At 41.9% G+C, this 126,601-nt stretch overlaps 3 protein-coding genes across 6 annotated transcripts; 1 reads left to right on the forward strand and 2 right to left on the reverse strand.

Annotated features, from left to right (window-relative positions):
- Positions 1-37,128: 37,128 nt before the first annotated feature.
- zbtb44 (zinc finger and BTB domain containing 44) lies at positions 37,129-56,391 on the reverse strand. Of its 4 annotated transcripts, none has more exons than XM_064301473.1 (6): positions 56,170-56,391; positions 49,107-50,153; positions 48,536-48,620; positions 47,792-47,943; positions 44,647-44,947; positions 37,129-41,059 (listed from the first exon to the last, which is right to left on the reverse strand). In XM_064301473.1, the coding sequence occupies exons 2-6, from the start codon at positions 50,116-50,118 to the stop codon at positions 40,732-40,734; spliced, it is 1,878 nt and encodes a 625-aa protein (XP_064157543.1). In that variant the 5' UTR covers positions 50,119-50,153; positions 56,170-56,391; the 3' UTR covers positions 37,129-40,731. The 4 variants fall into 4 exon arrangements, with proteins under 4 accessions (XP_064157543.1, XP_064157542.1, XP_064157541.1 ...); XM_064301472.1 differs by having other exon boundaries at positions 49,107-50,225; positions 56,035-56,391; XM_064301471.1 differs by having other exon boundaries at positions 56,035-56,390.
- Positions 56,392-57,598: 1,207 nt separating this feature from the next.
- LOC135236771 (A disintegrin and metalloproteinase with thrombospondin motifs 8-like) lies at positions 57,599-74,019 on the reverse strand. The gene is made up of 10 exons (XM_064303303.1): positions 74,016-74,019; positions 71,860-72,254; positions 67,938-68,177; positions 66,907-67,039; positions 66,086-66,253; positions 63,824-64,116; positions 62,693-62,879; positions 61,853-62,025; positions 61,219-61,394; positions 57,599-60,870 (listed from the first exon to the last, which is right to left on the reverse strand). Exons 1-10 carry the CDS (start codon positions 74,017-74,019, stop codon positions 60,153-60,155), a joined length of 2,487 nt encoding a protein of 828 aa, XP_064159373.1. The 3' UTR covers positions 57,599-60,152.
- A 2,631-nt stretch (positions 74,020-76,650) lies between these two features.
- LOC135236059 (A disintegrin and metalloproteinase with thrombospondin motifs 15-like) lies at positions 76,651-95,898 on the forward strand. The gene is made up of 8 exons (XM_064302223.1): positions 76,651-77,942; positions 84,673-84,805; positions 86,014-86,181; positions 87,625-87,908; positions 88,464-88,641; positions 89,006-89,181; positions 91,989-92,164; positions 92,309-95,898. Exons 1-8 carry the CDS (start codon positions 76,989-76,991, stop codon positions 93,075-93,077), a joined length of 2,838 nt encoding a protein of 945 aa, XP_064158293.1. The 5' UTR covers positions 76,651-76,988; the 3' UTR covers positions 93,078-95,898.
- Positions 95,899-126,601: the final 30,703 nt, after the last annotated feature.

Genomic DNA, 126,601 nt, shown 5'->3' on the forward strand with positions numbered 1-126,601 from the left:
AGCACGGACTCTAACAAGCTTCTCTCCCTCTCCTCAGACCCAACGGCAGGCTAAAACAATCTACCCCCCAAGACCCTGGGTCCGTGGGCTGCTTTTATGGGCCAATGTGCTTTTAAATGAGTTACAAATTATTGACGCATCAGTAGAAAATGTTTGAGACATCATTATGTACCTCCTTCTCTTGGATTCGGTGTTTTCATTTGTGCTTCCAAATGCATTTCTATTTCTGTATTCAATTACTGTAGCATTTAACTTACAAACAATTGCAAAGGTTTTTTTTTCTTATACAAACAACCCCTGCCCTCACCAACCCCCCCCCCCCCCAAGCTTGAGAACTGTTTTTGTGACTCTTTCGTATATTGTTGTTTTACAGAGTTTCTCTGAACAAATACATCAGAGCAATTAGCTGTTTTCCTTTATTATATCTTTAAAAGAGTTTTGGTGAAAATTGAATGATTATCAAGGTACAACATACATTTATTTCTCAAAGCAGTTTCTTACCTCATGGAACTGCTACAGTTGGTCATTACACCACATTGTTCATCACATTGTTTATCAGAGAAAAAAAACAAAATGTACAGTATACCAAAGAATGCATTGTGAAATGCTCCAAATGTCCTGTGGACATTCCACTCATCCAAATAGGGGGAATGTAGTTGTAAACAAGCTATGCTAACATAAGACAGGGTGTGGGACCCAAACTGATATTACTGGACAAGTAGCAAGTATTTTAACACTTTATCCAAAACTAATATTACATTACATTTATTCGGCAGACGCTTTTATGTAAAGTGACGTACAATAACTGCATACCGAAGGTCATTGCAACAACAAAACACAAGTCCGATAAGGTACAATACTCATTATGTGACAGTTATGTACAGCCATGAACACATTAAGTCCAGTTCACACAGTAAACATAGGCTAGGTCAGAGAGTAATGTTGAGTCAAACTAGGAGGCAAGACAGCAAGCTACAACATCATCAATGGTAATTAAATGTAATGTAATGTAACATGACCCATTTTATAAAATCATTCTGAGCATTTTTCCACCTGCATTCCTATAGTGTTTTTCTCGCTGTCATTAATTTCATCGTTAGCTCTGCACTCGTATATTAACCAATGACTTGGCCATGCCTCTCCTGATAAAGTAGGAGAGTAAAACAATAACCCTTATTAAGTGGTTATTTGTGGCGTGAGGCCAAAGTAAGCAGTATTGTACCAGAAAAGAATTTTGTTCTGGATAAAACTTTTTAAGCACAGCAAGAAGGGTCAGAATCCTGGTCTGGGACTGGGCCTGTGTGGAGTTTGCACGTTCTCCCTGTGACTGCATGGGTTTCCTCTGGGTACTCCGGTTTCCTCCCACAGTCCAAAAACATGCAGGTAGGCTAATTGGAGACTCTAAATTGCCTATGAGTGTGTGTGAGTGAATGGTGAGAGGATGGTGTGTGTGCCCTGCAATAGATTGGCGACCTGTCCAGGGTGTATTCCTGCCTCTCTCCAAGTGCACACTGGGATAGGCTAAAGCATCCCCCATGATCAGGATAAGCCGGTATAATGAATGGATGAATGGATGGATTGATGGATGGATGGCCAAACCTTTTTGTGGTGTACAGGTAGAGAGGGGTCATGGTGTACAGGTAGAGAGGGGTCATGGTGTACAGGTAAAGAGGGGTCATGGTGTACAGGTAAAGAGGGGTCATGGTGTACAGGTAAAGAGGGGTCATGGTGTACAGGTAAAGAGGGGTCATAGTGTACAGGTAGAGAGGGGTCATGGTGTACAGGTAGAGAGGGGTCATGGTGTACAGGTAGAGAGGGGTCATAGTGTACAGGTAAAGAGGGGTTTGATGTACAGGTAAAGAGGGGTCATGGTGTACAGATAAAGAGGGGTCATGGTGTACAGGTAAAGAGGGGTCATGGTGTACAGGTAAAGAGGGGTTGTGAAGTAAATGCATGGCATTGTTTTAACCCTCAGGCTTTGTTTACCTACATTAGTGTGTCCATTGTTCAGAGGCAGACAGGCTTAAATGAGCATAATTCAGAACTAGTAATTATGGGTCATATATCTTTCCTGAAAACGTGTGAGTCTTATGTCCACTTCTAAAAGCCTTTTTGGCTTCTGTCTGCATTTCTAGACCCTTGATTTATATGTTCTGGCGAAGCTGTGTAATTCTACTCATGTATATGTCGGGACATGCATACAGCACAGCATTTTCAAGTATTGAGGTAAAGAAGGGGGGTGTTTGAATAAAAAATTATGGCTGCCATTTCATTTTTAAATTATATCTATCAATGAAGAGCTCTGTGCACAGTCACACAACAACCATCACCTGGAAAACAGAGGGACTTCTGTCTCCCAACCACAACAAAGAGACCCAGACCAATGGCTTCTTTGTTCAAACTGGCTCCTTTCCAGTTTGGTGCTAAGCTACTCTTATGAGATACTTAAGTCTTTCCTTGTGAATCAAGCCAGATGAAGTCTGGACCACTGTATCTTTTCAAAGCGGGCTTTTCCCTTTGATTTGATTAATCATCACCGGCTATCCCAATGGGTACTTTCCTTTGATGGATTCTGCTGTTGTTGACATATATGAGGAGATTTGAGATTTGTTTGTCAAAAGTCAGTTTTCTTACTTTTTTTTTCTGAGAAACTCTGAGAACTCGCTATGTCTGAAACATACAGGAAAAAATCTCAGACAAAGCAGATGGCCTAATAATGTTTTTGTCTGGCATGCTCATTTTGTGAAATGTAAAATATTGTTTGACACATTTTCAAAGTAAATCAGTAGATAATGGAGAAATATGATGAATGAAATAATTAAATCCTCAACTAAATAGCCCAAAGTGTACAATATATCTGAAATACTGTCATTTATTAATAATAAAACCCTTCATGTCTGCCCAGAAAGTGGCTGTTTACCTAAACTGCTCAGCTAATGACATATATTTATCATTTTCTTATGTTCCGTTCCACGATTTATGTACAGCACACACGAGAACATTTGGCTTGCATATTTTGTGCCTAAATTACAATGGCTGGATTAGACATTCTGCTGTGATGAGTTAATGATGTTTTTGTAGGAGTGCAATTTCTAAAATGGCCGCTATTAAATAGGATATTTGTCACATCTGATTTAGCATTGTCCTGCCACTGGCAGAGTCCAGTCTTTCTCTTTATTTTTGTTCTGCTGAGGCTAAGTCACTCTCAGGCTGCACTTTTATTCTTGTCCAAATGAAAGCTACCGTATCAACACATTTTGATATTTATTCCGCTGTGGAACAAATTACATTTGTGCAATATCCAGTAACAAGGCAGGTAGATCATGAAATACATTTTTGCATTTTACATCTAAAAAAAACAGGATCAAAATTTTACAATTTTTTATGTTGTCCTTTGCCCAAACAATATTAAGAATTTAGTTAACACATTTGCATGTGCTTTATTGATTTATACATGGTTTTATTATCTACAAACAAATGCACATTCTCACATAAACAAAATTACACACATATCTGTGTGAATGTATGTCCAATTACATATGTAATCTCTACCAAGATTCATGTCATCATCCCCAATATTGAAAAAAGTTAAACTTGTCCCCTGCAATAACTGTATCAAAAAAAGAAATGTTCACCGTGCACTTTTTTACTATTTTGAAAGGCATGCTGCAGCAAATATCGTTCCTTTTAGTGGAGCCAAATCTTTAAAAAATCACCCCATTCAAATCCTGCAGTTGGTACCTAATAACTAGTAGGCTCAGTAAATCAGATAATTGAATGTATACGGTATCAGTCTTTAAAAATAACCCCATTCAAATTGTACACCGCAAGATTTTGCGAGGAATTTTGCAGTCTTATAGGAAAAAGGCAATGTGAATACTATGCTATTACTATTAACATATTAAAATAAGTTTCTTGCATCGTTAAAATTCTATTATATAGGTATTATAAAGTTATATGTATTGTTCATCTATTTATTTGCTTCCCCAGGTCCCCAGGCATTGACTGTGTGATGTAAAATTAGAAAAAAAGTTTTCCTTCATTTCCGGCAAGGCCCTGCTGATCAAGTTTGAGAGGAATGAGTATGAGCAGATTCAGCGTGGTGTATTATTGGTGATGTCATCTGGGGATGGTACAGCTTGTTACGATGTGCCAACACGATGAATCTTTTCCGTGCCTAGCACAAGTTTGCTTGAACTTAAATGCATGTTTACCAGTGTTATGTTGCTATGAACTCATAGACCTGCGAACACCACAAAGGATTACCTCAGATAACAGGAACCCCAACGCCTGTGCCACAGCGCTTACCTCACCTGTGCGTGACGGCTACCTCGCTGAACTGCTGCGGCTCGCACGTATTGTGTGTATATTGTGTGTGTCCACACCGCCAGCGGTGTTTGCCATTGAGTTTGCCTTTGATAATGGCCATCAATAATAGAATGTTCGATTTCATTTCATTATAAATTTAATTTATATTTAGTTTAGACAGAAAAAGGTTAAGAAGCGTGTGCTCAATTGTAAAAATATATATACTTTTTTTTCATGTCAATGACATATTCAAATATAGCCTAGACATTGAAACCATAGTGAAAGGTGTCAGTTATGTAATGTTGCTGGTATGATGTCAATATGACTATCAGCAGATCTTTTCACTGTCTATTTTTGCTGAGAACCACGCGCCTCACGCGTGAAAAATAGGCTCCACGCCGAAACCCTAGATGACGCGCCGCGTCGAGCTGCACCTCAGACGCGCGTCTCACGCAGGCTGTGTGGCTGCTCTAACCTGCTAACATGGGTGCCGAAATGAAAAGCAAGAGGTTCCGCGACCGTCACGCACACGCGAGGTAAGCGGTGTGGCACGGGCTTTAGTATGGCAACAGTCATTCTAAAATTTCCATTGGGTGATTTCATTTGGCAGATACGCTAATCATGTCTTAAAAGATATGTTATCAATTAATGTGCAAACAGATAGACATTGATCTTAACAATGCAAAAAGCATGTGCAACAATAAAATGGTCAAGAAAATAATTGAGTCAGATATGTCTGAAGCAATTTAAAGCTATATACTGTACATACAGTACATACACTGTGGTCAGGATTTGTGTGAATAGTGGCAATTTAAGGAATTTAAGGATTGCAGAATATCATTTTAATGATAAAACTGTCAGACCAGTCGGAGAGCACTTAGATAGTAGCTTGCTCGCTTACATCACACTTTTCTCAAAGGAATGCCCATCAGTTCTGACCGGCCAGGAAACGCACACTTACATAATGTGTTGTGCAGTGGTTCAGTGTAATTTCACATAATGATATTTAATGACTAATGAGAAACCTCCCAAACTGCCTTTGAAAGTGTTATTGTTCAAAAAAAGTTTCATCAGTCACTGAAAAGCCTTCCAAGAATGCTGCACATCAATGACATCCCCTGATGGTTATCATTTAGTCCTGAGAAATCTTAATGGAATGTGATAATAAATTAACAACATTCCAAATGAATGAACTGAAATGACAAAAAATTTGCTTAACATTACTGAAATTCCTGATAAACTGAACATGAACAACCATCCAGAATTAAAATTCTTCACAAATGAAATAATATAACTGAGTAATATTCCAAGACTTTTCCTGTCATTTTTCTTGTGGCTCGATGAACTCATACTGTAGTCCAAATGTCCTAATGTTCCGGGAATGTTCTGAGAATTAAATATTAATTTTGTGCAAAATAATACTGAAATCCTGTATTCAAACTCTGAATGACTGCTGAAGAATTACATGAAGTAGCTGTAGCTGTGTTATTTAGCTGTATTATAAATCAACCGCACAAGCAATGACATGGCCACAACTGCCCCAACATTTACATTTTATTAGATCTATTTTCTTCTTATTTTTATTTTTATTACTAATGAGTTTTAATTTTTTTTTTCATTTTTACATACACTAAACCACTACAAGTTGTTATGAATACTTCATGAAGTAGTAATGCATACTTGTATATGTGGACATGTGTGATATGAAAGCATCATGAAGTTACACTTCATATACTGTGTGATACGTTTTATAAAAGGGATAAAGGGAGTATCCTGTTCTACAAGGCCTCACAATGCAGGCAAGTTCATGCGAAAGCTCGATAAGTAAGAGAGTTACCACTGAGTAGAGTCCAGCTCATTGCTTTCTGGCATTGGCATCATGTTCTAATAAATTATAGCAATTATGCTTTGAATTTATAACCCCGTCATTCTTCGAGTAAGCTGAAAGCACGGGGGGCCAATTTAAAGGAACATCAATCAAAGAACACATCCAGCGCCAGCAAATTTAATAACGGCCCGCTCAAAAGAAAATAATGAAAAAGTATATGTCAATGCAAAGACGAATGCAGTGCCAGAGAATTCAGTATTTCTGATGATCTCATTCCAAGCAATTCCGCGCATATTCCAGAGGACATTCCTCTGGAGGGGCCCAAAGATGGACACTAGCGTTTTCCATGGCACGGGCGGTCCTGCGACATAAACACACATCGCCGCGGCCGCCCCGCGCCAGCAGACTCTGCTTCGCTTGGAGGCGCAGCGGCGTGTCAGAGCCGGAGTTGAAACGAGGACACGGAGACAGGGGGGTGGCTGCGCCTCATCTCTCGGGCTCGGGTACGCATCCAGCTCTAAACAGTGGCCGTATTTATTCCCTTCTTCCAATTACAGCCAGGCAATCCCATATCTTTTTTTTTTTTTCGGAGTAGAACGGGCTTTAATTACAGTCGTCTCCAGCGGAATCAGTTTGGGGTTCGGGGGGACTTGCAAAGCTAATTACCCAGCATGCTCTCTGTCCTCTGCGCCACAGCTGGTGCTCTTCTTGTTGGCAGTACACTGACCTGGAGGCAGCTCTCATCCAGATGGGTCATAAAGCGCTGACTTGTGTATGTTAAGACTGCCTGTAGGACAATGCAGCCGGAAAAAGCATTCTCTTCATTCTAGTTGTATTTTACCTCCTACGTGCTGTCTCAATAAATTTCCCTGTCCAAATTCAAATGTTTCTCCATCAATGATATGGCACCATGTAATTTATGTCTGAAGCTAATGATTTTTGAAATACATATAGCCATACACATACATTTACAAAAAAAAAAACCCAAAAAAATAAAATCACAGAGCTGATTCTTTAGCGGTGTAAATATAACTCCTGTGGAGGTGGATCTGAAAAAAAAAAAACGTGTTCAGCCTGCGTCAGTACAAGTGATTCTGTCAACCCGATTGATTGAGTGTAAACAGCCAAGTCTCCAAGCGTTCAGAATCACGTCTGAAAGCCAGCAGAGGGAGGAAGTTGGACACACCTGTCTAGACCTGCTGTCTGCTTTCCCCCCAAACAGGTGTTACGGCTGTGGGCACGGGGGCCCAGGCGGTTTCCGTTGACATCATTGATTTGAGCAGAGGCCAAGAGGAAGATGACATCACTGCCCAGCAGGCTTCACTGTGCCTATTCACTGCTTGCCTTTGGCGCTAAAATTCAATTTCCCAAAAAAAGAACAAAGCCATGCTTATTCAGCGCTCAGGGCCGGAGACAGAGCTGGGTTCAGGGCTGGTGGAAAAAGGCCTTTTCTGTATATGTGGCAGATATTCATCATGGCAAGCCCACTAGAGCCAGCGCATGCCAGAAGCAGACTAGTGCATTCATATACAGCTGATGATCCTTTACAACAAAACTTCATAACAAAACTTTACAAATGATACGGGCACAAAATGCTTTCTGTCATCGTGGTTTTTCTGGCAGAAAAGGGATTTTTGATTAAGCTGTTTTGACAAAATTTTGGAGCGGGAATAAGTGGCTGTTAAAGTTTTCAGAGAGGAAATCCATGCAGGTGGGAGTATCATTTTGCCTTTTTTGTTTCCTTCCTTCTGTGGCTGATTTTGAGGTTAGTAACATAAGAAGGTGTCTTATTTATGACGGGAAGGGACTGTACAAGGATTGGTCTCTGAAGAGACAAGGGAAGAAGGGAAAAGGTTTGACCCCTGCTTCGGTTCCATTGATTAAAGTCCAGTTTGTTGAGTCATGATTTGTGTTTATAAAGGTTGAAGGAAGCAACTATATATATATATATATACAGTACTTAGTGGCCACTTTATTAGGTACATTTATCTACCTGGTAAGACTCCCTTTTGCCTCCAGAACTGCCTAAATTCTTTGCGGCATGGATTCAAGGTACTGGAAACATTCCTTAGGGATTTTAGTCCATTCTGACTCAATAGCATCATGCCGTTCCTGCAGATTTGTTTTTGGCCACACATTCATGCTCCCATTCCGCCCAAACTCTGTTGGACTGTGATCTGGCCTGACTGTGCAGGCCATTGGAGTAAACTGGAGTCGCTGTAATTTTTGTGGAATCAGCTTGAGATGATGCACGGTGCATTATCCTGCTGAAAGCATCCATAAAGGGACGCACATGGCGAACAACAGAAATGCTGTGGCATTTAAATGATGCTCATTTGACATTAAGGGATCTTATGTGCGCCAAGAAAACATTCCCACATCATTACATCACCAATGACAGCCTGCACTGTTGACGCAAGGCAGGATGGATTAACGGGGTTTATGCCAGATTCTGACCATACCATCTGCACGTTGCAGCAGAAATAAAAATTTGTCGGACCAGGTGACATTTCTCCAAACTTCATTAGTCCACTTTTGGTGATTATGTGACCACTGTAGTGTCACCTTCCTCTTAGCTGATTGACACAGAGCTTAGGAGTGGAACCCGGCATGGCCTTCTGCTGCTGTAGCCCATCCGCTTCAAGGTTCAATGCGTTATGTATTCAGAGATGCCCTTCTTCACAGCTGATGTAAACAGCTGTTTTTTAAGCATTTGCAGCCTTTCTGTTAGCTTTAACAAACGTCTGCCCGTTCTCCTCTGACCTCTCTTATTGACAAGGTGTTTTTGCTCACATCTGAAAAGAGTCTGTAGTGCATGAAAATCCCAGGGGGGCAGCTGTTTCTCAAATGCTGGGTCCACCACATCTGGCACCAACAGTCATATCATGGTCAAAGTTGCTTAGATGCATTTTTACTGAAATAATAGCAATAAAAAACAATTAAATAATATACTAAAATATGTATTATTAATAATTTCATAATTTATTATTAACAGTATAAATATTAAGTTTAAAAAATTGTTATGTAATGTTGTATTGTATTGTGGCACTAGGGGAATTTTTAAATTAATAAAATAAATAAATAAATAAATAAAACCCCAAGCATGTGAAGCCTTTTACTGTTTCCAAAATTTTCTGTCCTTGTTTGAGATTTGTTTTGCTGAATCCAACTAATTTCTGTACTTCCCGCTCCCGTCTGCTGTCTGTCCTGGCCCCTCGCTGGTGGAATGACCTCCCCGTGACGGTCAGAACAGCAGAGAATCTCACCACCTTCAAACGCAGACTGAAGACTCATCTCTTCAGGCTGCACCTCTCCCCAGCCCTCCCTAGCCTATAGTTCAGCTCACTGTACCTAGTTAGGATAATGATTATGTTAGTGTATCTGGCAGGATTGTTTTGTTTGATTAGGTGTGATTAGATGTGATTCCAGTGCTAGTTTGTACTTGGTAGGAGTCTTGCTTGCTGAACAAGCTTACTCTACAGGGTTGGAGTCCTGATCGATGTGGTCACTTCTGGCACTACGATCCTTACTTCACTCTAGTGTTTCTTTTGCACCTCTACATCATGAACCTATGCACTTGTTGTACGTCGCTCTGGATAAGAGCGTCTGCTAAATGCCTGTAATGTAATGTAATGTAATGTAATGTAATTTAAGTCTCGTTTGACATAACATTTGTTCATACACAGAGTTGTGATTAAAGAAATCTGAAGGTGTCCAGTAAAGATTGCCTGGCTGAGTCTCCACATAGAGACTGGGATAGTAATATAAATCTCATTGTTTAATTTCACTATGGCCCCTTCAGCTTTCATTATTCTTATTTCCAATATGACATAGCTAAGCTCTTACCATATATGGTGCTAGAACTGAATCTGAGATATGAGTCATATGAAATAATTCTTTAAAATGGGCAAGATGATAACTGGACATTTGGCTGGGCGTTAACAATGCATTGTTTCCTACTGATTGCACAACACCAAGATCATTTTTCTATAAACACACTGCTGAGTAGAGTAAGGGAGGAAGGAATGCAGAAAACCTGAAGATAGAATTATGAGAAGATAGAAAAATGAGTTTGGAGCAAAAACTGAATACTTGCGGGATAGTATATAAATATACACAAGGAAATAAAAAAACGCACGTTAGGATTTTGCGCAGTGTATAACGCGAGGGCTCTCAATCAGCTGAAAAACGGATAAGAGGGACTTTGGCAGCGGCAAAATACAGACCTCTCAAGGTTCAGACGAGGCCTGAACTTTATCTGTTTCTGTCATTTCATTGCTCAGGCAGCGTAAAGCATGACGTCAAAGCCACTGGATCCCCCCTCACATTTCTCCAGGAGGAGGATCTCAGCGTATCGTCCCCCTCACACGGCCGCACGTCATCCCAGACCCTCTCCAAACCCTGCACATTCACTTAACTCCCTCAGTGCCGAGGCTCCGGGGACAAAGGCCAGGCTGAGCTCCCACATAACAGGGGCGGGACACAAGTGTGATCAGCAAAAGGGACTACATCTTACATGTACATCTGAGTAATAAGCCATTATTCACTCTGTGCAGTGCTATTTCTATGTGCCAATCCAAAAGGTTGAAATAGCAGCATTGGAATTACCTTAACCACTACTACAACCGATACTGTTTTGCTGTTTATCGCCTGAAGCTTTAAGCAAACAGGGAAACGTCCATGCCTTTGATTTGCAATTATTTAGAGTGTACTTCTGATTTTATTTGTTGGTTTTGTACAAAGACCGAGGTTTATGGTGAGAAAAAAGACAGACACTTCTTATATATTTTAGGGGACATGTGAAAGCTGATTACTGTCACAAAATGACTTCTGAAGTTAAAATAAAGTAAAAATATTTAAATGATCTGCAGAGACACTAATAACACACAGAGCTCAGAGGGAAAAAAAGCCAACTGGAAACCACAAATGCAGGACTGTATTTCTACAGATCACTCAAAATCACTAAAACTGAAAACAGCCAAAGTTGTCACATTCCTAGCTGCACGGTTGTACGTCAGAGCTTTGTCGTTAATTAAATATCCAGCTGGATGTTGAAATGTATGACTTTTTAATTTTTTTTAGTGCAACTTATGTTCCAGAATGTTTTCCCAAGTCACTGATCATTTTGATCATTATTTTTCATTTTAAACATCTGCAAAATTCAAACTGAAATTCTGGTTTTCATACCAGTGTACTTCAATTTAATGCCTATAAATTCAGGGACTATTGACTATTTTTGGCTAATGTGGTAACATTACTCAATGCAATACAGTATTGCTGAAATGATTCCACTAAACTGTTTTTCATACCTTGTGTGGACAGACATCTTCTATATTCTGCAAATCCAATCTTTCAGTTCACATTTCATGCAACACACTCATTTCATAAGCAATCAAAGTATTTCTGTCTGATTTGAAGTTTAGAGAAAATACTACATGAGAAAACACAAAGGTAAGTTTATGTACAGTTAAAGAGCTTAAATGATAAACTCACTGAACTAATGTATGCTTAGAAGGATATGTAGATATGGTTTTCAACTTAAATTGCATATACTGTGGCGCAAAATGGCAGTGGATATATTTATGATGTCAAAAAAATTTATGTTTTGGAGTGTGGATTTGACTTTGGGGGAGGCATTTTACACCTCAGATCAGTGTACATGTAAGTGTAAAGGTATGCATGCCTGTATGTGCTTGTGCGAGTTATTTTCTCTGTATTCTTCATGAATGTACTTGTGTATTTCTTCTTGTAATTCTGGATAACAGCATCTGCTAGAGTAATGCTTGTGTGTGTGTGTGCACATGTGTGTGCGCGTGCCTGCATTCCTGTGTGTGTGTGTGCATGTGTACATAAACGTGTGTGAGTCTTTTTGTAAGCGTGTATTTTTCCTGAGGTGGTTAAGGAACTGACCCTGTGTGTATGCTGTAACAGCATTAAGTGAAACGTGTGTGCATGTGTTTATGTTTCAGTACTGTACTGAGCCTCAGTGTGAGTGAAAAACACCCAAAGAAAAGAAAAGGTATGACTTTTATAGTGATTTTAATATTATGTTTCCTCGTTTTTTTTTGCCTGCTATTGAGCCTTTTGAGTAAAAATAAGCAGACCATCCTTTTATGGTAACATCAACGCCAGAGGGTTTAACTATCCCTCTCCATACTTACAGTAAGTAATGATTAGAGAAAAGGTCTTTGTCAGTGCTGGGGGGTTACACAAAGCAGACCCGTTCGTGTGAGTTATGGTATATGAGACCGGCTGAATGGAGACTGAGCAGCCCTCCAGCTTCATGGACCTATATATGGTTAACAGTTTGAACAGCCATCAGGAGAATTGATCTCTGTACCAATCGTAAATCTTTGATGTAACTCGTGATTCGTTTAATCCTTAAATTGAAACACCAAAAAGTCCAGTGTATTAGACAACAATGGAGCTGGAGAGTCAGTGGTGTCATAACTTCCATGGGAAAAATGAAGATGCCACGGCATGTCAGTGGTTTTTCCTTGACAATGTGTTTTCCCCCAAGGACACCAGCATGTGCAGCACTTTTAATGCGTGTGGTACTTGGTAGACATATTCCTTCCAACAGTGTGGTTATGAAAATGTTCAAGTAATTGCTGCAAAAATAACAGATACACAAGTTAAAGATTTTGATAAGCGATTGTTAAAAATATTGACAGCGCTGAGTTCAACATTTTGAGCCACAGCAGGAACAGGGGTTTACATATTTGTATGAACGTAACAGTTCGTCCTTGTTATAGTTTGTTAGCTAATTAGAATGTGCCAGAAAAGATAACAAGACACAGGCCTGTATTCAATCAACATTCGTCCTTAACTTGGGCTTATGTTTTTCTTCACAAACTTAGTTTGGCAAAAAAGGAAAAGGAAACATTTTGATAAAATTCCAGCCACTGTCTTCATTCTCTTCTCTTAAAGTACCTGCACAGTCACTTTTTAAAACTTTTTTAATGCAAGCCATATGAAAAGAATGTAGTCTACTTACATATTCCAAATTTAAACAGAAAAAAGATTACATTTCCTTTTGATGTGAAGAGAAATATTTTTGAATAGAAGAACTGGAGGACAGACGTGAAGCTTCCCTCTGTGATGAATATTCACAAATTGTCAGTTAAGATTGACAGTGCACTAATGGTGATTAACGTTTTCTGTCAGGGCAGTTAGCTATCTAGGTTAGCAAACTTAAACTTTAGCAATAAAGACCCACATAATAAACTCAACAAAACACCTTCTTGACCCACTCCAATTTGCTTATCGCTCTGAGAGAGGGACAGATGACCCCATTCTCACACTTCTGAACCTCATACACTCACCTGGAAGGGGCAAAAACACAGGTATTATTTGCAGACTTCTCGTCTGCATTCAGCACTATTCGCCCCCAAATACTGGCTCACAGATTACAGGACTACTTTGGACTTGACACCAAAATGATCACATGGATCACAAACTTTCTGACCGAGAGGGCCCAACAAGTGCGTGTTGGTGACACCAACTTCACATCTGTGGGCGCCCCTCAGGGCTCATTGCTGTCCCCACTATTGTACATCCCGCACACGGGCAGCTGCCGCAGCGTGCACCCCATGAGGCACCTGGTGAAATTTGCGGATGACTCGGCTCTGGTGAGTCTCCTGGTGGGGGAGGAGTCTGAACATGGCTCGGTCCTAACAGACTTCACAGCTTGGTGCGAAACATCCCACCTGAAACTGAACACTGCACAAGCTAAGGAGCTCAGGATAGACTTCCAACGCACCATCCCACCACAAAAACGGACGGTGATTGGAGGAGGAAGAATTGAGGTGGTGGAGGAGTATAAGTATCTTGACCTCATCATTGACCAAAAGCTGTCCCGGGAAAAGTGCCCAGAAGCGATTTTTAAAAAAGGTCAACAGAGGATGTATTTCCTCAGAAAGCAAAACTTTTTAAATGTCGATCGCACTATCATGATTTTATTTTACAAAGCTTTTATAGAAAATATCCTCTGCTAAAGTCTGGTCTGCTGGTATGGTAACTCCAAGGTCGTCCAGGGAAACAGACTAGGCAAAATTGTCAAAACATGTGGAAAAATCATTGGTGAGCAGCAAAGCGACCTGTCCCACCTCTACATGGCCAGACTCACCAAAAAAGCCTACAAAATCGCTGTAGACCCATCTCACCCACTGTTCCTGGAATTCGACCCCCTTCCCTCAGGTCACAGGTTCAGATGCCCACTGACCAAAACAGACAGATCCAAAAACTCTTTTATTTACACAGCGATAAATGCACTAAACAAACTGTGGCAAAGATCCTGCACTATTTCACTATAAAGCAACCTGAACTTTACAGACATTGCTACTCATCGCTGTATTGTAATTTTAAGTGCTTCTTTTTTTTTTTTTACTGTTGTGATTGTTGTGATTTTATGTAACTGACACTGCAAAACGAATTGTCTCTCTGAGGACATTAAAGTTTTCTAATCTAATCTAATCATAATCTAAATTGTTGACATTTAGCAACCTAGTTTGTCATCAAGCCTTCCAACAAATATCCAATGTTAAAAAGCAATTAAGAAAACCTTCAAACTAGCTAATTTAATTTCCACCTCATGCTGAAGTTATACCATATCATTGTTTCAAATCACGATAACAATATTTTGTAACTGACACTGTATTGACAGTGTAAATTAGTAAATTGACAAAGTTATTTCATCTGCGCAAGCCATGCATTCCTCCCTGCAAATATATTTAATCTCTATATTTTACGTTACACTTAGCCCATGCAATTGCTTATACAACACTCCATGATGCTAATAACGCCCTATAGTAGAGTCAGTTTGTACTGATAAGCACGTGTATAATGAGCCATAACCACTGATTAAAAATAATAATTAATAATAATGTTTTTTTTTGCCTTGCTGATGATGTCAGAACTAAGGTCTTCAGCCTTCAATATTAAATCCTCCAGCAGTGGGCAGCATAAGAACTTTTTGTTTCAGGAAAAAAAAAATGTTATTTTCATTGTACAGGGTCTTTGATGTTTATTTCCCGTGAATATGTGTCATCATTTTACATCACACAGTAACTATAAAGTAGAACGCTTGCAGCTACTATTATTCCTATGGAAAAGAACATACCTCACCACCTCATGAAGAAGATCGTTATCACAGATTTACAGGCAGCATCACCTCTGCCCAGTCTTGCGTGAGCACCTCCCTTTCAGCAAAGTCCCACCTCGCACAAGGGCATTATCACATTTTAGCTTAGGACATTTTGTCTCAGTTTAAATGAGCCATATTGCACAGTTTATGTAACGTAAATATTCAGGAACGTTCTGCAGTCTTGTGTATTTGTGTAGTGAACGCAGATGCGGAATTATAGGATTTCTCCAAGAATGGAAAACATCATGTAGAATTAAGAAAACTTACAGATTTATTGGCAAAAGCATCTGATTCACACACAGCATTGTAATTCATAGTGACACTAAACCACGTTCCATGACTGCAATAGCACAATTTTCAATCTTTCCACTAACACCCTTGCCCCAATCCATTTCAGTATATCCAAGAATTATATGGTCTCTTGAATTGGAATTGTTATCCCAGTGCCTGGATTCATTATCTCAAAAATAAAGCGTAAACATCATTTGGGTTCCAGTATATTGCATGGTGTGTTAATGTTCACACATGTGGCACTCAAGTAGAATGATCAACCCCTCTGGCAACAAGGCTATGGTCAGTCTGCCATCTCACTGATCCATTTCCATCAGTGTGTACCACACTGCCCATCCCACCGATCCATTTCCACCAGTGTATACCACACTGCCCATCTCACCGATCCATTTCCATCAGTGTATACCACACTGCCCATCCCACTGATCCATTTCCACCAGTGTATACCACACTGCCCATCTCACCGATCCATTTCCACCAGTGTATACCACACTGCCCATCCCACCGATCCATTTCCACCAGTGTATACCACACTGCCCATCCACCGATCCATTTCCACCAGTGTATACCACACTGCCCATCCCACCGATCCATTTCCACCAGTGTATACCACACTGCCCATCCCACCGATCCATTTCCACCAGTGTATACCACACTGCCCATCCCACCGATCCATTTCCACCAGTGTATACCACACTGCCCATCTCACCGATCCATTTCCACCAGTGTATACCACACTGCCCATCTCACCGATCCATTTCCACCAGTGTATACCACACTGCCCATCCCACCGATCCATTTCCACCAGTGTATACCACACTGCCCATCCCACCGATCCATTTCCACCAGTGTATACCACACTGCCCATCCCACCAGAACAGATGGACACGTAAACCACAACATCAGTGTTAAATGTACTTACTGGTGTCCATGTTTTGTTGTCTGAAGTACATCAGAACTTATCAGCACATCACAAGAACTGTGAATACAGAAAACCTATCTGTAATGTATTACCTTAACACACCATGTTTACATTTTTGTATTTCACAAAATGTGTTTCTCAACAGAAATGAATCACATTCAAAGTCCAGGTAGAAGAGGAGCCCGTATTTTCACAGTAACATTGGGAGAGTGTAGGCAAGCATACTCCTCCATAAAAAATCAGGTAAAGGCCGACATGCATATATGGCCAGCTGACACTTCTTTTCACTCTGCTGTCAGAGATTTTCACCGCACCAATTTTTCCGTCCAATTTGGAATGCCTGATTCAGCTTGTAGATCTGTCTCATTGGTCTTGTCAGTTTGGCAGAGTGCACACATCTTCTTGGAAGCACACGCTGCAGCCACTGTTTATTTCCATTCCACAGCCATTGTACTGGAGAAGTGCCCCTCTCACAGGCAAAGTGCACCTACGTGATTTCCAAGAGGAGGTCTGTACAATGAGATGAGGGCACGCTTTCATCTGAGACTCTCTCTTTCTTTGGCAATACAGCAGCCTCTTATGTGCACCCCTGTAGTAAAAGTTCTTTCAGGATTCCGTTCAAGACTGCGTGAGTATCACTACACATACGAAAGGAATTTTAAAATTAACAATGTAGTCATTTGGCAGACACTTTCAGACAAAGAACCTTACAAAAGTGCTGTTTACATGGTAAGCAAACACCACTAAAGCTAGATATGGAGAAAGAGGGAGCCTGCTGGGTGGATGAGTGTCATCAGCACAGCAATGATATGACATGCTATGACTAGAGATAATTGGACCAAGTGATTTAGTGTAAAGAGAAAAGAGGAAAGGACCAAGCATTGAGCCATGAGGGATACCAGTCGAGAGGGAGCGGGGGGTCGAGACAGATCCCTTGTTGGCACATCGTAGAATCAGTCAGCATGATACAATGCAAGCCATATGAGGGTGGAGTCTGAGATTCCCATCTTCACAGGCGATGAGAGAAGGTGGTTGATGGTGTTGAACATAGCAGACAAATCCAGAAGTATGAGGGTAGAAATGAGTGATGTAGTGACATGTTTCTATTTGTTCCTATTAGTTGCTTCTTGTAACTAATTAATACATGCAAGTACTACCAGTTGATGAGCGTATCGGCAGTGTTCGATGTGTCCAGGTTCCATGAACTACAGTTCTGTCATCTTTTGAGCATGTGTCATGCTATTGTTACTGTCTGCTGCGAAATGACCATTTTTATACCCAAGTGAAAACATAGCGAAGGGGCAATTCTGGACAGCACAAATATTTCCCAAAAATTAAAAGTGGATTCAGTTATCTACTCTGTGCTCACCATCCAACTCGACATCAGAAGTCTGATTCTCTAATTACAGTTCTCTGGAAAATATAAAAGGTGTTTTCCAAAAGTTAGACTTGAATAAAACAGTTTCCAACAGATCGGTTCCACATTGCTTTTAGGGAATATAAACTTTAATTGCGAACATTATGAGGCTTGTAAATCAGCTTGTAAATACTTTTCTTACTCCCCAAGAATCCCCCCAACAAAATTCTTCATACACATCTTAAAAGCCCATCCTGAGAGCAGCCATGTCAATTCTCTGTATTTATAATAAGCCAGATCCCAGACCCATAATAAGCATCAACTAAACAAGGTGTGTACATGAGTGTGTGCATGTGTGCGCACGTGCATGCATGCACGCTTGTGCGTGTGTTTACAGGCATGTGCATGCGTGTATGTGTGTGTGTGCGCGTTTGTGTGTCTGTCTAAAGGCCAACTTGTTTCAATTATGAAGTACAGTATAGTGGGTACATTTCAGGATACTGTTATGTATAATAATATTAAGTCCATGATACCTCCCAGAATTTATAAACTTATGAATTATTATGCACTATTGTTATTTTGTGTTTGAAAGATTAGGCTGCATTTGGTTCAATTTCTGAGGTGACAGTGGCTCAGGAGAGGTGCTCTGGCTTTGACATAAACATTCAGCAAAATATGTTTCTAATGTAGCCTAAATCCATATTCTTCTTTTTGTCCTGCACTGCCAGGATGTGGGACTGAAGATTATGCTCATATTCCTGAAGCAATCTTTCAGCTCAGCAAAATCTGATAATCACATTTCTCCACGGTGTACCAGTATAATAAAAATCAGGCTAACACTATTACCTTTACCAAAAATCTGATCAAGTTTTCTGGCAATGAAATGAACTTTTCCATTAAACATCTGGAGTTACTTTTCTTATTTTGGTCAAACGTGCTGGTTCTATAAAGACACTTGTTAAAATATTAACCGTCGGCTTGAATTACCCTCCTGATGTTAGTTAATGTTTTTTTTGTTTTGTAAATTTTCGCAAATATCTTTGTATACTTTTCCATTTCCCCCTCACAGAAACAAAGTGAAACACATTAAATTCATTATTCGCTTTTCTGATATTTTCCTTGCTTTGACTTTTAAAAAATACCATCCAAGGCTGTACTGCTGAAGTGACTCCCCCCCCTCTGAGACAGATTCTGTTCAAGGCTTCTTCCTATTTCCTGCCCGGGAGTGTTCCCTCGCCACTGTCACACTAAGCGTGCCCTTGGCAGGGTTCAGGCTCTGTGACAATGCCCTTTGTAAAAAAAACCCTACGCTAATAAAACTGGATTGAATTGACCACACAATCGGGCGGAACACAGCAGGCCCATATCACTTAGCACTTCACTTCTGGTGCATAGTGAATACAATCCCGCATGCACATGAAAACTTAACAATAGGAGAACTGACAAGCCCTCCCCCCAAATTTATATTTGGACACATGACAGCTAATTTCATGATTAATTTTGATTTCTGACCTGAAAAAGTAAATGCATCTCATCAACACAGCATTCATTCTCTGAAATACTGCATATGAAGTATGCATTTGTGCAGGGATAACCAGTCAGACATGGCCCATAACGTACAGCTATTCAGCTACATATTCACAGTGCTGTACTGTTCCTGTTGTCCAGAAACATTTTATACTATCCCGGCATTAATATTCCATAATGGTATGAAATGATCATATGTTTATTTTTTATTTAATCAAGGGCCTGTTAGCCAGGTGTACCTTGCCTTGGTCCCACCATTATACCGTTTTTACTTTGTGCTAGTGCTTGGAAATCATACTGTTTTTTTTTGTGTTTTTTTTTTTGGTAGTTTTTTTGTGGTTCCTGTAAATCAAGCTAAAGCCAAAGCATGCAGCTGCCGAGACACAATTGGCCACATCTGCTGTCTGACATCAGGGCCACTGGAAAATGTCACAGGTGTCACAGGGTTTTTGCTGTCACTGGTGTCAGGCTGAGATTTCCACTGCTTCCCAGAAATGCAATGGAAAGATTCTGCCATAAAAGGATGGAAAATTTGCTCAGACTTCTGTCATTTTTAAGTCACAGGCTTTCCTTTTTTATCCGTCTCCACTGATCCGCTGCCAAGATAACAGCTTAACAGATCGTCCGATCTCAAAGTTTGTCTGTGTTTACTGGCTTCAGGCAATTCAATGATTCTTCAGTTTACTCTGGCCTCCTCCCTTCAGACCTGATTTGTGGGAGCAGAATTGGACATGAACACACTTTTTTGTTTTGTTTGTGATGTGTTTACCAAATTATTATGTTTGAAATTGAAAACCACAGTATTCTGAAACCATTAATTCAAAAGGCCACATAAAAATGAAATTGAAGCTCTATAGTTTTACAAATTATTCCAAGACAATCAAATAGTCTGATTATTTTAAGATGTCAAATTAAAATTGTTCCTCATTTGCTCAAAGAATAAATACAGGTTTTTTCTATGGGCCCTATCACTGTACTCCAGAAAACCTGCTTCAGTTTCCGTTCTTATAATTAAAGATTACACCGTGAAAGTGAAGCATCTTTGTGCTTGATTTATCTTGGTTTGATGTCAGACATGTTCCCAGGAGATATCACTGTTATCACTTATTCTCATTTCCACCCTATTCCTCTTCATTTCACTCACACCTCACTCTGTCCTTAACACTGGAAATCTCCTCAGTTGTCACAAAGAAATAACTCAGATGATTTGGATTAGAACCTGACGAGTACCACAGAAATATCCCTCTCTTTATTTGCCCCCAGGACAACAGCAGGAAAAAAAAAGTGTTGTTTGAGAGAGAGCTCTTTTGTCCCGGGCAAATTTAATTCTTTCCATCTTTTAAGAGAACATCCAGAGATAAGGTATCATCCTGTCCAAAAATAAAAAAGTGTTTCCAAGCCAAACTACGCAGACAGCGTCCTTAGCAACAGCAGCAAACAAACCATGTTGCGGAAGCAAGGCCGGTACAGTCAGAGCCGCTGCCAGGTGCTTGCTCCCAATGTTTCCCTGGGAATTAAACATTCTGGGACAGAACTGTGAATGCTCAAGAACTGATTCATCATTTCACCCAGCTCCAGCAATCTGTATAAATCTGTTTAGGCCTCATACTACCAAAACTGTATTTTATCGTGCGTCATGAATTTATTTTAAGTCAAGTCACCGTTTTCTTAAAGTGCATTTCACAGAAGTGTCGTACTGTAAATTTAAAACAAAATGAAAGATAAAAAACACAAATCAGCCAAAAACATAAAAAAACAATAAATATAACTGCAAGCAGTAATGAAGGGGCCAAGGACTACAGTACGTCCATGGGGCCAATTCTGATGGTTGCCCAATTTGGACCTGGTCAGACTGTAATATTCTGCCCAAAATTTGGTTGAAATATCTGCTTTTGTTTCTGAGTAATTGCCATTCAAACCTTTTTTGGTATAGTACCTCCAAGTGGCCAAATTTCACTAAAATTGGTGTGTGCCCTCCAGGCTTCATGGTAAGCATGGGTAACTGGTTTGATGCCAGTTCAAAAAAGGGTTGCAGATATATGGCCACTCTTGCTTTATGGTGCCATTCACTGCCAAATTTCTTGGTATATTGCAGCCACATCGTCTGAATGAGCTACTATCTTTTAACAGCTCTCAAAAATGTAATACCCAACATTGCAGCTAGAATGGGCAATAGCTCTGCTCCTTTACTGCTGCCATTGTTGTTTTCTGTCCATGTTCCCCATGGTTATCATAACGGCAGAATCGGAATCTGTGTAGACATGTGCCTCTAAATGAGATAAATAGTCACAATGTACTTGTGACTATTGTGCTGCTAATTTAACTGTCACTAAATTTCCTTTGACATCATCATTCGTCTTGTCGAATTTTTAAAAAATGTGTAAAGAAAATGACTTTTTCATACTTCGAAACTTCATATGGTAACCATGTGTCAAATAACTGACTTTGCCAGGGTCAGAAATGCCATGGACTTGGAGTTCTGGCCATGTCTGTAATCTGATAGGAATTGGTTCAGTGAGGTGGAAGAATATTTGTGAAGCAGGAGACTCTGGACGAGTCAGACGCTCGTGCTTAATGGCCTTGGCCTTGGTACTGTATTTTATGATTCCCATATAAACTAGATCCAGTGTTTACAAAGAAAAGGACAGAGCCCACGTAAGGGAATCAGGGTCTTTTTCCAGATACTTCATCAGAAGAAACACACACAGACCAATCAAGTAGGCTTGATGACCAAAGAAACCTAAACCCGAATGAACTAGACATAGGCAGGTCTTGACATGTTGATATAAAAGGTATTTTTTTATAACATATCTCTGTGGACAGCTACTAGTACCCATGGACCAAATGAAACTCATAAAAAGAGCAAAATAAAATGGTTCATGGCTCAGAGATCTGGCTCTCTCGTACTGCCATTGTACGACTTCATAATCAGCAGACAGGTGTGGAAACGTTTGTAGCCAGTGGTGTTTTTTCTTTGTGTTCAGGATTATGAAAGCTATTCTCTAGCTTTTTAAAGACCTAGAGGTCTAGGAATGGGATTTGGGGTGTCACTGTGCAAGCTGGTAAAAAGGTGATTTTCATAAAAGCGCTCACACATATCCCATCATGCCTCTTATGAACCACACCTAGCTCCATGCCACCTCTAATGTACCACACCTCCCAACATTCCCCTCTTTCATTCACCACACATCCAAACATGCCCCTCTCTCATACACCACAACTCCCAGCATTCCCCTCTCTCTTACACTGCACATGCCTCTCTCTTTCACATTACAGCCCACAGTGAGTAGGTGAGTCTCTGATAGCTACTCCTGTTTTGGGGTTTCTAATATCTGACAGTCCCATTGCTCCTGTCACTCCTGCACGCAGTGGGCTGGCTACTGTGGGGCACATGGCCTGGTCTGGCCAGTACAGGACAAGGATAATAACAGCAAATATAACAGGAAAAGGCACAGTGGTGTGAAAGAAATCTCCCTGAATTCACCCCAAATACAGACTTGTTTACTGTGCTCTCCAAATCAGGGGATTTCAGACTAGATCTAGGGGACTAGCTGTGTGTGCTGGCTTTTAATGGACGCTCAAATTGTCAATCTTCCTGTTCTCCGATTGGCTAAAAATGTGTTTCCAATGGCCAAGCAAGGTTCGGGAAGTGACACAGTTAGCTGTGGAATGCTTCTTTTAAGGATGAGACGGCATAGCTCACCTGGAAAGATTTTCTGGGCTGACTTCCCAGCCAACTGTAGTCAGCATTTGGTCATGTCTCTACTTTACCAATCACAACCAAAAACTACACATTACACGTGCTAACAGTGTCACGGTGTGAAAAATGATAACTGTGTAGTGCACAGGCTGTGTATTAAGCTAAGCCATTGACCATGCCAAGCACTGCACTGAGATTACATTCCATCTGAGTGGGCCTTTGGCATCCTCGCAGGAGTCCGCCGTCGCTGGAAACAAACAAAGCACGCTCCTCAGCTCATTTACACTTCATCCAGTCACATAAACTGTTATCACAATGGAGACAGAGTGTTTGGGAAGAAGGCTGGAGCCTGTGATTATTTGGACGGGGCTCCGGAGTGGAACGGGCGGCATTCCCATTTCTGTTTGTTTGATTTTTGTTTACTTTCCGTATTGACGGTCACAACACGTTAGGCAATCAGGCCGTGTTGGGAGACATTAACCACGACATCGGCATGCGCTCTGACGTCGGACGAGTGGGCACGCCTCCCGCCCGAGCCTCACCATCACGCGCGCGTCTGATTGGAGGCTTCAGCCTAAATGGAATGACACAGTGACAGAGGGTGGTGGACCCTGGAGCTGTAAAACAGGTCTTTATAAAAGCCAGGCCTGTGTTTAAGCACATAGTATAATTCAGGGACTCCCATTACCGGTGCTAAATAACAGGCATCCCGCTGTTTTAATGGGGCTTGCCTTTCATTATCCCACTGTTTAAAAGCACCGTTCACATGGCAGCGAGAATACACCATCTTTCTGCTGACGTAAATAGAGCATACTGAAACGGAGAGAGGTGATGATATAACCTCTCTCCTCCCTGCCTCGAGGTCATGCCCTTATTAATAATGGAGGCTTCTGCTGTGTATGCTTGTGGAGGTGGGCGGTGGGGGGGAGAGGTTGAGCAGTGCAAGTTTAACATCACAGCAACTGATAGTCATGTCTACCTGATACATGAACTCACATATGCACAGATGCACATGTACTCAAACATGCTTTTACACACAAAAAAATGCGCACTCAAATACACCAACATGTAGCACAGTCAGTAAATGGAAAGGCTGTGGACTTTTACTTATCTCTGTCTTATCTTTTGCCAGAAACATTTGCAGAAAAGAGCCATAAATTACATCCATGGAGAATAAAGCCTTTGAGAATTCCTATTCTGTGCGCTGAAGAGTCAGAATTAGACTGGCTGAAAAGAGTGAGTCATTAAAATGATTGTCATGTGAGTAAGACAGCGTATCAACACAGAACAGTAAAAAAGAGGAAAAAAATAGCCAGTGGCTACAAGAAAACAGTATAAATGTTCCATATGGAATTTACCCTGTATGGATTCAACCAAAGTAAAAATATACGAATGATGTCATGCCAATTGCTCCAGGCAAGGGTGAGCAAGCTGATGATAACTGGTTTCAAAACAATAAGCCATTTAACAGAAGATCTGCTGCTTTGCAGTTTAAGATGTGCCGCACCAGATGCTTTCCTCGGCACAGATGAAGAGTGAAGTATCAAATGCTCATCCCCTGGCAGCCAATAGGAGAATTTGGTTTTACACTTAACTGAGCTGATGTACTTCTCCAGGTCCATCTGCTGAATATATAAAGTACAACTGTACCTGATTATAAGCACCTGATATTAAAGCTCTGATGGACAAGTTATGCAACTGAAGCACAGTCAAAGTTCAACTCACCTCCCTGCTCTACAGATGATACTTGCTGTGACCTCTCTCTGATTTCACTTGCTGCTGAAGTCTAATCTACAGTGCAGTTGCACTGTAGTCCCTGTCATTCACATCTAGCTTGGTCTTCTTACCACTGACTGTGTATTGGCTCTGAGCAATGCACATCTTTTCGCTGGGTTTTTTAATTGTACATCTAGAACCAAGGAAATCAAGATTCAAGAGCTACCTACAGTTTCTGTCACTAAGTAAATAAGAATGTGAAAATGAACTTGAGAACGTGCTGAGTTCGTTGTATCAAGCCAGTGTTGACTGGGATCTACGGAATATGAAACCTCCAGCCATAATGAGCCGAATGCACATTGGCAGAATAAAATGCTACTCCACAAAAATCATCATATTCTGTCATCAACACCATGGATTTGCCTAGTTTGCAAGTGAGAAAACAATCACAAACCAAGATGTGATCAGTCTGGCCCTGCTTCCTTTGAGTCCCTCCCTGTGCCATGTCATGGAAGAGCAGAGATGACTTATATTATCCTGCCACATCATTAAAATTCCCTTGCAACTTTCTACTGGTTTCTCTCACAGTTTAAAAAGTGATGAGCACTCTTCCAGTTCGCAAGGCAACACGCTTGCAGTTTCAAAAGCAATGCTTGCAGTTTTCAGTGCAAGGACAAAATTTGTGACATGCTTTATTTTAGTTAGACAAGCATTCTTGTGGTTTGATCAACTAGGGAGGGCACACAAAGCACCTGTTGAATAATACACAATTTTCTAGGAGTTATTTGAGGCATAAGAACATGGCTCTTCTCTGTCAGTTGTTCATTCTGGAGTGGTAGGCATAACCCAATAACTTTACTTGTAAGGGCTTTGATCACTTCAAAGCTAATTTGATATTTCTGTGATAACTATGTTCATTAAAGTGTCCAGCTGTTTGATTCAATTGAAATGATGTAATCCCATTAGAAAACTGATATCCAGTGGTTGCATAAGGTTTGTAATTTTGCATGTGTTTATTTATTTTACTTAATGAGAAACATTTGACGAAGTATTTGACTTCATCTTTTAAATATGGTGCTGTGACCCATTGGCGTCTAGAATAAGATTGAGAAATGTTGCTATAATTATATCAGTATGCCATAAATGAGACATTTCTAACATAGACAAAACAATGTGTAGATTCATGAATGAATGAATAATTCATTTGAGTCTCTTGGGCCGATTTCTAGTGGGAAAAGAGAATCACTGCATTTGAGTCACTTAATTAAATTTCAGACCCACTTCCCACAGAGATTCGTGAAACTGTATCTGTCATACCACAAGCATTTTTCAGCTGTAGTGTTGATCAAAACCATGTGCCGTGTAACTGTCTGTTACACAGCGAGATGAGTGTCACTGCATAGTTTTCAGTGAGATGTGTTACCATACATTCTATACAGTGAGATGGGCCTTACCGAATAGTTTTCAGTGTGACGTGTTACCATATATTCTATACAGTGAGATGGGTGTTGCTGCATAGTCATGTGACGTGTTACCATATATTCTATTCAATGATGTGTCGCTGTTTATGCTATAGGTCACATGTTCACTCAGAGCATTTTTGTTGTTTCATACTTAATAAAGCAAAATACCTGACTGTATTGCTGGTTTGTTTGAGGGCTCAGCGAAAAATGAATAACTTGCAGAAACAATCACTCTTAGAGTAAACATGCTGCCGGCAACACATTTATCCGAACAGCAAATATTTGCCAAGTGATGTCAAATTCAGAGCAGATTTCAATTACAGCAACAGCTCAAACAAAGTCCTAAACACATTGCCTAGCCTCAGGGCCGAGAAACAATATACAAGAGTATCGTACCCTTAGTGGCTTAAACCTAACCTCCTTAAACCAGTGTTCTCCAGCTGGATTCTCTTCCATGCAGCGTCAACTTAGCTGAGCGTTTGGATTCCTCCTATATTCCTTTATTATCTTTTACTGACGCCCCCTCCTCCTCTCAAAGAATCAGGACGGAGTTTCCTACAGTTATCAAGATTTCTGACACACGCTCTCCAGCATGTCCGTACAGAAACGTGACTCATGAAGTGCAGTCATAGTTGTGCAATCAAAACAACAGAAACACCCCAGATGCAGTGGAACTGTGTCATGCTTTTTTTTTTTTTTAACGTTTTTAATAAAAGAAAAAGTCTCTCCTGCTATTAAATTCCACACTGAAAAATACAGCCTCAGTTATTGCTCAACAGCAGAGGTCTCAGCCTTGTGGATCCCAGAAGAAGAGGCACAGTTGAAAATGAACAGTTCATCAGACAGTGTGCCTATAAAACTCGGGACTGGAGGGATTGGGAGCCTTATAAGGCAATAATGTGGAGAAGCGCAAAGCCAGGCCCCTGGCAGGTACAGAGAGAGGCCCCTCGGAAGGACTTGGTACATTCACGGTTACAGATACACATCAGGTCAGGGCCATACTTCTGCCTATTTTATGGTTATATGCAACTTGTCGATCTGTCCATCATAATTGTGAATACTAATTAACTATTTATGTAATAACAGTACATGTGGCTTTCTGCAACTGTCATACTGATATTGTTTTGTTTTGAATATTTGTATGTGGCATTATAGAATTGTTCAACTGATTTTTATACATGATTTCCAATAATGAATTATACATCATCAGTAGTCGTAATAAAGTGAAAGGCATTTCAAATTCAGTGGAGTGGCTTCCTTTTTTTAGAATGCTTCGGATGCATTCTTACAGCCAGGCCAGAGCTGCAGGCTATTAAAACGGCTAATACCTGTAGCCTAAAACAACATAAATTAACCTACTTACTCTGTTCAGTTTCTTTAACTTCTTTCATCATCCAATTTTATCAGAATCTTCAGAACAGAAAGGAAACATAGCCTGCCATGGGAACATTATTTAGCCTAAATTATTAGCTGACCAGATCTGTTGAACGAAGTGAAAAAAGAGACTGGCTCACGAGGCTAGCTGACCAGTAACGTTAGGTGTCAGCTGAAAGTATCACAGAGGTTAATGGCAAAGAAAACCAGACGACCGACTTGCTCTGGATCCAGGGCAGAACGTTTTTTGTTGACAGAGGAAGTAACGTTAGCACAGGAAATGAACTTTGCGTGCATGAACATGATTCGCCGCATGAAATTGCCTGTATATTCATGTTAATTACAAAAAAAGCCTGTATATTCATGTTAATTACAAAACGCGGGATCCAAAACTAATATTCGAATTCTCAAATTTAGGTTTGAACTTTACGTTTTGCTTTTTCCAACACTACAGCATAAACATAATAAATCAGTCATGACTGTCAATCTAGACCTTGTTGAGCTGAGTCAGGTTTGTTAGAACTGCACTAGCACAAAAGCCCTCACCAGACATTCTCGCATGAAATTAGGATAAACCCCGACTTTTTTCCCCACAAACACAGTTCACTGCTTACACCTCAGAGTTATAACTGAGAGGACTAGAAGGAACCAAAATACAAGACTTAAGCAACCCACACATTACATTACAGGCATTTAGCAGGTGCTCTTATCCAGAGCGACTTACACAACTTTTACATAGCATTTTACATTGTATCAATTTATACAGCTGGATATATACTGAAGCAATTCTGGTTAAGTACCTTGCTCAAGGGTTACACGCAGTGTCCTTACCGATCGACCGCGACCTTTTGGTTACAAGCCCAGTTCCTTACCCACTGTGCTACACTCCGTCCACCGTACACATCTATATGATACACCACAAGCTCAGGGCCAAGACGGTGCATGGAGGGGGTGGCGGGGTTAGGACAATTCCAAGGGCCCTGACTGACAGAGGCCCACAACGAGGCCCAATATAACGCATTTCAGTTGAACATCTCAGTGTTCGCTAGATCCCTGAAAGTAAAAATACGAGCACACTTTGACCCTAACATATGGGCTAGCAGCTGGGGGATGATAGAACACAAAGCACCGTGGTTTTGCAAAAGCAGTTTTACCGTGGCTCAAAGCAATTCAAGGTTAAAAAAAAAAAAACAGATCAGCATTGCCTCGCCAAAAAAAATCTTTATTAGGAGCGACCAGACCCTCTGGATTGGAAGTATTTTTGTAGGTCTGTTCTGCCCTAAAAAATAATAACTGCCCACAAATGTAATAAACTATTACCTCCTGCAATCTTTGGCAAGATTGTCCCACACCTATATTAACAAAACACGTACTAACCAGCCAATAAACCAAAGTATAAATAAATGCATTAAATTAAATGCACTAAAAGCATTACATATTACTTCTAATACTCCATATGCATTGCTGTTACAAACGCTGTGCCAAGCGTTTGTTTATGAAGCAGCTTCAACCGGTCTCTAAAGCCTGGTTTTGATGTGGATGATTCTTTACATAATTGAGGGGCATATGCTCTGCCAGATGATGATCTTCTGCTGACGTACGGTACGGCGAGTGCTGGGAGCTGAGTTACAGCGAGCAGTGTCAAGGCATGTCAGTCGCTACCCCCCCAACGCCCCCCCCCCCCTCCCCCCCCCTCAGGAGAGCAGTCTACATTTCTTCAGCTGCTCGGATGATGGAAGTACCTGACAGCAAAAACATAACAGTTTACACTTCACTTTTGACAACAATAAATCTGAGCCAGAAGGTGGAACCACTATGCTACCAACTATGCCATGGCCAGTGTGTGGCACTATAGGGGTCACCAATCTGAGCAGTTAAAATGCCAGCCTTTAGAATTGTTGTAACACTTTTTGTTTGTTGCAGAAAGAATTTCAAGTTGTTACCTATTCACTGGATGATTATGAGATTTTATTTAAACAGTTATTATATCCATTAATATAAGACTAACATCTCTGTTCCTTTTGCTGTAGAACCAGGTAGGAGTCAGAAAGAACTTTTCATACCAAGTTAAAACTTAGTCGGGTGTAAGTTCTTTACAGAAAAACTTTAGAGGAATTTTTAAAAAACTGGATATCTATATTATACCATCCAGAGAAAACTGGATGGTATTGAGTGAAGCTGATGACAATTAGTACTTAAAAAATGTTTCATTTTCTATCCTTAATGGAGTATAGTAGATAGCTAGGGTTTTTCCATGAAAAATGCGGCGAGAGAGAGAGAGAGAGAGAGATATTAGAAAGGGAGAAAGGGAGAGAGAGAGATAGATAGATAGAGAGAGAGAGAGAGCAGGTGTGGTGCATGCTGAAGGATGAGTCATTGCTCAGCAGCACTTCCTGCTAAGAGCCCGCCTCCTTACCGTCAGTGTCTCCCTCTGCCCTGCTATTCCTGGACAGCAGACAAAACACAGCTGTTTGCATTTCCAGTGTAACAGCAGGGTCTTTTAGCTGTGAGACAATGACAAGAACAACTGCACTCACACATACTACTAATCTCAGTATAGTCATAGAGCTAACAATTAAATAATTCTTTCTCAAAATATATTTATTTTAAGTTTACTCTAAATGTTAATGAGTGATTCACAAAAGAGTTTTTTTTTTTTTAAATATTCAAGTGTCCTGTGTCCTGCGTGAAGCCACCAGCCAATTATGTAACATTCACGTTTGCTTTATGCTCCATGGTTATCTTTGCTTCCTGTTCCCGCCCCTCCTGGAGTCACATGCAGGCTGAGTGGAATGCATACTGTTGCCTGGAAACGTGCCATCCCCTTTTCATTTTTTGGCAGAATGGAAGGTTTTCCAGGGAGAGGTTTCCACTACTGAAGTCTGAACCGTAGTGGAAAGAATTAAGTACACAATTGAGTTATTGAGCCCAACAAAAATTGGTGGAAACAAACTTAAGTACGTATATTCACTTTATACCAGGGGAACTACATGGCAACCAGCAGGGCCAATTGGCTTTAAACAAAATGCAGGGAACTGTAATACAGGCATTTCAACCTGGCAATATTTCAGTAGGCCCTGCAATTACAGAATATTATTAAATGGAAATGTATGAGGAAAACAATACAATGCATGCAATATATGTAAACAAAAAAGGACAAAGACAAAAAAACATAATTTGCTCAACAATTAGTTCTCTCATGCACCAGCTATAACAGCTGCAGAGTCTGTATTGAGCAGACAGTAGTAGGTATGAAGTAAATAATCTCTAAATACCTCAAGAATACTCATGAAAAAATACTCCTTTTTTTGTGTGTCTGAGTATGGAATGAGGAATTCCACATCATTCTTTTGTGCTTATGAATGTATTAAGAATGCATTATGGAGGACTGTCACTCACGTTACCAAACTAATATTAAAATTCAGTTTGGTTTGAGGTCAGAATGGTTCCAAAGCATGTCTGTTATCATGGATAGCTAGCCAGCCAACTGTTGAATTATATTCAAAACAGAGGCAAAACTATAAATGTAGCCTCATCTTTCTCAAAGATATGGAGCAATATGAGTCCCATATGAGTTCAGTACAGAATGTCTCTTTTACTTGTACAGTCATTCATGGACAACAAGCTGTATATGCCTGAATTGGCAGTGTCTTCATACATCCCTTAACACTGTTGTAAATATAATAAGAACAGTTTGCTTGCTAGTAATTTACAACAAAAATGATCATTGTCCACATTTATTTTATCAAGTCAGACCTTTAATGCACATTAATTCAGATCTAGCTTTTGTTGGTGTTACTTCATAGCCAGGCCTAGATGGAAAAATAACGCACACCTCCCAGCCAATCAGAATATATATATATATATGACTTACGCTAGCTTATACTAGCTATACAGTATATTCAGTTAGCTAATGTTAGCTACAACCCAGTCATATTAAGTTGTACCAAGTCATACAAAGATTTTAAATGAGAAAATTAAAATTGACCACAAGTGTTATAAGAGGCTGAATCAGATGCCGGGGAGGAACTGAATTGTCGATGTAACTGACATTGAGAGTAGAGTGACCATGAGCCAAACATACAGAGGCAGAGCAAAGAGAAAAAATACAGCAGTTCTGTGTATAGCTGTTCCGGTTAGTGTTATGTCATCGACCTCAAGAGAGTCCATTACAAGTGTTAACCTGCTTCGTATCTTACTCCAATACTCCTATTTGCCAATACTCCCAAATACGCCTAATATTACCTATGAGAACACAATGTAAAATGTGTTTATCCCAACAGCTGTGTTCTCCCAACAAAGTTGGTTACCAAAAGCATCAGTGAAGTTATGCAAGAACAGCCTGCCTTCAAAAGTGACTAACATTCAAACAAACGAATACTCAAATACTCCTTAGCTGCCTAGAAGTTTTCTTTGTCATGTGTATTTAAAATGGCTGGTTGGGGGTGTTTCTGAGGAAATTAGATATAAGATAATTCAACTGCATGAGGAAGCTAAAATTCAAAGGAAAATTCTTGAAAAAACCAGAGTTTCCAAAACCCTGTCTACAATCATCACTAAAACATGGTGGAGGATCAGTGCAAGTTTGGGGTTGTATAACATAACGAGCTGGTGATTTGGTGTCGACTGAAGCCATCATGAATGCTGATAAATACCACCAAATCCTAACATATCATGTAGTACCCGATGGACGTCTGATTGGGAGAAAATTAATTCTACAGTAAGATAATGACCTCAATAACACTGCTAAGTAGATCAAGCTTGGGTGTTCTCAGAACAATGGATGGGCCACCCCAGAGTCCAGACCTCATCCTCATTAGATGTGTGTGGGAGTACTTGGATCAGAAAAGCAGAAAATGCAACTTGTAAGACTGAACTTTTTATTTTCTGACACTGAACTTTCTGCACTTGCTTTGGCTGCTTTAACTGTAAAATAAATAAAAGAAAGGGTGGTCTCTGACTTTTGCACATTACTGTATATATTGTCCATGGTACCATGGGTAGCATTGTCACCTCACAGCAAGAAGGTCCTGGATTTGAACCTTGCTTCCTTCAAAGCATGTTCTCCCCGTGACTGCGTATGTTTCCTCCAGGTACTCCGGTTTCCTCCGACAGCCCAAAGACATGTAGGCAGGCTAATTGGAGACTCTAAATTGCTCATAGGTATGAGTGTGTGAGTGAATGGTGTGTGTGCCCTGCGATAGATTGGCGGCCTGCTCAGGGTGTTTTCCTGCCTCTCGCGCCCAATGCACACTGGGATAGGCTCCAGCACCCCCACGATCATGACCAAGATTAAGTGGGTATAGATAATGGTTGGACGGATACATATTGTCCATTCCCCCTTTTCCTTTTTTTATTTCACATTTTCTCTACAGCATTTCCCACCAGAATTTGGCAATAATATATTTATTTTTTGTATTCCAGGGGGTTTTTCGTAACAAGGCCAAGGTCTGGCGTGAGAGCAAAGGGAAGGTTGGACTGCACCGGTCAATTTATAATTCTGATGATATGGTTCATATGGGGATCTAAGTGAGTAATAGTGTGTTGTGGGAACCTGCCATGTTTTAAACTTTAAAAGCCAGAGAGGGAGCAGCCATGCAGGCCTTTTTTGTTTTTTAGTAATTTTCCACTCAAAGGTGGATGCTGGCCGTTTTCTAGCCCAGAGGCAGATGCTGGCGATGTGAGAGAGACAGCTGTTCCTGTATCTTCAGCTGCAGCTCCTCACACAGGTCAGCAATTCAGGCTGCCTTCATTGCAGGTTAAAAGACAAGACCAGAAATTGTGCAATGTACTCTTCAGTCCCTAATTTATCCATTTGAGACTGAGTAAGCATATTGGTAAGGAAACTGATGTTTCTCCTCAATCCCTCATTGTGTCTGTTTATATTACAAATTAGAGAGAAAAATGAGGGGAGGGTTAATATTTATAGCTGATCTTAAAAAATAATCCATCTGTAAAATAATGGCTTTGAAAAGTTAAGCTACACCAGTGGTGACCTAATTTCCATCTAAAATAAGACTAATACCGAGTCTGGGGCCAAAGAACACTGAATCATAAGCAGGTGCATTGAGTCTGTTCAAATGCCTAATAAATCTTCTTCAGTATTCCATACCTCGGCCCACAGCACTGGCTCCATATCACACTGTCTGACGAAGTGGGCTACTGTGACTACACATCTACACCATGCAAATATTCCAGCCAATTTGTTCAGTATCGCAACACACATCTATCCCATGGACATACTACATCAATATGTTCAGTCATGATTTAGACCGTGCAAATATGCCTGCCAGACTACTGGGTAGTGGTTTAATCTGTGGACAGGTAGTGCCTCCACTGTGTGAGATTAACAGCGTGTGTGTGTTCTGTTACTGGCGTGTTTTACACTTTGCGTCTGGGTGAGTTTCCCCTGAAACACCAAGTGTTTTAAAATAGTGGTCCGTAAATGAAAATATTCTGTGTACACCATGAAAATGCCAATGACGCTCTGATCGCTGAAGACGCATAAATCGCAACTGCCAACATGGTTAGCTTGCTTCACTTATACTACACACATTATAATGATCTTGAAAGCTGCATTTCTATTCATGTTAGTTTGTGTTCAATAATGAGTACTTAATTTTGTAGTGCACAACTAGCTAGGAAACTAGATAAACAATATATATATATATTTAAAATAATTATGCTGCTAATGTTATACTAACATTAGCTCAGTTAATGGAGCAAGTCAATATAGATGGTGCCAAATGTAAATTAACTTTGAAAAAGTATGTTTTCATTTATGTTAAATGTTAAAGGCATACTATGCAGGATTTTTAAATGTGAAAATCTTATAAAATAACCATGCTAAGGCATATCTATGATGCCCTGGAAATCTCTGTGTTTACACACTTTAGCCAAATTCCTGCACCTTTTACTAGTATTTGTTATTCTAAAATGTGTTTGGGAAGTTTCTGGGCATAGCGTACTTTTCTGTGTGGGGAGGGGTGGGCGTGGCTACAGAGGATGCGGCTTGGGATCAGATTCCAACAGTGTGCTAGTTTTCTGCAATGGCAGATGCTAAGAAGCCTAGATACAGAGAGAAGCAAAAAGACAAGCCGACAGGGCTCGTTCAAAAACTAGCAAACCCCGGAATTACTTTTTTATGGTGGCATCAGCTGAAGTTCATCAAGCGACGTGGAGTAGGCCTGTTTTCTGTTGGACATGTAAGTAAGGTTACTTTTAGCTAGTTACCTTACGCAGCTAGATGCCCAAGGTTGGGTATCTTTTGCGTCAAATGCTGTTCTTCTATCAAGATGTCTCCCCCCTATGGGAACTGCTGTTACTGTTTATAGCTGCAACTTGGCTAGCTCGGTAATTCACCTGCATCAGGAATGGCACAGCATGCATGCTATCTAGCTAATGTTACGTGTAACCAACGTCACTAACAAAGCTAACAAAGTTGCTAACAACTTTGAAAAGGCTATGGATAACTTCATGAAATAGTCATTCATAGCAAATATAAACAAGTATATTCGCTAGCTATGATAGACCTGGCCTGCTAATGTTACTTATTCCACATAATTCCATGTTTACATCCAAATTCTAACTAAATGTTCAGTGGGGTATTTCAGGAAGTAGGATTTTTGAGTTAGCTGGATAACTGCTCAGAGAACTTACTGTTTCTATATGGAATCATTCATGTTGCTAAAATGCTATTTTCAGTATCTCTGACCACCTCACCTCATCGCTTGTAGTGCTCAAGGGTGTGTCCTCAACGGAGATGTGGGTGGGGTTGAGGACAAACAAGGTCAGAATGGGGTTTACAAACAGAGTCTACAAGGGCCGCAAAATTCTACATAGTATACCTTTTAACTTAAATGAAAACTTACATGCCTCCAGGCCATTGTTGTGGCACTATGCTGATGACACTACACTTTCATGGCATATTGGATATTATAAGTATATAAAAGAACTACATTTTATTATTTTAGTTGGGGCTGCAGATTGAGGAAGGTTTCTGGTCTTGATGACATGGGATCACTATGTAAGGTAGCCATTATCTACGCAAGAGAGGTCACGACAGATCGAATGCCCTATTCTCGCTATCATCCTTTCTTTTGTTACAAGTGATGAAGAAATTATTTAAAATCCTGTTGGACACAGAGGGCACAGCTAATGAATGAGGGGAAAACACTGCAGAAGTTACTCACTGACAGGTGGTAATCAAAGCAAGTGGCTGAAATGAATTTCTAATAAGGCTTGTAAATGTCACGATGTCTCGGTGGCTGCAGCCTTCAAAAGAACAGGCAGCTACACTCGGGCGAAGGGAGAGAGGTTTTACGAGCGTTTCCCGCTCAGTCGGGCCTTCACCTAAGGCTGCGTGTGTGGCCGGTGCTGGTGGGGGCAGGCATTTTTCGCAGACCCCTGCTGCAAGCGCTTTATTAAACCTGACAGCGCGGCTCAGGGACAAACCGGCGGAAATGTGATCAACATCCTTCATAGCGCCTTCTCCAGCGCTGCGGAAAACCGCTCAACCAACAGGGGAACATGAATGGAATTTTCCGAGCGGAGAGAGGGCAAGGTCACACAAGGGTGCATGTTAGATATAGCCTACATGTTTTACATGGACAGGTTACAGCCTCTGGGCCGAATAGGGATGGAATGTCTGAGCGAAGTAGCAGATTGCACATATTTTGTTAAGAAAATTGCGAAATATTTGGCATTTATTTAATGAATGCCGTTTGATACAGAGAACCATTAAAACATTCTTGAACAGTTACACATTCCTGGGATAAGTGTGTAACATTTATGAATAGTAGTTAAAATTTTCTTTTATGGACGTTTCCTATGACGTTCAAGTGAGTTTATTGCCACATTAAGCACATTATTAGCAAAGCTACTATGACTTTTTCAAGACATATCTTCATTTCTTCTAGCAGATCAAAATGCACCTGTTTAGACCACATGGCTTCCAGAAAGAGGCTTGTGGGGGCTCACCCCCCACCTCAACAGCCCTTACCCAGTCAGATGTAGTTTACTAATCAGGGTTATCATCTGACCAAGCTCATTAAAAAGAGATAGCTTTCCATTTCTATTTTACATTTATCGACTTATTTATTTTGTTATTATTGTACTCTAAAGCAAAGCTATGCAGTGACATATTATAGACATTGTAGACACTGCGCTATAATGTAAAACAGGTTGTTATTGGCACTAGTATCAGCCAATATGGCCAGACAAATATTGGTGACTGATATCAGCCCAGAAAGCATCCCTGCTGTACAGGCTTCAGTTTTAGGCTGATAGTTCATCACCGATGCACTGCAATATCTTTATAGCACCCACAATATCTTTATTCTCAAACTTGTTGAAAAAGTCATACAAAGCTAACGACACTAGGTACTAGGCAGCAGATTTAAGTCATCATCTAATACCTATTGTTTGCAATTTGTTATTCTCTTTAAACCTTTTTACACACTGTTGTAATATCACAGTTAAAGAACTACATCACAGGATTCAATGTATCATTTTATTTACATTTTTTCTTTGTACGAAATGCCCCCTTTTTAACTTGCAATTTCCAAAACACAATGGCTGGCCAAGCTTTAAAAGCATCCAACAGAGAAAACCAAAAATATACTTATTTTCTGAATGATCAGTTAAAAAATGCTCTAAAACAAATCTAGTTCAGCACACTTGTCCAGAATGAATATTTGCTCACAAGCTTTCATTCACAAATAATGTGTGAACTGCAATACTTTATATATTTTTTAAATATAAAAATCTATGAGTAAACTACTGATTTAAATATCAAAAGCAACACAATGCAAACTAGGTTATAACTTCAAGAAACTCTACACAATACCATATATATATATATACTACAGACAGAAAAGTTATCACTGAATAAGGCTCAGACATTTGATTATTTCTCTGCCATTCACATTGAGAACAAAAATGTCCATAAAATACATATTCAAACAACAAATTGAAATACAAAAGATCAAAAAAATATATGGTGATAGTTGGGTTTTTTCTTCTTTTCCTTATTCATAAACACTACAGACCAGAAAAAATATGCATCATAGATATAAAAACCTGATAATGTACCATCTTCAGAACAAATATGTAAAACCATTGCACACACCAGAAGCAAACATCTTACAAAACCCATGGAAATACCAAAGCCCTCAGGCTAATTCACTGTGGAAAAAGTCAGACACATTGGGTAAACAGGCATGTGTTTGCAGGCTCAAGGACATAGTCTCATCCAAGAACGCCTGTTACTTACAAGGAAAGCACATGCGCTCGGAAGCACGGAAACACGAACCCAAAGCGCGATTCACCACTCAAGAAAACTTGACAGTAAACAAAGATTTTGTTTTGTTTTTTGTACAGGAAGTGATAAATTTCACAGGATGAGTGAATTTGCAGCAATTTTCCTATTCTCACTTTCAGTCATATATATTATAGTATTTCACAGTACATTCTTTATCACAATTCAGGAACAGTCGGTAAGGGACCCCCTAACTTTATTTATTGCACACAGAAAGTCCACTGAAATGTTCTGGGCACTTTGACACTGTTCTCTTAAGTATTACCACACAGCAGCATTTATATGTTATAGCCTATAAAATAATAATACAATAATAATTATAATACCACGCCACACCAGTAAACACATACTTATATAATAATTCATATATGTATGCATCACATATACAAACATGCATATATCTGTGTACAGTTATATTGATAGATTGTTTCACTTATACTTTATGTGCAGTCCCATACCACTACAGGAAACACACCGCACTTGTAATTCATTGATTATGCATTAGTTCTGCATTATGAGATGGATGCGGACTGGGATGGGGTCTGAGTCACAGGACATGGAGGTCTCTGTGCCCCATGTAGTCTCCAGCAGGCAATTTCTGACCCATTTCAATATATACTGATATTTCTGTCGGCTTTAACATCCTTTTAAACCAACATAGTATGAATCCACTCTGAATTATCCCAGTATCATCTAAACGCCTGCAGGTATCAGAAAGTTATGGCCAGGACAGCACTTCAAGTTTATTCACATTCTATTAAGTCAACAAATATAATTAGGCTAAACTCTGCTCATTTTAGAATGTTTTTAAAAACACAGCTCTATACATATGATGTAAAGAGTGCTGTATGTGGACCTGGCTGATATGTTTAATATATATACTGGGAAGGATTGTTCATAAATCTTTAACCAAAATGAGAAACGTAATCATACTGTAATGTTCCTAGAAATTTCCTTCTGTGAAAACTGCCTGAAGGACTTGTGCTTAAGGCCTCTGGTTCACATCTCCCAAATCAATCCTCAATACAGATAAAATGATCTTTTTCCCTCAGGCCACAGGGACCATTAGCCATGATTGTATTTTCCTCTCTGTAAACAGAATTATACGTTCCAGGCGGTGGATGGATCCAGGGTGTCTTAAGGAAACATTTTTTTCTGCCCAAAATTAATTTCTTTGGCTTATCCAAATGATACAAATCATGGCCTTGAGCGGGAAATTTCTCCTCAACAGAATTTTTTTTCTTTCTTTTTTTAAACGTTATTTTCAACGTCGGTCTGAAGAGCAATATCCAGTAGATGCAGTGCACTCATCAATGGTGAACTGTGTAGGTTACCTTGAGGCAGAAAAGCAAATGCACCGCTTTCACACACCATGTGAGGTCCTGCTACTATGGTACAACCCATCATATACACCGAGGTACAGGACTCATCCTCCCAGAGTTCATATAAACTACTTCCTGTTAAACAGGGCATGTCTGAGCTATAACACCAAAGCTACACCCCTAAAATACCCACCAGAATTTCATGTGTGGTGGTGAAGCAGCACCCATGTCCTGGGCTGCAGTTAATTGACATCACTGGAATCACTGCACATCACCAACACCACTGCGCTGCAAACCGCAGAAGGTGAGCCTAAAATACACGGGGCGGGGTTATGCATATCTGCTTGCCCATTTCACACTTTTTGGTCCATTTCTGTGCCACATATCAAAACTATATACGCCACTATTGCTATTTTGACTGCAGGCTGATTCAAATACCCTGTCTGAGTGCTATTGGCTGAGAGCCACAGGCAACCCCTCCCCTCAGAAGGTGCCGAACACATGATAGTCACACCGTGTAATACACTGGAGAGTTTCATTATTCGCACAGGCAATAAAAGACATTTCAGTACAGGGCACAATTCTCCCCAAATTGCCCGTGCTCATTCCTCTCTGTCCCAGGAGAGCTCCCCATAAAAACACACTTCAGCAGGTGCCTGTGCCCAAGAGCCTCAGGCCTCTGGCTGCATGGGCTCCATTTTTAAAGCGGAGGCCGCCATTACACAGCACTCCTAAGCGCAGCCGCATGCGCAACTGCAGGACTCTGTGTACTGCCCGGCCACTGGCTCCACATACGACCGCGCTCGCTTCAGCGTCAGCTGCTCACCGCTCGCCAACATCCCCACGCTACAGCACACCGCTGACCACCATCCACCGACAGCACAGGGCACAGGCCAAACTCCAGCAAAACCTCAATAAGACCGAGCACTGCCCAGGCTCTAATGCAATCAGTACGTTTGTGTTTCCCTACCGTATAAAGACAAGGCCGTTTTAAGTGTAACATTACAAATAAATGTTTTATATCGATATATACTTCAAGCAGTGTGATTCAGATTTACAGGGAAAAACACACGCGCGAGCGTAGACACACATACTCACGCACACAAAAAACTCACATCGAACATCAGAACATCCAAGCGCGTACTCGAATAAGCCCAGACTACAAGCTGTCACAACGAGATCGTTTTCTAGTAAAAGTAACATGAACTGTTTTCAAAACCACAGCACTTTAAAATAAAATATAAGCACGTTTTTGTTAGTCATATAAAATACAAATGTAGTTAAGTTCAGCACAAAGGAAAAGAAAGGTTTTGTTGCTCAGAGTCCGTTAGCTTTTGAACTGGAAAGCCGTCAGGTTTTGACGTCTCGTGGTCTTGATGCTTGTGAAAATCACGGAAGGGAATTCAGGCACTTTCCAGTAAGGGGGGGGCGGGCGGGGTGCAGGGGCGGAAGGCGGGAGTCTACTCGATTATAATGGAAGACAGTTCCTTGTTCGGGGAATTATCCTCCTCCAAAGCGTCCGGGGACCCGCCAAAGGCCTTGTGCTCGTCCGGCACCAACCCCCCCGCTCCGCCCGCCCCCGCCTCCTCTTCCTCCTCGTCCTCCTCCTCCTCGCGGTCGGTCAGGGGGCCCAGCAGGAAGGTGCTCTCACAGTTCTGGGTGGAGGAGACCTGGGAGATGACGGGCATGTGGATGGAGGAGCCACTGTCAAAGCTCTGATCCGCCAGCTCGTACTGCCCCAGAGCCTCCTCCTGCACCTGGCTCAGGTAGTCGGGCAAGAGGAAATCGCTGAGGGGGCGGGGGGTGGAGGGAGAGAGAGAGAGAGAGAGAGAGAGAGAGCACGGGGGTGAAACCACTTTCTCCACCGCGCTGCGACACTTTAGCCAAAGTCCAGCATGGCCGTCTCTGCAGAGGCTGGGAGTGCTTTCAAACCGAGCTGAATCTGATCAGGCTGGGTGAAAAGCTGAACACCTGCCTCTCTGCTTTTTCAATCCCACACAAGAAAATTCTGGAATCGCCCGTCGCGTAATATCGGCCTGAATAAACCATGATGACAAAATAAAAGACTAAAATGATGAAGAGAGAGGTTTCACACTGCAGCTGGTTCAGCTTCTTCAGACCTAGATTGCCCAAGAAGTTTCCATACCATGTAATGGCGTCAGGCATAGACATTATGCTTATAAAAATCCCTAAGTTAACGGCCCGTTTCACTCCCACCAGCTTGTGCGGCCTTGAGTTGATTAAGAAGTGGAAAAGTCCAGAATATAAAAGCAGATTTCTGTTTCATGTAGAATTAGATTAAGTGCAGTGAGAAAACATCTTAAGACTAGCCAAGATGACAAAAAAAAAAGAACTAGCGTGGAAAGTTAGGGAAAAAAACAATGCCAATTACTACCCCTCCAGCTCAAACAAACTTTGGTAAAAATGAATTATAGAACCCCAGTCTTCCAAAATTATTACAAATTCCGTAAATCCTTCTAAACTCAACTTGACGTTCCAGCAGAATAGTCTAAAATAGAAGAAAAGTAAGCTTAACACTCAATTTCCCTTAATTAGGGCAGAATGGCCCAATAACGTCAGCCGAAACCCGACACTGTTTTCCCAGCCATCCCGAGCGTGGTGTAAGTGGCAGGGCAGACGGCTGGCAGGGCAGCGCAGCTCCGTCTCCAGCAGTAGCCCTGTTCACACCCCGCGCTGGAGCCAGCCACCGTGCCACAGCTCCTGCATCACAGCCGCAGCCCTGGTACTCTACCACAGCCTCCGTCTGTACTCATTACCCCGATCAGTCTCAATTACGCAATTTCACTTCAGAAACGAAAGACCTACTAATGGGCCCTGCTAATATACCGCAGCTATAACCAGAGATAATACGCCACAGCTACAGCCCTGGGACTGCACCATAAGCACAGGCCCCGACAGCTCACCATCAGAAGGTGACTTTCAAAGAGCCCGCCATTTTGGATCCTGATTTGCCCTGTCACTTTAAAAATGTACTAACTTGGAGTGATTACACATGATTCAGGTCGCAAGTAGGCTACATATAGCCTACACATCCAACTTCAGACATCTTTTTTTCTTCATGTGGCCTTTGCCTTTTTGTCAGTTTATGAGCAGCCGCTTAACTGTTTTTTTTTTTTTTAATCCTCAGAAGATCAAGGCGTCGCCTGCTAAGGGATCGGGAATCAATTTTCCTGTTTTCCTCACACTGGAGTATTTTTCTGGAAAATTCTCACAGTTAAGCATTGTGTGAACTTTACTGGCATTAAATAAAATACAGACTGGCCAAGCGAAAAAAATCAGAAGCTTCACTTCCAAAAGCAGATTAGCATATGGCTAATATGGCACTCTCGCCACACTACAGAGACAATGCAATGGCAACAATGGATCCAAAATGAAGGGGCATATATGCTCAAAGCACCAGCATACAGTGCTGACCCCTTATACTACCCTCCACACTATATAAATTAGTATTCATCATTTTTTCCTCATAAATGTACACTTTGAATGTCAGAAAAAACATCTGCTCTCTGGGACAGGGCTGTGGTGGTTCTGTTCTATATTAACCCAGTAAAAAATAAAGAGGGCATTAAACGCATCACCCAGCACACCAGCTATTTGCTTCATGTTACAATTTTACGTACGACGAATTGTCATTAAGTGGGGGTTCGGGGCTGTTAAACTTGTTTTCCTGGACTGGGTTGAGTAGGGGCCCGCGCTGGAAGGGACATATGTTCTGAATTTTTATTTGTTTGTGATGTTCTTCTGAAATGGACAGACCTGAAAAGATACCTCCCGCTACTAAGCAGAGCAAAAAGACCCTAAAAAGGCTGATTTAGCACCAGTCACAGACAAGATATGATCGTTATTCCAGACTTAAAACAAACTCATGCAGCAGCAGTTACATCAACATCTTCTTAAGAACTCTTGCTGAGTTTGGTTAGGTTAAACTACATGGAAGTGCAGTTTCTACCTGCATTCTAGTCACATTTCTGCACTATATTCTAGATTTTAACCATTCTCTGTGTGCGGGCATTACACATCTGAACAATCCTGTCTTCAATTAAAAAACTACATCAGTCAAAAAGGCAGAAAAACAGCCGTCTATTTGAAGACAAATATAATCGGCGCAATTAGCTCCCTAAAGCATTATAACAGTACAAATGTGCGCATGTAAAATGTAATGCATTAATGAAATACTAGCCTAAAGCACAATGCATTCTATCTCATGCTAACGCTTCAGAGAAGATACCATGTGTGCTTAGAGGACCTTTGATGTTAGGAAAATCTAGGGTAAAAGAGGCAACACTTTCTATGAAGAAACATACTTATGTACAATATGACACTTTCACAAGCAGTACGTACACATTCAATTCATAAAAACAGACCGACACAGATGGTCAAAGAATATGTCATCATCCACAGAAATCAACATTAGTGGAAGTGTTATAAATGTATGAATGTGGCACTTTGGCATCAGTGTTATTAGATGTATAACTTATTATTAATGCTTATAGTGTTTATTTTGGTTCTTTACATAGGAACATAGGAACACAGAAAAGTATTACTAACACAATAAGGTTTGCTGGGAGTTTTAACAAAAGCTGAATATTTGCATGGATGAAAATCAGTGATTGCACGATTCCATAAAGTGAAATTACAGTCCTATGACTTTCTCTTATCCAGGTTTCCATTATTGCTATATACACATACATATATATGCCATATACATATATTCTATGGCATTACTGTGAGCAGTGTCATTTCCTGTACACTAACCAGATGGCTTGCTCTGCATTCCAACATTAAGTTCTGTCTCACTACGGTTGCAGCTAAAACATTTTTTTTAAATCCATATTATGAATATTCATGAAAGGGCAAGCCACTCCTGATGCAGGTGGCAATGAATGTTCTGTCCTTAGGGATGCCTATTCATGCATATTCATTAACAGTGGTAAACTATTATAAAGTCCTGTCACCAATGGGATGGAACACAGGACCAGCCATCTGCTTAATACAAGGAATCTGCAGTGTTGTAGTGGTGAAGGTGCTGTGGATTGCGGTGATTTGTTTATCAGGATGGTGGTCATTAATTTGTGCGGATCGTGGTGGCTTGTTTGTGTGGATCGTGGTGGCTTGTTTGTGTGGATCGTGGTGGCTTGTTTGTGTGGATTGTGGCGATTTGTGTGGATTGTGGTCATTTGTTTGTGAGCATTGTGGTAATTCATTTGTGTGGATTGTGGTCATTTATTTGTGTGGATTGTGGTAATTTGTTTGTGTGGATTGTGGCTATGTGTTTGTGAGCATGGCGGTAATTTGTTTGTGAGAATGGTGGCTGCTTATTCGTGTGGATCGTGGCAGCTTGCCAAACGTCTCACCTGCTCTGGAAGTAGTTTGCTAGCTCTGACGCCTCGTGGTTCAGACTCCTCAGGTGTACGATTAAATTGCCGGAGTTGGTGAACATGGCGCCGCACGTTTTGCACTCGTACACCCGCGGCTTGCGGATAATGTGGCGGGACACCCTCATGTGGTGCTTATATTCACCGAAGGAGGTGAAAGTGGCGCTACAGATCTGGCACCGGAAACAGCGTTTACCTTCGTGCTTCAGACGGTGCATCTTTAGGGAGTACGCCCTGGTGAACTTTTTCCCACAGCGATCACACTGGAAGGGCTTAATGCCTGCGGGGGGGGGAGAGAGCGCGGGTCAGCGGGCGGCTCAAACCGAGCGGGGAGGATGCCGGGGAAACGATGCAATCAACATTTCCCAGATTTGTGAAATTGTGCTCTTCCACTTCATCATCTCTTTCCAGGAAAAATAAATGAAGTGAATGACCGGGAAACCAGTAATAGATAAAAACATCCAAAAAAACAATAAAAATTTTATTTTTACTATCTGCAGAACATTAGACCACACTACATGTAGTACCCTACTTGACAGGACAGGACTCCCCAAGATTTTGATCACATCTGATGACACAAAAAGAACAACACTACTGTATTATATTAAAAACAATCATGCTTTTTGCTACTTGGCATTACATTTGTGAGTTAAATATTAATCATCGATACATGTACAAGTACTTGTCGTCTGTTAACTCAGCAATTTGGCACGTAGATATGACTTCAATTCTTTAAGCTTTTGTCTTGAAAACGTTTCCATGGTTCCCACAGGTCACTGTAAAGTCAACGGCTGTGATGTCTAATCACATGTGCAATGCTTGAAGGGAATTCTATCGCAACACAAAATTGAAAGACATTTTGCAGAGCATGACAAAATTACAAAAATATCTCATTCATATTGTAATAAAGCAACACAAGTTATATTTGGTAAATAATACTCCCACAATAAACATAAGGAACAATATATGGATTCAAGTGGCAATTTTGTCCTCTAAGCAACAACTGTCGTTCCATGGCTCAACTTTTCTATCAACTGATATTGTAATGGCTAGATTTATCATGAATGGGGGCTTTGTCTTTAAGAACTGGGGCTGCTGGTTGGCTCATCCTGTTGAGGCGCTGCTCTAGAGCTTGGATGGGCCCCATGGTCTGGCACTGAATGCCAGTCCTGACTGCGGCTGGCAGCCCCTCAAGGAGACCCACGCTTGGCTCCAGCTTCACGCAGGGATGGGAGGGCTACGGTCTGCCAGAAGGACAGTGCGATGAGCGCATGTGCACACTCCCCACACTCACGTCTGTGTGAGCTGCGCCGGGATACGAGGCAGAGACTGGCGTCCTGAGTCTGGGAGGAAAGCGCAGTCTCGCCTGCGCTCTTCTAGACCAATCTCTGGAGCAGGGATCACTGACACCGTCCCCCACCCAACAGCAGGAATTACAACAGGGCGCTGTCACACACTCTACACTGCCACACGTCCTGAGCAGGGGACTGAAAAGCACCAGAATGAGTGAAATTAAGTTGGCTCAACAAAAGTATTTCCATGAAACCGGCGCCTAAGGAATATATATTAAAAAAAAATTTTTTTAAAAAGGTTCTTGCAGTGAGCAGGTTATTTACGGCCCTCATAAACGTGCCATGACGGAAAGATTAAGCCCTTTTTATTTTCTTCTTTCTTTCTTTCAATAAAAAATAAAATAAAAATATTTCTCTGGATCATTCCAGGCACATGTGCACTGCATTTCCAAGAGGCTCATTGCGTAGAGACGGATAAAGCCCATTTCAGAGATATGTACTGGTCCTGATTCAGTGGCATACAGTAAGCAGGGGGATCAGGGGAGATATTAAACAGACTGGCCCACTCCTCTCGATCCAGATGATTAGAGGCAGCAAGGCTGGCTTTACAGTGCGGTCAAGAAACTGATACAGTCACACTAACCCCAGTGTATTACGCTCTCACACTGACCCCTGTGCCTTACGCTCTCACAAGTGAACGCTGAACACTAACCCCAGTACCATAACCTCGAACACTAACCCCAGTGCCATAACCTCAAACACTAACCCCAGTGCCTTACGCTGATGTAAAATACACAGGACAAAATGGCACAGAAGCACAAAGGCTGTTTGCATTAATAGTGTATCACTCTCAAAGAACTGCCTTCTCTCAGGTCGGTTACAGTGAGCAGTATGGGTTTGCTAAATCAGCTGAAAGCCAGCCTGCCCTGCCTCGTCTCTCCCCAGAGAGTCTGTGCTGTCTGAATGTGTCTGTACTGTGATCAGCATGCTTTCTGAACTTTGAGCATGAAAGCTTCACCATTTTCACACCCTCACGTAAACAGGAAATACAGAACACGAATGGAATCATCAGGCGAATCTGTCTTTGAAAACTAACTGTTCAAACCCCTCTCTGTGCAGCTGTTACCTCAACCTGAACCATGCACAATGGCTCTCCACCTCCATCACTCTATCCCACAGACTCAACCCCCGTCTCCATCACACACTGCAGCGCACTAACCCAGACTCAACCCCCCTCTCCATCACACACTGCAGCGCACTAACCCAGACTCAACCCCCCTCTCCATCACACACTGCAGCGCACTAACCCAGACTCAACCCCCCTCTCCATCACACACTGCAGCGCACTAACCCAGACTCAACCCCCCTCTCCATCACACACTGCAGCGCACTAACCCAGACTCATCCCCCCTCTCTATCACACAGGCAGCACACTAACCCAGACTCATCCCCTGCCTCCCCTACACGTTGCACCACATGGCCCGCACGCTGACCCACACACGCCCTTATTCAGATGTTCCACTGGCCTTCAGCGGGTTGGCCGTTTGAGCATGTGCGCACTAGACTCAGCAGTTTACTTTCCCCCTGCTCTCCCTGTCTGTGTGAAGCCACTCGGGCAGCTCTGTTTCCAAGGCCAACGCTCTCCCAAATTCCAAGAGTGTGACTCACTCATTAGAGAAGAGTCATCCGTTCCACTAATTAGGCGGGAGCGAGATAAGGTGTGGGGGCGAGTGCACTGAGAACCGTGCAAATAAGTCACGCTGCAGCGATTTTCCGGGCAGGGCAGCGGTTGCCGGGGCGACGGAAAGCTAGCGTTAGCGGCGGGCGCCTACCTGAGTGGATGAGCATGTGCTGCTTGAGGTTCTGAATGCGGGTGAATCGCACCCCGCAGGTGGGGCACTGAAAGGGCCGGTCGGGCCCGTTGGGACCCGGTCTGCTCGAGGGGCTTATGTACAGGTGGTACGGGTACTGAACGCTTTCCAACCTGGAAACAAAAAAGAGACGGGAGGGGAGTCAAGGCCACGGTCTCGAATGAAAGGACAGTGAGCCCCTGAACACAGTCGCCAGAGAGTGAGTGCGCAAACTGAAACATTACTTTAATGGCATTGCCGCATTAAAAATGTTTCACTGTTAAGATTTTCCTAAACATTTAGCATTTCTGTTAACATTTAGAGATTTAGAAGGTTTAGAAGCCACACCCCTATTTCCTACCAAAGGGCCCAGCAAACACTCACTGTGAAAGTGTTAGCGGAAACTGCAGTAGTTTACAGTTTAGTTTATAGGCATTTTAGCAGACGCTTTTATCCAGAGCGACTTACACTGTATCCAATTATACAGCTGGATACATACTGGAGCAATGCAGGTTAAGTACCTTGCTCAAGGGTACAATGGCATGGGAATCGAACCTTTAGGTTATTATACTACACTGCCGCCTACAGTAAAGGCCCTATTGCTAAAGATGTTATTCTTCTCCCTGTCCTAAGAAGGGCCAATGGGGGACGAGACACAGGAGCGGTGGGCGGGACTGTACCTTCACTTTAACTCCTAAAACCAATGAAACGCAGACAGCGGATTACCTTTCGTCATCTTCAGCGTGGGCGCCCGTGTGGGACGTACCCTGCATGGAAGGCAGCCCTTCTGCGACCCCCTCATCCACAGACCCTAAAACCCAAAAAAGGGCATCGCTGTTATAGGTCCATAAGAGAGCCCGAACGGGGAGAATGTGCTTCCACACACCCTTCTGTTACAGGGCCTTTAGCTTGACTGGCTCTTCCTGCTCTGTGCTGGGACAGAGGTCTGTGACTCTGCACGTGTGCACTGGAGTGCTCAGTGTTGTTGCTCATTTTACAGTGTTTCCCTTGGCAACTGCTGACAGTGTAAAATAAATGAGTCTTTAAACCGGACTGGCGAGAAATGTGAAAAAAGGAATAGCAAGATTGTAAAATACTGATACTGATTTTATGAGACAAGCCATCTGCTATTTTAACAGGCCCAAATTTATTACCCTCAAGCTAAATTTTCATAAATATCACCCTAAAACCTTGGCCCTAGAGTCATGCTAGAACCTTTCCTACGTACAAATTAAAATGGATATACCCTGGCCTTGTTGCCATGGACACAGTAAAAGAGCAGGGCGGGGTTACGCACCGATGGAGGAGGACTGCGGGCTGATCAGGAGGTCCTCCTGGGCCTGCTCGCTCCCGGGGACCGTCTGCTGGTCGCTCAGGGAGCTGTGGGAGGCGCTGATGGGCTGAGACGCCTCCTCCTGCGTCTCCTCGTCGCTCAGGCGCTCCACCTTCACGTGCAGGTCCTCCTCCTCTTCCTCCTCCTCCTCTTCCTTGGAGCCGTCGCAGGCGAGGTAGTCGGCCAGGCGGCGGGCGGCGGCGGGCGGGCGGGCCTGCACTGGGCCGCGCGGGCTCTCATCCAGCTTGGCCTTGTCCGAGTGGAAGCGGCGGTCCAGGCCGAAGGGGAAGGTCCACGGGAAGGCCAGCGAGGAGTCGGCCGCCTGGGCCCCGCCCTCGGGGAAGGAAGGGGAGGGGTTGGCCGCGGGCGGGGACTTGAGCGGGCTCGGGGGGGACGCGACGGCGAAGGCCTTGCGCTTGCGGCGGGACCCGTGGCGGGCGGGCGCGGCCCTCTCCAGCACGCTGCACTCGGACGACACGGGCGACAGGCTGGAGCCGTCCAGCGGGGTCAGCGTGCAGGCGGGCGCCGCCCCGGGGGCGGAGTCCCGCGGCTTCTCCTGCCCCCCGGCCCCGCCCCCTCCCCCGCCGTTCCACAGGATGCTGGACTTCATGAACTCGGAGCAGGTGCTGGCCACGGCGAACATCTGCATGTAGCTGGCGGCGGCCAGCACGTCGATGATGTTGTCGGTGTTGATGGACAGGGTGGAGGTGTAGGCGTACTCCAGCAGCGGGGTGAAGCCGCTCACCGTCACGTGGTGCAGGTCCAGCACGTGGTGGCGCTCCTCGGGCCGGCTCAGCAGCTGGGAGCGGAAGAAGTCGCTGCAGCAGGCCAGCACCGCCCGGTGCGCGGTGAACAGCTGGCCCTGCACGCGCAGCGTCACGTCGCACAGCTGGCCCTCGCCCCGCAGCGTGTTCAGCTTCTCCAGCACCTCCTGGCTGTGCGTGGGCGAGCTGTGCGTGAAGGTCTTTACGCCCATCTCGCCGCCCGCTCCGGAAGGCAGCCCGGGTTTACCTGCGGACGCAAACCGCGCCAGTCAACGCCTCCGTCTGTCGCCTTTCGCTCAACTGACAGAGGCAAGGGGTTCTGAGACAACACAAAGATGATGAGAATCCTTTGAATAAACCTCTAAGACTGCTTTGCACAACTACTGTATCACTGGTATTGCACATAGGTATAGACGGATTCCCGATAGAGCATATCATCCATGACAGCCTGTACTTAACGAGTCAGGAACAAAGACACCACTGAAAAAAGGAGCAAAATGGTGAAGGAAAGATGTGAATGGGCGGAGGGATTGTGTCATTACTGTGGTTACGCCGGGTGCTGCAACAGTTGATGAAGTGAAAAACAAACGCAGAGGGAGAACAGGCGGCAGGGCACGGCTCTGCTCAGGCAAACAGGCCTCAAACACGCTCTGATAACACTGTCAGAAACACAGGGACAAAGAGCTCATTTAACCAGCTACCAGCGATGGACTGCATATGCACACACACACACACACACACACCCAACACCCACACGGACAGACACACACACACACACACATGCACACAGAAACACAGACACAGACACACACAGTAACCGGATGAGCACGTGGCCAAGACAAGCATCAAGTCTTACATTTGGAAGCAACTGAGATCCAGATTGATTTCAGGTCTGTTGTCCTTTGGCAGGAGTGTGCAGGAACACACACAGACAGGCGCACGCACGCACGCACGCACTCAAACCAAAGTACACTTGGAATCAGTAACGCTTTAACACTTCTCCCAGGAAGAGTCAGTCACTGAACAAACTGCAAGGCAGCCAGGCTGTGTGACTGAGTCCCCTCCACTGCCTGCCTCTGCTTCGCTCCATTCTGCAGTCCACCGGCTGAGCCGCAGTCGGAACGGCACCCTTCACGCACGGCTGCCGCAGTGGCTCCTGCGCGACCAGACAGGCACCGGCCCACCAATGGGAACCCTCCCTGCGCTACACCATGGCCAATTAGGCGCCACCGCTGGGGCCGCTGGCTACAGTCAGAGGCAAAGTCTCACTCCGTCTCCGGCGAGAAGTCTCGGATTCTCCTGAGCTTTCCTCAGACAGGACCGTATTCATCATTCTCGCAGCACCCAGATCTCCTCTTGGACAGCATGCTGCAACACTTGCTTGCTTCTTTGAGATTCCGGGTGCACAGCAAAATATGAAGCGAAGCAGCAGCCTCCAGACAGTGCCTGCTTAGCCAAAAGCAACCTTCAGTCCATTCACACAGCTAATGAGCAACTTTCAGACATGCTCTCTCTCTTTCATTATTCTCTCGATTATTTTTATGCCTTAGTTCCTGTAAACTGTTTCATTACCAATACTACTTACTAGGTATTAACACAACTCCACACTGTGGCACCTGGCAAATAGTTAATAAATATAGAGAATCTAAAGTCCAATTCAGCAAACCTCAATATAATCAGCACAGTGGCTGAAGCACTAGACATATAGCTTTGTGTCTGGGGCTCTGCTTAACCTGTGAGGACCCATTCAACCTGCATAATAGTCATTTGGTGCTGTTTCCAATGAATGGGCTTCTTCAACAAACTATGACAGCTTATGGGCTAATTTAAGACTTACAAAGAAACAGTACTCATTCATTGAGCAACAGCACTCTTTTACATCACAGCTTTTCAGAAGATGTTTCTTAACACACAGAACGAGTTACAGAAACCTGAGCTTACCATACTTAGTGTTAAACAGAAAGCAATCGTTCTAAAGAGAAGAAAGATTACAGATAAATATTGTCTCTTCCTAGCTTTGTGGACATCATGAATCAAAGTATTACCTTGATCATGAATCAAGTTGCCCTAAATGACGTTGCTCTTCTGGCATCTAAAAATAAAAAGGATATAATGACAAGAGATAAAACTATGCACGACAATATTGGGGTGGTATTGGTATCAGCCGATAATAACTTAAAAAGACTGACAACAGTCGTAGCAAAATCAACATGGACAAATATAAACTAGCCTAGATATATCAGCCCCAGGATTTCCATGTCAAGCACCTGATACAATCCACGCCAAAGTTTCATTTCAAAACTCTCCTAAACAGTATCATCCAGGCCTCTTATTTTCTCAATGCAGCAAATAACTCAACAGGAATGAAGAGAGAGCAGGAGACCAAATGCCAAGTTATGTAAGAATAATCAAAGCAGATGCAGCCTGGAGGAAGCCAAGCCGGTCTGGAGACTAGCGCGGGACGCTGGACGCATGAGATTTCCCGTCGAACGCAGGCTCGGCTGCAGGGGCTCGCCATGGGGAATGTTCTCCGGCGCTGCGCTGTAGCCGTAGCTGTCAGACACACCGAGGCACGCGGCTGGCTACGACTCACTCCAGCGGCAGTGCTTACTGCGTTACAGCCCGACACACACCGGAAAAACACAAACCTTTCGTTCCTGGGTTCAGAAGCCAAAAATTCCGATCAGTCCCAAGAGCAACTTGCAACTTACCAAAGTTCCCCATTAGTGCCTTTTATGTTTTAGACTCAAAACAGACTGGAGGTCAGTCAAGGCAACAGAGTTTCAGGGGGGACAAAGGGGAGGGGGGGGGGGGGGGTGAAACTCTCCTTTACCAGCCAGGGAACACTACTGCCACTAGTTCATTTGTTACACATGCACACAATTTCAAAGAAATGCAGAAAAATAAAATTCCATCTAGCATTTTTTTCAAGCAGACTATCATAACCAGCTGCCCTGTAATGGAAAGTGATTGTACCGTTACATCTTAGCAGCATGGGTCTGGCAGCCCCGGTTTGCTAATGGGGCACTGGGTGGAGCTGATTTGGTGAGTGGGTAGGTGCAGTGCTCCCACGTGCTCTTTGGATGAGAAATGCAGGAATCAGTTGAGATTTTGGGAACTGTCTACCTTACCAAGTTAAAAAAACACAAAATTTATATCAAGCAAATGAAATGACCTTGGATGTTCTCTGCCAACATAGAAAGCTCAGAATCAACCAGGTTTGTAATGTTATTTCTGTCACATATGTAGCATGCCGAAATCTCACGTAATAACCAAACACACACAAAAAAGGCCTGTTTTATTCCACTCGACTGATGTAGCCCTGGATGGTCCCGAATACCTGCCGTAAACAGAGAACCAGTCCACCCCATGTCAAAAATCACACAAGCTCATCCTGCTGAGGCCTAATTCTCTTTGAAAAGTCTCACCTCTCCTGTCACATTTCCTTCAGTTTTCAGGAAGCTGCTGGAGACTGACTCTACCTAATGACACACTGTGGTGCCATTGTATTACAAGTAAGAAAAATGCAAGTAAGTCACACTTAACAGGCCACAGAGCACCGTGACATATTCACAATTATTCCCAGACTCAATGCCATGCACTAGTAACAGTAATATAATGAAATGGAATACATACAATGAAATACAGACTAATGCAATGCGCATCAGCACATTGTTTTAATTAATATTGCACATTCACTGTATCGGAATTAACGAGCATAGACACAAAATATAGCTACACTGGTGTATAATTTTTGATCAAGCGTGTTGCTTTTCATAATGTTAAGTTCTCCGCAGCCTGTGCTCTGATGGAAGTGCCTGTTTTGCCAAGCTGTTTCTATTGTATGCTTGGCAGAAAATCCATACAAGTAACAACACTCAATCAATAACAGGTTAATCATCTGAAATATTTTAGATACCACTGCTATAACTGAACATTTTAACTGACAAGGATCAGCTCCAAAATGACTGACAAAAAAAAGATCAATTAGATGGACTCTCACTGTGTTTAGGGCTAAGACTGACAACATGACATTATTTTGAAAAGAGTGTATGTGTGTGTGCGTGCGTGTGTGCGTGTATATATATATATATATATATATATATATATATATATATATATATATATGTATGCAGGAATTGCCAAGTCTGGCTGTCTGGAATGTCTAAGGGCTCCAAATCATTGTCTGAAGCTGCAAGAGGTCATCTGGGGGAAAAAAAATACTATATTTTTGCCAGCCTGCCACCCACACACTCAGCAGGTTGCTTGGGCTGATGGAACGAGCTGATGACTAAAATTTCACAGGTTTTTTTCTAGCAAGAAGAAAACAGAAACCTACATCTGACATGCATTCAAAAAGTCCCATTAGCAAATTAGTTGCTAATTTTTAAATTTTACATTTGACAGTCTAGCAAGTTGACTAAAGAAATAAAACGATGGATGTGACATCACGATTTAAATTAATTAGACTTTCAGTCAAAATACATGTTCAAAAATATCTGGATCACTCAAGTGTATTTTCCAATCAAATGATAACTTTACAATTAGGCCTACCTCAAGGATCTGCATGAAACAAGGAATTTTTTTTTCCATAGCACATTGATGGAGATTATGACATTTAGCCTATCTGACCCAAAGATGCAGAAAAAACACACCTCAAGATTACTTTAAATGGAAACCATCTGTGGATCCTGGTAAGCTATCATAGGTGTGCAGTCACAATGAAAACACTGAACGAAAAAACAAAGAAGACGCCAGATGATTTTTTTTTAGCTTGGTATCGATGTACATCCGTTAACCACATTGGGATGGTGTATCCATTAAATAAGAGTACTAAAATATTAGTATGCAAAAGATTAATTTTATTTTTCTTTGGTATTCACAGATTAAATTACATTGAAAAGTGATTTAGATTTAGCCTACTTAGTGCGTTTCCTGAAGGTGACTTGGTGTGAACCTAAATACACATACAACTGGATAAATGTGAAAGCTAACACCTGACTGTTAACTGACATAACATATTCCAGTGCTATGGTATGAGTGGCTCCCACTCATTCTCATCAAAAGCTTCTGAAACTTATAATTAATGACAGTTTAAAAGTTTTACAGCGAAGGGAAAGCAATCAAGGCTTGAAAACAGAAATAATACGCCACACCACTACACCACTATTTTTCTGCCCAAACTGCAGTGTTTGAAATTTAAAATGCCATATACCTACACCTATGAATAGTATGACTATGAATATTCGTGATTTCTAATTAATTCTTAGATCAATTAGCATTCATGTTGTGTTTGGGTAAGCATAAAAACGTTATATATCCGTCACTAAAATCAATTTACCAATGCTGTTACCATTTAGGGACAACGTGCGACGTTAGCTGAGCTATACAATCGGTTGAATGCCGATGCTTTGGAATGGCACTCCACAAACTAGCTAGTAGTAACCAAAGTTGGCTCGCTCCTGTGTAAGCGAAAGGGAAAGTGGGGGCGGGGTTAAAGGCAACCAGCTCTTTTGTGGTTTGTTTATAATGACTTCCCAGCGTGCAGCAACTGTGGCTCGCGGTATAAACTGCCGTCAGCACGTGCTGATTAACCAGCCAGCGAGCTAACGGTGCACAAACGGTACAACTTAACAGTCACGGGCCAGACCGTACAGTTACCTAGTCGCATACCTGGGCATAGAGAAGGTTTGCCATTTTAACTTCTAGGCAAGGTCTCAAACTAACTATGTAGCAAACATATGAAAGAGGGTATTTAACCAACAAACTAGCTAACTGCGACTTATTTCCACGTTAGTCGGCTATCTAAGCAACGCTAATGCTCATTTCAAATCAACAAATTGATGAACGCGCATAGTCTGCTCATGTTGGCAGAAAACTCGAAATAATTTACAGTCACACAAGTGTGACCCGATATGCATACATTTCCCACTCTTGCAAATAAATCAAATTGGTATATGCATCACAGCCGGGTTGCTAATTATAAAGTTAGCTGGCAAATAAAACGGCACTTCTCGATAGCCTAACGTTAGGTTACCTCGAAACGTAGCTACGCCATAAACGCATTCCCCATTCATCACAAACATGTTCGCTATCGAACCACAGTTCATTCTCGGCATTTAAGTTACCTTGCACAAGAGAAAGAGGAGTGATCCGGCCTGTCGTTTAACTGAAAGCCTCAGGTTTGTAGACAGAGTATGACCCGGGTAAACACACCACGGTTGGGCGTGAAGCACACAGGTTTAGCTGGTAAGGCTGCTCACCGCGCCAAATGAAAGTCCCATTCTCTGTCAATTGTAGCGACTAGGAAACACCAGCATCCAACACCGTTTTGTCGAACGACTTACTAGTTTAATGTTATATTTAATAGCGCTACAAATAGTTTGAAAGTTTACTGTACAGTCCCATCCACTGTGTCTTGCTCCTTTGTCCCCGCTGTGTGGATATTTTGCACTTTATTTTTGTCCCATAATGCAACGCGCACCGCTGTTCAAAGGAGTACCACCAATACAAGAGGAGAGAGGCCAGTCCATGCAGCCAACTAGTTTCAAATAATGAAACGATTTATGTATTATTATTATTGGATATATTGATGTTTGCCTTTACAAAACTACAAATATTATGGCATGTTATTAAAATAATGTCTGTTATCATTCATTTGGGATATACATTTTTATAATTTAAAATGATAAAAATGACAGTCTAGACTAGGTTGTGTTGATCACAAATGTGAGTTCCTTTTTTTTTTTGATCACACGATTCCATACTCTGAATCAACACAATCTGAAAGCTAAATAAGTGTCAGAATATTTTTTGCAAGGCACTATATATAGTTGAATTGTGGTATTATTCCCTTAAAAACAACACAAACAGTGTATATCAATTGACTATGCAAAACATTTAATGAAAATGAAAACAGTGATGCAATTTGGACATAGCACAGGGAAAATATGTTTCATTTGTGATGGGCTCATCTAGCATAAGCATTTACTGGAACATTTACAGGCACAGCTGAAGTTCTTCACATAGTTTGTTATAGTTGTTCATGACAGGGTTCTGGACTAATCTATTGTATGATAGTTCGATCACAGAGAGGCTTTGGAGAGCGTCCATGTGGTGAATGACTCCAAAGATGAGCAAATGCAAGGCCCTTATCTATGACCTCAGTTCCCTTTGTGTAATGTAGCTTTGAAAGTATGTAGGCATCTGTTGAAGTTTGTCTGCTGTTTCTCTGTCTGTTTTTAAAGATTTTTTCTTATTTTGTGTCACACTGATCATATCAACTCACATATTATTCCCCCCTCCCTTAAAAAAAAAAATGTTTTAGGACCTATTAATATCTGTGATATACTGTATCTCCATGTTCAGTAAACCTCAATGATGCCATTGGAGTGCTGTAGTATATGCACATGTGATCAGGAACAGAAATAGTAATGAATCTTTTTTGGCTTTAAACAGAAGTACATATTCATATTAGTAATGAGATTAGTAGCATCTTATAAACATCTGGCCAAAATCTGCAGTCTGTTGTAGAATATGTATGCTATATCTACTGACAGCATAAACAAAATTAATAATTACTACTGAAGAGCCTTGTTAACATCAGAACTGCATTTCTGCAGCAGTTTATGGCATGTACAGCATACCTGGAGTCTTGGTCACCGATCGGAAAAAATAAAAGACAAATCAAAGTCTGTTAATAGAGGCATCTTTATTCATTTATTTAGTTTTTATACCATTTGTTAATTACATATAATTCTGGAAAACAGCAGCATCTAAAAATCATACTGTTATAATTTGATGTCCAAATGTATAAATTTTACAAAAATAAATAGCTTTGAAAGGAAGCTATAATAATGCAATAGTACAGTCCTTCACTGAAGGGATACAATGCCATTACATTTTTTTTGTTTTGTTTTTTTGTTTTCTTTTGTCTTTTGTACACAACCGGAATGCTACATCACACAATTAAATATCGAGATATCTGAAGTACAAAACATTGACATAAAAGAGCATTGTTTTCCTTTTGAATCTTGAATTACACATATTTTTAAACAGCACAAAATATTATTAAGAAAACCAGTTGAACTCTGCATGTGGCAGAATGTTAGCTGCTAGACAACTGACATAGGACAGCCAATAAGCATATTCCTTTTTTTTACACTGACTCTCTTTGGTTGAATTCCAATATATCTCTCACCATACTCCTTTCAAAGATGAAAGGCCTCTTTTGCTGACGCTTAAAAAAGGGGTAAGTAACTACACTGACAAGAGGAAATGGTGGGAAACCCCACCGCCTTTGTCACACTGGGGTGCATTAGATCAGACTCCTGACCGTTGCTGCAAGGAGCAAGTCATCTCCTAAGCTATGATTCTTTTTACACAAGTGTAAAAAAACTCCAAATCTAATTTCATACTCTTCTACGAAAAAGAACAGATATAAATTCAGTTCCTGATTTGTTCAAACTATTGTACAACTGCATCTGTTGCGATTTTGTCACAAAGGGAAAGTTTCCTGAAGATGAAGGATGAATACTGTCCATTTCAAATGATGATGGGTGCATATAACCTCCAGTTGCCTAAGACAGGAACAGGAAGTCACCACTGTACATTGTCAAACAACAGAGAAACCATGACATTCGTTTTAATAAACGAGGAAAAAAGCACTTGTGTTTTAAAAGTCTCAGTAAAAAGATTTTTTTGCCTTTTCGTGAGGCAAAAAGGAAAGAAATACGAAAGCCCCCCCCCCCCCCCCCCAACCAAAGAAAGTTGAAAATACAGTATGGTATGCATGAAGCACTGGAAAGACACTTTTGCCCAACATTATTTTTGGAAACATTTGGTGTGGTGGAAATATTTCTGTACATCTGTACTTCTCATACAACAACAAAAAAAAATAATATTTGTAGCTTGTATCTATTGTCATTTCATGACAACAGGTTCTGTTTGTGGCCCCCAGTTTATCACAGGTAAACTGCATGAGACACGAGCTTATATGACGATCCTCATTATTATTATGATTTTTTTCTAGCAATACCTTTTATTTTAGATGCATATTACTATAGTAAAAATATAGCAAAATGTAGAAATAGACTGGGCCAATCCTTAGGAAAATTAAGGTAAAATAAAATAAAAGGTTTTTCTGATAGTACTCATGTGGCTTTATGACTGAAATAGCATAATTTCACAATGGATTTAAAAGGCTTAGTTTTTAGAAAGATTGAAACATGTTCTTGTAATAGCCTTGAAAGTATGGCTATATAAATGAATGTCAGTACACTGCAAAATAAATTTCATGATCCCATTCTGGAACTGTTCCTTACGTTCTCTGATGATCTGACCTAAATGTTAAGTCAGTGCTGAAAGGAGAAATTTTTAATGATATAATTTCTTTAAAAAAAGGGATGCATAGATTGGAAACATATGATTTTATACATGCTGTATTCTGTTATGAAACAGCTTCAATGATTATATTCATGCTTTTAGGTTGTTAATGTACAAGGTGTACTGTATACACTGAGATTGGATCTATGCAGCATTGCAACAGACAGAAAGGATTTAAACAGTTTAAAGTTTAGAATGTATAAATTACTCAGAGGCCGTACTTTTGTATGAAATTCATTTTGCTCATGCACGTTTCCTTTCAAACAATAATGATTCAAGAAAACACTAAAGGAAATATCCTTGGCTGCTTTGCCACAGTAAAATTGTAAATGGTGATAAAGGTCAAGCAGGAGGGGAGTTGTACTCTGAATCCATGTTTCTGTTCAGTTGTTGGCCTGAGCTGTAGAACAAGAAACTCTGCAGGGGGAGAGTGGAGGTATTTTCACTCCAATGATGTCTGTCAGCAGGTATCATGCAAAGGTAGCTTCCCTTGGTGAATAAAAAAATACGCATACAGTATCTTCACCTAACATCTACAAGATCACAATTTCACATCCTCTGAGGTAGATCTCTATTGGGTAAAAACTTCAATAGTGGTTATTAAAAAAACAACAACAATAAAACTCAATGACAAAATTAAGTTAATCTTTCAAACAGGCTAATGCTGTGTGACAACAATTGGGGTCAGTTAGTGCACTTTTCTCTCATCTGTAACCTAGATTGCCTGCTTTTCTCCGAAGCACGGTCAGGGGTGGCCGGTTAGTAGTTCACTACTCTACTCCTCCATATTCTCTCTCTCTTTCTCTCTCTCTCTCTCACTCTCTCTCTCTCTCCACACCAGCTCTGCACAGCTGCTAGGGCCTCAGCACTCTTGGGAAAGGCACCCTCCGGAGACAGGTCTAGGTTTTTTGGCTGGGTCGCACTTGTCGGGCTCCACCACCTTTCCCATGTAGTCCATGCAGACCACGCTGCGATGGCGCTCTCCGGGCCCGGAGGACCAGGGGCCCATCTGCCAGAGGGGGCAGGGGAGGTCAGCGCACGGCCGAATGTCCGAGGGTTTCAGGTCCCTGTCGCAGAGGCTGGAGAGGAGGCCGCTCTCCCCCCTGCACTCCACGTGCCGCCGGGACCACCCCGAGCCACAGGTTTTGGAGCACTCGGACCACTCCCCGAGAGTCCACTGGGGGACGCCGAAGGGCTGGAGGGCGTGCAGGGAGCTCTTCCTCTCTTTGGCCTTGCTGAAGGACACGTCTTTGGGGATGAAGAAGGTGTACTTGACCTTGGGCGGAGACGCCTCGCCGGCCGTGGCCAGCAGCTGGATGGTGATGGGCTCCTGCAGCTGGCGGAAGCTCTGGATCCGCTCCAGCGTGGTGGAGGAGCCGCTGTACTTCAGCACCGCGCCCTTCACCGGGATGTCCTGCTCCACGGTGGACACGGAGAAGTTCCCGTTGAGGATGTAGGCGCCGCCCTCGCGCCTCACGGCCAGGTAGTTCCCGTCGTGCGTGATCCCGCGGTGGCTGCGCTGCTTGACGTCGATGTTGGTGGCCCCCGCGGGAATGGTCACAATGTCACTGTAACCAAAACTGAAAAAAACAACAACAAACACAGCTTGATTATGCCCAGCCATGTTTTTGTAATAAGATGTTTATCGTGAATTTTTAATAACGCATACAGCTCTAGTGTGGTAAGGTTATCTCTATTAGAGAAACCTGCAGCTAAGCATCTGCACTGCATTAACTAACTATAATAAAGTTAGTTATTTGAAGTTTGGCTGTCCTTGGTGATAAAATTCTAAGCAGTGCACTTCTGTACTGCACTGTACTGTTCTGTATGTGTGTCTGCCCATGTGTGCAGGTGTGTGTATAGTTGTCCATGCAAGCAATGTTTTGTGTGTGACTGTGCTTCAAAAATAGCCAAAGCCCCACACTTACGTGGCTTTGTTCATGGAGCCTGTAATTTTCCTGCAGCTAAATCCATTGCCTCCGCACACGCCACACTTGTCCAGCTTCTTGCTGGATCCGATCTCCAGGTCACAGCCGGCTTTGACACATTGGCCCTGCACACAGATGGAGGTGGTGTCCGGACTGCATGTGGTGCCGTCAATGACCTGGAGGACAAATTAAGCAAATGGCAGGAGCCGTGGTGACGGAATGTTCTGCTCGGAACTCGCAGGGACAGTGTGAAGCACATGCAGCTTTTCTCTAAAGATAAGACTCTAAAGATAAACCATGTCATTTGTATGGCTAAGCATAAGCTGTGCTTTGATTTATGGGTTAAATCAACAAGTAATGAATTATTCTGACAAGAAACAAATTGAGCGAGGGAGGGGGTGAAAGAGTTATTGCACCCTCTATTTTGGGAATTTACAGGAGAAAGGGAAGAAGTGAATGATTACAGAAGAGGGCACTGAGAGCTATGAACTATGACTCTAAAAATTACACATCAATATGCATGCGCACATACACATTATAACAGCAATGAATAATAAACCGTCCGTTTGCGGTGTAATGCAGTGAATGATGTGGAATGGTTAAGGGTAAGGGTAAGTCCAGGATTGGGACACACCTTGGCCTCAAACACTTTGAACTCGCTGCTTCCTTTCGCACGGCAGAAGAGTTTGCACCTGTCCCGCGGGGACACGCCCGCGTATTTGGGGATCCACTGCTTCATGTACCCGTGGAAGTCCAGGTAATTGAAGCTGTTGTACTTCTCGCACTGCTCCTCTCTGAAGCTCTTGCCTGCAACAAAGAGACCGAAATAAAGCTAAATGTGTCCCATTATCAGCCAGGATCAGAGAGAAGCAGGCAACAAGGGATATGCTAGTCACAGTGTTACTATGTTGACACCGGTGCTACTTCCCTCTAAAACACAGTTGAACTTGCCTTTGAACTGATCAATGATCTCAACCTGTATTCATAAATTATCCTTGATTAACAATTGTGCCAGTGATCTTAATACTCCAGGAAAACACACAGCCGCTTTCTGCACATCATGTTAGGGAGATTAAATGAAAAATCTAATTTAGATAAATCAGTTTTAATCACTGTTACACACCAATAAAATACACACCACTCTGTTAACTACTGAGTTAGCTTTTGGCACAACCTACAATAAAGGCTATCTAATAAGACCTGCACTTCAAGAGCATTTAAATGATAAAATTTGCTCATTGTAGATCTTTGCAATGAATATTCTCCTAGTGTGAGAGTGGAGAATGAAGAGTACATGTAATTCACCAGTGTATTGCTTCTGTATGTGTGTGTGATTGTGTGTGTGCCTGTGTGTTGAGGTAAAGTAGTTGATGGTGTGTGAGCGTATGTGTGTCTGTGCGCTAAGGTAAAGTAGTTGGCAGCGTGCATGTGTGTTTGTGTGCATGTGTATGTGTGATCATGCGCTCGTGTTTACCATTGTTGTCTGGACAGGGCTGAGTATTGCAGGACATGTATTTGACTCTCTGTCCTTCGCAGTACTTTCCCCCATGCTGAGGCTCAGGGTCACTGCACTCTCTGTGAGAGAACTCCACCCCGCCTCCACACGTCCGTGAGCACGGCCCCCACTGCCCCCATGGTCCCCAGCTCCCGTCAACCACCACCTGCAACACCAAAACAGGGAGGCAAACACTGTTACAGTGAGCACCAACAGCATTATGGGGAGGCTGTTACACTGTTACAGAGAGGCTGTTACAGTAAAGCCAATGCTGTTACAGAGAGGTTGTTACAGTGAAGCCAATGCTGTTACAGAGAAGCTGTTACAGTAAAGCCAATGCTGTTACAGAGAGGCTGTTACAGTGAAGCCAACACCGATACAGAGAGATTGTTACAGTGACGCTGACACTGTTACAGAGAGGCTGTTACAGTGACGCTGACACTGTTACAGAGAGGCTGTTACAGAGAGGCTGTTGCAGTGAAGCTAACACCGTTACAGAGAGATTGTTACAGTGACAGTGACACAGAGAAGCCGTTTCTATTTCCCTTCCCACTATGGCTCCGCCAGATCAGCTCTCCATGATGGCACGCGCCTGCCGTCTCCCGCATTCCTGACCCATGTGTCACCGGCTTGCGAAATCCGCGGCGCGCCGGGGGAACACACACTCAACACGTGTGTTTCCGCAGGGATTTTTCTTTTTTATTTTTTTTTTCAACAAGGTCTAAAAACTTGTCTGACTGCCAGCACATGCTGAAGCCCTGCTGGAGGGTCTGTTTTTAAAGCGCTGCACAGAATGCAATCTGAGAAACAGTCAGACCAACATTTGGCAAACAGATCGGGGGGCATTGATTATTTTCAGCTGGGGCACACGAGACCTGGCTGCTCCACAGAAAGGTCAGCGCATACTCCATTAAGGCTGCTCGCGGCTGGGTGGGACGAGCGCTGAAGCCCCCCGGTCAGGGCACGCGGACAGGGCGGGTGAGACATCAGACATGCAATCACATTAAATCTTTAACGAATGGTGTAAAGGGCTAGCGTGACCGTAGCTCCCGTCTGGACGCGAGGAGAGGCCTCTCAGCCGGGCTCCGGGGGCGGGGGAGGGGAGCTCACCTTCGGCTGCAGGACTTCGCCGGCAGGCAGGCACACGCCGCTCAGGCAGGTGCGGTTGTCGCCGCAGGCCGTGCCGTCCGCCCACGGCAGGCTGCCATTTTTGGTGGTGCAATGCGCCTCCCCGTCCTCCTGGCACCACAGCTGGCCGCAGGCGTCGGAGTCGGAGGTGTTGGGGCAGTGCGTGAACTCCTCGCCGAAGACCTGCTGGCACTGCCGGTCCAGGTCGTAGGTCAGGCCCGGCAGCTCGGTGGGAAGGGGCATGGTCTTGTCCGGTTTGTCCAGCAGGCAGTCCCCTGCGTTAAAGGAGCAAGGGGGGCGTCCCGCATTAAATCAACAGGTAGGGAGATTGTGAAATGAAAGCATGCTTGACTCATGTGGCAGACATTCTGGGAATCCACAACATCAGCGCACATCTGGAGGACTTCTCCGAGCGGGCAAAAACAGCGGAAATCAGAAACTGCAGCAAGAAGGCAGCAACAGTAAATGCAAAATCCAAACATGTCCACTCAAACAGCTGCTGCAGTGTCTGGAAACCTCTTCAAATACACACATAAATAAGATATAATAATTCCCTGATATTATTTTACAGATATGCACCATTGGGAGACTGAAATAAAATGGTTTACTGCAACATATCGAAAAATAACATGAAAGAAAAGTGCTGGTTTGACATGCAAATGTTAAAGCAAAGAGATTTCATTACAAGGTGGGTTTATACATTCTTAGCACTTCAATCTGACCACTTAAAGTTTGATAGATTAACCCTAAGTTTCACTTTTCAGACATGATTCTATAGCACACTTTCAGTTAATGCACGAAACAGATTCATTTGCAGATTTGCGTTTCTTCTTTGAGCCACAGACCTAATACTCATCCTTTGATTAGGACCGACTGCGTCTTGGCATGAGTCTCAAGTACATTGCACAACACAGCAGTTTGCTTTGTGCTCATTGTTCAACTGATAAAGAAAAGATGTTCTTGGCTGTGAGGCGATTTTTGCTGTGAGGGAAAGCAGTTGTTAAACCAGGAATGCTCGAGAAATCTTCGTCTGGTGACTCAGACCCAGACGAGCGGCTTAGAGCGAAGACAGTTCGAGACGCTGAGGGATATAAATCCGCCAAGATGTCGCCGTTTCACAACGCAAACCCCTTTCCTTTGGATCTGCTGCTGCATTGCTCCACACCGGAGTTAGCCGCCGTGGTCCAAAGAGGCACGTTCCACATACCGCCGGCTTTCTCTGCGCACGCCCCACGATAGCAAGGTCAGCCCGAGCCCCATCCCCCACCCCGCTGACCGGCAGACCCGGAGCTTCTAATGGCATTCCCGTGTGGTATCTGCTCGGACTGTCTAAGTCCAGTACCATCAGCACAACCGCAAGCACACAGTAGCTGGAAACCAGAGAAGAGCAGACACGCTCTGCAGGCTATTAACCTTAATCTCCCAGCAGAATTAAATAGTGCGGTTTTCCATAGTCCGTAATTTGCGGTCGGGAGCAAGCCGAGGCAGGAAAGGTATTGTAAAAGAAAATACGCTTTTGAGAAATAGTACTGTCGGATTTCCCTTAAATCCTTCAATCCCAAAAAAGCCCACCACTTCACCGGAGCCTTACTGTTTGGCAGGAGCAAGACAAAATATAAAATAAAAAGCAAGCTTTGAGTTTGTGGGAAAAAAAACGAAAGGTTTGATTTACTATGGTACACACCGTACAGAACATGCTGTACATTATGTTTGGCTCTTTTAAATAGTAACCTGTTTTATCATTGAAAGTTAAGATGTAGGGATGACAGGTAAATGTTTCATGATGTAGGTTTCAAAACTTCCTTACTGAAACTCATACTGAAAGACTTTAAGGTTTGGTTATGTATTGACAGACATGTACTAAGGCCAGTAAATAGTAAACCTGATTCTGTTTTGCTATGTCATAATTATGTGTAACCGACTGACCATCCGCCAGAGCCAGCTGTGGCCAGGAGTCCAATATTGGCCACAGTCCTGAGAGTGAAGGTTTCAAGTGGCAGGTTATTCCCACCTCAGTGACCTGCCACCTCAGTGAATGTGGGGAAGTGAATGTAGTGACTTAGTGACTCTTCTGGCTGATCAGATACCTTTCGCATGCACCATCTGCACTGGAATTTCATTCCTACTGTATAAATCTATATTACAGGCACGTGATTGGCCATTCCAAATGAATTTTTTTCATTTCTTAAAAGGTGACGAAATAAACAGAGCAGTTTGACAGTTAGCGTTCGGGGCTGTGCCTACCGTGTCCGTTGTCAAAGAACTGCGTGACGTAGAGGGCGCTGCAGGGGGACCAGGGCTGGGTCTTATTGAGGTGAATAAACAAGGGGGCCATCATGTGATGCTGCCCCAGATCCCCGAACAGCTGCTCGCAGTTCTTAGAGTCATCATGAGGCATGCTGAGCACGTGGCCTGCAGACAGGAAGATAGGATCGTCTGTCATGTTTCTGACTGCTTCACAAAGGCTTCATCGCCATCCATTCTGACTACATTGGCACGGCTTTGATTGCATTGGGTCAGTTCTCACTAAGCTGGGATGGTTCTGACTACATCAGCCCAATTCTGACTTCACTCAATTCATACACCGGGTTGGTTCTGACAGCATTGGGATGGATCTTCTTATATTGGGCACTTCTGACTACATTGGGACCAATTTAGCCACATTTGCTTCATTCTGACTACCCTGGGTCAGTTTCGGTTATGGTGGCTATGGTTTTGTGGATTACCATGCAAATAATACCCATCCATCAAGGCTGTCAAATGAAATGGACAGGTTAACGCAACCAACAGACTTCCAAGTCGTTATACCCAGTGCACTCCAATAATATGCATTTTGACCTTTTGATCAAATGTTCTGAAACAACAAGCATTAATAATTGTAATGTACATGTTTTAAACCAATAGACCCAGTGTACCTATATACTCTAATATCTAATATGATCTAAAAGCCACTTCCATTAACCCAAAACATCCATGAAAAAGAGTGGAAACTCCAGAACATGTATGAATACAGTATGTGATGCATACATACTGTATGATGTAAGATTATTTATGAATATACGCACCTAACTCGTGGGCTGCTGTGAAGGCAGCCTGCAGGCCATTGTCTTCAATGACGGAGCAGCTCCTTTTGGGGTCACACATGGTCCCCACATCCGCCACCCCTAATGTGTCACAGCTCTTGTGTCCGCAGATATCCTGAAAACGAGGGGAGACGTTTCAGACAGTGAGCGCATCTTCAGATACCGCTCCATTCCTTCCAGACACTCTCTTTTTTCCCTCCCTCTGTTTCTACCTTTTTTTTCTAAGCAATCTCTTGCCAGCAAAACATATTGTCAGCGTTTCCACCATAAAACGTAGCAAATAAATATTCTTGGCAGACTCTGATGGCTGGTGAAGTGAGAAAAAAAGAAAGAAAAAAAAATATTAACTGTGTGGTATCCAAAGTGTGCTTCAACAAGCATTCCTGTTGGAGCTTTCTATATCAGTGTGGAGCTCTCTGTCACTTTGACTAATATCTACAAGGGTTAGGACACAGGACAGACCACAGGGCATCCCTATGATTCAGACCACATCTGGACCCAGGAAAGGCAGTGCAATTAAATGCAGCATGTGCATACCTTGTTGAACAGAAGTACTACTCGTGCCAGACAGAATGCAGCACAGCAGCAAACAGCACTGCACCCCCCATGTCTTATCCCCATGGAAACCCAGCACACATTTTTCAGACAGTTCAAGCACATGCCATGTGTCAGAGAGCTCCCACCTGTAGTCTTTTCTGACTTCTGTCGCCTCAAAAGAATTTATCTGTAGCACTGTTATAAACCGTCTCTGAACAGATAAAAACTCCTTGAGACTTACATATTTTCATTATTTCTTATCAGGTTGACTTGTCCAGGCTAATTTAGATACCATGGTTTAATTAAACACAACTCATTTAATCCCTGCAGAATTCCAGGACTGGCTTCTTAGCTTCCGAGTCCTGTGGGGGTGCAGCCTGTTCTCTAACTCACTCACTATCCAGGAAGAATCATCCTGTACATCTAACAAACCCCTGGGAGTGATGTCACAATGGTCATCCATCCTGGGCTCTCACCTCTCTGGTGAAGAAGACGGCGGTGTCATAGTGCTCCGGGTGCCTGTGGCTGGGGGGATTGAATATCTGCTGCCAGGAGCAGAAGTTCCGTAGAGTCACCCCCCCGTTGCTGGAGACGGACGGTCCCACGTCCTCGTCCTCCACCACCAGCATCTTCACCACCACCATGTTGATGGAGTTCTTGATGCTGGGGTGCCGGTATATCTGCGCCGTCATGGACATCAGCGTCAGGACGTAGTGCTGCGGAGAGAGCGAGCGTGTCACCAGAGAGCTCCCGCTGTGCAGGGACCTGAGCAGGACGAGGGGCGCTTAGCGGAGGTTCACACCGCCACTCGATCTGCAGCGCTAAAGTTAATCATACCTGTCCTGTTTTTTTAAATTAACTTTTTCTCTGGCTCACCAACTGTGCATCACAAGGTAATGCTGTAGTACAGGGGTGCACAACTCCGGTCCTGGAGGGCCGATCTGTGTGCTGGTTTTTGTTCCAACCGATTACCATTTCCTACAGCTCTATAAACTACACTGCTTCATTCCTGTACTTGAGCACAGTACAATCTCTAGGATACACTTGCAGTCTGTGGCTGTAGCTGGTGCTTATACACATCAGATCAAGATATGATTGGGCTAATTAAATAAATGTTGGCAAATGTCCGCACACAATCCTGAAATGGATTGGCCCTTGTTGTACACCCCTGCTGTAGTACGAGCATTTTCTGACCAGGAGCACTGTAACTGAAGCATATTCACTCCTCCAATGCACTCTCAAGAGAGCCAGTGAATGTTTTACATGCAACAGCCCACATATTTCTACAGGAGACAGCTAGTGCTGATTAGAGGAGAGGTGTATCTCTCACTCATAACAACCAGTGACCTAAATGTGTGTGTTGTGTTACTGCAAAGAGCCAATGCAGTTGTAAACACAGTTGGCGGGTATAACTGCAGTAACTGCAGTTATACCCACCAACCCTACCTGTGGTGGGACAATCGAAACTGTGTCCCACCACAGTAGACTCCAGGTCATACGCCCAAACCAGCAAGGCCGAGCCAACACTTGAGACAGGAGTGAGACAGACAGCACTGACCAGCCAAACCCAGTGCAGGTTCTGTTTTCAGAATCTCATAACTCTTCACACAACTCCCCAAACACAGCTAGGTTACTGAATTCAACCATCAGCTATGCAGCTGGCCTGCGTCAAAAGGTATACATCAGTTAAACCGCGAGGCATGTGGCAAAACTGGCACACCAGAAGCCCTGTGGGAAACCACCAACATAAAAGTGGAAGTGCAGCCATCTCCAACAGTAGCTACAGTGTTCCAGTGAATAAAACACAATATGCCATTTAATCTGTGACTGTTCCGGAGACTCACAGAAAGAGCACTCACACTGTGTTCAGAACCCCCTGAGTGACCATCCAACCACATTCTGTGGCTGAATCTGGGTAGCAGAGTTAACCAGGGAAGCGAGTCAACTCCAAACCACGAGGCCATGGGATACTTTGCTTGTTTCTTCCCTCTAATTACATTGGTGGGAGAACCACAAAAACAAATTGTGGGTTTTTTTTTTCTTCAGTTCCACATGGCACAAGTTGGAGCTCTATGAAGGCAGATGCATGCTGCTCTGCAGTGTCCAGAGAGGGTTAGTCTACACAGACTGCAAGTGCCGGTGCCCAAATTTATGGTCCGGTGCACTTTCAAGTTAGTGATGCCGTCGCTGTAAAACGTCAGATAAGAGGACGAGGCTCACTGAAATATTATATCCCCGTGTCTTTCTGCATTTCATCTCCAAATATGAGCTGCCGATAAGCAGTTCCATTTTGTCATGGCACAGGAATTTGAATTCTGGCAGAAAATAAAGGAATAAAGGGGAAATTCATCTGACAAAAAAAAGTGACCTCTAAATCTTCCCCTCTTTCTTCTTTTGGGATAGAAAAAATTCCCCTACATTCCACCTTCAGACAAATTATTTGAAAAGTTAAAGAGCACACATGGCCATGACTGCGTCTATTTTTAAATTACTGGACAAAAACATGCTGCGGTCTCTTTCTGTTAACTGGACAAGGAGGGACAAAGCTGCGGGCAGAAGACCAAGAATTTTAAGAAGTGTCCTTTCCCTGCTCCAGCCCACTGCCAAATTGCTCCTTCTTGCAGTGACAAATGAAATCAATGGTCTCCGTAGCCACAGGAGAGCGCTGAGAAACAAACATTCCAACACCCTCCCCTCTCCCCAAAAACATCTGTGCATAATAGAACTCTTGTACAAAAGAATGAGAAGTTCTCAAATAGGAAAATTAAAATAATCCCAGTGTAAAGCCTGTGTGAGAATCACAATTACACATGCTGTTTGAGTAACAAATCGAGTTTGTGCCCATTGAAATTCTGGCAACTAGAAACCTCTTGTAGTCTGAAGTTGGTCTTGTGCTCTGTCCTAAGCATTTTTCAAACAGCAATATTTATTTTTTTTGTTCCATATATATTTGGAGATTTTGATTTCTTTCAGTTAGTGTATCATCATCTTGTAAAACTCATTTTTTTCCTTCTCAAAAGCATAGGCTACCAAGTCTTAGGTTGGCAATTGAAATACAAGTTTTATTCATACTAATCCGCTTACTCAAAATACAAAAAACACAGAGGGAGAAGGCAAAAACTGTTATTTCCAAAACCACTTCGTCCATGTTGATTTATGTAGTTTTTGCTAGCAGCAGGGCGGTAGGCAGAAACAGCATACCACGTGGCGTTTGTAAACTAAACCAGTGTCTGACTGCTCAGTAGATTTCACACATAGCTTTTCAGCTCTTTGTGCTAGGATAAACATTTTATGAATGTGAAACGTGTCGGAACTTCATGAAGCATTGCAGATTACATGTTCAGTTTTTTTTTATTAAATGATTTGTGGTCTGCCTTGGTCAACCTATGCCATATACACAGTAAAATATCCAGTGTTAATTCAACTCCAACAGAGTACATATGAGTCCAACAGGGAGTTGAATTAACATTGAACGCTTTACTGCGTAGCACGTTGTCAAATATTACAATCTTACATGCTGAACCCTTCTCTAAATGTTCTAAAATGAGGTAAACAATATTTCTGCAATGAGTAGGCTATAATATCTTTGTTAGCTGAACACCGAGCTTGCAACAACGTTCACTATTTATGGAATGACTAAAGACTTCATTTTCACCCACACGTTTCAGACTCGGTGTAGCCTACGTGTTGATCAGCACTGTAATGTTATCGGAAATGGTGATTCGACTCCTTCGCTCACGCCCCCCTCGGAACTCATGCATTCAACGTATCAATCTTAGTCGCAGTCCACCATCTTGGTAAAATTAACCATAAACTGCAATTCTGTAAAGTACTTTATGGCTATGTCGTGATTGGACACCTTGAATAGCGAATTAAGATTAACACGACTATGCATATTGACCTGTTTCGGTATCCTCACCTCCAGATCAGTTTGGTTCTTGTGTGGGTCACGATCTTTAATTCTTTAATCTGAGTTGTGGCAACAGTGAAAAAATAAATAAATAAATTAATTAATTAATTTAAAAAAAATATATACGATCTGTTTTTGCATAATTAAAAAAAAAAACTTTTCAAGAAAGACTAATGATACTACTAATGATACTAATAATAATAATAATAATAATAACATGCAATATCTACACGCAAGCGAAAACTTGAAATAACCTGAAAGGAATTATAGAGTGGACTCCAGATATAATACAATGTAGGTTACGGGCAGAATCCTGAATGCGTTAGGCTATTATGTGCTTGATCAAAAAAAAAGTAACGCCGTAGACCATAGGACCCTGTCGTTAGGTTACAGTAATTCATGAATATTTAGGTACAATTTTTAGTCCTCTATGGTCTTTTACAATCAGTTGATGTAATAGTTAGCATTTAAATAAGCGCTCTGCTTACCTTTATCTCGTCTCCGTAGAAATGTGCCATTGAGGCATCTGCAACCACTAAAGTTTCAACATATCTTGGTGCGGATACAAAGCGTCTTTTTCTCGGCATCCTTGGCGAATATACGTCCGCCTCGGGTAAAACGAGTTTTCCTTGGCTCTCATCTCCCACTTGATCAAATACGATTTTGAGGTCGCTTTTCGTGTCAGCAAAAACCCTTCTTCTGATTACATGTACCTTGGAGGTGGATGTCTCCCGTTCCCCGATGCTGAAAGCCTTGGGCTCAATCAGATACTCATCTCCTTCCGTTATAAACGATCCCTGAATCCCATAGCAGAGACTGACAGCCACAACAGAGTCCTGGTTTGAGTCTACCGTCCCCGAGTAGGAACTAATCTTCTCCGGATCTAATCCTTTTCAGGACCTCTTCCTGTCGTCGTACATATCTTGGAGATCCTTGCTTTAGAAGGAACTTTGATTCTGCTGTCTCCGGGTACAATTATTAGCGTTGAAGATACCTTAATACGCGAATTTAGAGTTCGGTGCTCATGCTGTTCCAACCGGTTCTCATTTAAGGTAATTCCTTACCAGATGCGACAAGTTGAAGTGCGCGTTGCTCATGATTTCCAAAAGCGGCCGATTTATATGCTACACTGGCAATTGAAAATTATTGAGAAAATAAGTTGTAGTTTGAACATGTCCTCACTGCTGAATAGTATACGTCTCTTCCTATTCTATGTAAAGCGCGTTCAGTTATACCACAAATATATAGGCTATTGATATATTCAATGTTTATGAGCAGGCTACATACAAAATGCATAGGCTATAGAATAAGAATAATATAATAGGCTAGTCTAACTTTCAAACTGGTTTTGTTCACGTTGGTTTATACAGTTTTTCTTTTTAATAATTCGAACAACTCTTCAATATATAAAAACAAAAAAACGGCAATCCTACACGAGTTTGTCCAAAGAAATGTGGCACAATTGTTGTACAGCCAGTCTTGATTTAAAGGTTTCAAACATAATTGTTAAAGTTATCCTGAAGCTAATGTTGTGTAGGAGCTAAAAACCCTGATCTGTCCACTCCGCAGCACCAGCGAAGGCTGCTAGCAGCGGTGGTATTTATACTTTCTTGCCATTCTTAGACATAAGAGGTTTATTTTTGATATCCCTTGCCGCTTCAATCTCTCCTCCCCCTCGCGCCGCTTGAAAAACCCCTGGATCAAACGGACCCAATGAGAGTGGACGAACACTCCCCCTTCTTAAATATGTCCACTTTGACTCCCAGACAGCTATTATTAACTCAGTACACAGCACATGCTAGGGTACCGCGAGTTATCCATAGTATACATAGTTTTAAGACCAGTTAGCTATTTCTACGGCAGAGCACGGCTTAAAAACTAAAGGGGAAAGTAGCCTGAGGATGTACCCTAGTGGGAGCATAAAGGGACAGTCAGTTTAAGTTTTCATACTTAATAATAATTAAAAAAAGAGTTTTATGTCTTGTTTAGAGTAAATAAATAAATAAATGCAGTGAAGGCCTATCGCCGATTGGTGTAAAATGCGTGTGTGCGCGCGTGTTATGACACGTCAAATAAAATAAAGGTAATGTGCGTATTAAGTTGTCAGTGCATTGTGATATTAATTGCACAGACAAAAACGAGTAACGCTGATCGACAAATCACATATGAAGTTCCCTCTACCATTCGTTGTGTGGCCAATTGTCCCTTTCTCGAGTTAAGGGTTAATTTTTTGACAAAAGTTGAAGCTGAAGCATAGGCTAAGTGTTATTGAAAGTAAAGCGGACAGAGACCCAGCAAGTTTGCTCAATAATTACAATGTGCTATGGTTTTTAAGTTACTGGGGCAATCGTTAGAATTCTTTGAACTGAGTTTTATGAATGTGACACATTAATTACCAGTGAAACCACAGCCCAGTGGCGTTTACAACTGTGAAACAAACTTGATTTACTACTCAGCAAAGCAACTGAGAATCGGGCAATTGAGTGGGAGCGTAGCCGAGACGACCCCCCCGCCCCATCTCTCTCTCTCCCTCTCTCTGTATTACGTGTGTGCGTGTTACTGTATGCAATACAACCGACAAATTAAAGTAATACATCAAAAAGATCAATGAGCCACAGGACTAAGAGATCATAGGATCACTGACCCATCCCCGACTTTTTTTTCTCTGAAACTCGATTGTTTTATCATCTGTAGTGAGAGTGTATTAAACGTATAATTTAAATTACTCCAAAATGAAGATATAGGTTATTACAGTCCCAACGGGAATCAAATACTTTGTGCCAGTTTGGGAAAAATGTGTCCACAGCGTCATAAATGTAGGCCCAATCGTTCCACTTTACAAATCATTTTCATAGCGAGCAAAATATGCAGATACAGTTCCCATTAAATTAAATGCAAAATGTTGATTTTTGATTATGTACCCCACGCCGACATGTTCTGCGTTTATACACATGCTCAACGTATTCCAACAATTTAGCCTATGAAAATAAGCTATTTGAAAAATAAAATAAAATACAGAAATTAGCCCGAGCGCTTCAGGCATTGTGAGATGTAATCTTTAATATTACATTTAATTTCGTGGGAGGACTCAACTAAGTCCTTACATGCGCATATTCGTCCCTTATATTTTTCTACCGCAAGGAGGCAGAATTGTTACATGCAGACGAAAATGTGTGTCCGTCCGCTTGTGCACGTGTTATTGGATGTTATAAACCTGATTGCGGTATTTTTGCATTTAAATTCTGACACTGCTCCTACACCGCAGGTGCACCTGCCCATTAGCGCAAATAGCCTGCCCCTCCAAACAGTGAATTGTGTGGATGCAACTCAATGTATAACACATGCAACATGTTGAAGAGGTTTAGTTGTTCTTTTAGCAAACATTAGAATGGGTGATCTATGTGTGAGCTGCACAACTTTGACCATGGTATTGTTTGTGTCAGATATGGTGGTTTCAGCATCTCAGAAACAGCTGCCTTCATGGGATTTTCATGCACTAGACTCGAGTCTCTACAGTTTACAAACAATAATCCAATAAAAAAAGAGAAGAAGAAAAAACATCCAGTGAGTGACAGTTCTTTGAGTGAAAACACCCTGTTAATGAGAGAGGTCAGGGGAGAAAGGCCAGACTTGTTCTTACACATGAAAAAGCTACAAATGCTCAAATAAAAGCTGTTTACAGCAGTGGTGTGCAGAATGGCATCTCTGAAGACACAACATGTTGATTCTTGAAGCGGATGCACTGCAACAGCGGAAGGCCACACGGGTTCCACTCCTGTCAGTTAAGAACAGGAAAATGAGACAACAGCAGATCACCTGAACTGGATGATGTAAGATTGGAAAAATGTTGCCTGGTCAGTGGCGATATGCAGGTGGTAGGGTCAGAATTTGGCGTAAACAGCATGAATCCATGAATCCATCCTAATTTGTGTCAATGCAAGTGGCTGGTGCTGATGATGTGATGGTGTGGGGAATGTTTTCTTGGCGCACCTTAGGCCCAGTAATACTAATTGAGCAAGCATTGTTGCTGACCATGTGCATCACTTTATGGTAACAGTCTATCCTTTTTCGAATGGATACTGCCAGCAGGACAATGTGCAATGTCACAAAGCATGCATCATCTCAGGCTGCATCTGCGAAACATGAGAGTGACTCCAGATCTCTGTGCAATAGAGCACCTTTGGGATGACGTTGAAAGGGTGACCACAACATCCATTGAATCCATTCTGTGAAAGATTGTTCTGGAGGTAAAACGTGTGTGCGTGTATATGTATATATATATATATATATATATATATATATATATATATATATATATATATATATATATATATATATATATATATATTATATATGTACACATACTGTATACTGCACATATACACATCGCAGAGCACCGACCATTTTCTTTCACCAGGTGGCGATATTTATCCACTTGTACGCTAAGTAGCCTGTGCACTGTAGCCAAATTTGAGTGCATGAATTGGGAGGTTTGTGCAAAGATAATTGCAGGGTGTTGTGGTGTAGTTCGAATCCCTGTGTGATATACCCTGCCTGTATCAAGCAGACGAACATCAGTCCCACACCCATGTTTCACCCATCATTTACATGAAGTAAATTATGCATAATATGCATGCATAATTATGAAAACTTAAATGGAAGCGTAGGCTTTTACAATAATTTAGGCAGTGGAATACATATATAAGGCTATATTATTGCATTTGTTCAGCCGACATATGGCACAATTGGTTAGTTTAATATATTGTACTCGGCGTAAATTTGGCGTAATAATAATACAGATTTGGCACGAAATCAAGTATCTACGGCTAATATAAGTTCTTATATTCACAAAAATGCTCGCTATAGCATATACACTACAACGGGTTAGAATAATTACGTTCAGACTATAAGTGACATTTGTGGAGAGCATTGAGTAACCAAATTGATGTTCTCAACACCTCTGGATGAAAATCAGCCTGAGATTTTGCAACAATGAGATTTTTAACACAAGCAGAAAATAATTCGACTGAAAACATCTAGGATACATTAAGTTTACTAATGGATTCGTGGAGAGGGATAGACCTAGGTGAACTGCTTGTCTTTTCCAATTAAGCTGTAGAACCCATATTAAAAGGGGTTTGTGTCTGGATACAGTCTGGGCACTCGGTTGATTTGCTGCAGAGGAACAGCCCTGGTAAGAGGGAGGGACCCCTTCTCGTGCAGCATGTTTCAGAGTAATAATAATATTCAGAGAGCTACAAGTGGCTGCGGTCTAAAACATAAAACGGGGGGCATGTCCAAGGAGGTCTTCCAGCACCTCCCCTTAAACCCTGATCGCTATTCCTCAATGTTTACACATGACGAAAAAGCATAAAACCCTCAGAAAGAGGGACCGCTTTCAGCAGACCGGTTGAAGATGGACATGGATCTTATATTGGGGACGTGTGTAATTAGAGGACGCGCCACTGCAGTTCTGTAAGACACAGAGCCGTAGATTACTTTTGCTTGCACACGCTGCATCAGCACCACGGATGGTACTGAACTCTCGGAATCTATGTATATGCTGTGTGATATATATCTCATCTTTTGATCATTGCACAGATTTTTAGTAACAAACATGTTTATGTTTATTGGCACACTTGTCATTTTTCTGGACGTCCTATTATACGCCAAATTGAGCCATTCTATGGAAAATGATTTTTGTATCCCCATTCTACTAGAAGATAGCCTTTCAGCAAAACACAATTTTAGTAACGCGGATGAAGCAAGTCAGCAGCGGGTTGTTTTTAAAATCAACGCTTTCAACCAGGAATTTTACATCAAACTATTCCCTGATTCCAATTTTCTCGCGCCTACCTTTTCTGCGCACAGCGGCACCTCAGCGCCTGAATCCACGACATCTGATCTGAGCCGCTGCTTCTTCTCTGGCGATGTGAATTCTGATCGCAAATCCTACGCTGCTCTGAGTCTGTGTAAAGGCTTGCACGGTGCATTTGGTTACAAGGGGTCGGAGTATTTCATCAGCCCTATAGGTAATGTCGCCACAGAAGGGACCCTCAGGAGCGCGGAGAAAGTGCATGTTATTCGCCGCAGAAGCAATTCTCACCTCGCCTCCACTTCCAGGTGCGGTGTGAGTTCCGGTCTGAACCGTAACATATTGGACTTTTTGGAAAAATATAAAGGCATGAAGGCACAGAATAAAGCGAACATGACTGAGACTGCGTTAAAGCGCATGGGCAGATCAAAACGGTTTGCATCCATCCCCAGATTCGTGGAGGTCCTCATCGTTGCAGATGAGTCCATGGCTAAGTTCCATGGCGACGACCTTAAACATTACCTCCTGACTCTCATGGCCGTTGCTGCCAGACTTTATAAGCACCCCAGCATCCTCAACTCCATAAACATCGTGGTGGTGAAGTTTATGGTTATTACTGAAGCTGACAAAGGACCTAAAGTTTCTACTAATGCAGCACTCACTCTGCGCAATTTTTGCACGTGGCAGAAAAAGTTAAACAAACACAACGACAAGCACCCCGAATATTGGGATACTGCTATCTTATTCACCAAGCAGGTAAGGCGGCACGAATTTCCTTTGGGGAATTGGTGGGAGTTGTTTAATGTATAACGGAAGTTTCTCATGTGTATGGGCTCAGATTAATTAAAAAGTGACAAGCCATTTGAGACATTAAGTGAGTTGTGTTTAGGTTGAATGAAGCATTTGCCATTCAGACAAGCAAAAGAACCCTACTTTTAAAATGTAACGGTGGCCATTTATGTATTTTGGGAATGTGCCGTTTTACGGTAGCTAAGAAGTCACACTGGCTACATTGCAGTAGGTGTATAGCTTTGTAACCCCAGTATTCTCACTGAATTTTTCATCGTAAATTCTTTTTTCATCACTACTGGTTGATGACTGTGATATTGACAGTTAGGATGGCTTCCAGAACGATGCTCTATAGAATCAAGTTATAGTATCGCTAGAATGCATTCATACTAGTGATGCATATCCAATTTTTTCTTACAGGTGAGTCCATCCACTGATTAGTGTAATATTAACTGCTATTGGTATATTGCCCAAAGCAACCTATATGTGCTTAAATTACACAAAACTTTGAGGACATTTTTATTAATGTATCTATTATTCAATTTATTTATTTGTTGGTTTATTTGTTTGTTGGTGCAGTTCAGCTTTATTTTAATGGACAAACTGGGATCTCTGTTCTATATGACCGACCGAGGTATCCCCTTTGAAGTGAGTTGTTCCTGTTTTCAGAAAGACGGGGTGATTTTGATATGTCAGACTGGCCCTCCCGTTTGTGGATGGTTTTTCACACAGTCAGCTGGGGAATCGCATTGCTCCTGTAGCTATTGCTTCACCAGCACACACAGTAGAAATGAACCTGCTTCATGCCATTAAAAGGTCCTGCCAGTATGGCTCTTGTGGGAGCTGCTGTGTGTTAGAATCACTCCCTAAATTCCAGAGACATTACAGCTCTGACAGCCCTGATTCTGCCCTCCCTGCTACCTGTTGCTCCCTGCAACATTCCTTAGGCACATTGACCGAGTGAGGCGAGCGCTACTAGAAATCCTTGAAATTCACACTTTTTGCCATGAGCCAAAGCAAATGGAGAGATGCATTCTGCAGGCAACAAAATGAAAAATATGAAAAAGAGCTTTTTAGAATATTGTTGGCCAGGGTGTACAGCAGGTGATCGCTGTTCGGTTTAACTGCAGAAGATTACTGTCGTAGATTGGAATCATGACATTCCATGAGCTACAATGGATGCACGTGTAGCATTACAGCATTACTGAAGTTATGTTCAGTGTCCTGCGTGTGGGTGGATAAAGCAGTATCTGCTCATCAGAAACAGAGCTGAAAGCATGCAGGCTTTCAGACGTGCTGTGCAGGGTGCGGACCATGGCCAGGCCCTGTGCTTAGGCGGGTGCTGTGAGGGCATGGTGCTTCCTGCGGCTGGATTTAGGGACCACAGGGAGCGCCGTTGGTACAGTGAACGCTGGCTTAATTAAGGATGGCTCCCATGGCGAGACTCCAGGACGCGGCAGCGCCAAAGCAGCGTGTTAAACGGAGACACCTGCTGCTCAGCAGCCTGAGCCAAACTCAATATTTGCACATTATGAACTGGAGCTCCAAGGGCTCACTAAGAACCCAGTTACCTATTTAGGATCATAGAGTCTCAACCACACTTCCTACCACAGCTGCAGGTGATTTTTCAAAGGAAGGAGGAATACTCTACACCTGTGTGTTTGCGGTAACTTGTCTCAACCTGTGTAATTCATTTAACTTTTTATTATTATTATTATTATTATTATTATTATTATTATTATTATTATTTGGATCACGAGTAATAGGCTTCAGGTCAGGGCTTTAACACTTTGTGGGTGCAAAGGGAAGTATCTATTTCTGCAAGATCTTCCCACTTCCAGCTGGGAGCTTTTAGTACTGCCCTCAGCTTGGTGTCTGTTTCCCATTAACCTGCACTCTTCTAAGGCAGAGTGGAATCCAAGGGATAGGCTGACATGTTACCAAGGGGGAAAAATCAGCATTTTTGCTTCTTGTTCAACCCGGGTCAGAGGAAGTGTCTACTGTTATGACAATTCCTGCTGACATGGGGAAAACAGAAAAACAGAGTACATGTACTGACTGACTACATGGACTGACAGAGTGACTGTGCTTACAGTACTGAGTGCATGGACTGACTTTGTGCATGGACTGGCTGAATGTATGTACTGACTACTTGTGCCATGCAAAAAGAAACAGGAATTCTTACCTTGTTAGGTTTACATGATACTGCCACATTAATTCAGATCTTGTTTTCTTCTCAGGTTCAGAAAAGATTTTTCACAATAGATTTACTGAGTTGTGTGAAGCACATGATATCCTTATTTAGATCATACAGGGCCTAAATGGTGATTGCAGCTATTTGTTTCTCAAGTAAAAAAATTTGGGCATTTGAAATCCCAGATGTGATTTTGGTCTAGGATAAATAGGCTACATAACGGAATAATGGACCTCAATAGCAATATGACACAAATGTATCTGTCCTTCTGTAAAATATGGAGACTATTAAAAATGGTTCCCCAGAGTGGTTCCATTTATTGTGAAATTATGGTGCACATTTCACTGACCATAGCAAAACATCCTCTGTTTGTGAGCAGTGGCACAGTTGGGAGGAGTTTGACATCCAAGGGTTTGTTTGTGTCACTCAAAAAACAAAATTAACCTTACAAACTTCACCTGCTTAACTAGCCCCCCTGAAAAAAGCCCCCTTGCATCCTAGTCCTGCCATAGTTCATTTGGGTCTGCCCAGCTTTTTTCCTTTATGAACTGGCATGTCTTTGTGATGCTGCAGTTTTTGCGTTAATTAACAGAGGCTTTTGGAGGTCAGGCCTGGCATTCTGCATCACACTCTTTAAGATGGTGTTAAATAAACTGAAACGTGGTTGACATGCTGAGAGCCACATTAACATTGCTGTCTGAAGTTTTATGTCAACCAGAAAATTAGAGAGAACAGTAAAAGCCATCCACAGCATGTTCTAATTTAAAACTTTTATTAGCAGGGTTTACGTTGCAAGAAAACCTTAATTATTTTTTTAGTTCTGAATGGTTATTATGAAGACAAGCACCCCTGTTATCAAATGTATTGAAGATGCACCAACCTATCATTCCACCAGGCTGTGAAAATCTTTCCATCATATACAAATTATCCTTGCATTCTAATCATATCTTTGCATTCTAATCATATCATATAGATGTGTATGTATGATTCATAACATACATTTTTCTGAAATATATTCAACAAACCCATACATATACAGTGTTATTATTCTACATACCACCCAACATGTAGACATATTCAGGTGTATGATGGGATTATGCATTGTGAAGTAACTGTTTGACTGGATAGACACACTGGAGGAATTGTATGACTAAATGAATGCACTTTGAAGTTAATCGGTTGCACAATGTGACGTAATTGTATGACCTGTTTGTTCTCAATTGATCCAGAATATTTCTGTGGATCATGAACATTTTATTAGTTTCTTAGGACACATAGATATGGGTCAATTAGGTGATACTCACTGCTCATCATTCAATAAATTGAAAAGCCAGATTGTCCTGTTGATCACATTTTGCAATGTTACTGTTTCACTGTTATAAATCCCTAATCATTGAGCGCTCATACAGTAAGAGCTGACACTGCATGGAATTATCCCAGCGATGCTGTAATGATAATGGTGGATCCTCCCTCTGAGTCCTGCTTGCTGATGTTATAATCAGGCAATGTTGTAGAGTGTAGAGCCTTACAATGTTAATCACAGTTTTTATTTATTTATTTACTCCAATCTGGACGCCCTTGATGTATTTTGTCCAGATCATGGTTTGAGACATTAAAATCAAACCAGAAATATTGGTGTTTGTGTGTGTATGTTCTTCAGATTAACCAGTGAACTGCTCTGTTGCACTGTTGCCTCTCAACAAGAAGGTTCTTGGTTCGAATCCTGGCCAGGGCCTTTCTGAGTGAGGTTTGCATGTTCTCTCTGTGTTCGCGTGGGTTTTCTCCCACAGTCCAAAGACATGCAGGTTAGGTTAATTGGAGAGTCTAAATTGCCCCTACTGTGTGGTATGAGTGTGTGAGTGAATGGTGTGTGTGCCCTGCAATGGACTGTTCAGGGTATATTCCTGCCCCTTGCCCATTGCATGCTGGGGTATGCTCCAGCACCTCCTATGACCCTAACCAGGATAAGTGGGTTTAGGATAGATCAGTGGTCCTGGAGAGCTACAGGGTCTGCTGGTTTTCATGGTGACTCTGCACTTCATGAATTAATTAGAGCAGTTGATTACACAGTTAACTCAACTTACCTGGTGTCTTGGGTCTCAATTGGGAGCTGCTTTTAAGGTGAAAACAAAAACCAGCAGACCCTGTAGCTCTCCAGGACCAGGGTTGGAGACCACTGGGTTAGATGGATGGATGTTGCCTTGTGTCTATAGCTACCCAGCATCCATTGCAAACATGGGAAAACAGTTACAGAAGTTTTGAGGTGATAAAGTCAGAACTTCAAATTTAAGCAGCCAAAGTCAAATCACAGAGCACAGCACAAAGTCTCTTCATTGTTTTCGATTATTTTTTTGTGAATTTAAGCCAAAAAAATAATATATACAGTATACAGTTTTATTATACAGATATATTGGTGTCTATAAATGCAGTTTAGAAATATTCAGCCTCATGCCATAATTTTGGAAAGATTTTTTCCAAAATTAGGGTATTTGTGGAGCATGTTTTCATGGCTACACGTTGTCAGCAGCCGCCTCTTCCTCACACCGCACACATGGCTTCCCACCCCTAACGCCCCTCTGCATTGCAGCCTACCTGTCCACATGCTGTTCTGGTACTTTCTCTCTCTGTGGTGTCAGTCACCCCATCCAGCTGGAATTCCTGAAAAATGCAGGAATTCATCAAACATACCATCATACATTCTTACTTTTTTTTTTTTGGTTATTTCTCCTTTGTTCACTTGTAAACCCTCGTCTCTGGTTTAAATCAAGATTTTTTTCCCTTAACAATGAGCATTGGCAGATAAATGGGAACATCACTTTTTTTTTTTTTTTTTTGCTGAACTCACTGAACTGTGTGAACAAAAAAGTGCTTGCTTCTTATTGTGAGTTAATGGTATAGACAAGTGCTCCCAGAGGCTGGGATTTCAAAGGAATATGGCATTTACAGGAACAAAATTTCCAGTCCCATAATAAGGACAAATCCACCAAGACAGGTCATTAGTTTTACCTTACAGCTCAGTTGAACTGTAGAAAGAACAATTAAACTGACAAGAAAAAAAGTGTTACAGTCCTTAATTTTCTTTTATATTTGATCGTATTATTTTTCATAAGATGCCTTTATAGACACACTGTAATTGGCTCATTAAAAGCATTTTATTCTCAGTCTGGTCTATACACAGTAAAGCATTTTGCTCAGTGAAGTATTGGCAGTGTGTGTATATGACTGGAAGTTATTCAGTAAATCTGGGTTAAAACACATTCTATTACATCTATTATTATTGCTTAATTATGCTACAGAACCTGTGGAAGGTGTAGAATTTTGCAATAAATATTCTGTTAATGTATCTGTGGACTAATGTAAACATGCAATGTACTGGTAAAAGTAATTTTTTGTACGAAACACTTCATGAAGAGAATGTGTCATATATGTGTATGTCATAATGATGGAATAAAGCACAAGAAAAATGGCCTCCCATACATTCTCTTTGTCAGAATATTTAATGGGGGAATGTGCTGTGCTGGACCTGCTTCAGTGCAAAAGGCCTAAATCAGACTGCTAATCATTGACAATAGAGCTACATTAGCACAAGTGGAGCATCTTTGGAAATATTGTAGCATTCACAGTTTATTAAAAATATGCCACCAAAACAGGTTTTTACTGTTGTTTATTGTAGTCATAAGCTTTATTTTAATCCCCCCCCTTCCCCACCTATACTATATACACACCATCCTCACCACCAAGCACACACACACACACACTTGCATACATACACACATCTGGATTTGATTTTTTATGCTGTATAAACAATACGTTTAGCACCTAGATATTTCATCATGGATGCTAAAGGTCTAAAGTCTAAGATGAAAGCATGGAGGGAGAAAGAAACGTAGAGCTTCTAAGTAAAATAAATAGATGAAAGTACTTCAGGGATTTGCAGACTTTTCAGTTTTTATCGCTTTGGAGTATTTGCCAAGGCAAGTCTGTATTACTTAGTTACCATGTCAATTGTATTTATTGTTTAACTGATGTCCTTTGGGATAGGATATTATGTTGTCATGAAATGAATGGATCACTCCAAGGATTAATTTCCAAACATGCTTTGAAGAAAAGGCCATCTTGATGTGGGTATGCCCTATTGAAATGCATACTATGCAGAGATAATCTCTCACTGTTCATCTGTACAGTGTTAAAACACATGACGAAGCAAGCCTTTTCAAAGGGGTGTTCTGGTAATGTGAAAGGAAATCCCAGGGAAGGCATGTGTCTGCCTTCCCATTATTCAGAGCCCCATTACCCCTCACTCTGAATAACCACTCATTCACTCATTTTTAACATTGTTTTTTTATTAGAATTTTGTCAGTTTGTAATAAGAATTGGTAATGCACTATTCCACTGTGATTAAGAAATGGAGCACTACCTGCAAGAGCTTAAGAAATGGAGCATTACCTGCAAGAGCTTATTCAGCTAGATAGCTGAACAGTGCTATTTCTTCTCTCCTTTTAGGACTTGTGTGGTGCGACGACCTGCGACACCCTGGGCATGGCAGACGTGGGCACCATGTGCGACTCCAAGAGGAGCTGCTCTGTCATAGAGGACGACGGCCTCCCGTCTGCATTCACCACGGCCCACGAACTGGGTGAGTCCGCACGCCGCGCTCTCCCTGACTCGCTCGCGTCTGTCAGACCAAATGTGACATAAAAGATGAGAAGCACAAAATAATACAACGGTTATTGTTAACATTTTGTGGTGTCTAGCTGCTTGTAATGAGATAACATACTGGCTGTAATTATGCAGTGGAGAGTTGTAATAAAGGAATGAACTTTTCACGTCATGCATGAAATGCATACAGTAAGCACTTTGCAATTTATGTTTTTCCAACTGACAATATTACCGCTTGGTTTTGGCATTCTTGAAGGTCGAAAAGTTTATAAAGCTAAGACAGCTGGCAGGTGCTGTGCGAGAGTATTAGTTGTGAAATGGTATAACATGGGTTTAGGCCACTGTTGTGCTGCTATCCTTGAATGAACCCCTGGAGTCCTCCACTGCCTGGGACACGTGTGTAAACACAGCTTACTTAAGTCACCAGCAGCACAATGCCAAAGAGAAGGGGTGGGGCAAGGCTGCAGTGCAACGTTATTTGTCACTGTTGCATGCTTTTATCCGGCCCCCTTGAGCCTAATTTTCATAATTATTTATTATTAGGTTAAAATATAAAGCAAGTGATGGTTGCTATAAATAGTTATAAACTGAATTTACTGAAAGACAAGAAAAAATTGTGACTTACTTGAATTTTGACAGAAAGCAGACTGACATTTTTCAGAAAAAAACATTTTTATGAAAATATCTCAATAATTTAAAAGAAAAGTTGGCAATAATCAATGACCAGTCACAGTTTTACTTTTTTTTTTTCCAAGACCACATTCTGTGCGTAATAGTTTTTAGACACATCGTCACTGTTAAAGCATTGGCTCCTGCAGTCAGGATGTCACTGTGACAAATAGCTGCCGTCAGGGTGAAATACTAACCTACAGAGCTTCATCCACTGGGTGCCAGACAGCCGAAGCAGACTGCTGACTGGGGCTCCAAGCTGAATTCCAGAAATGCAGAGGGGCTCACTGCCAATTCACTAATGAAAAAGAAAACATTTGGAATTGCTACACAATGCAGTTGGTTTTGGCCAGACCCGTGCACATACAGACACCATCATGTGCTGAAGCATATACCTTCTGCCCAGAAACAGCAGAAGTTCCCTGCCGCAATTTATTTAGATATTTAATTACTTACTTTATTTTTAATTTTTAGCAAGAACACCGAGTGCTTACGGGCCGTGTTCTTTCCCCTCAGGTCATGTCTTCAACATGCCGCACGACAACGTGAAGGCCTGTGAGGAAGTGTTCGGGAAGCTGAGGGATAATCACATGATGTCTCCGACGCTGATCCAGATCGACCGCAACAACCCCTGGTCCGCCTGCAGCGCCGCCATCATCACCGACTTCCTAGACAGTGGCCACGGTCAGTCGGCCCTGGCAACAGCCTTTCTTCTCCTCCTCCTTCTTCCCCCATTCCTTCTCTTTACACATTCCTTCCTGGTTAAAAAGGGAAAATGGCTTTTTTTTTTACTCTGTAATTCAGGCTTGGAAAAAGGCAGTCGATTCTGGAGCAGGTTTTTAACAGAGGAGATGTTGGTTCTGGAGCAGGTTTTTAACAGAAAAGATTTTGATTCTAGAGCAGGTTTTTAACAGAGAAGATGTTAGTTCGAGAGCAGATTTTAACCAGTGAAGATGTTGGTTCTGGAGCAGGTTTTTTTGACAGATGATATGTTGGTTCTGGAGCTGTTTTTTTCACTTAATGAGATGTTGGTTCTGGAGCAGGTTTTTTTGAACTGTTCATTGGCATGGGTATAACAGGATGGAACCATGAGGTGGAAGCTTTTGCACAACCACATAAATCCAAGTTTCCAACATTATTTATTGTAGTACAGACACATTTATTGTTAGAGTCATAAATATATATTTATACAGTTAAGGTGTTGCAATTTAATCAAACCAGGCAGCTGTTTGTTTTCTTAGGTATATGAAATTGTCACACCTATAGAATGTGGGGGTTGGATGTGTGATTAGGGGAAACAACTAATGTGGAAAAAACTAGACACCATACACCTCCAGGGTATGGAAAAACAGCAATGGGGATACCAAAAATAAGACTTTTAAAATCATATAGATTGAGTAACTGAAATGAATAAAATCCTTTAAACTAAATAAAATTCTTTCTGTGTGAACAGTCATTTAAGTGATCTCACAGGGACTTTGAGCTGGGCCATCCATTTTCTGTGAATATTTTACTCTGTTCCCTGCATTCGAAAGGAACATTCTCTGTGTGCCACCTTCCGGAAGTGGGTAATGTTATGGTCTAGTCTCTAGTGTATCATTGCACTGAGAACAGCCCAGGCACCCCAAGGTAGGCCACACTTAGATTCTATTATATAAATACACAAACAAAAATAAAACAAAGAGCTGCTTTGACATAACTGACAGCCTTTTTTATAAGGCATAGAGTCATTTAACTTGTGCAGGGTGTGGTTTCTTTACAGCAGGAACAGCTACATTGAAGAAAGGTATTACATAACAACAGGTCCACTTTGGTTAGATTGACAGAAGTGATGACGCTATATTTGTATGAAGAGGCTTCTCAGGTTGTGCAGTTAGTGAGAAGTCAGCTGTCAGGTGATGGTGGTATACGGGATTGCAAGGTACCGCTTGTGCTTGGCATTCACCTGGTTATGGTTTTCTGGTTTCAAGGTGGAACTGATGTTTTGGTTACTGGGGTTGTGGTTTAAAGGATGTTTTGGGTAAAAGGCGGTTTTGATGTTCTGACTTATAGGTGGTTCTGTTGTTTTAGTTTAAGGGTGGTTCTGAGGATTGGGTCTAAAGTCGGTTGCTGTTTTCCGGTTTGAAGGGGACTGTTTGCTGGACCAGCCGCAGAAGAGCCTGGCCCTCCCCGACGTGCTGCCGGGCAGCAGCTACAGCCTGAACCGGCAGTGCGAGCTGGCCTTCGGCACGGGCTCCAAGCCCTGCCCGTACATGCAGTCCTGCGCCAAGCTGTGGTGCACGGGCAAGGCCCGGGGCCAGCTGGTCTGCCAGACCCGCCACTTCCCCTGGGCCGACGGCACCAGCTGCGGAGACGGCAGGCTGTGCGTCCGGGGAGCCTGCGTGGACAAACGCAACGCCACGAAGACCAGGGTGAGCCAGCAGCTGCCTGCAGTTCAGTTACGGTCCAATACGAACCCCATGCCGCGCTCGGGAACTTAGCGCTTGACATTTGAGTCAGGAATTTTTAAGCGAGCTTCACATTGCCATGCACCTCGTGCATTATCACCAGGTGTTCTGTTACTGAGAGGAATGAGAATCATGCAGCGCTGCATAAATCAATCCCTCAAACCATCCAACAATGAGATTATATACCCCTACAGAATCTCAGCGCTGTCTTAGCTTTATGTAAAAAAAAAGTGTTCAGCGCTCTTTGATCATATAGAAGCCCATGTAAATTATAACACATCAATACATGGTGAAATGTGTACAAGTTTTACATTTACAGCAATACTATTTACCAGACACTCACACACATTTATATAAGTCCTTCAACATACTTAGCAAATATAGCGTTTTTATAGCACATTATTACTGCTGACAGGTGGCAGGTGTCTTTGCTTACATATGTGTATGTGGCTGCAGGTGTGTGTTTATTACTGTGTGATTGTTTGTGCTGACCTGTGTGCTGATGGTGGCCTCTTGCAGGTGGACGGCCGCTGGGGAAAGTGGGGTGTGTTTGGCTCGTGCTCACGGACATGTGGTGGAGGAGTACAGCTGGCTAAGAGGGACTGTACCAACCCCGTTCCAGCCAACGGGGGGAAATACTGCCAAGGCGTGCGTGTCAAATACCGCTCCTGTAACCTGGAGCCCTGTCCTGACACAGGTACTGCCCCTGGGCATCGCCACTGAGACCACACCTCTCAAGCCTGCCTCAGTCAGAGTCCGACCCGAGGGGCTCATATCCTGCTAGCATTAGCTTAAGACATGGAAGTGTATCATTTCAGTGCATCATTTGAGTCCTAATGTGCCTTATCCCCTGCTATAAGCAATGTTCTTATCCTAGGATTGGTGTTAGGCTATTCATTGTTCTGAATATTGGCTTTGTTTCAGTTTCTTGCTTAATTTGCTACACTATGTTAAAGACAGCTAAATTCAGTGTGAGCATAACCCCACCTTAGTCAAATTAAAATGGATTTTCACTCAAATTAAATGTCACGGCCTTTCACTTACGAGCCTCTCTTCCGCAGGTAAAAGTTTTCGCGAGGAGCAGTGCGAGGCCTACAATGGCTTCAGCCTCAACACTAACCGGCTCGCTCCCACTGTGGCGTGGGTCCCCAAATACTCAGGCGTTTCCCCCAAGGACAAGTGCAAACTCATCTGCAGAGCCAACGGCACGGGCTACTTCTATGTCCTCGCTCCCAAGGTCAGTTCCTGCTTCAGAGCTGATAGAACAGCTGTTGCATCACTTATCAAATGTCCTATTTTTAATGTGTCGGTCTGAACAATGAGCAGGATCTTTGAGGGGGTGTCATTACTGCAGTTTCCAGCAAGCAGCGATGCCCTTCGTCAGAAAAGCAATCTAATGGATTTGTGTTGTTTTGTTGTTGTTGTTGTTGTTGTTTTTCTCTTACACATTTGTCTTCTCACTGGCTAAACAGGCAGACATGTATAAACCTATCTTAGGTGGAAGTTTCCACAAAAAACATGTTTTTGAAGTTGCTGACGGGTGCGGGTGATTCATAGGGAGATTAAAACCAGAACATCACGCTACTGGGACTGACTTCTTGCACCCCAAACTTTCGTACACACGAAGAAGCGCTTAAAAAGCAAAGGTGGGGTGAGGACTGATCCCGGTGAGACGTGGGGTGCGTGTGGGGTCTGCAGAGGTAAGGCGGGCAGCGTGAGGTGTGGGGCGCGGTCACTTCAGGCAGAGCTGGATCTCGGTGCCACGGGAACCTTGTACGGTTGTAGGATGTCAGCACATCTGTTTAAGTGAACAGTGTAGGAACATCCCCCTAAATCTATTACAGGACTGGTCTTGCACTCATTCCCCCCTGCCCCCTTGGGAATTTGCCTGTACTTAAACAGTATTTTCCAGTACTTGAGTCCAAAAGTAACGGCCTTTAGATATAACATTGGCTCATTTATATAATAATATCTAAAATTGGTATACAAAAATATGATGCATGTGTTACTTTTTAATAATTTGTCACTCTCACTCACACAGACACACATGCATACATAAAAACACGGACAGTATATGTAATGACTAATTCGTGGGAGATGTGTCTTTAAATATCTTTTGGAATATAGTAAATTTTGTATGTCTGATATGTTCACCTTCAGGCATGTCTGAAATAGACATCACATTTTTAGTTCATTAGTCATAGCTTGCTAGCAGCCACATCTCACAGATGATCACACATCTCACAAGCTTATCAGGGGACAGTCTCATCCTGCTGCCAAGGCTAAAGCAGTCCTGATGTGTTCCTCTCTGTAAGAGAGTGCTTTCCATTGTGCGACTCCCCCAAAGTGCTGTGTAGCATTTCCATTGCATCCACTGGTTTTGCAGCGTTTCTCCTCTTTGAATCAATTCTTGATTTGGAGCGTGTTCCCTTATATGTTTGAGCTTTTGTTTTTGAAGCGCAATCATCCTTGTGGACCACCGGGGTCAGTCACAACACATTTCCTAAAGGCACCACTACAAAAGAATGTTTCTCTGTCACAAAATGAGTCCATCAATAAAAGACGAATAAAATTCAAGCATCCATGACTTCTTAATCTCAACCTGATTGTTAGCAGGAAATGTTCGGTAAATGTAGTACATTTAACATCCAAAATACGTCGGTTGGTCCTTTAAACAATTCACATGAACTTTCAAAAGGTGTGTGCTGATTGCCTGCTGCCCTGCTCCAACGCAGTTGTAGATGGCAGGGATGTAATTACTATGTATTCATATTAAGTTTTGACATTTGTCTGCCAGCCAGCTGCTTCTTTTTCACGCTGGAGCTGCAAGCCGCTGCAACTCACAGAACAGGGGCGGAGGACGCACGCGCAGAAAGCGCTAGCCACAGGCGCCCGGGTGTTTGAGTCATTCAAGCAATGAATAACGGTATAGATGTACAGCATTATTCATCGCTCAGATTAAACAAACGCTCTCCCATATCCCTGAGCAACACAAAGCCAATTATGCACTACTACTGTGGGCTGCTGGCTACAGTCAGCAGTGGCATGGTGCGGATTTGATCCTAGACTGTGGTGCACACTCATGCACCGCAACCAGCGCCTTTACAGAGTCTGCTACCCAGCAGCCCATGCCCTGGCTCTTTTAACATTTTTTCAGAAGCACAGTGTAAGAAATACTGTTTACACTATTATAGCTACTGAAAGCTAGCTGAGCTAATGTTCGCCAAGTTAATGGCCCAGAACAGACCATTTTATTGGTTGCTAAAATTTATATAAATTTGATTTGTGACAATGGACTCTTTGATTGGATTGAAATATGAATAGTCTTCCTTGTTTTTTTTGCCTAATGTCTTTGAGTGGATGGGCATGGGATGTCTTCTCACAATAAGAGTTGCAATTACAGGGGCATTATTGGGGATAGTGAGGATACAGGGATTATAGAATGATTAGTGAGGATGGTAAAAGCTGGGGGTCAATTGCCCCTTGGCCCCCACCTCTCCGGCACCCCTGATCTGAGCAGACTTTGTCAAGAAACACACATACACGCAGGTATATGCACACTGTACACATGCACACGTTCTTTCCCCTCATACATTTTATGCAGGGGATGGCTGAGATGGCATTTTTAAAAGCAGGAAACATGATTTACAAGTGGTTGAAAAAATGTTAGAGATGGTTAAATGAAAGGTCACAGTGTACACAAGGAGTATCATGTTCTTCTATGATTTGCTGATGTGATGTCAAGGCTCATAAAACTCAGCATGTTTTTGAGGGGAAGGAGTTACAGTGGGAGTGGCATAATGAAATACAATGAAGATACCAGTGCAGGTACAGTAAGCCAAACATTTTAATAGACCACTTGACGGATGAACAGATGCCCTCCCTCTCTCCCTCCCTCCCTCTCTCTCTCTTCTCTCTCTCCCTTCCTCCCTCTCTCTCTCACTCTCGCTCTCTCTCTCCCTCTCTCTTACTCTCTCTCCCTCCCTCTCTCTCTTCTCTCTCTCTCTCCCTTCCTCCCACTCTCTCTCACTCTCCCTCTCTCAGGTCACAGATGGGACACCTTGCTCCCCGGACTCCCCTGCAGTCTGTGTTCAGGGCAGGTGTCTCAGGGCTGGCTGTGATGGAAAGCTCCACTCCAATAAGAAATTTGATAAGTGCGGCATTTGTGGAGGAGACAACCGTAGCTGCAGGAAGGTCTCAGGCCTGTTCACCAAGCCAATGTGAGTGACCTCTCCACCCCCTTCCTCTGTGCTTCTGCATAACACTGTAAACTATAACTATAAACTATGTATATTTATAAATATTTATTTTAACATTAAATTTTTTTTTGGTATTGAAAGTTGAAACCTCTCTTCCTTTCCCAGACATGGTTACAACTTTGTGGTGCTACTGCCGGTCGGCGCCTCAAACATCGACATCCGGCAGCGTGGCTACAAGGGCCTGGTCAACGACGACAACTACCTGGCGGTGAAGGACGGGCGGGGCCGGTACCTGCTGAACGGGCAGTACGTGGTGTCGGCGGTGGAGAAGGACATCACGGTGCGCGGCGGGCTCCTGCGCTACAGCGGGACGAGCACGGCGGTGGAGACCCTGCAGGCCACCAAACCCCTGCAGGAGGCGCTCACCGTCGAGGTGCTGTCCGTCGGCAAGATGACCCCGCCCCGCATCCGCTACTCCTTCTACGTCCCCAAGGACAGCAAGGAGGAGCGGACCCTGAAGAAGGAGGGCCGGGCCCACGCTCAGAACAGCGTGCTGCTGGAGAACAACAAGGTGGAGCTGAAGAAGCCGCGGACCCGGCTGACGTACAAGTGGACGGTGGGGGGCTGGGAGGAGTGTTCGGTGAGCTGCGGCGCCGGCCTGCAGAGGAGGCTGGTCCAGTGCCTGGACCCGCACGGGAAACCGGCCTCCGCCTGCGACCACGCCGAGCGGCCCAGCGCCATGCGGGCGTGTGGGGACCCCTGCCCCCTCTGGAATATCGGAGAGTGGTCCCACTGCTCCAAGACCTGTGGGAAGGGCTTCAAAAGGCGGGTGCTGCGCTGCGTCACTCAAACAGGCCTTCTCCTGGCCCGGGATCGCTGCACCAATCAGAGAAAGCCTCAGGAGCTGGACTTCTGTGTCACGAGGCCTTGCTAACTCTAAGATGGCCTTGGTCACTCTGACGAGGGTTTGTTAACTCTAATGAGGGTTAGTTAACTCTAATGAGGATTGGTTAATGGTAACTAGGCCTTGATCACTCTAACAAGGCTTTGTTAACTGTAATGAGGATTGGTTAATGTTAACGAGGCCTTGATCACTCTAACAAGGCTTTGTTAACTCTAATGAGGATTAGTTAATGGTAACGAGGCCTTGCTAATTCTAACCAGGGTTTGTTAACTGTAAAGAGAATTAGCTAATGCTAACAAGGCCTCGATCACTCAAGGCTTTGTTAACTCATGAGGATTATTTTTATCTCAGGCTCTCTAATTCACAAAAACTTTTTTTTTTCTATCTGGCAAACAACGGCAAAGAAAAACATAAATGTTAACGACCCAGAACTGCAAGTGTTCTGGGGCCTCTGCCTGCAACAGGGAGACATGGAGAGGAAATCCTCTCTGAGCCTAAGAGCATGAGAAGAGAGAGCGAGAAAAAAGAACGAGATGAAGTGAGGTACAGACTGATTTCAACGATACAGGGTTGGAGTCGACAAAATTCTACCTCCAGTAGAACCTCAAATAAATGAAAACACACAAACACATACAAACACACATATGATGTGTTTATATACGTGTGTGTGTAAAAAAAAATACAAGAGTTTAAAACAACAAAATGCAAGGAAAAAAGCTGTCTCTGGATTTACAGGAATGCTGGACTTTAAACAAAACACATTTTCTGACTGACAGCTGTCCCATGGCTGGCCTTTTCTCCACGGACTCTATAAATATTTCCCTCTGAATATTTCCCCAATGTTGTCCCCATTATATCTATAAATGTCCTCTGAGCATTTTCTCCACTGAATCTGTAAACCTGGTTTTCAGGATACAAACTTTATTTTGCCTTTGGAATTTCACTAGAAAATTAAGCAAACATAATGTGCTTAATAAGCATTAGGTAGAAGCAGTCGAAGTATACAGCACTAATAACAATAAAAATAATAATAATAATGCAGAACAAAAATGTAAAGTCCATAACATAACTCCACAAAACACAACATGTGCAATGCCCTTCTTTATAAGATAGCACTGTGAAAAGTGAAATGTAGTGCATCAGCATTCATGCTCTAAGGGACTTGTCATTCTCAGCTCAGTTTTAATATCAGCCACATGTACCTATCTGTTTGACTTTATCCTCAAAGATGGTCTGCACGGTCATTTACATGGACTCAAACTACCATAATGCACTGCAAAGATTTTGTCTATGATATCAGTGAATCATGTTATAGGAGTTGTACTCCAAATCATAAGACTAGTTTGGCCAAGCATAACAGAGCTGAAAAATATAATTTAAATTATCATTGGTATATATTACTACTGCTAGAACAATACCTAGTTATGGCTTTGTTTTTAAACCTCATGTTGATTGAAATTCCAAATAAAAATGACTCCGCAATTTAGCTTTATCTACTAATGTTGTAGGCGTTATAATCCATTTCAATTTGGTGCTAAATCCCAGCTCAGAACAACTGAGCTGTTCAACCAGTTTTGGTTTGGTATATATATTAGATATATACGGTGTAACACTTTGGTTGTCTTCCCTTTATAAAATATGTTTTTTTTTTATTATTATTATTTTTTGTACAGTTACCTATTTTAAGATTTGTACTTCCTTTTCCTCTCATATGTGTCACTCAGACAAGCAGTCTGAAAAATATTTTGTGAAGCAGAGGTGACCCTGTGTCTGAAAATGCCATTGTACTGCAAGAGACCATTCTCAACATTTCAACATGACGTAGATTACCCTGTGCCACAGAATGATCTCTACTTTCTGGTTCATTTGTTTCTTTGTCACATATCCTGACATGAATGCCACTCCATTGTTGATGCAGAGTTGCTAGTTCTACAATTTTTGTTTAGTGAGGCAAAGTTGTGCGATGTAAAATATTTGTATTGTTTTATCCGTAATTTCAGTGGTAAGGTTCAGGTTTAATAGTTTCAGGCAAAATAGACAACATGCACAGCATTTAAGCCATACACTTTCATTTGAAGGGATTTGAATAATCAGCAAATATTCAGGTGAAATGCAAAACATTATAAAAACATGGGTCCTTTGGGCCCAAACTCCAGATCACTGATTCAATCTTTCTCTTATACAGTTTAAATCAAACTGTAACAATGCACTTCACAATGTCATGAACACTAATGACCAGTCATATTTTGCTGAACTATAAATATTCTATTTATTTCCCTTCCGTATGTATAATGACAGGTGTTGGGATTGCAGATTTGATTTGACATAGTGTTGCTGGCTGAACCAAGCCAGAAACGCAGCTGCAAATTACACATGTCTGGTACAGCTCACACCAAAACATAAGTTATTATGCTTAGATACAGTATGGTTAAATTTAAAAAAGCATGACTATTGTGCTGTACTCGTCATCCATTTATTTGGTTTTTCCACTGTATGTTTTGAGCTCTTCTACCTTTTTTAAAGCCTGTAATTTAACACAGCTCATATTCCTGTATTTTCCGTCTTTTGTTTTTCCCCATTTTTGGTTCGGAGGGACCGCCTGTTCCATCTAAAAGATGGTTCCTGTTTTATGTCGAGTTTGTTTTTTGTCTTTTGTGCATTATGCAGGAAAGACATACACACCTCTGTTTTTGTTGCAGCTGCATAGTATACTATGTATACACCCACCCAGCTGTGCACAAATAACTAATGTAAATACCGTTTTTGTTTATACTTATGTTTTTTTATTTTATTTACTTTGACTTCAAAAGTATTTATTCCAAATAAAGTCATTTAGAATTGATTTTGCCAACCCCCAGCCTCCGGACTTTGGTCTTTGTGTTGTACAGGAGCATGCTGGTCATAAGACTGTTCCTGAGAGACAGGCCTGCGAGCTGATGTGAATGCAGTTTGTTTTTAGTCTCTCACATGCTGTGACCATCAGCAGCTCAAATAATGATCTGTCCGTAGGCACCGACACATATGATTTTGGTTTAAAAGGATTATGTTCAACACTATTTAGTTATATTGGATCTATCTAGTGTGCTGTGCTGGTACTCATCCACATCATATGACCCTTATGATATTTGATACATCATAGTACTTTCTGTTTTGATACTCACTGGACACTTACTAGTGTTTAGCACAGCACAGTAACATATGCTTTACTCTATTTATTGCGACTGATGTTTTAGGTATCAAATAGCTAGTTATTGTTTGCATTACATCTTCGCTGTCTACTTCATACAATTATCTTTGTTTGTGAATACATAACAAATCAAGTTTTACTTCAGTTTTTGATTAGCAAGAAGACCATTTATCAGAACAAAATAAGGCTGTGTTTCTTGTTTTATTCTTGTATACTACTGCGTTGTTAATTATGTATCTTACAAGCAGACATTCTCAGGAGTCACTGTTTGTGTCACCAATTGGGACAAGAGCAATAGTAAGTTCCATTTGAGCAAAGTTTAAGAATCCATGCCAGATTCTTGATTGGCACCTTGAGTATTGTTGTCCAGAATACTTCACGCTCTTTCACACTGCATTAGTTCCTCCCAGTGGTATACCAGGCTCCCCCAATCAGTGCTAACTCTCCTATTGTACTGTGGGGAGGTTTGGGTTTCACAGCAATAACTCAAGATGCACAGCTGTTTCCACAGCTGATTCCAAATGAGAGAAAAAATATATTAAAAAACGTACTGTGTCACAGGTGTCTTCTTGAACTGATTTTTTTTTCTTTGGAGGGGCTGCAAGTGTAAACCATTCTTGGAAAGACACAGCAGATCCTGGAAAAAAAAAACCCCATCAACATCTGGTGGCTCCAGAGCTACATGGACATGGTTTAATTAGCTGAGGTAGAGGTACATATAGTTATGGATGGAAGCGATAAGGCCCTTAACTGCAAGGACTGTAACAAAATGAGAAGTTACCACAAGCAAGTGGTATCAACGATCTGAACACAAACCAGCTATATCTGACCTACATTCAGTTATCTCAATAATGTTTAATATAGAAAACAAAACATGCTTCAGATTATTGGCTGGACCGCAACAGTGGGGCCAGCCCTATAAACGCGAATGTCTGTGACTGAGTGACTGAGTGAGTGATGAAGTTACACCATTCGTCGGCCGGATGAAGTGTGTTAGGTCCAGCCATATACTAGGTTTTGACCTGCTCTTGTTATTATTTCATACTGGCATGTGTAAGTCATTTTGGCTAAAGCATCTGGGAAATAACTAAGTTATAAATAGATTTTAATTCTTCATTAATAATGTTTTTAATCTGTGTTCACCAGTGCTGTATGAACTTTTCACTGTCTTATCGTACAAAATTCTGTTTAACTTTTCTCTTTAATGATAACCTCAATGTTTCTCCTATTCACAAACAATGAGTCACTGTGAGTGTGTGCATGCATGAGAGAAGGAGAGAGAGAGAGAGAGAGAGAGAGAGAGAGAGAGAGATCTCCAAGGTGCAGCACCAAGTCATTGTTTATTCTTGAAAGCCAAGACAGAGTAAGGCTGGAGAAAGTTAAGACAGATCAGAGGTAAGATTAGAGGTAGAGGATGTACCTTCTGAAAAATTGCTAATTTAACCTGTGAAGTTATGGAACAATAAATCCATTAATAATGCTTTGCTCACCACTATATCATGCTTAAGCACTCCTGTGTGAAATCACAGTGAAGAATCACTTCTATCTCAGATCCAGGCTTTTATTCAAATGGAAAGACTGTAATATTTAATTTTCCAGTGACCAAGAAAACACAACGGTAGGGGATGCAAGGGATTGTGCCAATCAGCTTTAAGGGGGGTGATCAGGTGACCAGACTGAGAAAGACAGGGTATTTGGCCCCCAAGGCAGCCCTACTGTATAACACTTGCTTTGGGATTCTGAATGGCCATGTCTGAATTTCAGTATAAAATCTTATCTCACAGAAACTAGGAAGCAGCACTGTGTAGACAGATACCATAAGGCGTCTAGTATTATTCTAGCAACTTTCCCACCCACACTACTCTTGCCATTAGAGGTACACTGAGATGACAGAATGTGCAGACAGGAGCCACAGAGTTCACTGGAGCCTCCTGCCAGAAAATGACAGGATGGAGCAGGGAGAGGATGTTCGACAGAGACACGGACTGCGCTGCTTAAGGAAGCAGAAAAGCAGACTCCACCGACGTGGCAGATGTTCTTTTTTTGTTTTAAATAACTGACCTATTTATCCGTTTTTTCCCACAATTTCCCCTTCTGTCTGTGTTTGGAAAAAAGGAAGGGCAAAAGAAAGGAAGGGCCAAAGCCTAATTTTTCTATCGCGAAGTCTAGCAGTGATAAACTCAATCAGAGAAACACTATCAGATCATTTTACAACGCCACAGTCAGCCTACGCTCAGGTGGTCTGAGTTTGAACTGATGAATTACACTACTGGACTTGGCACACAGATGACTGACTGTAGTTCAGGTGAAGACAGCAGACTGATCTCACAGTGACCTACATAGATCTCATACCCTCTGTCTGACACTGTAGAGTTCCCTGTTCTTAGTCACAATCTGTGCAACATTTTTATCATCTTTAAGGCCAACAGCAGAACCCTGGGACAGGCCTATGTCAAATACGTATTCGTTTTGGATTTAAATACTTTTCTACGCTTTACTGATCTTGTCTGGTGTAATATAGCCTGCCAATATGATCAGAAGGTGGGGTTTGCACTTTTTGAGAGTATTACATTGGTTACAATACATCTGACAAGATCAGTAAAGCGTAGAAAAGTATTTGAATCCAAAACAAATACGTATTTGACCCAGGTCTGCCCTGGGAGTTCCTGCATTTTATTTATTGCAGGAGTTTAAAAAGCACAAACAATAAAGGATACAGGGGGAAATCATGCTAGCTAAATAGGTAATCCACATTTAATTGAATGTTCAAAAAATTGCAATGCTTTGTCATCGCTGATGCCAATTTTCTCTTGGCCCTCTCGGAATCGTTGTTTCAGCTATTAATAGCATCCCGTGAGCTCTCAGGGGTCCTCTGTAGGAACCAGAAGGCCTCTTTCACTAACATCACTCAGACAGATAAAAAACGTACTGCTCCAGGGCAAGAAACTATCACTGCGGCAGAACCCTGGAAATAGCACAGCGTGGACATAAACAATCGAAACAGTCATAAATAAGTTTAGATATGAGCCGAGATAAGGTCAGCCCAAAGCTGACAGGACAAGATGGAGTCTTTTGAAGAAGCCGTTCCTCTTTGGGAGAAGCGGTTTCCTGATCAATCGAGCAGGGATCAAACCGCATGGAGGAATACTGCACATTATTCAAGAGCGACGTATCTGTGAAAATGAAGTACTTTTTTCCGCTTCTCCTACACTTGCCCCATGGGGTGTAGTGTCTCTCCCGTGTTCAGCACTATGACCTCAGTCCATTCATTTGCCTGGTCGAGCATTGCCGCAGTCTCCTTGAGTGACACAGCTCCCCCGTTTAATTCTTTTCTCTTTGGTCAATAACAAGACTTGTCTGATTCAAACACTAATTTTTGCTACCCAAACCCTTTGCTGCTGAATATCAAGGGCTCACATGACTAATTAGTTTTAAGTTTCACTGATTTATCAGGGTTTTGCTGGGAATGCAGTTAAATCAACCGGCAGCTGCAAATTTTCCTGAGACTTGAAAAATATTAAATAGCTAGAAACATGTCCTCCAGAGAAGACTGGAAATGGGACACATCCACATTTATTGAAAAAGTTTGGACTTTGTCTTGCATTTATTTTTTATAAAGGCAGTGTTTTAATTTTATCTCATCTATTGTATTAAGGGTACTCCTCTAAAGGATATAAAACTAATTTGACATTATTCCCTGCTTATTACCTGGACTAAACTCAAAACACTCTCCGGAAATCACTCTGAACTATGGCTTTGTCCCAACTGCCATTCAGATCAGGACTGTTAAATTTAACAAATTCAGCACTGAGTGAATTTGTCCTGTAACAGGCTGTAAGGGAGGAAATTAGTCAATAAAAACAGAAAGGTTCCCAGCAATGCCTACAGGAAAGGCTGCTTTAATAGCTTGTGGAAATAAATTGGATTTTTGGATCTTTTTTGGCAGTTTTCCATTTACGCCTCTTCTCGCACATTTAAAGGGCACTGCTGTACCAGGTGGTTATTCTATTATTTCTACTGCAATAAATGTATAAATTTAGTCCATATAAACTCCTCCCTGTGTGGGTTTTTGGACAGAGGCATTACAGGAAGGCAGCGACCCTTGTCGACCACAGCCTGGACAGCTAGCCTTTTAATTGGCCCAGAAGTGCAGTGCGTGGGATTCTGTCCCATTTGTTTAAAACTCAATAAATCAGCATAGGTCCTCTTACAATTACAGGCTGAGTCAATGTTACTGCACTATTAAGATGGTCTGCAGGAAGAAGGGGGGGTTTGGGGGTAAATATTGCACAGGATCCTGTGGGTCTAAAGGGGTAATACTTCCTAAATGAGGTGTTTGTGTCCTCTTTTTGACAGAACCATGTAAAACAATGAACTCTCAGGATTAAAGTGTTCATTAAGCACCAAAATGACACTGACACTCCAGTTTAAATTTCTGTCTTAAAAGTGTATTATTATTATCATCATTATTATGATTATTATTATTATTTTATATACCGCAATAAGAGATTTTAAGTTAAAGAAAAACTTTGTTTGAGTACTTGCTTACTCCGGGAAGGTCTTATATCTTTAACTCTCATCTTTGTTAGCATGCATGCCCAAGAGGAATTCATGAAAATGTAAAATATGTGGTTCTAATTAAGATTTATGGAACTTTGCCAGAGCACATTTCCAAAGAAAATATGGCTGCATTCTTATTCAGATGTCCATAGGAGAGAAGGGAATGAGGGAACAGATAGACAGAGAGTGAGTGAGTGTGTTTCCATTAGATCATACTCAGAGTATAGGGGCCAAGGGCTGGTCCTTCTTTCCATGTAAAAGAAGTGGACCCCCAGCTGTGGCCCCTGGCTTCCATCTGCATTATGGGCATTGTGAGCACACATATTTACCATGGTTTGAGACTGAGAATGCTCCAGATAAGGTCAATCACCTGTTAGAACTGCAAAGCAGGGGACAGGTAAGTCAAACATGTTAATGGTTGCTGGGGGTGGGTAGGGTTCTTGCCTTTCTCTTGCCTGTGTGTTCTCTGTCTCTGTTGTAGTGGTTGTGCTGCCAAAGTAAACCTCCTGGTGGGGTTTTATGTTGCTCACTCAACTCATTCTGTCTTTGTCTTCTGTCCATAGCTCTTCCCTAACTCTCTTTTCTTTGTTTCTCACCCTCACCAATGGAGCAACCAGTCCCATTCCCTAAGTCACCCTGAAGCCAGCTGTCTGTCCTCCATTTGTCCACCAGTCAAGCCTGCCAGGCCCACCCCTGGACCGCCATCATTGAATGCTTCATGCAACCTTTCCAAAATTTACTGATTCTGTGTTTGGAAACCAACACCATGAGCCAGCCAGAGGAAAGCCCCCCACAAGAGTTATTCCTCCGTGTGTTCCAGGGAGTTTTTCCCTGCCACTGTTGCCTCTGGCTCGCTCTGTGGGGAGTTAGGCCAGCGTGAACTGTGCAGCACATTGTGACAAATACAAAGTAAAATGTGCTTTATAAACCAAATGTGAAAGATTGATATATGTGTAAAACATTATATGCGAGTTATAAAAGCATTATGGACAAGACATGAAAGACTGGTAAAAAGTTCACATAATTTTACATAGATTCATTATCCATAAAAGCACATAAAAGCAAAAACTGCACCATGAAAATAAATAGTAACCTCTTTGGAAGCTCTATTTTAATTGTGTCATTGGTTTTTACAAAGGACCTGTTTCATTTCATAAATTCATTTTCTGATTCTATAATCAAACTTTTTTTACTGTCAGCTGGTTTTATTGGACTTTAATTCTTTAATTAAATTAGACCACCTACACGGATGTATTATTCATTAGACATCTTATATTATGAATCATATAATAAAGCACTAAATATGACAACAGTGTTTTTATCTTTGAAAGAAACAGTAATGACATTCACAAATCTTGTGCACAGCTCTATTATTTTAATTGGGAGGCGCCTGCAGTCCGTAAGTGCTTGGACAGTGACACGGTTTTTGCTGTGTTGGTTCTTTGCTCCAGCACATTGGATTTGAAATGAAACAATGAATATGAATTTAAAGTTCAGACTGTCAGCTTTAATTTAGATATCAGATTACCAGATAGATTCCCACCACAGTGTGTTTGATCTTTAAATTCCCTTCCAAATGCATGGCCCGATTTACTAAGGAAATAGTCGCAGCACAAAACATTCGCTATATTGCAGCTATGCTGCGGTCGCAGATAACGACACATCGACAGCCAAGCCTAGTATTTTTTATTCAATAAAGTAAATTCAACACCCTCATTCGCAATTTTTTGCACAGACATAAAAAAGAGTCAGAAACAATATGGAATGCTTACAAGGTCTAATTACAGGGAATTATATCCCTTACTGAATGCATATATCCAGAACAATAGTAGTAATTGTTTAAACCCAGAACTGAGATTTTTATACTAACTGCTAGTCGGTGACTTTGATAAAAGTCTTGTGTCCTTTCAAAATTTTAAAACAATATAATTTCATATTATATCTGAAAATAAATGAGAAGGTCATAGAAATGTGTGAAACATATTTTAAGTCTCATCACCTTTTCAAATTGTTAAGCATCAGAGGATGCATTCGTTCATCTCCACCCCCATGCTGCCCAGGAAAACTGATTTGACTGAGGAGGATGTGTGTACTGTCTGACACCCTTCTCTGGCATCCTGTGTATGAGCTATATCCTAATAGTGATTTTGACTCATTTTGACCCATTTGACCCACATAGATATTGCGACCTTGTATCCTCTACTTTTACATCAGAAAAGTAGGCACAGTCCTTTAGTAAATCTAGCCCTCAGTGTACAACTATTCTGGATAGTTAGACAATGGACACACACACACACACACACACATAATCACACTTACTGTACATATACACAGGCACATTTACATATAGTATGTGTACACACGTATGCACACTCACACACACACACACAATGGTAAACTTGATTCATAACACAGATGCAAATGTTAAAAACAGACAACAGCACACTATTTACATTCTGCAACTACACCCGTGCGGACTACACAAACCATAACATAAACCATGGGAACCACACAAAACCACAGTGAAAACCATACACACAAACATCTCCCTTTTCCTGCAACCAAACCGAGGGCCGGTGAAAACAGTCCCTCTTGCAATGGCGATGACGATCAGTGCTGTTGATATTAGAATTCCATCACTAGGAAAGTGTGACGCAGTGTGCAAAATTATTTTTGAGAAAGCATGAGGTGTCCCACCACAGTCAGAGTGTTTCACATGCGTCGGTGCCAGTGCCGGAGATGAGTGGATTAATGCGATTAGGAGCTGCTTCCTCTGCCGCTACCACACGGCTCAGTGTGACTGTGTGCCTGTCTGCCTGCACCGTGGAGCCTTCACAGGGTTTACCCCTCACTGCCTCTGTCCCCCGCAGCACCCAACGCCCAACACAGACGTAGCGGCGCTTCGGGAGTCAATGCAGCCGAAATGCCTTTGGAAGGCCATGTCCGCGCTGGCCCCAGAACACATCAAAGGGCTTGTATTAAATGCAGCAGCATGTAATTCACAGTGTATTCACCTCACACACACACCATTGTATCACAATACATCAGCAGAGTGAGTCCATGTTTAATTCCTCTCAGAAATGGACTTTTCCAGGCAGCAATGTAGGCTTCATGGTTCCCTTTCTGATTTTTCAGTGTTCTTTGAATGATTTTCAAAAAATCTTAAGAATGACAAACATACTTGACCATTGATCTTCAAATTTTATAGCAGAGTAATTGGAAATAGAGTATAAAAATGTTCAGAACTTCGGTATTTGATTAAAACAATATGTAGAATAATACCAATTTTAATGTGTGGCAAATAATTTGGAAAGAATCATTTGTAATTTAATAAAAATGAGCATGTTTAAATTATTTATGTAAAAGAAACTGAAGGCAATACCAATGTTATCAGAAAGGTTTATGAAATCGTCTTACAACTTTTTCATATCCGAGGGTTTGTAATTAAACTGCATTCAAACTTATATTTTAGTGATCTTTTATTCATAAATGTCTTCAGGCAAACTTAATGGAAAAGTAACCAAATTATACTTTCAAAAAAAGCAAAATATAGCCTACTACTATAATACTAAAATATTACTGTACCGTTGCTATTTAAAGTTGTTTACTTTAAACAAAGCTCAAGAAAAAAAAAAAGTTCATATTTTTCTGCGTCCAAGCGGTTCACGTAATGCCACAGCGCTATTTCATGACATCATCCCTTTCACATTCTGACAGATGCGTTGGGCCGCCGCCCCTCAGAACACTGGCAGGAGGACAACGTCATCCCTTTTTTTCCTCCTTTGGACGCATTGTTGCCCTAATTTCATTGTCAGGACCACCAGGCCATTTGAAAAGCCGAGCGTGAAGACGCGGGAGAAAGCAGTTACCGCCTCTCAGCCTGACGCTACTCTCACCACACTCTCCCACCGCTGCCACAGAGGGCCGTGTCCAATCCCGTTAGCTCGCCGAGCAGCCATTACAAAGGCCCTCTGCAGTTAATGCAGGCAGTGCCGCCGGGCGCAAGATATCTACCTGTGACAAATTTGGTGTCTGACTGGCTTTTTTTTTTTTTTTTTTTTAAAGAAAACGACTGTCAACAATTGGAAAGAGAAAGAAAACTTCAAATAGCCATTGGACTCTATAGCTTCCAAATACTCAACGTGGGGGAGGGGGCTCTTAAAAAAGAAAAGGCCTCATTCTGAAGTGCACACACTGCCTGTTTGGAGGGGCAATGAGGTCACAGATCTTCTCATCAAAGGTAGAGTTCAACATGCCGCTGATGGCTTGTGCGGACGTTTCCTGTGTGTGTGGGGAGATTTACAGAAGACTAATGGCCTCGGTGCCAACCGTCGCCAGTGACTGGCGCGAGCATTTTCCCCTCACTTGCTCTGTTTATTAACAGAGAAGAGTCCCCCATAAAGAGATGCTGGAAACATTTCCAGAGTTCGCAGGGGACGCGATCAGCCGCAGAGTATCTGTCTGGCGCCTGTGTCATCACTTCCACATCTTGAACAGGGTCAGAACACAGCCTGCCCACATCCTATCAAAGGCCTGTGGTCGCCGCCTCCGCGGCGCTATAAATCATGGCTCAATGCGGCGGGTTTCAGGGCCCTGTCCTTTAGCATCGCCGCTGAATGCTCTGTTTTACTTCCAGCACTTTGGTGTTGACTGACGGGCGGTAATGGTGGTGGCTTTTGCCTATAGCGTGCATTAACAGAATAAGACTTTGTAAGAAAAACCCTACCACCCCTTCCCCCAATGCAGAATAATCTCTTTTAAGTTGGGTAACTGAGTCAAAACCTAATTAAAGTGCTACAAGCAAACCAAGAGTGAGCTGATGCATGGAGCAGATAGTGCTTCCTGCATATTCAATTGTCATTCAAAACAATTTTGCAATAAAATTTTATTAATCGTTGGAATTAATCTTAGAAAACAAGTAAACAACGCATCTAGCCATAGAAAGCTGAAAGTGACCCATTACACACCAAAAGCACCCCTCCCCCCAACTAAAAAGAGGTATATCCAAACAGAAGCAGGTTGCTTGCTAACCTGTATTTTACAGCAAACCATGAAAAGTTAGTGACCGACCTTCCTGCATCTTGCAGCCTGCCATACTCAGAGACTGATATGCCTGTATCTTACAGCTTCCCAGAAAGCCTGAAAGATGGCTGTATGCCAAAATGCTTTGGTTTTATCCGGGAGCATTAGCATTAGGCGCTGGCACGTACAAATGCAGAAGCACTCCTTTCCACAGGTCAATAAATTAAGTCCAACCAACTGCATTCAAGCCATGCCTACGTAAATTGAAATAGCTTTCCACTGTTTGCCGCTGCCCCAGCAGGCAGGGCTGTATAAGAGCACTTAAACATCAGTAAACAAGGGGGAGGGGCAGGGTTTCCATATAAACATACACTATACAGAACTTCATAAATACTCCATATACACTCCACCACTAGGCAGAAATACAGAGAAGATCGGCAGCCTTCATGACTTTGCAGTAATACCCCCAAATTTCTTTCTTCAGAGAAAAAAGTTTTTATTTGAAATTCTGGGTGGGAAGATCTTTCTTTCACTGTATCGTTTGTTTTTAAATCTATAGGCCAAATAGCCCATGTCTGTGGAGCTCATAGTGTGAATTATCTGGGATTGCATCTCTTTGTAGCAGATACAGCCCTCACAAAAGAATTCCAATGTTCTATATGATAAATGTCTTACATACAAACATTTTACTACAATGTTGGTTTCAAATTATTGTACAGAAATATTTTACTCATATATAACTTGTTATTACTGACATTAAATACAGGATTAAAGTACTGAACTGTTAGTGCAGTAACATAATCAGCTTTTTTTTGCCTTTTTTGCCTCAGCGCTGAAATACTTTAATCACCCCAAGAGTCTAAGAAAATGACACTCATAAATGTTTATGTCAGTGAATATATTCACACACTAAAACTGAATTGTTCATTGTTTTGTCTGTCATTTCAAATTTTGCTGTTACGATTTATATAATGGGCAGTTGGCACACGTTCTCTCCCCTAGTACAAGTACAGGGATGATGTTTATTGTTATTTTTAATATCATTTTGATTTTATTTTCAAGCTTAATTCAAACTTAATAAACTAGAGACGGAGTGTACTTCCAGCGACCCCAGGACACACATATTCATATATTGAGTACATGTGTGACCTTTGGCACGTGTGGTTACTTGTTTATGGGGCTGGATATCCACCAGCGATGACCTCTCTGCTCTGCGTGATGTGTGTGCACTGGCGAGGCCCCTCCCAGGCGGAGCCAGGAACAGTCAGGTGGCTTAAGAAGAGAACACATCTCTGCAGCGTTTCTGCATAAATCATCCCAAATATCCAAGTTCATCACATCACACAGTCTCCCCTGGGTTCCTACTGATTCACAATAGCACTGAAAAATCTGGATGTGGTTAACAATGGCACAGAAACACAATACTATGTAATAAAATGATCAAATATTATACAAAGTATGCACTCTCTTTCTCTCTCTCCCTCTCTGTCTCTTTCTCACTTGTGGTTACTCTATCTATCTATCTATCTATCTCAATCTAATAGATAAGCTACATTCTTGGTTTATATACACAATAAAATGTTCAGTGTTAAATCAACCCTTATAAAGTACCACATCTGGTCCCAATTGGACTCATATGTACTCTGTCAGAGTTGAATTAACACTGGATATTTTATTCTGCATAAGCTCTTGTGAAAAATGATAACACATGGAAATATTACTAGGTCCTACTGGATATTCTAACTAAATTAAACCTTTACCAACATAAAGCACAACCTGGAAGGTGTACAGTAGCTGTCAATAGGTACTATTAGTTATATACTGTGAAAGTGTGAAAGATTGACACTATGGCTCCAATACCCAAAAAATAACAAAGGGATACAGCTTGTGCATCCCTCAGTTATTTTCACAATTTTCAGCATCTACAGTTTTAGTGTATAAGTGATATTTTATGCCGACCAACAACATCTCTTCAAAAGTCCAATGTGGTTATTATTATGCCTTATCCCCCTTTTGTGTTTTTTGGAGAATTTATCTGGAGTATATAAATTATGCCAATGGGTATGCTTGTAAGCACAACCTTAGTGTATCAGCCCCATGGAAACTATCACATTGGGGCGGGGGGTGAGGGGTATAGGGGCTCCAGGGACAATCAAAGGGGGCGGGGGTCCATCCAAATCCGAACATCCCCCTTTGCGCCGCCTTCTCTGCAGTAGATCTGCTGGCCTCTGGGTTTGGTTCACTGTCCTCTGAGGGGATCTATAAACAATTACCAGATGTGCAGCTGTGTAATATCAATCTGCAGACTGAAGTATATCTCAGGACACTCCGCACAAACTCATGAGAAAATAAAAACGCTCCCCGGCTGCAGGAGCTCTACGGCTCGGCCTTTCCAGGGAAGGCCTGAAACGCACGGTCATGGGGACCAGTGGGCTGGGTTTCTCAGTTAACTTGTGAAAAGCGCGGTTATGTGAGAGAACACTATGTTTATGAGGATAAAACCCTCATTGCCTTTCCTACTAGAAAAATTTGCTTAATATTATTATTATTATTATTATTATTATTATTATTATTATTATTTCCCATTCAAAATGTATTTGCTCTCAGTAACATCTAGAATATAACACATTACATTGAAATTTAAAAAATATATTTCTTATCTGAAAAATAGCACTATCTGCTATGATTATGTAGATAACAGCCTTTTTTAAAAAATAGATTTACTGAGACAGTTGTAATTTATAACATTTTTATATTTCTATTATTATTATTATTGTAGTATATGTATATATCAGCATCTGGGGTGAAACTGTCCCTTGGTGTTGACCTTGGAATTCAAGTTACACTAGCATGTTCAATGACATATCAACAGTTCCTCATTTGGGCATTGAATCCATTTCTTTTTGGTCACAAGCTCACAAATCACATAGCTACTCTGAAAGGTCAACAACTCTGTTGTAGGATAGAAGAGTGTACACTACCTGATGTGTAAGCCTGTCTTTTTCCCCTCCTGATAAATGTGTCTTTTAGTGCCAACCAACAGAGTACCAGGACTGAAGATTTGTCTGCAACATCCACTCTTGCAAAGTGTCTGCTGGACAAAGTCAGCTGGTACCAGTCCATACAGGTAAATACCATAGATTAATATGCAGCAAGGCTAAAAACCATAACAAAATCGGAACATTAAATGGTCATGGTCAACTGTGAATACTGAAACAGAATTGGAAACATTACTATAATTTCTTCAGAATCCCAGCCCTATTTGACGTCATTTGATATCCGCTAGTGTCTGGTTCCCACAAAATGTAAGAAAAAATTGCTTGATTCAGCTGAAAAAAACCAATTTGCATCCTTTGAAACCTACACGATAAAACTTATGACAAGGATATTTCATTAGCACTCCATGTGCACCAAAGCTAGAAATCCCCAAGTCGTCTGTACAACAGGTGTTTGAAAATGTGGGAAAACTCACTTGGTTTTTACAACATCTGCTCCCAATCGAGGCCCTCTAAGAGCTCGTCTTGAGCATTCCTGATCATTCAAGCCAGTGGATCCTGAAATGCAACTGCCCTGCGCAGCTCAGCTGTGCAGATTACATTACGGGTCAGTATCACATACAGTATTGTATACGTGAAAATGGCCACCCATGTAGAGATGGCAGTGATGTTCACATTTAAACATATGGTGTAATAACATTAGCTGTTCTTTCCAGAGGCTATAGGTGTGATATACATTGGCAAAGTCCAGTCAGACACAGTCCCAGGCATCACTGCAGAGTGTAACTGCATCATGATTTACTGTTGAAGAAATTCTGACTTTCAGACTAGAACTGAAATGTTTGAACTACTCAATGCTGCAAGTGGTGTACAGCATATCTTCATCAGAAAGACAGGATAGGGATCAGGATCAGGATAGGGGAGTGAGAAGCATGGTGATCCCAAGAAGACATAATTTAGAAGTAATGGTGATCCCTTAATCCCTTTGCACAGATGCTAAGTCTGGCCAATCCTCACCAATTTAGGAAGTGTTTAAGACTTTATAACTCCAGATGTGAGCATCACAGAGAATAAGAAAATGGCTTACATGAAGCAAGACACTTGTACCATTTACAACACATTGATTGAAATCTTTGAAATCCCATCGAAAATGAAATGTCCAAATGATCATGTAAACCATTAAAGGACTTATTTTTATAGAACAATTGAAAGGATGGTTTACATAAGTAGACTTATTTGATTTATTTTGATTTATTTTACTAAAGGTAATAGAAATATATTTTCCAATCTTTTAAGTTTGATTCCCTAGCAGAAAAGAGTTAATTCAAGGAGATTTAAGATTGAAATAAATAAAAAAATGATTTCTTCACAAAAAACAAAATTACAACAGACAGTCAAACAATTTTCAAGTAAATTTTTCTCATAAATATTGAGGTGCAACAAATAGCTTTATGAAAATTCTCTATAACCAGCATAACCAGTTATAAGCAGGAGCAAAACTGAAAAAAAATACTATGTCAAATAAAATCTGCTGAAAATGTGTTTCAGAACCTATGCACATGTTGATATCATTAAAGACACACGTATTTGTTTGGCTGCAACAATGTAATATATTATCATATGTAATTTCTTTATTATATTCTCTGAGTAACATATCTTAATATATTTAAGGACTATTTATTTTTGGTGAGTGAACAAACAGCAGCACTTTAAAGAAGCAAATCGCTGCAGTGAAACCACGTTTCGCCTGTTTTTCCTGTTGTAGACTCATGGAACCTGTCCAGTTGAATCACGCCTCCTTCGCACGGCTCTAAAGAAGAAAAGTAATGGGGATGTAATTTAGGATTTTCCTGTGTTACAGTAAATTTGGGTTGCCATGGAAAAAGCATACAATGCCTATCAAAACACAAGCCAGGCTAACAGTGCCCAGAAGAGCCCTCAAGGGAAAAACACACAGCTGTAATTAAAACAGCATGCAGAGATCGGGAATCGGCTGCTCCATAATCAATGTGCTTCCCCCCTACTCCCCATCATTACCCCCTGCTCTTCTTCCTTTCACTTCTACTGTTCTCTACTCCTCTCCCCCCCCGCCCTTTCCCCCCTCCTCTCTCTTGACACCCCTGTATGTTTTTCAGAGCATCTGTGCCACTTATGTTTTTGAATTCCACATGATGGAATAGCGTAGAACATCTAACAGCAGTATACACTATCCATAGCATGGATAGTCTATTGTAATATTCATGGTGTGGAATATCCATCTGTATACATTTTTTGATGTTTGTATACCCCACAAGTAAATGTAAAAGTGCGAACTGTCTAATCAGCTGACTCCATGGAGTTGCCGGGATCCTTGGGAAGGGAACAGCCAGCCCTCAGCCGAGAAAGATTTATATTTGAGCACAAGCAGCCAATTAGAGTCAAACTGTGTGATTACAGCGAGAGAGGAACATAACTTTCTGTGATAACATCTGCTGGCAGTTTACTGGGTCAGCGACGCTTTAATTCGCTGTGTTTCCTTTCTGTTCAGCCAAGGAGAACTGTCAGAGACTCGTTCTTGTACGCAAACCGCTTCTTTATTTTGTTTTCCGCTGACAGTATCCAAACCCATTCCATTAAAAGAGTAAAACAAAAAGAATGGGCCTCCCCACCTGGAGATTTCCCCTGCCAGCGCCACAGTTTGTGTAGCTTTTCCATTGCTTCCCACTATAATCATTCTCTCTAACAACCAAGCTGACCTTAGAAGCAGCATTCTTCTCTGGATAATGCCATTTCCCCATAAAGCAATCCCTTTGTGTGATAATTATCAGGAATTGTTGTGAAAGCTACAGTTGATTATGAGCATGTTTCAGAAAACACATGGGTACTTGACCAAATGAATGAATAGATACACCCACAAATTATTTGGGCACTGCCTGGCCTTGAGCAGTTAGGGAGGCAAGGAGTTACCTTGCCTCCCTAACTGCCCAAGCAGTCTGGAACTATGGGAATATAGCACTGGTATGCAACTTTATTTCACAGTGAAGTTATTTCATTCAAAATGTGTTCACATAGAGCAAGTTGCTGTTATCATACATTCTCTGTCGTACTCACTGGGTTTCGGCCTGTCCCAGCACAGAGACAGGCTATTGCTGGTCTGCACGCTAAACCCGTACTGTGCCAGTGCTGACCGCTTAAAGGATGGCATCACTCAGCGTTAGGGTTTCAACAGTGTCTGATGATTGAAAGACAAAGTTAGCAACACATTTTGATTGACGGAGTCTTAATGGGTATCAGGGCGTATCTGATGCCTCTTCTACAGGTGAGTGTAGCTGTGATCCAGGTGTGCTAACACATGCAAGAAAGGTATGTATCTTCTTTCATGTTAATGGTGATACAGAGAGTAATCCTTAAGTATGCTTTTGCTCAATTTTCATATCCAAAACCGTGCTATAATTTCTTATCGAATGTTCCTATTCCATCTACTAGGTTCAGACTGACGATACCTTTCCCACAGTTAGGACACATCATCTGAGAATCATCACAAAATTCTTTCCAGAAAAATATGACTGGTTTCCTGGCTTAAAAGGGGCTTTCTTTGGAAAGCCCCATTCGCAAATTAGCTTAATTAGAGGCCTTAGCATGTGTGTGTGTGTGTGTGTGTGCGTGCGTGCATGCTTCTCCAAATGAAGTTTTCTGTTTGGTGTGCTTATTAAATTATGAAATTAGGTGATACACACTTTCAGGCTGGAGCTATGTCCTAAAACGCACCAAAACAATTAGTGCTGCTTTTCATATAAAACAACAGAAAGGGTGGTAAGATTCTTTCTTATATTACAAGCGGAGTGTAATACAAGCTTATTTGATGTTTGGATGTGAATAATTGTCAGGCCCATAATGTTTAGATTGTTTTGTTCATGTACAATGTATTTATGTGCACCCATGGTCAAGCTGAACTGATCACCTAAAGCCCAGTCCCTCTATGTCAGCTGAAACATGGATTATTCTGTCAGGGCTGCACAACAGTGAGGACCACATCCCCACCCCCACCCCACCCCCCACTGTACACATAATTTAAAAGGATGAAAGATTTTTCTCCTTTATTAGAGACTTAAAATTCCAGTCCTGAGTGTTTGGCAAGGTACATTTGAGTCAGCAGCATATTTGTGATTTTAATCATTGGTTGGAAGGCGGTGGGACATTAAAGGCTTTGTGTATTTTTAAGAAGACATAAGCGTAGGGGGCAAACGCTATGTTCTCTTATTACTCTGATTACAGACTTGCATGCTGTACATTTTCTTTCTTCAGTTCAGACCATTATTAGAACTGCACAGCTGCTGATTCTCACACACACTAAACTAACCTCGCATAAGTGCTATTCATTGTTTAAGTGAGTTCATACCTGTAGATGTACCTCGCCAAATCTGAACAGTGGTGAGTGAAATAATGACCGTTGAGTGTATTTATACGTAAGATTCAGTGAAAGAGACAGCATTGTTCTTTTTCCACAAGCTCCTCTTCCTTTGTCAGCAACTTTATTAAAGCGATACATCTGGATTGTCTTGATTCTAGCTCTGTAAACGTCCTTTGGGGTCCATTTCAGGTGGATAAAAAACTGACAAACCGGAAAAGCTAAAAAATGAAGCTCATTCGCCCAGAACAGACAGGAGATATGGCTGGGAAGTGCAGGCAGGGGGAGGGGGGCCAGGGGCCCAGAGGTGCTCTGCTGTAGTGCTGTGTGGCCTATAGTATCTACACTAAGTAACTGGCTTTCCTGTGGCACTATGTGGCCTCCAGCTTGCAATCACTGGATTGCATATGAGCATATAAGAGGAGTGCAGGCTCTTCAGATGGACTTTATGCAGAATTCCCTGTTTATCAACTGCACTCCTGATTATTGTAATGTTCATAAAATATATTTTACTTACATATTATTATGCAACCAATGCAGGTCACATAACAATCTCTCCCAATGGGAGTCATGCCATTCTATTTTATCCTACGCTTTTTGCTTTAATTCACTCAATTATACTGCTGTAAAGAGGTGAAGGTTGTTATGACATTACATTACATTACATTACAGGCATTTAGCAGACACAACTTACACAACTTTTTACATAGCACTTTACATTGTATCCATTTATACAGCTGGATATATACTGAAGCAATGCAGGTTAAGTACCTTGCTCAAGGGTACAACGGCAGTGTCCTTACCCGGGAATCGAACCTGCGACCTTTCGGTTACAAGCGCAGTTCCTTACCCACTGTGCCACACTCCGTCCTGTTCTACGGTCAGACGAAATGAGTGGGAAATGGGTAAGGGAACTGTACTGCAAACCGACCAATCACTTCAGTCCTTATCTGCCAACCCAAATCTAACTGAAAGCTGGCTAGTCTTTGAATGGCACTGGGCATGGGGCGGCTTTGAAACGCTAAACTTTGGACAGTTAGCTGATAGTCTGAAACCAAAAGTCTGAATAGCGTACCCCCAACGAAGTGATAAATCTCTACCCAGAGTACTTTCAAAAATAATAAAGGAAAAATGACAAAGCAAAAGCAGGAAACGCACTAACTAAAGAAACACAAAATCACAGGGGTAGGAAGGCTAAGGAAAGAATTAGAGTCGAAGGGAACAAGTCAGTGGTCATACTCGAGATCTAATCAGCAAACAAACCAGAAGGGCCAGACGGGAATCGGAATCCAACAAACATAGGGTTGAATATGCTACAGTGGTAAGTCAAACTAAGCAATAACTATACACAACACACCAACCACGAGTACGAAGAGCTAGTCTCCCCTGGTAGGTGGCAAATGGCTGCTTTTTCAAGTCGAGTAACCAAAGACGGAAACAGCCAATCAGATGACAAACCAGAAAGATGAAACACACATACAACACAAACAAAGTAAACGGACGACAGGGGTCCTAACACGTTAAAGCAGTGTTTCCTCTCCCAAAGCCCAGCAGAATGAGCGCAAGTGTGGACCTCACCGCCTGGTCCCTCCCTTAAGGCTTCCCTCTTCTCCAGCAGCCCTAAGGCCACAGGCCTCCACACTCTGCCCTGCCCTCATTCCCAGCCCCTCAGCACCCCAACACAAGCGCCCACGTTTTACCATAGTGCACATCTCCCTCATTACAAAGCATTGATGCATGTGTGCTTTAACTGGTAAAGACAGGTTCCAGTAATGGCTGTCACACTCTGCAGCAGCACCACTCCCTGAATTATTATGTGCATTTCTTTCCCCTGACCGTCTGGTCATGTCAATCATCCTACTGCCTTTGAGCAAGACCACACTGGGCTGTTTTTTATTTAAGTTTCTCTGTGCTACGTCTGTCTCTGATCATAGTTCCTCTGGTTTCTCACACCTCCACATTAGGCAACAATCAAATATATTCACATAGAAAGAAGATCATATTCCCAAAGAAACGAAAGTGACCTCTTAGGAATTGCAAAATAGATGCATTCAACTTAAGCTACATGCCACACAGTAATATGCTCAGTGTTAAATCAACTCTTACAGAGTACACATGGTCCTTATTGGAGTCATATGTACTCTGTTAGAGTTGAATTGACACTGGACATTTCACTGTACGGAAGCAGGGTATTTAGCCCTTTTGGAAAGAGGTAAAAGGAACATTATGAGAATTTTAAAAGTTAATTTTGGCAGCAATTTCTCAATTGTAAATCTTGTTTCCATTAATGGAAATTAAACTACATCTAGGAATGATGAAGAAGATTGCAGAAACTCATCACAGAGAGACAGTGTTCATTTTTCTGTCTGAGAGAAACAGAAGTACTCTCAGACAGAAAAATGAACACTGTCTCTCTGGGATGAGTTTCCACAATCCTCTTCATCATCCTGAAATGATGAAGAAGATTGTTTGTAAAGTTTGGTACTAGTACCAAAGTAAAGTTTGGTACTAGAAGCTTGTCAACAAATCACTGCTTATATAATAGATAGTGGTAATTAATATTTAAGACTCTTTTTTGTAACAAACCAATGAATTATAAATTGTGCTTCTGGGATAAAATTTTGATGATCATCATTGAAAGATCATCCATAAAATGCAGTGTCCGTTTGGTTCTGGCGCAACATATGCCTGGAGTTCTATACAGACCATAATTCCAGAATATAATAATAAAGAATATAATACTATGATAAACAGCACCAAAGACCTGGGGAAATTGGGAGCTCATACGCTGGTCCTGTCTCAGCGCAGTTCCTTGGCCAGATGCCAGCCCGCTGGGAGGAAGGAGTCCCGCAGGCAGAGAGACGGCCGGCCCCCTGGGACAGACACGTCTTCATTACCGCTGTCACCCCCGCGGGGGGTACGTCTCAGGACTCCCCTCCGGTTCGGCTGCAGCGGAAGTGTGTGTAATCACCGCGCACTAACCCGTATTTACCACAGCGAGCCCTTCACCCCGAGTACACGCAGCCCAGCCCATTCACAAACGGCAGTCGACGCAAAACATGCGCTCCGATAAGATGGCCGAACAGCAAACAATAAATGGATAAGGTTTTTTATCTCAGCATGGTATTCACTAAATGTCTCTACTGAAACCATGTCGATAACAAGTAACTGTTCATTGTTTATATGTTATCTGTTTTCAGTACAATTCACACATTCTGCCATGTCTACAACTGTTTATCAGCAAACAGATGCCATCTTTGTTTTACCAAAAAGATTGTTCACCACATTTCTGATTCAGTTAACAGATGGTTGAGTGATATTATATTTGACAGAATTTGATAATATGGTACTTGGCAGAAATAAATCAAGGGTTACTTAGAAAGAAAGTGATAAAGTGAAACTCTGTGAGAAATCCTCCATGAATAAACAATTATTTGAAATGAAAGCAGGATTATTCCAGGAATACATGCTCATGTACCACAGATCTGAATGAAATATGCATAATGTTACTATGTTGCCAATATACTGTCTAGCATCACATTAGTGCTGTGGATGATCACTGAATGAATTACAGAGCCGGTTATTCACAGTGCACAGATATAGAGCAGAGCCGGCAGTGCAGACAAATTGCCATGGAAGTGCAGGACTGGCGGTACATACAGAATGTAGGGGAGGAATAGCAGTATATATCCAGAGCAGAGGAGACACATGGCTGCACAGTATGGACAAAACATAGAGGAGGTGCAGGACTTGACTCTCCCCTGAGCTCCCTCAGGGCTCTCTATGGGTCAGGAGAGGACTAAGGAGAGACAGCGCTGGGCACAGCCAGATGGAGAGGGGAACACTTAGCACTGGGTTTGTCCATGAGGCTGTGGGGAATTTAAACGCTTCCCTGCCTTCACACAACATAGCAGCCTCTGTGGTCCTAAGACCATGGAGCTGATGGGGACAAGGAATCACTCTGGAGAGTGAGACCGTGATCCTCATTATGGACTGTACCCATACAGTAGTTCACTCTGGAGAGTGAGACCGTGATCCTCCTGTTGGGCTGTACCCATACAGTAGTTCACTCTGGAGAGTGAGACCGTGATCCTCCTGTTGGACTGCACCCATACAGCAGTTCACTCTGGAGAGTGAGACAGTGTTATTCATGTTAGACTGCAGTCATATGTCACTCTGGAGAGTGAGAGAGTGATCTTCATATTAAACTGTACCCATAGTTCACTCTGGAGAGTGGGACAGTGATCTCCATGTTGGACTGTACCCATATAGCAGTTCACTCTGGAGAGTGAGACCGTGATCCTCATGTTGGACTGTACCCATACAGCAGTTCACTCTGGAGAGCGAGACCGTGATCCTCATGTTGGACTGTACCCATACAGTAGTTCACTCTGGAGAGTGAGACCGTGATCCTCATGTTGGACTGTACCCATACAGTAGTTCACTCTGGAGAGTGAGACAGTGATAATCATGTTAGACTGCAGTCATAGGTCACTCTGGAGAGTGAGAGAGTGATCTTCATATTAAACTGTACCACTTTTTGTTCACTCTGGAGAGTGGGACAGTGATCTCCATGTTGGGCTGCAGTCATAGCTCACTCTGGAGAATGAAGCTGGGTTGCCCATACCAGCCCCTCTCCACAATGGTAGAGGTTGTGGTGGGATGCTACAGTCAGGCGTGGCTGGGTGAGTCAGGCCACAATCTGTGGGTGTCATATGAGTAATCAGCCCTGGGTGTGGTGGGTATGTGCTGCGTTTGCTTTTGTAACCACAGCGACAGTGACCCACATACTGCACGGATGAATATTTTTAAAACACAAATGACAAAAACAAATTTGAGACGCCTTTTTTGTGGATTACAGACTTTTCTGAAGGGGCCAGACTACTTTTGCTCTAGGTATTTATGGCATCTCTGGTTGCTCTGGCCACCTTCTTTACAACACATTTACTAAAATGTGTTAATGTTGTCTATCCATCAGTACTGCTATTGATTGTTTATAATGTGTGTACATATAGCTGCCCTATAGTATGAATTGTTACTAAAGCTTTGCTTGATCTGTCTTTTTGGATGTATGGCTTCATTTTGCTATTTCTGCCTCCAATTGACACCACCAAATCAACCAACAGCATCGATCTGTCCATCCAACTGTCTACCCTAAGAAATATCCACATGTCTTGGGGTATTTTACAATCATTTTTTATATTAAAAAAAAACATTTGTGCAGAGTCAAATTAAACAATAATTAATATAAATTGCACAGTTGGAATAAGAGTGAGGGAGCAGAAGGGGTTCTTTACCATTATAGTTCACATACTCCAGACTTCCACAAGACCATGTTTAAAACATTCAGCTGCCATGTCATAACCTCCGATTTTCACATTTTACTCAAGAGTACAATCATTTCAGCTAAAGCCAACAAAAAGTGTGGAGGCGCAGAGAACTGACCTCTATGTTAAAAGGAAACAGCGCTTTTCTTTTCTTTCTCAAGTGAGTCAGTCCACGCTCAGAAACACACGGTAGAGCTGCCATGATTCTTCTGCTCTTAAAAGAAAAGAAAGGAACGGGTGATTCTGTCTTTTCCGCTCACAGCAAGGCCGTCTCTACGCCCCCGGGCCAGTGTTCCAGAGTAGCGGAAACAGAGCTGGGGTACCACGCCTTGAAGGTGCCAAAAAAAAAACTTCTCCAGGTGCAAAAGAAGATGTTTCATACAGATAAGGCCCTGGACTCCACAGCTGCTTGAAGCCCGGACATTTTGATTATTATTATTATGTGTGATAAATATAAAATGCACATAGTCTGAATACAGTAGATGCTATTATATCAGTAATATAGGACACTGAAAAATATAGTCCAGCTGGAAGAGTGTGTTTTACAAATGACACTCATATGACTGAGTTGCATGGCTTTGAGAAGCTATTGGGTTGCACACATGAACATGATTATGACACGTCGGGGTAACACTGCACCCCAGAGCGGGCTAACGCACACCCCATTAATCTTGGGCTTTCTTCAAAAAGACCCCCATGCTGCATAGCAAATCCACAGCTAAACTTGGTTTACGAGTCCCATTCAGGATCCATTCAGACAGATCTAAGAAAATAGTACGTCTTTCAGCATTTCAGAAACATCACACTTAATTTTTATTTAAAAAAAAAAAAACATTTGTACTCATGTTTTTAATATATCTTCTCCCAGTTCTGAACTCCCCTACTAGGCCACATCCTCTGCCAGTTTGGGAGAATGCAGATTAGTCCGTCATTTGAAGTATGCAGCCGCCAGTTGTTTTCACTCATTAGTCCCCCAGGCTTCACATACGTGCAGATGGGCCACAGGCACACAATCTACCAGAGGAGGCGCTCTTGTGTGATGTTAAGGGTGAAACTACCAATTGAAACCTTCTCTCCCTGGGTCACAGTAAAGCCAGCTGTGAGACACTCCCAGTCCGCAATGGCACGCTAAGGATAAGAGATTCAGCAGCAAGTTTTTAACCGCATGTACCACCAGGGAGGCCCTTTTCATTCTTCAGTTCAAATTTCTACACTAAATGAAATGAATGTCTGCTGTTTTTGCATTCGTCATTTTTCCCAGGGAACGCCATTGTACTGAGCGTGCCTGCATGCCATAGACTGATTGCTGCTTTTGTCTTTTATGATGATTTACAGAGCCCAGTGTTCCCTCCCTCTTTGCTTCAGGCCTTCCTTGTAGCCGGGAGATATAAACTGTTTTCCTGGGTAACACAGAACAGCGCTTCCACAGAGCGGCCATGCTATGCAAACAGAGCAGTATTTTCATTCACGCCCATCTCCTCCCCATTACGGGGCATCTTTATCAGCTGAGCACACGGCACACTGCCAGCCTGCCTGACATGCAGCTGCTTTCCCCATATTTGGTGATATCATGCAAGAATGGATGGCTATAGATATAACGAAAAGGTTACATTATATTACATAATTTATGGTCTTTTATTGCTCTGAACCAGAGTGACGTACATTTATTAAGCAGACACTCTTATCAAAAGTGAATGCAAGAGAAAATAAATGCATCCACAGGAGTTGTATGAACAACAGACTGAGAGAGCAACTTTCTTAGACCATAGAGACTGCCCATCTATTGTAGGCAAAGCACTAATTTAGGTTAACTTTCACAACATAAAGCCATGGCAAAATAACATATACAAACAACAAAATATGTGATCCATATCACTGAATCAATTCACTAGCAATTCTAAAGGGTGGGGAGGGGAGGGCAGCCAAGATGCAGTCTGAAGAGGTACTGTAGGTGCTGCCAATGTTGAAAGAACTGTTTAAGGACAAGCTGTTCATTTTGATTTTTACTCAACAGTATGGACATAATCCAAAGTGCATAGTGCTCAGTCATATAGCTGTTCCTTTCACACTACGTACATGGGCCCAAAGGTTTAATGTACTGTGACAGACTGAGTATCGGAATCTCCAGCTGGCTGCCTTTTTTAAACAAAACCGTAATTCCATAATTATGCCTCATTTGACCACACGTATGTCACAGTAAGAATAGAAATAACTATAACCACTGAATAATAAGCACCAGCTCAAGTCACAAGGAACATTGGGAAACTTCACCACTGGAGATTTCCAATTTGACCTCCAAGATAGTGCTGGAACGCACACTTTGTTTGAAAAAAGTTCTATCAAGGTCACAGAGAAAACAAGCCATGAGTGTGGTTTGAGAATGTTCCCAACATAAGTATTGAAATGCCACATTCATTTTATATTGTTGACCGAATTTGCAGATATAATGAATATGAATGAGCATATGGCCAAGGAAATTGAAATCAATTTGAACTGAGTGCCATTGTAAGTCACAGCTCTCCATCTTGGCTCCCGCTGGCTCTGGTTTAGACAGAGCCGTAATGGAGCACTGAGGCATGACAGCATCCCAGAGATGTGTGTGAGCCAGTGGGCAAGCTCCGCTCTGCACTGAGCCGGCCAGAGTAATCTCTGGGTGATGTGTTGTGCGGTGTTGCCCATCTCCTAAAAAGTAACAGGAATTGGTGAGGATCCTCATGTTGGGAGGTGTTAGTGTGGTGTGTGTATGTGTGTGTGTGGGTGAGGGAGCAAGAGAGAAAGAGAGAGAGCAAGAAAGAAAGAAAGAGAGAGAGACAGAAACAGAGACAGAGAGACATATAAACAGAGTGTGTGTGTAAGTGTAAGATGGTGGGAACAGTCTCATCAATATGAATATGAAGAGATTCCCCACAGCAGGAAGTAATTAATTTTGCTTTATTTAATTTTGTGTCGTATTTTTGTGATGTATTTGTGAGTTTAAGCTTCCCAAAATTATATATAGGTGCAGCATTTTCTGTTTATTGTATAAAGTGTATTTATTATTTCTGTAGATGAGTCAATTTGCACAGATGACAAAGCCGTCATGATCCAAAAAAGGCACACCAAAGGAACAGTTTTGTCAGATTGAAGAGGTTGTTATTACACAGCTGAGAGAGATCTGTGAGATGAATGCAGTTTCACCAGAGTACATAAACACTGATGATTCTCCACAAGGAACATCCGCAGCATACCACGTCTGTCTCACCTTGTGCTGTTTAAATTAGCACAACACCTAAAGAGGACTGGCAAGAAACCGAGCCTCCAATGGTTCTGGGAATCCTCAAAGAAGGGCTGTGTAAATGCAAAGTATGCTGTTATAATTACACTCGCCTCACAGGCGGGGGGGGGAGGGGAGAGTTCACTTGCAAGTGATTAAAGGACTGAGATGCCACCCCCCAGCCCCCTGCATTCAATTTACTTCTCAAACATGTTTGATTTACTTCTCAAACGTGTTTGATTTACTTATCACACGTGTTTGATTTACTTCTCACACGTGTTTGATTTACTTATCACACGTGTTTGATTTACTTATCACACTTGTGGAGGATGAAAACAACAGGAAAGAATCTTCATGAGAGGCGCCTTCCCCAAGTGTTTGCTGAGGAAAGACGTTGAATCAGAGCTGCTAAAGTATGTAATGTCCAAAACCTTTATCACCATTAATCACCTAGAAACACTGAGGAGGGAGAGGATTGTTGTCTGAGTATACAGGCCCTGCTAAAGTTTAGGAAGTTTTCCCTTCAATAATCCTTCAGACAATTCTTCCCAGAGTTTGCATCACTCTAATCCCCATACTTTAATTTCTGAACTAAACTAAATATGTGATTTTTTTAATTTATGCAAAATGGTTTTGCACTCTTCCTAGTAGATCATATGCATTTTATATGTGAACTTTTGCAAATACAGAATCACCTCCTTGGACAGTGTTGATCATAATAGGGGAGAGCGGGATGAAATCTAGCATGGGGTAAAACGTAACACAGACTTTTTAGGTAGATGCTTCGAGCTTGAACAACAATTTTAAGGTTAAACACACAGAATTACCATCTCTTTGTCTCCAACGAACAGCGGGAGAGTTCAATAAATATTTTGGGAGATATTGTCAAAACTCTGTTTTGGCTATATGCAAGTGAATCTTTTTACCGGAAGTATTTTTTGGCTACTGTATTGTATGTGTATGTCAAGGAATCCAAATTTATGTAACCATCAGCAGTCTATTAGTCACTAACAGATTTCATAATTTTGATATGAAGTATGCTAGCGTGCTGGGGTTGCAAGCCAGGCAAAAGTGTTGACACCCCCTCTGCGAGGTTAAACCGAATGGGGTTGTTAGCCTGTTGTCAGTAGACTATTAATTAACCAATTAATTGGATTTGTTCAACTCAGACTGGATCTTCGTAAATATATTTAACTCAGCTTTAACTTTAGGCTACGTGGTGACATGTGGCATCGATTGATACAGCTGTTTGGATCAAATAGACATTAGACGGGAACTGGAGAATACTGTACCGTTTAGTGATTTTCACCAATATAGGTAGGCTATAAAAAACATACATTTTATCAAATAAATAAAAGACTCTTTTTATCATATAACATGGAATTGTAATGAAATGGCTTAGTGGCTTTTAAAGCTATTAAGACTGTTAGGTGTGCCCCATGCCTCGTTAGTTTTTACCCCAACCTCGAGGTGAAATGTGACTTTTTATTCTTGGTACTTTCGGTCAGATTGCTAGTGAATGGTATTTGAAATGTCATTGTGGTGTGTAATCATAGCTAATGGATGTAAAAAATTATTACTCTCTCTTGTAATGTTTTCAAAATTGAGCCAAATAAGAAAACCATTAGTTATTTCCCCGCACTCCCCTACTTTTTACCAGCTGTATTCATGTCAATAGTAACGATGATGAGCATTCATTGAGTATTTCAATAATTCATCATTGCATGGCTATACTCTTACATTATCATCTAAAACATCTCAGATGAAAGAAACTACCAGAGCCAAGACACTTATACCTATCAAAGATATGAGATCATAAACATGTCAAATTCACTGTCTTTGTTCCAAACCATGTCTGGTAAATTATAGACAGTACAGTGGGCTATTCATTCCATTTGCTTTTTTGTATAATTCAGTCTATGCTGCTGTTTATATTTGTGCTAGCTTAGCAGATGCGCCCTTTGTTATTTATTAAATGGAAGACTGAATATTCAGTCAACATTCAGAAGTGCATTTGCATTTAAATGTGTTCATCCAGAGCAACAAACACTTTTGTTTTTTTTATAATGAAGATAGATGTGCAGCAGTGTTGATAATGAAACCATTGAAGTGAAACCGTGTCATTGTCATAAACAATGCAGCAATAAACATACTGTGATACACAAGTGCGTTTTATACAAAGCGCTCACAGATCAGTGCATATAATCAGGCTGGATGAAAGGCAGTTTTGGCACAGAACTCATAACTGACACAACTGAATCTGTCATAGTGATACAAAATAAACAATGCCTTGATAAACGTATTGGCACACAGAAGGTGCCATAGTGAAGGAGGACAGCAATTGCAGAGTGTAGCAGTAATCAGAACTGGGTGAAGTACTGGGAAAAAGGACAGAGGCTAGGAGGCACTGTTTTTGCCTTTGCCAGAAGATGACTAGTGACTTGACCGCTCTGTTGGGCTCTCTGCATTTTTCATTGGGTAAAAGCTAATTCCATAGCAAATGTTCCAAATTTCTTTCTACATTCTTAATCTTGTTTGGTGCTGCTGATTGCTCATTATTTTAACCATTATTTGTACTAAAAGCATTGAGGGGTGATATGTGATTGTGAGAACATGTCTCCCAGGACTCCTAAAATGTGCCTCATTCTCATTCTGCATTGGTTGTTACAGTAGCAGAAATCAGGTATATCTTCCAGATTGTGCGCTCCCCATGAACTTTATTTATAACTTTCTTATATTAGCGTGTTTTGGGTTAATCCAAATATATTTTAGGGAATTCTGATGTTAGACTGCAAAAATATGGAAGGAGAGAATGGAAATGTATGTTTATGACCTGCTACAAGTGATTTATCAAGGCTGGTGGCCCTTGCGGCAAAGGTATTTGTGTCTATTTTTTAACGTTTGTAGTCAGTATGATTGTATCAGAGCTGTGGAATAACTGTAACAGTAAATGAAAATGCCCCATGATGTGCGTGCACAGGTTGAACAATTTGGATAACAACTTGAAATATTAAAATTGTGTTCTGAAGTTATTCCTAACATCTAACACGGCTCAACACAGATCCTGACACCTGTCCAAAACCCGACTTTACCAGAGATGGAGCGGTACACCGATGTTGCCTTCCTGCCATGCGCAAGACATATCTTAAAAACTGGCAGTGCATTTAAATGAACTTGCTGCAGCTGTGCTCATTTACATAACCAGACCTAGTAAATACCCCACTAAATTGGAAACATGCGTTGACACAGAATTTTGCAGCACTGATGGTCATTTGTGGCATGCTTAGTAAATATGGCCATATAACTCAAAGGCCTTATTGTTTCAGTGGTATATGACCTGCAATGGCAGCTGTGATTTAAATGACCTCACTGAGGCTTTTTGTCTCCATCTTATGAATTTACCTCATAACATTGTTACTGTGGGTGCTGAAAAGTTTTGAGAAGCTGAATTTATATGCATGTAAGACAGTTTACCAGTTACCATCAAAATTTCTGCAAACAATAAAAAAACTTTGAACAGTTCCATACTGATATCACATGTACTCTGGAAACTAAAATACACACTACAATATGAAGAACATTTTGAAGTTTATGTTTTTAAGTTGTGTGCTACAATCTGAATAAAGATTCAGGTTAATTACTGAGATGTTTTGTGATTTATTCCTATTGATTTAGCATGAAACAGTTGAAAGGGTTTTTGACATGGTGTGAATGATTCTGTAATGTTATATTTTAAGCACTCACTAAAAAGTTTGTTCATCAAGGCCATGTCTCCATTTATTATAATTTCTCTGCTACAGTGCACAGAAATGTCCCTCAGAATCAGTGCATTTACACTATTGCCTAGTATCACTATGAAATGTATAAGAGCTGCTCCTCAGGTGTGGTGTACACAGGTCTAGAACAGGAGATTTCTTCAGACAGTTTTTTCACAACAGCTGCACAAGTTAGAACAAATGTTCAAATATATCATTGTATACTTTTTATGTTGCATTTAGTAAAGTCTGATACATGCATCGCTACTTTCAGTTGACTTTCAGTCAAACAGGCAATCGCCAGTGTAATTACAGTGTAACTACATCACAATAACATCAACTCATGAGGTGTAATATGATGTTATGAGGTGTAACATGAAAATGTGGCTTATGCAATAAATAAATAAATTCCCTTTTCCTAATCCTAATCATGCCCAATCTCTTTTCCTAAGCTTTGCCCCAACCTATAAATTAACATTGTTTGCTAAACTGAATCCGAGAAAGGTGAGCATTGCTGAAATTCCCTTCCTGTGGGCAGAACTTTAGGGAAACAGACCAGCAACATTATATATTATTGATATTAATAATAGTATTCAATATTATTCCCACCAAATATACTCTAAATTTCTAAATATCATCTATTATCTGTGTGGGAAGTTAAAATAATAACTAAATGATAAAATAAGTTAAAAGGTCATGCACATCATGAGTCATTTGAGAACCTTCTGCGGAGGTCACTGTGACTGCGAGAGAGAGCAAACGGACACAATTTATGCCCCCAGTGTCAACACCAACATTAATAAGCGCTTTCCACAGGCATGCTGCGTCTGCCCTCTGACAACAACAAGAAACACAAGTCCTCATTGTGTCTCCGGCGTAATTGGTGATTTGTGTGAGGGTCAGCGTGGGAATCTTACCCGGGTCAAGGATAGGAGCGATTTACCGCTGACTGCGGCGTCACAGTGATGAAGGAGTTTAAGTGGCTCCACTAACACATCGCCCCCGGTGCCCCAGACGGTCACTGCGTTATTGACAGCGTAAGCGTCTCAGCTGTGATCGTACCCACG

Source organism: Anguilla rostrata, chromosome 12 (genome assembly GCF_018555375.3).
Source record: "Anguilla rostrata isolate EN2019 chromosome 12, ASM1855537v3, whole genome shotgun sequence".
Classification (NCBI taxonomy): domain Eukaryota; kingdom Metazoa; phylum Chordata; class Actinopteri; order Anguilliformes; family Anguillidae; genus Anguilla; species Anguilla rostrata.

Bases quoted from the DNA above. Each gene is read 5' to 3' on its own strand.
- LOC135236059 (XM_064302223.1), top strand. From the start codon at position 76,989: ATGTTTATGTTTATTGGCACACTTGTCATTTTTCTGGACGTCCTATTA. The intron at 86,182-87,624 runs GTCAGTCGGCCC...TCCGGTTTGAAG, and splicing joins CTTCCTAGACAGTGGCCACG to GGGACTGTTTGCTGGACCAG. The intron at 88,642-89,005 runs GTACTGCCCCTG...TCTCTTCCGCAG, and splicing joins GGAGCCCTGTCCTGACACAG to GTAAAAGTTTTCGCGAGGAG.
- zbtb44 (XM_064301473.1), bottom strand. From the start codon at position 50,118: ATGGGCGTAAAGACCTTCACGCACAGCTCGCCCACGCACAGCCAGGAG. The intron at 48,621-49,106 runs GTGCGTAACCCC...TTTGGGTTTTAG, and splicing joins CCCGCAGTCCTCCTCCATCG to GGTCTGTGGATGAGGGGGTC. The intron at 41,060-44,646 runs GTGAGACGTTTG...CCGCCCCCTCAG, and splicing joins GCAAACTACTTCCAGAGCAG to CGATTTCCTCTTGCCCGACT.
- LOC135236771 (XM_064303303.1), bottom strand. The intron at 66,254-66,906 runs GTGCGTATATTC...TCCTGTCTGCAG, and splicing joins CACAGCAGCCCACGAGTTAG to GCCACGTGCTCAGCATGCCT. The intron at 62,026-62,692 runs GTAAACACGAGC...TCTTTGTTGCAG, and splicing joins GCCCTGTCCAGACAACAATG to GCAAGAGCTTCAGAGAGGAG.